Source organism: Phyllostomus hastatus, unplaced genomic scaffold (assembly GCF_019186645.2).
Source record: "Phyllostomus hastatus isolate PE091 unplaced genomic scaffold, TTU_PhHast_1.1 phas_scaffold_442, whole genome shotgun sequence".
Lineage (NCBI taxonomy): Eukaryota > Metazoa > Chordata > Mammalia > Chiroptera > Phyllostomidae > Phyllostomus > Phyllostomus hastatus.
Genome location: NW_025334030.1, coordinates 5,906,533 through 6,042,384, shown reverse-complemented (window position 1 = coordinate 6,042,384; position 135,852 = coordinate 5,906,533). Strand labels below are relative to the sequence as shown.

Sequence of the window (135,852 nt, the reverse complement as noted above, 5' to 3'; positions counted from 1 at the left end):
GTTGCCTACTTCCCCCACCTGGGAAGTTAAGGAAAAAATTAAACTATGGGCAGACCAGCTGCCAGAATGCTGAAGGAAGCTGTTGCTAGGAATGTTTCTTAGGGAGTCACCACTTGAAAGCTTAAGATTTATTAGAGCCACTACCCCTCCCATACCCTGGACAGGAGTGTAAAGAAGCAAGGAGTTCTAGTTGAAAATAATAATCTCAATATATGGAAATAAACACAAAACATGGCCCCCCCAAGATGTATAAATCAACCTAGGCAAAACATCTGTTACCTAACCAAGACAAATTTAACCTCAATGGATAATAGTTGATTTCTATATACCTACAAATCACCCCTTGCACCCTTTTAATTTAGACCAATCCCTAGAATCTTAACACCTAGTTACTAATTGGCATCTGAAGGTTTGTGCCCATATAGCTTCATTTGGCTATCTGATTAATGACCCTCTTGGTCAAAACAACTTCTGTTTAATATGGTTGATCTGTGGGACCTCCTGTACTTTCTGGTTATTTCTTTGTTTAACATGATTGATCTGTAAAACCTTCTGTGTTTGTTGAAATTATTTCTATGGCAACCATGTCTATTTTAATAATCACACTATGCATTGAATGTTGTATAACCTCCCCTATAAAAATAAAGATAGATTTTTCTCGGTGAGTCAGTCGGGCCCAAAAAGCCCGGCTGTCCTCCAGCACCCCACCGGGTGTCTCGCTTCATTCACTTTGCCTTAGCCGTGCATCCTTCAGGGACCCTGAGACCCCACGAAGGCTGGACCCTGGCATCTGACTAAAAACATCTGTGGGGGTTGCAGCAGCGGGAGAAACTCCCAGCCTCACAGGAGAGTTCATTGGAGAGACCCACAGGGTCCTAGAATGTACACAAACCCACCTACCCAGGAATCAGCACCAGAAGGGCCCAATTTGATTGTGGGTAGAGGGGGAAGTGCCTGAAAAACAGCAAAGAGTGGAGCAAGCAGCACTTTTCCCTCTCAGATCCCTCCCCCACAGATAGCATCACAAGGCAGCAATGTGAGTTGCCCCGCCCAGGTAACACCTAAGGTTCTGCCCCTTACTATGTAACAAGCATGCTGAGACAAAAAGACAAAAAAAAAGAAAGAAAAGAAAAGAAAGAAAGAAAGGAAAAAAAGACCCAAATGAAAGGACAGATCAAAGCTCCAGAAAAAATATAGCTAAGTGACTAAGAGATAGCCAATCTATCAGATACACAGTTCAAAACACTGGTAATCAGGATGCTTACAGAATTGGTTGAATATGGTCACAAATTAGAGGGAAAAATGAAGGCTATGCTAAGTGAAATAAAGGAAAATGTACAGGGAACCAACAGTGACAGGAATGAAACTGAGACTCAAAGGTGTGGACCAGACGGAAGAAAGAAACATTCAACCAGAACAGAATGAAGAAAGAATTCAAAAACATGAGGAGAGGCTTAGGAACCTCCAGGACATCTTTAGATGTTCCAACATCCGAATGATATGGGTGCCAGAAGGAAAAAAGGAAGAGCAAGAAATTGAAAACTTATTTGAAAACAAACTAAACAAACAACTAGAACAGGAACAGAATCACAGAAATAGAGATCATATGGAGGGTTATCGGTGGGGGGGGTAGGAGGGGGAGAGGGGGGCAGAAATGTACAGAGAATAAGTAGCATAAATTGTAGGTAGAGAATAGACAGGGGGTGTTAAGAATCGTATAGAAAATGTAGAAGTCGAAGAACTTATATGTGTGACCCATGGACGTGAACTAAAGGGGTGGAATGCAAGTGGGAGGGGGTGTGCAGGGCAGAGGGGAATGAAGGAGAGAAATGGGACAACTGCAATAGCATAATCAATAAAATATATTTAATTAAAAATGCCCATTTCCTCCAGACTTTTTTGTAGTTTTAAAAAGTTTATTGATTTATAGAAAGGAAAGGAAGGAGAAAGAGAAACATTAATTTGTTGTTCCACCTATTTATACATTCATTGGTTGGTTCTTGTATGTGTCCTGACCAAGGATTGATCCCACAACTTTGGCATATCAGAACGATGTTCTAACCAACCAAGCTACCTGGCCAGGGCGCCTCAAGACTTTCACATACATAACAAATTTATGTTTAGAAATGAATTTCCCACATTGCAAATATACATGTATTTTAAAAATATATAACAATGCCTGATACTGTGGCAAAAATGTCTCTTTTTTTCTATGCCCTGCACTTCATTGTCTATGAGGATGATGCTCATCACTTCGTTATTACTTCTAGAAAATATTTTTTAAGATTTTATTTATTTTTAGAGAGAGGGGAAGGGAAGAAGAAAGAGAGGGAGAGAAACATCAATATGTGGTTGCCTCCCGTGTGCCCCAAATGGGGACTTGGCCCGCAACCCAGACGTGTGCCCTGACTGGGAATCAAACTAGCAACCCTTTGGTTCACAGTCCACTGAGCTATACTGGCCATGGCTTAGAAAATACTTTTAAGAGGTACCTTGACACCTGAGGCGACTATACCATTTTGAACAACCACTACTTATATTGATTACCTATCTTACCACTCAATATTACTGCACAGTAAAAATATGAATGCTTAATTAAGAAAAGCAGAGATTTCCTCCTGCAGCATTGTGCTTTCCCCCCCTTGGGTTCAATCCCAGGTTTTGTTCTTTGTTGAGTTTATTCATACATTTAGGAGTTTGCTCAGAGAATGATAGCCTATTCATATTGTTCACATATTTGGCATATGCCAAAGGAAGCAGGAGAAAACCACACGCTGAGAAATGGACAATTAGTATTTCTCAACATAATTTCAGTACAGTCAGAGTTCTCTAATCTGAACAGCTTTACTGCACAGTTGTAAGAAAATAAATGGGGTTTAGGAGGAGCTAGCATGAATTGTAGAAACTAAAAGTCAGGCTCTTTGCTCAGCATCTCGGCTTTGCCACTAGTTAGCTGTGTCGGTCAAAGTTCTCTGAGCTTCACTTTCCCTATCTGTCAAATAAAAGGTTCAAACAGCCCCAGTAGGACAAAGATAAATATAAAAGTACAAACCCTGTGGGAAAATGCAGTAGATTTATTTGTATACACATCAGTCTCTTCTGGACTGAAACTCTGAAAAGTTGTTCTCAGAATCCTCCCACTGCTGATGTAGTGCCTGGTGTTTGCTGAGTGAATTGTTTGATGATCATAAATAATATCAGCCTCTAATATGTGGCAAAGCTGCAAAAGCAGGGGAGAGGGCATTGCAGTCATTAGGGAGCAGAGAGGCTGCTTTGCGCAGTGATGGGGAGATAAGACTTGTACTATAGCACTTATTTCTAGTTCTAGACCTTAATTTGCTGTATAATTCTTAGAAGAGTTACTCAACTTTTCTAGACCTTAAAATAACATGTAAAATGTAAATAAACATTACTGCCCCCCATTTTTATACTCATAAGGTTCATAGTACAGCCGTCCCTATGAAATGATGGTTGGGAAAATACAGAAGGCCACATTCCATTGGCAACCGTCACTAAATGGGTGGCATAATAACTGTGACTGGTATTTCTGCTTCATAGTATCTTTGCCTAGGCCAGCCATGAAAACAGGTCAAAATAGCTCTACTATTTTCCTTTTTCAACTCAATTTCCTCTAAATTGATCATATATTCGATTACACAAAAGAAGCAGACAACTGCCACAAGTTTCCAGGGAGTGTTGATTTATCCTTCCGCTTTCCTGCTCAGAGCTCAGATGGAAATAGCCACAGAGGGCCCTGCAGCCATTGTAGTGCTCTATGGGTGTCACCAAGTTCCCTACAGGAGACACCCACAGGTCATCAAGCAGGAAAACCTTTCCCTTGTGTTGGTGTTGGTTCTCTTACACTTTTCATATCACATTTTTGGGGGCAGCAGGGGGGCCTGATTGTTAAAAACAAGAGAGTCAACTACAAAGTTTCATTAGACAATTTTAAAAATATATTCTTTTTTTAACAAAAAAGATTGTATTTACTTATTTTTAGAGAGAGGGGAAGGGAGGGAGAAAGAGAGAGAGAAACATCAATGTGTGGTTGCCTCTTACACACCTCCCACTGGGGACCTGGCCCGCAACCCAGGCATGTGCCCTGACTGGGAACTGAACCAAGCGACCATTTGGTTCTCAGGCCGGTACTCAATCCACTGAGCTACACCAGCCAAGGCTAGGCAATTTTTTTCTTTTAAGACTATTGACACATTTATGAAACCCCTGATGATTCTGATGAGTCAGTAGATTAGTAAAGGGTAAAAATTATTGTTTTCATTTATTTAACATTTATACTCATCTATCTCCAAAATGGTATACAGTACTGCACTGGGTTGAATAGTGTCTCCCTCAAATTCATGTCCTCCAGAACTTCAGATGTACTCTTTTTTTGGAAATAGGGTCTTTGCAAATGTAATTAGTTAAGAGGAGGCCACACTGGATTAGGGTGAGCCCTAAATCTAATGGCTGGTATTTTTATAAGAACTGGAGAAGATGCACAGAGACATGCAGGGAGACGGCCATGTGAACATGGAGCAGAGATTAAAGTGATGTGTCTACAAGCCAAAGAATGCCGAGAATTGCTGGCAGCCACCAGAAGCTAGCAGAGAGGCATGGAAAACATTGTCCCTCGGGGCTTCTAGAATGAACCAACCCTGCCAACACTTTGCTTTCATGCTTCCAGTCTCCAAAACTGTGAGAGAGTAAATTTCTTTTTTTTTTAATCCTCACCCAAGGACAATTTTCCATTGCTTTTAGAGAGAGGGGAAGGGGTAGAGAGGTAGAGAGAGAAACCAAGATGTGAGAAGAAACATCGATTTGTTACCTTCTTGTACACGCCCTGACCAAGGATGAGCCTGAAACCCAGCTGTGTGCCCAGACCTGGAATCAAACCCACAGCCTTCCAGTATATGGGATGACCCTCCAACCAACTGAGCCACACTGGTTAGGGCAAGAGAGAATAAAATTCTGTTGTTTTAAACCACCCAGTCTGTGGTAATTTGTTACAACCATTCTAGGAAATTAATACAGGTGGTTCACAAATTAATCATAATACACAATAGAATGAATAAGAAAGCAACAAAAGAATCTGTAATCAACAATAAAAATAAATTAAGAAAGAAAGAAACAAAAGAGCCACCAAATACCAAATTGTGTGGTAGACAGCTGATCAGTGTTTCTCACAAACAGCAGAGGGAATAAGTGTGTCCAGGCAGACCAGATGAGCAGGTTGAGGTTGTGTTTCTGGCTGCAGAATCACAAAAGAAAACACACTGGATTATATAGTTTTGATTCCCCAACAAAGAGAACATACAAATTAATCTAAGGAGACAGCCCTATTTATTCTCCTGTGGGATAAAAAAAGGAATTTACTACAAAGTTCCTTGTACAGGGACATTAAGGAAAATGATAAACAACAGCTTTTAAAAAGTTTCACCAAATACTGTTAGACCTCCCCAAAATCTATTACCCATCTAGTCATGAGAAAATCTTCAGACAAATCCCAATAGAGGAGCATTCTGCAAAACGCCTGAGCAGTTCCTCCTCAAAACTGTCAAAATATCGGAAACAGCCTCAACAGCCTCACAGAGGCCCTGGCTGGGGTGGCTCAGTGGATTGAGCGCCCACTTGCAAACCGAAAGCTAACGGGTTCCTCCCTGATCAGGGGATCAGAGCACATGCCTGGGCTTCAGGCCAGGTCCCTGGTTGGCGGGTGTGGTAGACAACTGATCAAGGTTTCTAACATCGATGTTTCTCTCCACTCTCTCCCTCCCTTCCCCTCTCTCTAATAATAAATAAATAAAATCTTAAGAAAAAAAAACAGTCTGAAAGATAGGCACAGCCAAGCTGAGCCTGAGAGATGGGACAACTAAATGTTGTGGTGGATCCTGGGACAGAAAAAGGACATAAAGAAAAAGTAAGGAAATTGGAATAAACTGTGGACTTTGGTTGATAATAATGTATCAATACAGGTTTATTAATTATAACAAATATACCATCTAATGTAAGCTGTTAATAATGTGGAAACTGGGTATAGAGTGTAAGGAACTCTGAATGAGATGCTCAGTTTTTCCTTAAGCTTTAAACTGTTTTACAAAATAAAATCTATTTTTAAAAATTCTGTTAGATGGACAATTCTCACATCAACTTTCCATAAAAGACTAGCAAAGATTTCTATGCTCTGTGTTTTCTTTTCTTTGTTTTTTAGGGGAGAGCATGAACACAGCCCCCACTACCACAAATCCTTCAGTCAAGTTTCCCACACTTGGGGAAATCGCAGGGGTCAGCATGTCCGGAGTGCAGTGGATAAGCCTCGCCCTGGGAAAACTGCCTTTGTGATCAGGTATCTCCCCTGCCAGATAATATACCCTATGTTTTTACATCTAAAAATGTATTGAACATAACATAAAAAGAAGTGCTCAGATTTTAAGTGTACAACTCAATAGATTTTTCTACAAAGGGGACCATTCACGACCCACAGCAAGAAACAGAAGGTAAGCAGGAACCCAGAACTCCCCTCCCACCTCTTCCTCTCCCTACCCGCTCCCCACCAGCAACCGCCATCTGGACTTCTGAAGCCATGGATTAGTTGTGCTAAGTTTTAAACTTCATATAAATAAATCATTAACTATCCCACACTGTTTTTTAGTAGACAACACTATTCTGACCTCTAGGGCTTTTTAGCATTTCTCAGATCTTATAAATTGTCAAAGAAATATATCATTCTTTTACACTCCACCATGTCAGACATTCTAAGTTTCCAAATCCATTAACGTCATGAATTGTCTGCAATGTATTGTAACTAAGCTGACCTCCATCAGGACTAGCCTTACCAGTCTCTTCCCTCAGGAGAACTAGTCATCACTTGAAGATGAAAGACCAATCACAAATACCACCTTGTATTTGCGAATAATTATTCTTAGTCATTTTTAGTAGGCTATTGGAATATGAAGGTGTAGAAAGCATTCATTTTTATTATTAAAACATTCACTATGAATAAAATCTCATCAATATGCCTAGTGTTGTAAATTCTTTACAGAAATTTGCTCCTTTGAGAATGCTTAAAATTCAAGATCGAACTGCTTAAGTGAGGTCAGAGGCATGGAAATGCAACTAAGTAGTGAATGTCACTACTTGGTGTCACAGTCAGAGTGGAAGTCCTGAAGGAATTGTGACTACCTTCAACATGGTTTAGGATACAATGCTTAATGGGGGAAATGAGACTTTATGAGGCATTAAAATAGGTGTAACCCTAAAATAACAATGGGAGTTGTGAGAAAGACTGAGAAGTGGCATGGGGAATGGAGAAGAAATGTTTAGTCCAAAGACAGTTGTTAGAGTGGCCAGTGGCTCAAGCTGTGAAAGAATTCACAAAAAGAAAAAAAATGTAAAGAAAATTTTTATTCACTCTCCAAGAGAGGAGAGGGGCACGGTGTGGGGAGATACATCAGCACTGAGGGGAGAGGCTTTGAGCTTTTACTGGATTATAATTGGATAAAAAAGGGGGGTTGCTGTTGTGAGACCCCTGGGCTGTCAGGGTGTTGTAACTCCAGGCTGCAATTTGTTCCAAGGTTATCTTCTGCCTGTGGCTGCAGGGAGCGGCTAGTTCTGTTCTTGCTCCCAGTAACGTCCAGTCCTGGGGACAGAAGCTCAGGAGAGTGAAATGGAGTCATGTTTAACAAGGTCACAGGCCTGCTCAGCAAATGGTGCCACAACAGCAAATGGCTCTGGCTTTACCTTTTCAACAATGGAATAATTCATATTGAAAAGTGAGCTTCACCCTGACTGGTGTGGCTCAGTGAACTGAGTGAGTGTCAGCCTACAAACCAAGAGATTGCTGGTTGGATTCCCAGTTAGGGCACTGCCTGGGTTGTAGGCCACCTCCCCCTAGTAGGGGGAGTGCAAGAAGAAACCGACTGATGTATCTCTCGCATATCAATATTTCTCTCCCTCTCTCCCTCCCTTCCCATCTCTCAAAAAATAAATAAATCTTTTTTTAAAAAGTGAGCTTCAACAATAAGATGCCACTTTACACCTATAATTAAAGAGACAGACAGCCCTGGCTGCTGTGGCTCTGTGGATTGAGCATCTACCTGCCAAAAGACAGGTCGCCTGTTCATTCCTGGTCAGGGCACATGCCTGGGTTGCGGGTTCCCAGTTGGGGGCGTGCAAGAGGCAACCAGTCGATGTTTCTCTCACACACTGATGTTTCTCTCTCTCTCTTTCCCCCTCCCTTCCCTCTCTCTAAAAATAAATAAATATATAAATCTTTTTTTAAAAGACAATAACAAGTGTTGGTGGGAATTCAGGAAATCCAAACCCTCATACACTGCTGGTAGGTATGTAAAATGATGCAGCCACTATAAATAAGAGTCTGGCAGTTCCTCAAACAGTTAAATGTAGAGTTATTGTATACCCCAGTGTGTTGCAGCCTTTTGAGGCCAGGCAGGTTCACTCAAGATTCAGGCAGGCAGAGAAAATTTGTGGATCCATGGGAATACCTGACATGCCTTTATTCAAGGGTGGGGTTATCCACACACGCCACAAGCCATGTCACACCACAGGAAGTCCCAACTCCCTTATGTACTAAATGCACACAAAGCCGGCAGAGTGCCAAGATATTGTATAACATAGCATGATTCTGCACATGTGGCCCAATCTCAAGTCTATGGGAATCTGCTTATCTTAGTTGCCCAGATATCTGGGTGAGGGAGCCTGACTGATTCATTCACCGTATACCCAGCAATTCCACTCTAAGTATCTCTCCAAGAGAATTGAAATATATGTCGGGGCTTCCAGGAAAGATGGTGGCATAGACAGACATGGCTCACCTCCTCACACAACCTTATCAAAATTACAACTAAAATATAGAACAACCGTCACTCAGAACATCAGAAATTGAGTTAATGGAAGTATGACAACTACAGAATAAAGAAATCACATCCATCCAGACTGGTGGGAGGGACATAGACCCAGAACAGGTGGCTGCAAAAACCAGTGGGAATTGAGTCTGGGGGAGAAACTTCTGGAGCCTCAAGCAGTTCCTCTTAAGGAACCGACAAATGGACTCACCTGTTCAGACTTACTCTCTCTGAGCTTTAGCACCAGGGTAGCACCTTGAATGGCACCAGTGGTATACAGGGGAAAACTGAAGCATCTGGCATGAAGGCAAGCAGAGGCCATTGTCCCTTTGCTAAACCCTCCCTCCACAGAGTGGTAAGCTGGTGCCAAATCTGAGACTCTAACAACACCACTAACACTGTTTGACATTGAGCCAACTTACAGGCCAACCCAAGCTGCTTTTCCATAAGAATGGCTTTTCCATAAGCTTGGCTCCCAAATCCTGTCAAACGAGCAACAGCTGGCTTCAATGAACCCTAGTGGCAGCCAGCTTAGACTCACAGCTTGGCTTTACCTGGGAATCTCTAAGCTCAGCATGAGTAGCAGCACTCTCAGGTTGCTTTACGGCTCAGCTAAGGTGACCTGGGCAAAGCACAGGCAGGGGCTGACCTGCTCCTGCATCACCCGGGAAACCCCACGGCCAGCACACCACATGGACAGCTACAGACAACATCAAAGAACCACCACCCTGCCCCTGTACAGCTCCACCAAGGGCAGAGATTGGTGGTCAATGATCACAGCCAGTCCTTGCAGCTGACTGGCCTGGGTAAATCCCTCCCATTGACCTGCCAACAGCAATCAAGGCTCAACTACAAGAGGAGGGTGTATTCAGCCCACACAAAGGGCACACCTGGAGTACCCCGCTTGATACATCATAATTAAAATGCCAAAGTTTAAAGATAAAGAGAGAATTTTAAAAGCAGCAAGAGAAAGAAGTTAGTTACCTACAGGGAAGTTCCCATAAGACTGTCAGCTGATGTCTCAAAAGAAACTTTTCAGGCTCTAAGGGATTGGCAAGACATATTCAAAGTCATGAAAAGCAGTGACCTACAGCCAAGATTGCTCTACCCAGCAAAGCTATCATTTAGAACCAAAGGGCAGATAAAGAGCTTCCAAGACAAGAAGAATCTAAAGGAGTTCATCATCACCAAACCATTATTATATGAAATGTTAAAGGGACATACTTAAGAAAAAGAAGATCGAAATGATGAACAATAAAATGGCAATAAATACATATCTATCAATAATTGAATCTTAAAAACAACTAAGCAAATAAGAACAGAGAATCATGGACACAGAGAAGGTTTTGATGGTTGGCAGGTGGAAGGGGGTTTGAGGGAATGGGTGACTGATGAGGCGAGGGGATTATGAAGTACAAATAGTCACAGAATAGCCATGGGAATGTAAAGTACAGTATAGGAAATGGAGTAACCAAAGGACTTATGTGCATGACCCATGGGCAATGAGCAATGTGTGAGGATGGCTTTAGGAAGTGGGATGGCTGAGTGGAGGAGGACAAAGAGGAAAAAATCAGGACAACTGTAATAGCATAATCAATAAAATATAAATTTTAAAAGTGCACTATAAAAAATAGAAGTATAAATTTTGGTAATTACAAAATAGTCATAGAGATGTAAAGTGCAGCATAGGGAATATAGTCAATGATAGTGTAATAACTATGAATGGTGCCAGGTGGGTAATGGAAACATCAGAGGGAACACTGTAAGGTACATGATTGTCTAACCACTATGCTATACAGCTTAAATTAATACAAAATAACATTGAATGTAAACTATAAACAAAAAATAAATATTTTTTTAAAGAAAGCGTATGTCAAAAAAAATTAAAAATAAAAAATTTAAAAAGCCCTGGCTGGCATAGCTCAGTGGATTGAGCATGGGCTGCGAACCAAAGTGTCGCAGGTTCGATTCCCAGCCAGGCACATGCCTGGGTTGCAGGCCATGACCCCCAGCAACCGCACGTTGATGTTTCTTTCTCTCTCTCTATCTCCTTCCCCTCCCTCTTTAAAAAAATTTTTTTAAAGAAAGCATATGTCCACACAAAATGTTGTATATGAATGCTCATAATTCATAATAACAAAAAGTGGAAACAACCCAAGTGTCCGTAAACTGGTAGATGGCTATACTTAGAAATGGTATAGACCATCCATACAATGGAATGTTATTTGGCCATAAGATGGAATGAAGTACTGTGTGGCTAATGAAGTACTGTGTGGCTAGTGTGGCTCAATTGCTTGGGTGTCGTCCCACAGAGCAAAGGGTCACTGATTCAATTCCCGGTCAAGACACATGCCTTGGAGGTGGGTTCAGTCCCTGGTCAGGGCGTGTGCAAGAGGCAACCAATCAGTGTTTCTCTCCCTTTCTTTCTCCCTCCCTTCCCCTCTCTCTAAACATATATAAATAAAATCTTTATTTTAAAAAAAGGAATGAAGTACTGGCACATGTTATAGCATGGAGGAGCCTTGAGACCATTATGCTAAGTGAAAGAAGCTGGTCACAAAAGACACCTATTATACGATTGCATTTATATGAGCGGACCGGAATAGGCAAACCCAAATAGACAGAAAGTAAGTTGGTGGGTGCCTAAGTTTTCGGGGAGCGGGGCTGGGGAGTGTCTGCCTGATGGGTATAAGATTTCTTTTCAGAGTGGTGAACATGTTCTGGAACTAGATAGTGAAGATGGTTGCATAACTCTGTGAATATACTAAAAACCATTCAATTATATACTTTTTAAAAAATGCTCACCTGAGGATATGTTTATTGATTTGAGAGAGAGAGAATCATCACTGTGAGAGAGAAACATCATTAGTTGCTTCCCACAGGAGCTCTGTCTGGTGATGGAACCCACAACCTAGGTATGTGCCCTCACGGGGACCAAAGCTACAACCTTTTTTAAGGTACAGGAGGACACTCCAACCAACTGAGCAACCTGGCCAGGGCCTGCTATACACTTTGAGAGAGTGAATTGTATCTCATAAAGCTGTTATATGCGTTTTAATGAGCCTCAACTTCTTTCATTGTTCCTGTCAAAGCTGTGAGCTGCACAACTGTGAAATTCTTGACACGAAAACCCAACACTTCAAGCCTGCAGAACTTCTAGAAATTTCTAAACCATCATTAAAGTTCTGGTTTATAGAGGCAGTTGTGAAAAAAGGTGCCCATTCATAAGAGATTTTTGATGTGTTTAAGCTCAAGTTTTCCCAGCATTAATCCACCTTAACAGCACACTGCAACCAAAGGCTTCCTTTTACCACAGCTGTGATGGGGAGGCAGTGAGTCATGGCCGCACCTAAAACACAAATCTTCGTTCCACCAGTTGAGCTAAAGCAGCCAGCTTATTTTTCAAAAGATCCTCGGAATTTGCACAACTTTTTATGTTTTGCCCTAAATTAAATATTATTTTGATATTTACATCTTGATTGGTATAAGAAAAAATATTGTCTCTAACATGGCCTCAATGACTGTTTTGAAAAAAATCACCGGTGGTTTTTCTTCACATTTTCGTGTTTATGCATGTTGACATGAGCTTCGAAAGGCCACATAGTAAAATGCCAGGAGCCTGCACTTTTTTTCAGTATTCTTAAAAATTAAAAAATGGCCATATTTTATTATTTAATGAGAGCTTATGATTTCAGACAGTATTTGTATAGATTTTCCCACTCGGCTTTAGGCTACATGGCGGGAAAGCTGTTCACTCTCACCTTTGGCATTTTTTAAAATTATTTTTTATTGTTATTCTGTTACAGTTGTCCCAATTTTCTGCCCTTTGCCCTCCTTTGCTCATTCACCTTTGGCATTACAACTAAGAATAAAATAAGTCAATATAGTCATTTCTATATTATAAAAATTTTCTCCTCTTGATTAGTCACTTTATGACCCCAACATCACAGCTATTGCAAAATGTTATTGTGGCTTAGCAAATTCTCCATGTCAACTCCATACTACAAGATCTTTCATTTCTTCAATCAAACATCCTGAAGTGAATACCACCTGTGCTCTCATATTTATTATGCCAATAAAGTCCATTATAATTACAGCACACTGCTGAAAAATGGCATGCCAGCAAACTAACAGACTGTTTTGTGGTCATCATTTAACACGATACCAGCCACTGATCAAGTTGTTTTAAAGGATTTAAGCCATGGATTACTAGGAAAAAGACTTTTCATGTCCTATCTTTTCATTTATATTTTGCAAGTCTCTCAAAGAATATATATTTATTATCAGTCTCGTGTAATATTTGGGACATACTGTATTTATACTAAAATAGAGTTTTATTTTGCTAAATCTGACATTCACCCCCAAATGTGGCCTGCACACTCTCCCAGCCAACTAAGTTAGCACAGTGAACAGGGTGGAGGGGAATTTGCGATGTCTGGGGATAGTTGATTGTCAGTCACATCTGGGGCCATGGGCACTACTGGCACCTATTGGGAGAGGACAGGAATGTTTCTGAACATCCCACAGCACACAGGATGGCCCCCAGAATAAAGCATTTAATCTCATGTCAGTAGTGTTCTACACGGGGTAGAACACTATCCCGTTGTCCCAATTTTCGTGACCCCACCCACAGACTAGTGCTCCTACTCCCTGCCAGCCTCAGTGAGGAGAGGGAGGATGCTAAGAAAAGTCCTGAAAACTATTACCAGGTGGGAGGGAAGGTGGGAGATGTCAGCAGATTCTCTCCACAAAGTAGCTTAGGTCTTCAAGGCCAGCTTGGCCCAACCCTCTCAGCAACCACACTCTTAAAATGTTTACTACAAGCCCTGGCTGGCGTAGCTCAGTGGATTGAGCACAGGCTGCAAACCAAAGTATCGCAGGTTTGATTCCCAGTCAGGGCACATGCCTGGGTTGCAGGCCATGGCCCCCAGCAACCGCACATTGATGTTTCTCTCTCTCTCTCTCTTTCTCCCTCCCTTCCCTCTCTAAAAAATAAATAAATAAAATCTTTAAAAAAAATGTTTACTGCAAACTCACACTTGTTTCTCCTCAACCACTTTACATAAGGATGTGAGCAAGTCTCAAGCAGCTACAAGACTTTGCACATAGAAAATGATTTAAGGAACCTGGCAGACAATATAATTACTTTTTTCCTTTTTTAATTAATAAAGAGATTTTACTAATACCCCTGTCCAGAACATTTTACTGTGGTTAATGTTCTCCAAGATAATCAATTCAAAACTTACTGATAACACAAATTGGCAGGGGGTGGGGGGGTGGTCCCAGCAGCATCTAATAGTTTACAAAGTAATTTGTTCAAGATTAACGCTGTTTTCCTATGAGAGCTCACTGCTGGGTGCACGATCAGCAAGAATTTTATTTACTTAACTTATTTTGCCTCTTTAAAAAATCTATTATAATTCTTTAAGTAAGTTTACCAAGTAACTTAATATCACTTGGTGAGAGTAGTGGCAACAAAAGTAGGAAACTGTAAATGTATTTATTATTTTTCCTTTGTCCAATGGCTGCATTTGCTGGGAAGAGAATGTTGAGTAAGTAATAGTGACATTTAAAAACAGTAAGAACACAAGTGCTAATGCAAATAAACAGATGTTAGACATACTCGGCAGTACTTAATCTAAATTTTCACTTTGACACTTTATTACATTATTGTTAACTTCATCCACTTTCTGGTATAGGATTGGTAGGTGTGTGAATTATTGATGTGTTTGAAAGCCTTTTTAAAGAATCCAGTGCATATTTAGTAAAGAAAATTACTAATAATTTACTAACCTAGGACTTTGACAATTGAAGATCACTTTCCTCCACTTGAACCCCAATAACCTCTCAAACCAAAGTGATTTTTATTTTAAGAATTTGGCCTTGGTTTTATTTGTATAGGGGGCAAGGCAGACAGTAGAAGTCCAGCCTGTAATGGTCAGCTTGGCACGTGGTCTGGTCATTCTGGCAGAGCTGGAGGATAGGATGGCTGTGTCCTTGGGCAAGTTGCTTAACCTTTCTGTGCCTTAGTTCACACAACCATAAAAAGGAGATAAAAGTAGAGCCTTTTTCATGGAGTTCTTACCAAGAGTAAATGAGCTCATTCCTGAAAGCATGTTGCCCAGTATCCAACACAGTAGTCAGTTCTCATCATTTGTTAATGAATAATTTTATTATTCTTCAGGCCCAGGGTGTTTTCAGTCGTGCAAATTGCTGGTGAGTATGCCTACAAAAATTGTTTTTCGCTTTCAGTACAGTATTCAATAAATTACATGAGCTATTCAACACTTTATTATAAAATAGGCTTTGTGTTAGATGATTTTGCCCAACTATACACTAATGTAAGTGTTCTGTGCACATTTAAGGTAGGCTCAGCTAAATTGTGGTGTTTGGGAGGTTAAGTGCATTTTCAACTTACTGTATTTTATTGGGACATAACCCCATTGTAAGTCAAGGAGCATCTGTATTTCCAGGACCCTGTCAGGAGTGCTGCCCAAGGTCAAGGGAAAGGTCTCAGGACTCTGGCACACCTTCTTCAGTGGCCTTGCCAAGAGCTCCTACCTCTGATGGCATCCCTGCCGTGCCACACCTAGAACTCACTCGTTCCCTTTCTAGTCCCATTAAATGGTGGCCAAGCTTTATTTACGGGACCCCGGACTGTGCTGGCCACTTCTGGGACTAGGCTGTATTGCATTCTTAAAATTAAATTATGTTCTAATCACCTTTTCTTAGACATCCAGAACCTTCCTACATGAATACATTGTAAGGGAAATACCTAAATATTATTATTGGCAATCTCCTGTTTTATAAAGGTGGCATTGGCAGTTACATTCTTGGATTAAAAAAAAGCGTCATCCATCCCTAGCCAGCACTGAAATCACTACAGAACACAGAGATTCTATCTAAGACAGCCTCATTGATGGAACTATCTGTCAAAATCAGAGCTGCCTGGACAGGTTTTGAATCTGAAATTCCCAAGGGCAATCTATATGTGTACAAACTAGAGATACTTGTGTGTAACAGCATACACTTTGTATATAATTTGTATCAACTGGAGAGGTTGCAGTTCGTAAATGTGTATCCTCTCTTACAGGTCCAGGACCCTGCCCCCTTTCCAGGGATCTATAGAACAGATGTGAATAAAGATACTGGAATGAAAAGAACAAGGAGTGGTACTAATTACAAAAAAAAAAAAAGTGCCACATACACACACATCCCCACATACCCTCGAGTAACTTCCATTGTCAGAATGAATCTTTGACTTGGTTAGTAATGCCTGGGGGACAGGTACCATGGGACATTGTGATGGTCTATCCTTTAAGACTATATTTTTTCATTGGTGCTTCTATTTTGGAATCTTTTGTATGGTTTAACTTCATCATCTGCTGTGGACACTTTTTAACAATGCTGATTTTGTAGGTTTTTGTTAGAAATCCTGCTCAGTCTTACTGAATCATAAACTCAGTTTTTTGTGGCAGGTAGATGGAGCTAAATTCCTGGAGAAGAGTTCAACCCAGTTTCAAGGGCTCTTGTTCCTTGTGAAGAGTGGACCCCAGAGGGGAAAGCCACACTTCCCCTTTGGGTCCTGCACAGACACTCTGAGCTCTCCTGGCTGCAGTGGAGGGATGTGACCTGTGGAATTTCCCCCGTGTCCCTGCATTTGGTGGTGCCTGATGAAGCACCTGTATTTACTCATGGTCTTGATGCTGATGCTTTTAGAGGGGTAGGGGATAATCAAACTGGGAGTGATTATAAATAAACATTAAAATGACAGAAAATCTTCAGCTGTATTATACCATCATGCTTCAAAAACATTAGTGTCTACTCTAGATGTCAAAGTAATTCCAGTGTATCTTGGGAGCATCTGGCTGTGTCTCCTTTCGAGTCTGTGCACATAACTGTACCATTTTGAACATTAGACACTTTTATCAGATTTTAGAATAATCAACCTTCTGCTCTCTCACACACTGGGTTTCAGAGAAAGGGCACATGAAACTCAATGCACTTCATTCTATGACAGGGACACCATCCATGAGGAAAGTAACTGTGGGAGGTTTTTATTTCCCTGACTTAAAAAAAATTCTTTTGTTGGAATTCTTCCACTAGTAGGAAAACTGACACCCATGTGGACAGGTTATCTGTGCTCATTCATGAACTTATTCACGTGTCACCTGCTTGTTGAAGCCTTTCCACCGGCCAGCCAGCACTGGCCTGATGTTGAGGGACTCCTGATGGTGTGGGAGTGGAGTGCCCACCCCGCGTGGGCGGCACACTGAGCTGCACACCTTATCTCTGGCTAGGAAGCAGCGATAAAGCAAAGTGGGGCTTGCCCAGGCTCTATGCCCAATCTGCTGACATTTCTTTTTAAAAATGCCCATTAAAAAAAAGAAGAAGAAGTATCAGTCTTCCAAAATTATTCAGCATTCAAATTCCAGACTTACTCTCAGTTGAAATTAACAACAGTAAAAACATTTCTTTTCCCCAGGTATGAACAGTTGGTTCTCATTATTCTCAGATTCCATATTTGTAAATTTGCCTACTTGCTAAAATTTATTCGTAACCTTCTAAAGCAATATTCAACATTTTCACGGTCACAGACATGCACAGAACATCAGTGTATGGTTGCCTCTCATGCATCTGTGAAAAATTTGAGTCTTCCTATCCAGCTGAGGTCAAATGAGATGCCATTCTGCCTTCTTGTCTCAGCTCTTATACTATAAACAATTGTGCTTTTTGAAGTTTTTTAGTGTCACTGTTTTTCTTATTTTTGTGCTTTTTGTTGATGATGATGAATTTAGAGTTTAAAATGGCACTCCACCCTGGCTGGTGTAGCTTAGTGGATGGGTGTCGTCCCACAAACTGAAAGGTCACTGGTTCAATTCCCAGTCAGGGCATGTGCCTGAGCTGAGGGCCAGGTCCCCCATATCAATGTTTCTCTCCCCTTCTTTCTCCTTCCCTTCCTCTCTCTTTAAAACAAACAAATAAAATATTTAAAATACAATGAAATGGACTTCCAGCCAAGATGGAGGCATAGGCAGATAAACTTCACTTCCTTGCACAACCAAAAGAAGAAGGACAACAACCAAATTAAAAACAAAAAGACAGACAGAACTGCCAGAAACTTGAACTGTGTGGAAGTCTGAAAACCAAACAGTTAAAGAAGAAACATTCATCCAGCCCTGGCTGGTGTGGCTCAGTGAATTGAGGGTCAGCCTGTGAACAAGGGGGTCACAGATTCAATTCCCAGTCAGGGCACATGCCTGGGTTGTGGGCCAGGTTCCCAGTGAGTGGCACACCAGAGGCAACCACACACTGATGTTTCCATATCTTACTCCCTCCCTTCCCCTCTCTAAAAGTAAATAAATAAAATATTCTTTTTAAAAAAGAAAAGAAAAGAAACATTCATCCAGAATGGTAGGAGGGGCTGAGACAGGCAGTCAGGGCAGTGAGGATGCACAGTAAGGCAGCAGCTGGCAGACTGGAAAACTAGGCAGTCCCACATTCATGTGCAGATAAACCAGGAGGAACAACTGGAAAGCAAGACAGACCAAGCGACCCAGGGTTCCAGTGCAGGAAAGTAAAGCCTCAAAACCTCTGGCTGTAAAAATCTGTGGGGGGATGCAGCAGTGAAAGAAACTCCCAGGCTCACAGGGGAGACTGTTAGAGGGACCACAGGGTCCTAGAACATACACAAACCCACTTGCACAGGAATCAGCACCAGAAGGGCCCAATTTGCTTGCAGGTAACAAGGGAAGTAACCAAAAGCAGGGAGAGAGCCAGGCAAGCAGCATTGTTCCCTCTCAGACCCCTCCCCCACATACAGCACCACAATGCCAAGAAGTGGGTTTCGCTACCTTGGCAAATACCTAAGGCTCCACCCCTTACAATGTAACAGGTGCACCAAGACAAAGAAATATGACCTAAATGAAAGAACAGATCAAAACTCCAGGAAAAGGACCAAGTAACCAGGAAATAGCCAACCTATCAGATGCAGAGTTCAAAACATTGGTAATCAGGATGCTCACAGAAATGATTGAGTATGGATGTAAAAGGAAGAAGTGAAGGCTATGCAAAGTGAAATAAAGAAAAACATCCAGGGAACCAACAGTAAAGGAAAGGAAACCAGGACTCAAACCAACAATTTGGAACAGAAGGAAGATATAAACATTCAACTAGAACAAAATGAAGAAACAAGAATTCAAAAAAATTAGGAGAGTCTTAGGAACCTCTGGGACAACTCTAAACTTTCCAACATCCAAATCATAGGGGTGCCAGAAGGAGAAGAGGAAGAGCAAGAAATTGAACACTTATTTGAAAAAATAATGAAGGATAACTTTCCCAATCTGGTGAAGAAAATGGACATGCAAGTCCAGGAAGGTCAGAGGGTCCCAAAGAAGTTGGACCCAAAGAGGAACACAGCAAGATACATCATAATTAAATCACCCAAGATTAATGATAAGAAGAGACTCTTAAAAGCGGCAAGAGATAAGGGAACAGTCACCTACAAAGGAGTTCCCATCAGACTGTCAGTTGATTTCTCCAAAGAAACCTTACAGTCAAAAAGAGTCTGGAAAGAAGTATTCCAAGTCATGAAAGGCAAGGCCCTACATCCAAGATTGCTCCATCCAGCAAAGCTATCATTTAGAATGGAAGGGCAGATAAAGTGCTTCCCATGTAAGAAATTCATTATCACCAAGCCCTTATAATATGAAATATTAAAGGTACTTAGTTAAGAAAAAGAAGATCAAAACTATGAACAGTAAAATGACAACAATATCACAACTATCAACAACTGAACCTAAAAAACAAAAACAAGCTAAGCAAACAACTAGAACAGGAACAGAATCACAGAAATGGAGATCACATGGAGGGTTATCAGTGGGGAGGGGGCGGGGAGAGAATGAGGGGAAAGGTACAGGGAATAAGTAGCATAAATGGTAGGTAGAAGATAGACAGGGGGAGGTTAAGAATAGTATAGGAAATGGAGAAGCCAAAGAAGTATATATATGACCCATAGTCATGAACTAAGAGGGATAATGCTGGAGGGAGGGGGTGTGCAGGGCAGAGGGGAGAAAAGGGGAGAAAAAAGGGATAACTGTAATAACATAATCAATAAAATATACTTAAAAACAAATAAAATGAAATGGCACTCACAAGCAGAAGTGCTGTCCAGTGTTCCTCATGCACAGAGGCCGTGACAGGCCTCATGGAGGAAATACTGGTGTCATGTAAGCTTCACTCAGGCATGAATTTAGTGCTGCTGGCCATGAGTTCAATCGATCAACAATATATATTAAATAAGGTGTTTTCAAACAGAAGCACTCATGAAACAAGGTCATGTATTGATTGGTTGACAAAATGTTGTGACCAGAGGCTGGCAAGAATGTATCCCCATGTATTTCCAGAAGCATGGTCTGGTGTCCACTCAGTGTTTGTAGTAATTTTATAGAACATGACTACTGTAAGTGACAAAAATTGACCATCTTTAAGGTACATGGAATGGATAGTTCATCACACTTCTCATCTTGGAGGAAATGAGCACAAGAGCCAATTTGAGAGCCAAATATGGAAATAAACAATTCCGCATGATCAGTTAGGAATTGATTCTCTTTTTATACTGTTTAGTTCAGCTCCTCCAGGATCTAAACACTCCTACAACACATTATGCTGAGATACAGAGATGAATAAGGCAATGTTACTATTGGAGGGTGAAGTTGAGAAAATCCAGGGTGTCAGCCTGGTCTGCAACCCAGGCATGTGCCCTGATGAGGAATTGAACCAGAGACCTTTTGCTTTGCAAGACAACACCCAATCAACCACGACACACCAGTCAGGGAACCCTTTCTGTGCCTTCTAAAAAACTGTGACGAAAACAAGTAAGTCAGCACATGATGATTGCAGGTCCAGTCCCCTGTTGGGGATGCAAACAAGAGGCAACTGAGAGATGTTTGTCTCTCGCATCGATGTTTCTCTCCCTTTCTTTCCCTCTTCTCTTCCCCTCTCTCTAAAAATAAATAAATAAAACCTTTTTTTTTAAAGGTACAGAGTTCCAGTTAAGATGGTGGTATAGGCAGACATGGCTTGATTTTTGCACAACCACATCAAAATTACAACTAAAATATAGAACAACCATCACCAGGAACATCAGAAATCAAGCTGAATGGAAGTCTGACAACTATGGAACTAAAGAAACCACATCCATCCAGACTGGTAGGAGGAGGAGAGAGGCAGAGAGGCAAAATGGGCTGGTCCAACACCCACATGAATAAAAATTCAGGAAGGAAATTCAGGACAATTTCAGGAAGGAGTCCTGGACCCACACCAGGTCTTCCAGCCCAGAATTCTAGGGCTAGGAAGGTAAGTCCTCATAACTTGTGGCTGCAAAAACCAATGAGGATTGAGCTGGGGAAAGAAACTGCTACAGCCCCAAGCAATTCCTCTTAAAGAACCCACACATAGAATCACCTACTCAGACTCAGACTCACTCCCTCTGAGCTCCAGCACCAGGGTAGCAGTTTGAAAGGCACCAGTGGCATACAGGGAGAAACTGGGGTGTCTGGCATGAAGATGAACAGAGGCCATTGTCCCTTTTCTAAACCTTCTCCCCATGGAGCTGGTAAACACATGCCAGACTCCATCAACCTGGCTAACACTGTTTGACCCACCTTGAAGATCCCCAGAGGTCCTGCCCCATCCAATTTAAAAAGCAGGCCCACCCAGGCTGCTTTTCCATAAGAATGGCTGGTCTTGGCTCCTAAATCCTATCAAACAAACAACAGTTGGCTTCAGTGAGCCCTAGTAGCAGCCAGATTAGACTCACAGCTTGGCTTTACAAGGGAATCTCCAAGCCCAGCACAAGTAGCAGCACTCTCAGTTTGCTTTACAGCTCAGGCAAAGTACCCTGGGCAAAACACAGGTGAGAGCTGACCTTGGCCTGCACCACCTGGGAAACCCTATGGCCAGTGCACCCAGTTGACACATAGAGACCACATCAGAGAACCACCACCCTGCCCCTGCACAACTAATCCTCTACAGATGGTGGAGTTTGGTGGTCAGTGGTCACAGCCAGTTCTTACAGCTGACTGGCCTGGGTAAATCCCTCCCATTGACCTGCCAGCAGAAACCAAGGCTCAACTACAAGAGGAGGGTGTACTCAGCCCACACGAAGGGCACACCTTGAGTACCCAGCTTGGGCGATAGAGGAGGCTGTGCCACTGGACCCTGCAGGACACCTACTACATTAGGCCACACTACCAAGACACAGAGTCAAAGCAGCTCTACCTAATACATAGACACAATCACAGAGAGGCTGTCAAAATGAGGAGACAAAGAAACATGGCCCAAATGAAAGAACGGATCAAAACTTCAGAAAAAGAGCTGAAGGAAATGCAAATAAGCAAGCTGTCATATGCAGAGTTTAAAACACTGGTTATAAGGATGCTCAAGGAACTTAGTAAGGACCTCAAAAGCATAAAAAAGACCCAGTCAGAAATAAAGGATACACTAATTGAAAATAAAGAACAATTGCAGTGGATGAAGCTGAGAATCAAATCAATGATTTTGAACATAAGGAAGTAAAAACAAAAACAACAACAACAAACAAGCATGCAGAACAACAAGAAGAAAAAAAGAACCCCCCAAAATGAGGACAGTGTAGGAGTCTCGGGGACAACTTCAAGAGGTCCAACATTCATATCATAGGGGTGCCAGAAGAAGAGAAAGAGCAAGACATTGGAAATCTATCTGAAAAAAATAGTGAAAGAAAACTTTCCTAATTTGTTGAAGGAAATAGACTTACTAGTCCAGGAAACACAGAGAGTCCCAATTACGATAGAAGAAAAGAAGCCCATTCCAAGACACATCATAATTAAAAGGCCAAAGGTTAAAGATAAAGAGAGACTCTTAAAAGTAGCAAGAGAAAAATACTTACCAGATGGTTGCCAGATGAGAGAGGGGAGGGGGAAAATGGGTAAAGAGGTTAGGGGATTAAGAAACACAAATAGGCTGTGACTGGTGTGGGTCAGTGGATTGAGTGCCAGCCTGCAAACTGGAAGGTCATGGGTTCAAATCCCAGTCAGGGCACATGCCTGGGTTGTGGGCCAGGTCCCCAGTTAGGGGTGTGCCAGAGGCTACCGATCAATGTATCTCTCACATATCGATGTTTCTCTCCCTCTCTTTCTCCCTCTCTTCCCCTCTATCTAAAAATAAAAATAAATAAAATCTAAAAAAAAAAAAAGAAGTACAAGTAGGTAGTTCCAGAATAGCCATGGGGATGTAAAGTACAGCATAGGAAATGGTGCAGCCAAAGAACTTATGTGCATGGCCCATGGACATGAACAATGGTCATGAGATCGCCTGAGGGAGTGAGGAGTGCTGGGTGATGGGGAACAAAGGAGAAGAAATCAACAGCATAATCAATAAAATATAATTTTTTAAAAAGGCACAGAAAGGGCAGACAAAATTATTGTTGAATGAACCATGGTTTATCTTATAATGCAATAGGCTGAAGCTGAAAAAGGACAAAGAAGCCCTCTAGGAAGAGATATGAGTCATTTCCAAGTATATGATTAAATGATAAAAGCAAAGTACAAAAGAGTATTTAGAGTTTGCTACCATTTGCCTAAGGAAGAAGAGAGATGAAAAAGTGTGTGTGTGTGTGTGTAAGAGAACTTATCTTTAAAAACGGATAAACCAGACAATAATGAACTTGGTTACCCACAAGCAGTTGGGGGAAAAGGGGAGAAAAGGTTATGGGAAGGGGTGATACTCCTCAAAGTGTACCTTTCAAAGTGTACCAAAGTGTATGGTTTCACATTTCTGAAGCATCCTCTACATATTCAAAATAAAAGCAAATTAATGAGGATGGGAAGGTAAAACCCCTAGTACTAAAGAAAACTGAAATAAATGAACCCAACTGTAGTATAAATGGATATCATTATCCCCACTGAAGGGATGGAGGAGAAGTACCCCAAGCATTTAGAAATTCAGAGTTTCACTGTGTGCTCTCGATTTTGGCGGGGAGGAGCCGGGAGGTCTGCACAGCAGGGAAAACCGCAAACAGACCCTGACCTCTTTACTAGATTTGTTGTTTGCAGTGAAATGATTCTGAAGCTATTGTAGATCAGTTATAGAATTGAGCAAATGAGCAAAAGTGTCAGTGGTACTGGAGAAGGAAAATACAAGTATGGACTAGAGGACGGGCCGGAAGTAGAGCCGTCAGTATGGACACACGACCTCTAAAACAGGCACTTGCAGGAACATAAGCATGTGTATGTGTACATACGTATCTGAGTGGACATGGTGTGTGTATGTTTGTGTGTACAGATACATGTCTTTATTTTCTGGCTCTGTCTACTGGAAGAGCCTCAAAACAAAACACCCCAGTAAAAACGAGCACAGCCAGCACTCAGATCTTGTCCTCTAACACCATTCCTCACCAACAGGAACCAGGACTCCACGGAAAAATGGCTGATTGCAGCACTGGGACCAGAAAGACAAAGATGAGCCTGAAATTCCTTGCTACATATACAGAAAGTAAAGAAATATTTTTAAAAAATAATGGGGACATGGCTAAAGGACCCAGGAGCCAGCCTGATGGGGCTCCTGCTGATCACAACGGGGACAGTTTCAGCACCAAGATAATTAAGAAATTGTAATGAATTTGTTTTTAAAAAGCATGAGTCCATACCAAAAATAAATACATAAATAAATAAATGAGGGAGAAAGCAGAGCCCTTGCTTGCAGTAAAATGCCAACTACCAACTGGAATGTGTGGAGGGCTGCTGAACTGGAAAACTGCCCTTTTACAATCATCGTAGTAAAGATTAGTATAGGCAAGAACATTAATGATGTCAAACCTATAGGAGCAATTTCCTTGTGGAACATAATATTTGCATGGCATCTTCTCACAGGTTGCCTATGGTTGCAAGGGGAAAATAGCAACTATACAGCTTCTCTCTCAGACAACATCTTAACATGAGTGACCAAAATGCACATCCCCAGCAAGGGACAGCTAGAACTGTGGTCCAACACATGTGATCCCCTTGAAGGCCACAACATCACTTACATGGAGTTCCAGCTGTAGATTCCCTAGGAATCTAATCATGAGGGAAATATCAGAAACCTCCAAATGAAAAACATTCTATTTCTTTTCATAGGGGTGGGGTTGTAGTCTAAGAAAATGTCAATATCATTAAAAGACAAGAAAAGTAAACAAACTGTTTCAGATTAAAGGACATTAAAGATCCCTGGCTGGTGCAGCTCAGTGGATTGAGCACCCGCCTGTGAACCAAAAAATTGCCAGTTTAATTCTCAGTCAGAGCACATGCCTGATTTGCTGGCAGGGTCCCCTGTTGGGGGCGTACACGAGGCAACCTATCGAGAGGCACATTGATGTTTCTCTACTTCCTTTTCTCCCTCCCTTCCATCCTCTCTAAAAATAAATAAATAGATAAATAAAATCTTTAAAGGACATTAAAGAGACGTGACAACTAAGTGTAATGTGAGACCCTGGGTTGGAAAAAATATACTAGAAAGGACATGATTGGGTCAAAGGACATTTCTAAAATGTGCATTGCTTCATTTGAAGATAACATTGATGAATGCACATATTAACAGAAATAATGTCTCAAGTGTTATCATGAAATTTGTTTTAACCTTGGGGGCTCCCTGAAAGAGAAGTGTTGTCCTAAAATAAGAGTTGGTTTGTCCCAGCATTTGAAAGAGCAGAATAAAAGACAAAACTTGAAAAGTGAATTGTTTTTGTCTTGGTTTGCAATAGTTTGGATAGAAGTTAGAAACAATAAAATTTTAGCAAAGTCTATTCAACCCTACTGAGATTCCATCTTAGTTTACTGATTGTGTCCTCCTAAAATTTAAAGACTATTCTTTAGCTCTGCCTGTTAGCAGAGATTCTAGGTCTTGCCAGAATAAATGTCTCGCTCTGTGCCACTCTTGCTATTTATGGGAAATCCCAAACCCAAATACAAAGGTACTTTGCCTAAAAAAGAGCTAAGAGCTAAGATTTTTTATAATGACATCACACCTATGTTTACTATTAAAGTTTTTATTCCCACTTGGATTAAATAGGTAACCAAGGATTAAATTGGTAACCACTCCTGATCCCATTTTAATCAAATGTCTGAATCTCCACTGACAACTTTTTGATTTTTACTTTCCCCAAATTGACAGCCAAATGTAAACAAAACAAAGTCAAACTCTCAGAATATTTCAAAATAACTTTTTCACCTAAAACCATCTTGATGATTTCCCAGTGGGCTCCCTTTAAGGAGTCACAAAGGTTTGTTCTTTCACCTCATAAACACAGATGCTAGAAATGGTTAAGTTTGTTTCTTGTGTTGCTAGTGCAAGAGTTGCCTGGGCAGAGAACCGGCCTCACCCCACCCCCTGCTCACTCAGGTTACGTTTGCAGAGGCAAATGTTCTTAAGTATTTCAGAAATGGGGTGCTCATGAAAAGTCTCCCCTGGATCCTTGTTAATGTCTTTGCTTTCTATAACACTTGCTTCCATCAGTGAAAATACTGACCAGAACTCTTAGGAGATAAACCTGCCATGTCGCCTGTATTTATCAGTGCCCTGGGTGTACTTTGCCTATATAGGTTCAAGGGAATCACGTTATCAATCACCATTTCAGTTACTATTTAGAAGGTTTACTTGTTCTCGACCTAACTTCTTTCATTTGAATGGAGCATCTTGGAAGCCAGAGATTTCAGTGAGAGATGCACACTGAACTCCCATCAAGTCTGAGCAGAAGACAGATGTCTACTCCAGACCTACTTGATGTTGGTTAGAAATATTATGTCTCAAGATAATGATATTTTCTATATTGAGATTTTTTCCTTTCTAAAAATTACACCCATTTACTTTTATAAATCAGATCTAATATTCAGTGACTTCTTTGGAAGTAGGCTTAATCATTAGCCTTAGAGACATTTTGTCTAAATTTCTTTTGGACCGGTTTTATCATCCTGTTTTACATGCCCCAGAAACAACCAGATTTCCTCAGCAATCGCATTATTCTTATTATGAACTCTCATCAAACCTTTCAGAGTTGAAAATCATCAGTCATAAATTAACCAGAGCCATTAAGTCTCAGTGTCTACAGACAGCTTTTATTTTACTCCGATGCTTGTGTGGCTGCCTTGCTATAAGTTGCAGGCCAGAGCTTGTATCTTCAAGACTCAGACTCCTGGAAATGAACTGCAGAGATTCTTCCAAGTCATTGACATGTCACAGAATAAACTCTTGAGAACAGTCTTCTGAGTTGAGACTGCTCCAAGAGCTTTCAGACAATGATGGTAGTGGTCTGAGTTGGAATTTCCAGAACTCTCTTTCTTGAGAAACAGAAGTTTTCTTGAGACCTTCAGTTCAGCGGAATAAGAATTAATCACATAGGATGAACAGCACTTAGAGGGAAATGTTATTGTAGTTATTTGTTTGGAATATGGTGAACATATTTCTAATGTTCTATTTTCTGGATATATAAGGAAGCCCCTTTTTTTGTAAGGAATCTGTAATCCACAGAAATCTAGTAAAACTGTGTTTTGGTGAGCTCGAATAAAATATTTTTAAATGATATATAATTTTCACTGATCACCCAGAATTCAGAAACTCTTAGTTTTCTTGGCAAAATATTTAATTGCACGGATTCGATAATAGTCTGTCTGATTTTTTGCCAGAATATAATTGATACATTAACTGTGTATCCACTGCCATGCTAGAGGCTCATATTGGAGACAGTGTTTGTTTTGCTTATGAATTCATGTCCACAAAGCCCTCCCAGGAAAAGGGCCCTGGCACCAGGCCTATAGGGGCACTGAAGGGTACCAGGGAATCTTGGGAAATTTGGGGGACCTTGGGAAGAGAGGAAGTTACCCAAATTTATAAGTTCTACAGATGAAGTTAGATGGAGAGGACTTGGTTTTGCACAGCTCAGGAAATAGAAGCTTTTGAAAATCCAACCTGAGATTCCTTATGGAGGCTTTCAACCAAGCAAATGCAAGAAGTCCTATATGACGAATTAATGCTCTGGCAACTCCTGTGCAAACAGCCAGGCTAAATTCAATCAGACCACCCTCCTTTGTGATGAAGAATAACCTTTCTTTGAGATCACTGGGACCCGAAGGAAAGGGGGAGACTGAGTAAAAACAGTGAGGCTGAAATACACAAAATGGTCACTAGAAGCCCTGATGGAGGCCTCGCTGGGGTCTGTCCGCTTTTCTTTGTCTTTGAGCCACAGTACTTTAAACTCTGTAAGTTGTAGAAACTGATAAGAATACAAACTCATTATGTCTGGTGGGCAGTTGCTCACTGTCCAGCAGACAGACACACCTGCATCTATTTGTAAATCCCTCCCAACACGAGTTTGCCCAGGACTTGGCAGACGAGGGCACTTCTGCCAGGAGTTCCTCCCATTGTAGAGAGGCCGAGATGGTTGGGAGCCTGGGCGACACAGTCTCCATCGACTCCCCAGGCCCCAGAACTCTCCAGATTTTCCTGTGTTGTTCAAACACCAAGGTCTGCAGAGAAGTGCCTGCCTTGTCTTCCACGCATCACACAGCCTTACAGAACTAACCTGAAATCCAGAACAATTTCTGACCCACTTTCATCTATCTCACAGGAAACCAGAGATATGTTCGCATCATTATGCTACATTAAAATTTTATTTTCTGAAATATGTCCCTCTCAATCCTCAGTGAGCATCTAGGTTGCAGAAGGCACTGAATAAGAAAGAATTATAAAGAACGGAGACTCTCCTATCTCCCATTAACTTGAGAAAAACTAAGCAACCCTTCTAGGACTAAATCACTCTGTGTTGTAAGAATCCTTTGGACCAGCAGATAAGTACAAAAGCCCTGAAGTCCAGCATCCTTGTACCATCTGACTGGTCCAGTGTCACAATTGTCAAGGGCAGAGACATCATGGCCATGTGCCAGGATGTTCTGTTCATCCTTGCAACCTGCTGACCAACTTGGAAATTCTTTTCTCTGATCCAGTTGCTCCTGGAGAGGAGGCCAGGCCTCCTGGACACACAGGGACTCAACCACCAAGGTATTAAAGTACTTTACTGCAGTACGATGGCTGAGGAGAACCGGCGGTGCTCCAGTGCTGGGACACATGTCTGAGCAGGCATTTTGTCCTGCTTTTAGGCACAGAGTTCCAGAGAGAAGATGTTACAATGGAAGTAGCCCCCTTATTCATCTGACCTTGAATTTGGCCCACGAGCTCCAGCCAGCACTATGGTTTGGGGTGGGCCCCTGACAAAACAAACAGGATTCAGACACTGTGTAGATTCTGGCTTGGAGCCCACCGGCCACCTGTCTCCCGCTCACCAGGCTTGTCTGGATGGATCACAAAGCCCACTCTTCTTCAAGCTCTGCCAGCCCGTGGAAACAAGGGGCACAGCTGCTCCCCACCCCCACCCCAGCAAGGACAAGTAATTCAAAACACATTCCAGCCCCTCACCTGAAAACCCTCTAGAAGAGGGTTTGTAATTTTCTCTAATGACATGCAAGTGTTCTCATCCCTGAAATAACTGTAAGTCCCTCCTTTGAAGTTTGCAGGGCAGACCCACCCTGCTACCTGCAGCTTCCCTCCCCACCACTCCGGGCTTGCCTGCGGCCGCCCTGATCACTGATACATCAGCCCTCCCCTTCCCTCCCAGGGCCAGTGCTGAGCCAAAAACCTAATCAATGCAGAACACAATTAGGCAATGCTGAACCCCCGTGTGCAACAGTAGAGGCTGAGCACATGCGGTGTTCTGTTGGAGAACATTCTGGAGGTTCCAGAGGTCTATAAGGTTTTGGTGCTTGAGCCTGTTTTCTGCCAGAAACTCTCCCCGAGCCTCTCTCATGACCGAACTCCACAAGGCTTTACTGATGAGAGACTCCCGGTCAGGCCCTGCTAGGTTCTGGGGATGAAAGACGCACTATCCCTGCTCTCAGGTCATTGCTGTGGGGACTTGTTCTCTCACAAGTCAAGCGGGTGGAACCCTGGCAGCTGGGAAGGAGGAACTTCAGGAATTGGGCTCTCAGCCCAGCAGTGAGTATAATGGGCCATGTTAGAAAGCTCTGGTGTGAGGGTCCCAGCATGGAAGGTGTGCTGGCAGCTAACAGGCTTTTGCCCACCCGGCCAGGGAGGCAGCAAACACATTCCCATCAGATGACCAGCAGCTGAGACAGTGGGAGCCTGCTCTCCTGCGGGTGCAAACCAGCCTCTGCACCCAGGGGTTCCATGTCCCCAGCCCCATGGAGCACAGTCAGTTGATGAATGCCAGTACTTAGTCTCCTGGTTCTGACTTTTGGGTTTTACTTCTTTACATGCTTTTCTTTTAAGCCTTACATTACGTCTGAGAAGAGTCAGAACAAAGCAAATAGCAGCAAGAAATACCCTTGCCTTGACTGGGTTGCTCAGTTGTTTGGAGCATCATCCTGTACACCAAAAAGGCTGCAGTTTCAACCCCCTGGCCAGGCACACACCTAGGTGGCAGGTTCAACCCCCAGTCAGGGTGCATATGGGAGGCAACCAATTGATGTTCCTCTCTCTCTCTCTCCACCCCCTTCCTTTCTCTCTAAAATCAATAAACATATCCTTGGGTGAGGATTCAAAAAGAGAGAGAGAAAGAAAAAAAAAGAAATACCCTTTTAGATTTCCACATACATAACCCAGGCGTATTGCAAAACAGACACCAAAGAACATGTTCAGAAAGGCCCAAAAACTGACATTTCACAACAGTCCCTAAAGGTCTGAAAACCAGGGGCCAAGGGGCGCTGGTGCCAAGGGCGATTGGCGTCAATCAATAGGAAGCTGCTCCTGTGCTGTGCTGTTCATACCTGATGTGTTTGTTATAATTGCTTTCCCAGCTGGCTCTGTTGCCTTTATTAATTGCATGTGAGCTCTTGACAAAAGTGACACATGGTGGCAGCCATGTGGATTTGAGCTACTCCTAGAGGCCATTCCTGACCAGAACCTAAGGCAGGGGCAAAGCCCACGGGTCATTTCTCCCACAGGACTAGGGACAGTGTGACTTGAAGGAACCGCTCACAATTGTGTCACCTCATTGTGCCCAGTTAGTCACAGTTTTCCTGGGTCCACCAACCCATGATGTCCTTTATAAAGACTTTGTCTGAAGATCCTTAGCTCCTTAATTTTGATTCTGCAGAGCAGGGCAGAAGCCACTCAGAGAATTTCTGGAACTTAGACTAAATTCTCAGTGCACAAACGAACGCTGAAATCAGTGGATGGAAATGTAGGGTACAACAGAATACATGCAAAATACCGAAGCATCTCCCTCCAAATATTTATTAATAATAAAGAGAAAAATAGCCCTAGCTGGTGTGGCTCAGTCTATTGAGTGCTGGCCTCCGAACCAGGGGGTCACCAGTTGGATTTCAGATCAGGGTGTGTGCCTGGATCCCCCCACTGGGCCAGGTTCCCAGTGGGGGGTGCATGAGAGGCAAACACACATAGATGTTTCTCTCCAACATAATAAATAAATAAAATAATAATGAGAAAAATAGATTTTAGACGCTCCAGGCTGCAGAGGTCAGGCCACCAGGAGGCCGGTGTGCCGCCATAGTCTCTCCCAGTCGCAGACTTTGAACGAGAGCAGCCTGTATGAACTCCTCAGAAGAAAACACACTCTGAAGGAAATGAGCCCAGACCCTTTTATTATAAGGATGGCGTTGCCCGGCAGCCTAACCCAAGTTTCTGATACCAGAATTCTGCCTATAAATCACTCTCCAATCCTGGGGCAGAATGCGGACATGGAAATCTGCATTCCCCATGTTCAGTGGAGCCAAATGAGGATCCGGGTCTCCTCGCACCCCAACCCTCTCTGCCCACTACAACTGACTGGAGACCTAAATTTCCTGGGTGTTGTAATCCAGCACAATTCCAGGACAATGGTGACTGCAGAGGAAAAAAAAGGGACTCAAACTGAACTTCAGCAGGTGCAGCACAACGGGATTTCATAGAGTCCCTGAGGAGGTAGGGATGTACCAATAACCCTCATGAGGGGGAAGATCCCTCACTGGATAAAACCAATGAACAGGAAGTGGGACGGTGGGACAGCTATCCTCAGGGGCCTGTTCCCTCTGCTGCCTGGTCGGCCCAGTTTAATAAAGTCAAGGAAGCCATCCAGTGTGATGTGAGTTGGTGGCTGATGCAGAGCTGGAGAGGTCCCCTGAGCAAATGCCCTCGATAAACGAAGAGTCATCAGCAGACTGCACAGCAAAGGGTTCGGGGGCAAAGTCCAGGGACAGGAAATTAAAGCAGGCCGGGAGCATATTTTTAAACCCAAAGCCGAAGTATTTGAACAAAAATGCTACCTTGAACATTGCACTTCCTGATGATTCACACCACTGTGAGTTGGAAGACAAAACACGAGAGTTAGAACAACTCTTTGAAGAAATTAGTAGTCCAAGTTCTAAAGAAAGTTTTATCATGAGTCATGCAGGGCAACCAGGTTGTCAGAGAGCACTTTGAGCCCGCAAGCTGTCTGGCCCAGCGGCAGTAAGATCGACAACAACAACAGGGTGCTGGATATGAGAACACCCCTCTGACTAACATGTTGACAAGAAAGCAGGACTTTGAAATTATTGATAGCAAGCCAGTGCCAAACAGGGCACTCGGCCACCCAGGAGGGATTGGAGTCCATGGTGTCATCTCAGAAATCATTGGAACAGAATGAAACAAATTTCTGAGTTCCAGCTACAAAGAAGAGCTAAACGTTGCGTCGTCATGGTGGGCTAGAACGTGAGATGTCTTGATTTGAACTAATAAAGCTGTTATTCCAATAAACAAAAAATGACAATAAAATAAATGGAAAATAAGTAACTGTAGGTAGCAGACACCACCTTAATCAGGTGGTAAAAATTAACATGGCCAGGAACGAGACACATCCACAGCACGCACCCGTGACGTGAGACACTGAAGGACACCTCACCTCTGTGGGATTCTGCCCCAAAGTCTGTAACCTTGATCTAATCATGAAGTTGTGTGCCTGAAATCTACATACTGTCGTTAACCAATGTCAGTTGCTCTGATAAATATAAGTTGTACGAAGAATGCATCAGACAAATGCAATTTGAGGAATATTCTACAAAACCCATAAACATACTGTTCTTCAAAAGGTTCAAGGTCATAAAGGAAAAGGAGAGACTAAAAAACTGTCACAGACCGGAGACTGAGGAGACATGGTAACTAAATGGAACGTGGGGTCCTAGGACAGGAAAGGACATTAGAGGAAAGGCTAATGGCATCCAAACGACGTCCGTGGTTAGTTATTAGTACGGTGCCAGTGATGATGTGTTTGGTTTCGGCCACTGCACTGTGGCCACTAGGAGGAAAAAGCTGGGTAAAATGTTACATGAGACCTCTCTCCAAACTCTCTCCGCAAGCCCTCTGTAAGTCTACTGTTTTTCAGAATGCAAAGTTTTCCATGGAAAAGCAAACGTTGAGCTAGCTGCCCCCCTACGCTGCCACACTTCAAGGGGGCTACCTCTGGAGAAAGCAGGCTACCCCCAGCTGTCATTCTTCTTTCTGCATTTCATTCGTATAACTGTTCAATCAATAGCTACATCTTCAAAGTAAATAATTGTGTCAGTGGTATTTTAATGGCCTCCTGCATTCAGGTTGTCAGGAGAGTGTTTGTCAGCAGAACAAAATGATTGATTTTCTGCCCACCCATCCAAGGCATGAATGAATGAGCCGCCTGAGACCTAGAATGGTAGCCACAGAGACAAACCCCCGTACCCAGAACCCCCTCCCAGCGCCGGCACTTACAAGCAGTGGGCGAAATGTTTTCTCTCCACTGAATCATGCTTTACTACAGGTTAACTTCCAGGGGAGAAAAGGTTAAGCACCTTCAGTCCTAAGAGCAACCTGGGGAATCCCAGAAAGGTATGCTTTGCCATTTCTCCTGGATCTGAGCCCTGGAAGCAAGTGAGCATCATCACTCAGAGGGCACAGAGTCAGCCAGTAGGTGACGCAGTTGCTGGGCAGATGGCTCAGCCAGCACTGCGCCCTAGGCGCTGATCTGCAAACTCGGCTGGCAAACGCGAGCGTTTTCGTGACTGACTGTGAATTGTAGCTTCCAATTATGATATTGCCGTGACTGCACAATGATAGTGTTCTTAGTCACTTTTAAAGTAGGACCTGTGTGTGCATGTTGTGTAGATGAAAATAAATGGCACATGTCCCCAGGGAGAGGAAAAGGATTGAACAAGCCGTGTTTGTGAGGCAAAGACTCTCCTCCAAAATGCAGCTCGATACCAGCAGCAACCACAGGCAGTTGGGAGGGCCCAGGAAGCAGGCTGAGCTGACCACAAATATTTGCACAGTTTAGGAAAGGAAATAAATCAATTGAAGCATTTAGGGGAGAGGGAAGGAAAGAAGTGGTCCACTGAGCTCCACATCCTGGGCAGCTGAAGGGGGGCAACCGCAGCTGGTGCTTACGCATCAGCCCAGCAGTGACACCAGTCCTGCCCCCACAAACCCTCCTTATCCAGAGGCACTCAGCTCCGCCAGTCCCTCTGAGCAGCAGGCTTCAGCTGCCCGCCATCCATGGGTTATTCACACAAGCATACCACATCCCCCTGCAGAAAGCTGGGGGCACCCTGCCCTCTCATTACTGTGCCCCACAGCCCCTGCTGGTTCACTGTGTCCTAAGTATAGCCCTTCTGTGACCCTGCGTGACTGGCCAGCACCCTCCTTCTTCCTGGCTTGTGAGTGTGTGTGACTAATAAACTGCTGCTGATCTCACCTCTCCAGTGGCAGGTGTTCTGCCACCCCGCTAAGCCGGGCAGGCTTCCCTCCCTCACCAGCAGGTGGTTAAGATAGGCCTCCATGTTCCTAAATCCATCTGACTCTGCACTTCTCAATTGGAGGGATATGTACCCGCAACCTCCCGGAGGCTTTGTAACGTCTGGAGACATTTTTGGTTGTCACGATTTGGAAATGCTACTGGCCTCTAGTGAGTGGAGGCAAGGGGTGCTGCTCAACATCCTACAGTACACAGGACAACCCCCCACAACAAAGGTCCAGCCCCAAATGTCAACAGTCTGAAGCTGAGACAACCTGCCCTGACACCCTGTTGCTGGTTGATCAGCAACACTTGGGACAACTGATTACTCCTTTCTTCTCTTAGATTCCAGCACAGCATAATCCCCAGCTACTCCTGTGTCAGTAGCTGCTACTTTTTCATCCAATAGCTGGATCCCCCTTATCCCAGACTCTAATGTTGCGGGGGTGGGGGGGGACAGGGCTCAGTCCTCTTCTCTTTTCCGTCCCCTACTAACCGTTACTCCTGGGGCAGTGAAAACAGTCTCGCGGCTCACCCTACCCTCCGCACACTAGCACTCCCCAGTGAACGTCTTCAGCTGGAAGTTCAACCAGACACTTCCACTTGGATGTCTAAGTAGGATCTCAAACTTAACATACTAAAAATCTAATTGATCCCTCCCCGAGAAAGCCCCCTAATCCACTTCTTTCAGTCTCTCTACCTTAGTCAATGGCAGCCCATCCTCCCAGGCACTCAGGCCTAACCCACAGAGTGAGTCCTCCCTGACATCTCTTTTACACCCTAAAGCCAGTCCACTGACCAATCTCATATGTTCTGCCTCCCCCCACTTTCCCCCACCTCCACCACCTCCCCCTTGCCAGTCTTGCTGTGATTATTGTAGCAGCCTCCTGCCCAGTCTCCCCCTTCCACACCTGCCATCCCCAGTCTCTCCTCCACACAACAGGCAGGTGCATCAGACCCTCCAGCATCTCCTCATTGCACTGGAAGTGAAAGTCTAAGTCACACTTCCTTCTGCCCCACACAGCCTCCTCTCCCTGTCTCCATCTCGCTGACCTCACAGCATGCTCCTCCTGCCTTCGGACCTTTGCACCTGATACACTCCCTAACTGGAATGCTCTTTCCCCAGATACCAACATGGCTTGATTCCTTCAAGATTTTGTTCAATGAAACCTTCCTAAGTCACACCTTCTAAAAATGCAGCTCTTGCTCTGGCCAATGTGGCTCAGTTGGTTGGAGCATTGTCATATATACCAAAAGTTTGCAGGTTTGATTCCCAGCAGAACACATATGTAGGTTGTGCATTCAGTCCTCAGTTGGGTAGCATCTGGAAGAAAATCAATTTGTGTCATACATCATATCAATACAATAAATGACCAAAAAGCACATCATCATCTCAATAGACACAGAAAAAGTATTCAATAAAATCTAACAATCCTTCTAATAAAACACTTGCAAACAATAATGTAAACAGAGCCACTTTAAAATAAAGCTGAAGACTCCCTGGCTGTTGTGGCTCAGTTTGTTGGAGGGTCATCCCATAGATCAAAAGGTTGAGGGTTCAATTACTGGTCAGGGCACATACTCAGGTTGTAGATTTTGGTCCCCAGTCAGGGCATGTGTGAGAAGGCAACCAATCGATGTTTCTCTCTCACATTGATGTTTCTCTCTCTCTCTCCACACACACACAACTTCTTCTCTCTCAAAAAAAAAAAAGGTAATCAAAAATTGTCCTCAGGTGAGGATAAACTAAAGCTGAAGCTGTCATGCCAGAGGAACTAACTGTCTTGCAAGTCTTATACCTCAAACCTTGGAATGTTAAAAACAGGGTAAAATCACCTTTGGACTGGACATAAACAGCCTCGTTTCCCAAAAAAACTATCTATAAAGATAACAAGAAAACAATTACTATCAGTACTGGACTGATGCCTACTGGACCAAAAATTTAAAACATTATTAAAATTAACATATTTAAAATTAACATCACTATGTTATATTGTCTATAACAATGGAAATGCCTTCCTTCTCCTCATGTCATTGTTCCCCTTCCCTTTCTCATAAATACTTGGTCTCTTAATTATAGTATCATTTTGGCTTATGCCTGAATTAAGGATTGCTGATAGCCATTCTTTTTTTTTAAGATTTTTAATTTATTTTTATTGTTAGAGAGAGGGGGTGGGAAAGAGAAAGAGAGGGAAAAACATCAATGTGTGGTTGCCTCTCGTGTACCCCCTACTGGGGACCTGGTCTGCAACCCAAACATTTGCCCTGACTGGAAATCCAACCGGTGACCCTTTGGTTTGCAGTCCGGTGCTCAATCCACTGAGCCACACCAGCCAGGGCCTGAGTAGCTGTTCTAATTGCTCTCAAATAAATGCCTGTTTGCCTCTCACTTTGAAAGGTCTTTTTTACTTTTAAGTTAACACACTCAATAACCAGGAATAGAAAGGAACTTTCTCAACATAATAAAGAGCATCTATTAAAAATGAACGACAAGCATCATACTCAATGATGAAAGGAAAAGTGCTTTCCCCCTAAGATCAGGAACAACACAAAGATGTCCACTCCTGCCATTTAGCATTCTATTCAGCACTGCGTTGGAGTTTGTAAACTGTGCAAATAGGCAAAAAAAAAAAATGAAATGAAAAGTATCGAAACTGGAAATAAAGAACTAAAGCTATCTTTATTTGCAAATGACAGGATCTTGTATACAGAAAATCCTCAGGAATATACTAGAAACTATCAGAATTAATCAGTGAATTCAAAAAGGTTAAAAAATATAAGGTTAATAAATAAAAATCTATTGTATTTCTATACACTTGCAATGAACAATCCAAAAATGAAATTAAGAAAGCAATTACATTTATAAAACATGAATAAGAACAAAATACTTTTTATAAAATTTTAACACAAAAGTACAGAACTTACACTCTGAAATCTATAAAATGTTTAAAGAAATTTTTAAAATAGAAAGACATTGCATGTTCATAGATTGAGAAAGTAAATATTACTAAGATGTCAATACTCCTCAAATTAACCTGAAAATTCAGTGAAATCCCTTTCAAAATCCCATCTGGCTTCTTTGCAGAAATTGATGAACTGCTCCTAAAATTCATATGGAAATGTAAGGGACCCAGAATAGCCAAAGCGATCTTGAAAAAGAGCAAAGTAAGAGGAGTCACACTTCCTTATTTCAAAATGTTACTACAAAGCTACAGTAGTTAAAACAATGTGGTATTGGTGTAAAGATATAAATAGAGCCCTGGCTGGTGTGGCTCAGTGGATTGAGTATCAGTCTGCGAACCAAAATATCACTAGTTTGATTCCTGGTCAGGGAACACGGCTGGGTTGTGGGCCAGGTCCCCAGCTGGGGGCATGCAAGAGGCAACCACACATTGATGTTTCTCTCCCTCCCTTTCTCCCTCCTTCCCCCTCTCTAAAAATAAAGAAAATCTTTAAAAAGAAGAATTTTGGTGTAAATTTTCATGACCTTGGACTAGCCAATTTTTTTTTTTATTTTTAGATTTTATTTATTTATTTTTAGAGAGAGGTGAAGAGAGAGAGAGAAACATCAATGTGTGGTTGCTTTTCACACATCCCCCACTGGGGACCCGGCCTGCAACCGAGGCATGTACCCTAACTGGGAATTGAACCAGCAACTCTTTGGTTCACAGGCCATCAGTCAGTCCACTAAGCCACACCAGACAGGGCATCATTATTTTAGATATGACACCAAAAGCACAAGCAACCAAAGAAAAAATATAAATTAGACTATCAAAGTTAGAAAACTTTGTGCTTCAGAGGATACCATAAAAAAAGTGAGAGCCCTCTATTGCTGGAGGAGAAAAATGCTCCGGATCCTTGTAGGAATCTTGGTATTTCAGGCATGGCACAAATGGAGTGAGGGAAGGAGAAAAATTCCCCGGATCACTGCAGGATTAATTTATTTAAGAAGGAAATAATAGAAAAATACTCAACATGCAAAAGTCTTATGAAGAAAATGAAGAAAACCACAGAACAAGCCAAAGGCCAAGGAAAACCACCCTTCAGAAGAGGTACCATGGGAGGCAGAGGGAAATCCTCGACCTTCCGTAAAGGTGTAAGCCAGGAAGCAGAGGGAGAACTTAGAAACAGGCTGACTCAGCCTGTCCAGAAATTTAAAGAGGGCTCTCCCATTCGGTATTTGGATCCTGAAGAAATGCTAAGAGGAGTAGATGAGTTGGAAAGGCTTAGGGAAGAAATGAGAAGAGTAAGAAACAAGTCTGTGATCATGCATTGGAAGCAAAGGCATTCACGTGGCCATTCTCATCCTGTGTGTTTTGGGCCTTGAATTCTTGTGGGGGTTTTTTGTTTTTTGTTTCTTGTCTTTTTTTAGACCTGGTCTAATAGTAAAATCTGGCCCTTGCTTTGCTTCTGTTAGCATTTTTCTGACGTAGCTTTTACCTTTGTTTTACTTTTAATCATCTGGTGGAATTTTGTTTTAGGTGGTTTCCTTGTTACCAGCATCTTACTGGATTTTTGCATTTTGACCCCTTCTCCAGGTCTATTTTTCAATTGGGACGTTTCACACATATTCATGAAAATATGTTCATTCCATATTGTAAAGTAAAACCTAACAAGTTTCAAAGTAGTGCATTCAGTATCAGCTCACATACATAGGGTAAAAATCCCCAGCTGTGTGTGTGCGTGTGTGATACACACACGTACACTCGCACATCAAAACTTAACTGCTTTATCTGTGTGAAGTGAGTTTTCTTTTTGCTTCTAGGTATTTTTTAATGAACACATCCCATAGACAGAACTGAAATATTTTTAATAAGTAAGGGAATCAAATAATTTGCAACCAGCTTATAAAGCCAATGGGGGCACCCAAATTCTCGATGAAATAATTATTTAAATGTAAACTTCAAGTCACCTCTGGCTCTCTTAGCCAGAGGAATGAAACCGGCAATTATTGTTTTTTAAAAATGAAAAGACAATCCATGGACTGGGAGGAAGTATTTGTAAATCAGACATCTAGTAAGAGACTCATATCTAGACTTTATTTAAAAATTATTACAATTCTTTAAAAACAGAAAAACCATTTAAAAAATAAGCAAAATATCTAAATAGACATTTCTCCAAAGAAGACTTACAAATGATCAATAAGCACATGAAGAGATGGAGGAAATGCAGGTTAAACCCACAGTGAGATGCCACCTCACGCCCACTACGAGGGCTCTAATCAAAGTGCTGATATGACCCGTGTTGGTGGGAATGTGGAGAGAGTGGAACCGCTATACTCTCTGCCCGTGGGTATGTAAAATGGCACAGCCACTTCAGGAAACAGTCTGACAGCTCCTCTCATGATTTAATACTATCCCCATGTGATTCAGCAGTTCCACTCCCAGGAATATATGCAAGAAAAGTGGAAATGATTATGTACACAAACACGTGTACACAAATGTTTGGAGCAGCATGATAGCCAAAAAGTAGAAGCAATCTCAGGTCCTTCACCTGATGAATGGGTAAACACAGTGCAGCCCACCCACACAATGGGTTTTATTCAGCCATAAAAAGGAATGAAACACTGTTACATGCTATAACGTGGATACGTCATGAAAACATCACGCCAAGTGAGAGAAGTCAGACACATCCACCCAGGGGTGTGCAGGAAGGACCCCGTTGGCTGGAGTGTATATGCATGCATGAACGAGTCACCTGGACCCCAGGCACCTGTTTGGGTCCTCAATAACCCCGCAAGGGTCTGCAGCCCAGGGGGTGCTGCCTGGGAGCCAGGTCTGCACCTCTCTTCCTCTTCCCAAGCTTCCTGGCTGGGGCTTGCGTTTGAGGTCTGGCCTGCTCAAAGGATTCCCTGGAAACTACAAAAAAATACAAATTGTATAATTTCAATTGTTCTACATAGCAGTGAAATGCTCTCACATGTGTATTTGAACTGTCAACACAATATAAAGATGGATGGTAAAATTCATGCTAATGTTTTAATTTTTTCTTTCTTAGAATGACATTGAATAGCAAATAAAACCACCATAACAAATCAAGAGAAAAAAACAGAGACACAGAGAAAGAGAGATTGTGGGGGAAGGGGGAAAAAACTTTCTATTTTAGTAATTTTACCAGCAATTTTTCCTGCATTTTGAAAAAGAGGTCCTGGATTTTCACACTGGGCCCTGAAAATTTTGTAGCTGCCCTGGATTTAATCCACATAAATACAAGCTCTTTGAGGTCTTCAGGAATTCTTAAGGGTGTAAAAGGGATCCTGAGACCAAAAATTTTGAGAACTGCAGTTCTAAGAGCCCAAGAGCCATCTTAGCTCAGGACCTTTGCACATGCTTTCCCTCTGCCGGGAAAACACTGTGCCTGCCCACGTTCCTTGGCTCACGGCCCCTACTTTGCATCACTCAGATCACTGCTTCCATTCTCATAGCACCTGTGACCCTGACTGTCCTGCCTCCCTCTCATAAGGACGCTGTGATAACACTGGAACAATCCAGGATAATTTCCTCCTCTTAAGGTCTCAATCTCCCCATCCTCTTAACTGAATTCCACCTGCAAAGCCCCTTTTTACCCTGTAAAATACATATTCACAGGTTCTGGGGATTAGGACCCAGACAACCTTCAGGGTCATAATTGAGCCTGCTAGAGGCCCCCACCTGAAGTCTCCCCCCTTCCTGGCTCTTATCAAATTGTGTGTGCATGGGGTGATTATCCATTTATTGTATCCCTCCCTCTCTCCCAAAGAGATGCAATGCTCTGCCAGGCAGGGACCACTTCTATTCACGAGGCCCCTTTGAAGCCTGGCATGATGCTGGGTACCTCAGTGCATGCTGGGAGCATACCTATGGAATTATTAAGATAAAAGTTGTGAAAACAGCCAATAAACCCCCCTCAGTCCAAGAGACAGATGAAGAAGCTTGGGGGGAGGTTTCTAGGGTCACATGAACATGTCCTGTCTGATGGGCCAGTGCACCTGTCAGGGCGAGCGCCTTCCCTTTGCTTCCCAGGGCCAAAATCCCCAGTCCCCGCCCTTTGCCCTTCTTTCCTACAGATGGGATAACAAAGGGAAGCAATGTTAGCTGTGCAACCCATCTGGGAAACAAATGAATCCCACTCTCTGCTGAAACGCAGAAGGTCTTGGCCCAGTATCAGTGGGTGGGCTGGCCCTGCCCTGGTCTATTGATTGGCTTTCTCCAAGAGCTCTCTCACCAGGCAGGGTTGGAGTAGAAGCCCTGCGTCGAAGGAGAAGCCAGTGTCTAGAGTCCTTGAGAGCAAAACCACACCAGAAAGACCTCAGCATCACGTGAGGTGGGCACGACATCTCAGCACAGTTGGTGCACATTGGGGAACACAGGCCCTCAATCTCCCTGGCAACATTAGCAGCCTTGACACATAGAAAATGTGGTCAGCCTGTGCACTTTGAACTTCCTCCAGAAGGAGGTGCCCTGGAGAGAGACCCAGGGGAAGTGGAGTTGCGGAAGAGGGGCTCTGGGTTGCATTGTAAATACCCGCATCTGGTCCCTGGCAAGACTTGCTGCTTTTTATGAAATTACATCTCTCATTCTCTCTCAGAAGTAGGATGTGGCTTTGATTTTTCTTTTTCTGGTATGAGGAGAAGGGGTTCTGGAGACATTTGGGTTGCCCTGGTATCCCTTAGCTATGGCAGGGGACAGACACACAAATCATTCCACGATGTGAATGCAGGAGCGGGGAGACACAGGTGAGTTCCAGCTGAGGGCCAGCCAGCCATGTCCAGAGCCACCCCAACCCCCACCCTCACACTGGCTGGCCTCCCAGTACAAAAGAATCCTCTCTGGCGGCTGGGCACTGCCTATCTTACTTCCAAAAAGCCTAGATCCCACCTCCTCCTGAAAACCTTTGTCATCCAGACCCCTGCCTTCACCCTCTGCCTCCCTGGGCCTCACACACCCCATTAGCACCCTGACAGGGTGTGGATTTGGGCTCTGGGGCAGGCAGATGTGGGCTGACATTCTGGCTGAGGCTTTTCTCAGTGACATGACTTTATCGAGTCACTTAGCCCCTCAGAGCCTCAGTTTTCTCATCTGTAAAATGGAAATATGGTTACACCCACCTCATGAAGTCATTTAAGGCTGCAGAGACAAATCATGCACCCTGCAGGAGTGACTGGATGTGGTAAGGATTCAGTAAACCTGCATATCATGGTCACTACCATGGTGATGTTATCACACCGTAGGCCATGCCAGCTTTCTCCCCTGAGTTCAGAATGGAAGGAGGCTAACCAGCCTGGCCCTGGGGGCTGGAGTGAGGCTTTCCCTGGAGGAGAGGGTGAGCAGAACAAGCTCAGGGAAGGCATGGATGACAATAGGCCAGTTACACCAAAACAGAGAGCCAGGCTCCCAACATCCCTGTGAGGGTCTCATTTTTTTTTTGAGGGCCTACTTGAATCAGCAGCACTTGGGAGGAAGTCCAGCCCAGGGGAGCTGCTCTGAGGGTCTCTGCCCATGGAGACCACAGAGAGGAGGCTTCTTATAGTAACTGCATGGCCAACCTATAGCCATTCCCCTGGGGTCTTATTCTCCAGGTCTGGCTCCCCTGCCTACCAGCCTCTTCTTCCCTCTTTACAGGAGGGAAATGCAGTCCACAGATCCACAGGGTATCTACTGTGCCAGCATCTATGGAGCCATATCCAGGGGACAGGGCACATGTGGAGAGAATGAGATGCTGCATTTCCCTTGAGGCCTCGCCTTCCACTGGAAGCAAGACATACCATAGCACAGGGGCTGCAGGTAAGGGGCCGTGGACAAGGAGCCTGACTTGGCATTAAGGAGAAGACCAAGTTCAATTCTCTGTGCCAGCCAGGGGGCACAGGAGTGGGCGTGGTAACAGCCCCCAGCCCAGCATCAGGACCACCTAACAGCTTGCTAGGGAGAAACCCATGGCCCCGTGGACATGCTGAGTCTCAATGCCTGAAGGGGGCCTGAGATCCCAGGTGTGCGTTATGTAGCCAGGCTTGGAGAACCTGGGACCCCTGACCTGGCAGCAGCTGGGGACTGGGTCCCAAATAGAGAAAGCCTAGTAGGTGGAAACAGGGCCAGTCAAGGGTGCTGATGAGGTACTGCTTCCCCCGCACACTAGCCTGAGCCTCAGAGCCCACAAGCAAAGGCAAGTCCTGGGTCATTACTTTGGCAAAATCATGCCCCCTCACAAGGTGTCCACACCCTGGTCCCTGGAACCTGTAAATATGTACCTTATAAGGCAAAAGGGGCTCTAAATTAAGGATTTTGAGGTGGGAGATTATCGAGGATTATCCAGGTGGACCCAATGTCATCACAAGAGCCTTTACAAGTAGAGAGCTTTTCCCAGCTGCAGTCAGAAGAAATGTGACAGCATAAGAAAAGTCAGTGAGATCTGAAGTGTAAGAAGGACTCTACTCATTGTTTCTGGCTTTGATAATGGAGGAAGGGACCAGGAGCCAAGGAATGCAAGAATCCAGAAGTAATGGCCCTCAGCCAACAGCCAGCAGGAAAATGGGGATCTCAGTCCTACAACCACAAGGAACTGAATTTTGCAAACAGTCTGAGCAGGAAACAGATTTGCCCCTAGATCCTCCAGAAGGGATGCTGCCCTGCCAGCACTGTGATTTTATCCTGACGAGACCTGTGCCGCACTCTGGCTTTCAGCACTGTGAGATAACACATTTGTGGTTCTTTGAGACCTGGGTCATTACTTTGGCAAAAATTGTCACAACTAAGTTTGTGACAATTTGTTAAGGCAGCTATAGAAAATGATAATAAAGCTTCCTGCAATGCCAACAAGCTACTTCAGGTTGCCAGCTGCCCTCAGAGGGAACCCCATGCCTCTCTGCCATATTCAGGACACTCATGGTCACTGAGGCCCTGCCATGTCCCCTACACACACACACAGGCAGCCCCCACCCGGGGCTGGCCTGCTTCCAGGGGCCACATGGGGGAGGGCAAGCATCAGTTCTTTTTCTCCAACCCTGTGCTCATTTCCTGGAGTTGCTATAACAAAGAACTGCAAACAAAGAACTACACTAAAAAAAAAAGCCCTGGCTGGTGTGGCTCAGTACATTGTGTGCCAACCTGTGAACCAAGGGGTTGCTGGTTCAATTCCCAGTCAGGGCACATGACTGGGTTGCAGGCCAGGTCCCAGTAGTGGGCACACAAGAGGCAACCATGCATTGATGTTTCTCTCCTTCTCTCTAAAAATAATAAAATCTTTAAACAAAAATAAGATTTAGCCCTGACCAGTGTGGCCCAGTTGGTTAGGCATCATCCTGCAAAGTGAAAGTTCACTGCTTCAGTTCCCAGTCAGCACATGCCAGAGGTGTGGGTTTGGTTTCCAGTTGGGGCAGGTACAAGAGGCAATTGATCAATGTTTCTCTCTCACATTGATGTTTTTCTCTCTCTCTTTCTCCCTTTTTCCCCTCTCTCTCAAAATAAATTTAAAAAAATTAAACTGCACCACTGAATGTGAAAATAAAGGTGCACTGTGAAAAAAAAAAAGATTTCTTCTCTCACAGTTCTGGAGGCCAGAAGCATGAAATCAAGGAATCACAGGCTAGGCTCGCTCTGAAAATTGTAAGGTCTCTTCCTGCCTCCTCCAGCTTCCAGCGTTGCCAGCAATTCTTGGAGTCTCTTGGCCTCACTCCAGTTCCTGTCTCCATCATCACGTGGCCTCTTCTCCTTGTGTCTGTGTCCTCACTTGTTCTGAGAAGGACACCAATCATTGGGTTTAGGACCCATCGTGCACCAGGATGCTCTCATCCCAAAATCCTTAACTGATTGCATCTACAAAGACCCTATTTCCAAACAAGGTCAGTCACAGGTTCTGGGTGGACATAAATTTGGGGGGACACTACTCAACCCACCACAGACCCCTTTGGAAGGTGAGCTGCTGTGGCCTCACCACCTGTCTAGTGGGGCAGGAGCCTCCTGCAGCAGGTCCAAGGTCCAGCCTGGGTTTCCATCTCTACTCACAGACAGGGCTGTGAGGGGGTCCCCCACAGAGGGAAGGAGCTCAGTGAGTTCTGCCTCAATCAGGCCAGAACCAGAAAAATCCCCAGAAAAGTTCCTGGTGACAGCAGGTACCCTTACAGAACCCCTCCTAACTGGTGCTTGGATGAGGACACAGACCACTCCCACCATGGTTTGCCAGCTCTGACTTGGTGTTACCACAGAAAGGAACAGTGGGCACTGTCTTCAGATTTGGCATTCTCCTCCCCCACGCTGTCCTGCAGGCCGCTGGCTCTGCCATGTGGACGGTGAGCTTCTGAAGGACCACGCACATCTCCCCATGGCCCCAGGACTTGCATCTTAAAGTGTTTGTGTTTACAACAGGACAAGGACTAAACATTTGTTCCTGGCAAGAATTAATTCTGAGCTTATGATACTTAATGAGAACCAGACTGCACCCACTTGGTCTCATCCGGAGTGGCGCCAGTCTTCCCGGTACTTCTGAAGAGGCATGGTGGTGTAGGTGACCTGGGAGAGCTGCCCACCCACACGGGCCCATGGGTGGAAACCCCTGGTATAAACCAAATCACCACTTTGTAGCTTCTGGATTTTTCTTCACATCTCACCATCTACAAAGTGAAGGTAGCATGAACCTTGCCTGAGCCCTGCCCCTCACTTCCTGAAGTTCTTCCTGGCTGACCCACCCTGTGATAGTTTTCTGTTCTTCATAACAAATGGCCACCAATTTAGCAACTTCAAACAGCACCCATTTATTTCATCATAGCTTCTGTGAGTCAGGAGTTGGGCACAGCAGAGCTCAGGACCTCACAACGTCTGAGGTCCAGGGGCCCCTCCCAGGTTCACTAGTTGTTGCATTTGTAAGACTGAAGTCCCTGTTTTCTTGCTAGCTGTTGGTGGGGGCCACTTTCAGCTCTCACAGGCAGGCTCTGGTTCCGTCCCACCAGGCCACCATAGTCTCTGCCTTGTACACTCCCTGTTACAGACAGAATGTTTGTGTCCCCTACAAATCTCTGTGTTGAAATCCTCACTGCCCCCAAGTGATGGTATTAGGAAGCAGAGCGTTTGGGAGGTGACTAGGTCGTGAGCATGGAGCCTCATAAATGTGTAAGAAGGGACTGGGGAGCTTGCTCCTGTGTCTGCTGTCCAGCCACGTGAGGACTCAATGAGAAAACAGCCATCTGCAAGCCAGGAAGCAGACCCCACCGGACACCAGATGTGCCAGCACCTTGATCTTGGACTTTTAGCCTCCAGAACTATGACAAACCAATGTTTGGGTTTTTGTTTGTTTGTTTTTAGGGAGTGGGAAAAGGAGGGGAAAAAGAGAGGGAGAGAAACATCAATGTGTGGTTCCCTCGTGCGCACCCCTCACTGGGGACCAGGCCTGCAACCCAGGCATGTGCCCTGACTGGGAATGAAACTGGTGACCCTTTGGTTTGGAGTCCTGCACTCCACTGAGCCACACCAGCCAGGGCCAATGCTTGTCATTTTAAGTCACCTAGTCTCTGGTATTTGTCATAGCAGTCCATGCTAAGACACTCCCTTTGCATTTGTTTTTATTGAGGTGAAATTCACATAGCATAAAATTAACCATTTTAAAATGAACAGTTCAGTGGCATTTAATACATTCATGATGTTGTGCCACCACTCCATCTAGTTCCACAACATCTCATTGCCCCTGTACCCAGTAAACTAGACCCCCTTTGAAGAGCCCACCCGATCAGATCAGGCCCATCCAGGATGCTCTCTCTCCTTTATGACGAACTCAAAGTCAGCTGAAAAACGAGAGTGACATCCATCAAATTCACACTCCGGGAGGGGGATTTTGTAGGACATGCACACCAAGGACGAGAAATCTTGAGGGCCATCTCGGAATTCTGCCCACCACACCCATCTACCCAAGGGCCAACCCCAAGGAAACACTTCCTCCTGTTGGCCTGCGCTGGCAGCCACTCGAGCAACCTCACATTGCAGCGCAGGCGCTGAGCATCCGAGCCATGGGCAGACAAGCCTGGGTGTGCATGTCCTGCCAGCTCCTGATAACACAGGGCCCTTCTCAGCCTCGATTTACTCATCCATTGATTAGGAATAGTAACATAGCTACCTAATAAGTAAAATAACATTGACTGAGCTTTTGCCCGAAGCCAGCACTGTGCTAAGTACTCTAAATACATTCTTCTGTGCCCAGGAAATGCTAGCTGTCACTATTATAACTGGTACCTGCCTCCTTTCCTCCTTTCCCATTCTTCCTACCTCCACAAGCTCCCGGGCTCTTTCTGGGTATACCATAAAGTGGTGAACTCCCTGCACACAAAGGAATCCTGGGTTTGTTTCTTCTCGCTCTCCTGGGCCGTGCCTGCAGTTCCGCACCATCAGCAACGCTCTTCCTAGCCTGTGTGCATTTCCCCTTTTTGCACCCCAACAAGACGTGCCAGTGATGGAAGCACTAGACCCCCTGCACGACGCCTTCATGAGGAAGCTCCCCAACCAGGGTCCCGACAGTGAAACCAGGAGTCAGACAGTTTCCAGATGATTCTCCAAAAAAATTGGTGTGTTTGGCAGAGGAGTGCCCCTGCGCACAGCCCCTCGATCCTCCATCCGTTCATGTGGGAGACAGGCTTTCCCTGTGGCAGTCAAAGCGTTTGTCTCCAGCTGGCTTTCCACCAGATATCTTGTCCTCTCTGGTGGAAGAGTAAGGGAGTGATAAGATCTGACCTGTGGGCAGCTGTCAGGCCAGGCGCTCTTTCCCCAGCGCCTGTGGCCCTCGGGGAGGGCTGGGATCAGAGAGACAGGGAGAACAAGATCTCCGATTGTTCTGTAAAGCCCAGTGCAGTTCCTGTTTCCCCTTAATCAGAATCTCGTTGTATGAAATCCTCCTGGCAACAGTTTTGCATTAACTGTCTTGGTTGACTGACTTTTCATGCGGCTCTTCCAGGGAAAAAGTACATGCAATGTGGCTCAGATTAAGCAGAATGAAAGGAATTTGTTGGCTTCAAAGCCAGAGATTTGGCTCTGAGCCAAAGCAAGGTTCCTGGCCTCTTGTCTCATGTCCCCGAAGCATGGGCAGTGCCCTGCTGTGCGTCTCATTATTTCTGAAAGATGGAGCTGAATGTCCAGGGCTGCAGGGCTCAGGGACAGGGCCGTCACCTAAAGCTGCCGTGCATGCGCACCTGAAGGGACTCCTCTGCTCCCGAGGCCTGCTGTCCATCAGGTCGCTATGGTGCCTACCATAGACAGAATCTTCAGCCAACCAGGCCTTCAGGGCGTTTGCAACCAGGCGCTGCCCTCAGCCTATCTGGAGATGCAGCCCTGGTAACCTAGTCCAGAGTATGGGCCCTGCCTCTCGACCCCAACAGGATTACCAGCCTCTAGGAGCTACCCCATGGCCACCCTCCAACCCACCTGGGGTTCTGTTCCAACCTCTTCTTCCCATGACAGCTTGCCTAGCCCAGACTGCCCCCAGCTTGTCCCACAGACCCCCAGACTCACCACCCCTGCCCTGGGAGCAGATCAGAGAGTCTCCCCAAGCCTATGACCCATGGAAGGGCTACTGCACCAGCCATTGAGCCCTGTGCCGTGGACAGATGCCCAGCCCAGGGCCCCAGCAACCTGGAATCCAGAATGTCCCAGAGCACAGCTCATGTCTGAGACAAATTCCCAGGATGTAGCCTGTGGTTCACAGCTTAAGGGACCAAGGCTCCAAAGAGAACAGCTTCTGCCATGGAAGGACCTGAAGCTGGTGTTCTAACTCTTGTTTTTTAGATTCACTGCCTGTCTATTTGACATCCATTAATCACAGAGCCAGACTGTTAGCCACAGGTGTTAGCTTACATCTCCCAGAGCCCATGCTCCACACCGTGCCAGTATTTCCCTGCCAGGCACCAGACAACTGGGGACGGCTGCTGCACCCCAAGGTCACTGGGAGGATTCGAAGCAGCCAATCCTAAGCTCTCTATGCAGCCCTGCCCTGTTTTTCATTTCTTTCTCTCTGCTATGACACTCCCCACTTCAGGCCAAGAGAGAGCAACAGGGACTGGATTTACCCATTCGCCTGCAGCAAAGTGAAAAATGAGGCAAACCCTACAAAGCAAACACAGTGGTTTTCAGACACTGGACAGCAGGCAGCAGAGGACAGTGTCACTGAGACACAGGAAATAAGGAGGGGAGTCCTACAATCACCCTGACTTGCTGCCCGGGAATGGCTTCTAGGTTCAAGGAGGAGGACTCCAGGGGAGCAAGGTGTCTAGAATCTGCCCTGGACAGAGTCCTGGGGAACTGAGCCACTCATAGACTGAGCCTAAATATCTGCAGAGGGCCCCCTCGGATCTTCAGCTGAGGACTGAGTGGTGTGGGTGTGGGTGGAGACTGAGCCTGGGGCAGGATGTCTCCCCTCCTGCTGGGAAGGAGCAGAAGAACCGGCCTCTGGTGTCACCGGGGCTGGGAACAGCGCAGCTTCCAGCAGGGGAGCCAACTCCACTACAGCTTCCCTTCAGCCCTCTCATTGCTGTGCCCCCAAGCCATTCCTCCTTGTAGCCTCATCCTGTTCCACTGTGATCCACGCATTCCTTAATGAATCCTTCACACCCATGGAGAACAAATAAAGATCTCCCAGAACCTTGCCTCCCTGACCAATCCCTTTACTAAAGGCTGGCTTGATTTCCACTTGTCACTTAAGCCCCTCTGTGATATGTGGCATGGCCCCCTCCTGGAAGGGACCATCTAACTTGGAAGAGCTTCTGGATCTGGCTGGGGGGACAGGTCCCACATGGAACCACAGGGAGGATGGCCTAGCCCTGGGCAGAGGCGCCACCTCGAAGGAGGATAGGAAGCAAAGTGCACAAGACGGTAAGGAGGAGGACGTGCGAGCTGGCATTTCCTGGGTCTTCTCTAGAATGAAGACTGGTGCTAGGAAAGTACTTTGGGGCCAGTTGGGTGGGTGGGTCCAGGTCCCGATGCCTCCTCTGTCTCCAACTTGTTACAGGGGCCCTAGGGAAGGGGTCTTCTGGGGTTTCCAGGCCTGCAGGGTACACAGCCCACAGGAGAGAACACCGTGCTCACCCAGATGCACCTGCCTGTCCTGGTGGCAGGGAGGAAGAGGCCCGTGGACCCCCAGCCCATACCAACCACAGCCAAAAGGCCTGGGGTGGGGTGAGGACTCCCCAAGGTAGTGGTAGTCACCTCCCAGGCTTCTCCAAGCCCCTTCCTGGATGCCCAGGCTGTGAGGACCCCCACCCTCACCCATGCCATCCCAGTCTGACTGGAGTAGGTGGGGTGGAGTAGGGGTTCTTGGCCTTCTCCTCCACTGGGCGGAACAGGAAGAGAGTGATTGAATCAGAACTTCTCACCCCTTCTGGAACATTCCAACATGGAAAACCCACTAAGCAGCTGGGGAAGCAATTTAGGGACTTTAATTAAAGGCTGGTGGCTCTCCCACAGAGCCCCACCCCCACACACAGCTGGGAGGACACACCACATCTGCCCTCAACATGTTGTGAGGCCCAGGCTCCGGAACGGGCGGTTAGGCCCAGTTTCCACCAAGAGGGTGTGAGCAGAACAAACCAGTTTACCCTTTCTCCTCATGGCTTCCAGAGTTTGCCTTCTGAGCTCGGCCTGGACCCGAAGCCAAGCGAACTAGCGGCCCCCACAGTCCTGTACCCAAGAAGCTTCAGGAAGGGACAAGTAGGTTGTGTCAGCAGACCCAGAAAAGGGACTCGGTGTAAGGAGGAAATAAGCCCACAGTGAGAACACAGCTGCCCTGTTCTAAGGCTGCCTGCATCTCAGTGTGTACCTCCCGCAGGAAAGGCATTCCAGGCAGAGGGAACAGCATGTGCAAAGGCTATGAGGTCAGAAAGATCATAGAAGGTGGACGAGCCGACAGGAACAAAAGCTTAGGGGTGAGAAAAGCACACAGGCAGGGGTGGGAGCACACCTCAGAGAGCTGGAGAGCTGCCATCAGGAATCTGGTCTTCATTCTAGAAGCAATGGGAATGGGGGAGAAGATTAGAGTACTTTACAATCATGCTATCTGGTTTACTCTGAAGACACCCCTCTGGACTCCATGCACGCAGACTGTTCACTGCTGGAGAATAGAAGAGGTGCCAGGGCAACAGCGAGAGGCCCTAGGCCATGCAGGCATGGGCATCAGAAGTTTGGACAAGCATGTGTCCAGGGAGAAGGAACCGGTGGGGAACTAGAACAGGGCCAGAGGCTGGATCCGGTGGGGAACTAGAACAGGGCCAGAGGCTGTCCTGCCTTCCCTTCTGCCCCTGCCAACCAAGGCAGGCTGCCGTGCCATCCCTAAATGGGGCCCCAGCATGGAGAAAGGGAACAAAGCTGCCAGTGACAAATGCCTGCCACCCAGCAGGGATTCCAAAACAGAGCACCCTCGTTACTGTAAATTAAGCCAGCCCTCCCCTCCACCCACATCAGCAGTCCAAGTTTGGGAGGAGGCTATGGGTATATCCCACCCACATCTGTCCACATCTCTACCACATTTCCACCAAGGAGACTTGGGACCCACCCCCAGACCCGCCCCTGGCTTGCCCCAGATGGTGGGCCTGGAAAACAGTGCCAGCCCCTGAGGGCAGCTCCTGACTGGACTGTCCTCTGGGACCAGAACTAGAAGGTCAAGGGGCAGGTCTCCTGGCTATTAGAGACAAATGTCCCTATCTTTCTCCCCACCACCTGCTGAGCCTCTTCTCATACACTAACATCAGCTGACCCCAAGTCTACTCCATGGGTGGGTCGTATGACAAAGGCAGTGGCCTAGGTGACTGGTGGGACCACTGGCTCACAGTCAGCCAAAGAGGAGAGTGGTGACTAACAAACTGCTACTCCCCCGAAAACCCTCCCTTATTCTGACCCTGGGGCCCAGGATGGGGTGTGGCCCCACGTAGCCCAGGGTGCAAAGGCCACATCATGGTCAAGGACCCAAGGCCTGGGATGCAGAAGCCACCACCACTAGATCTTACAAGGGCCCAGAGCAGCCTGGGCATGCCAGGCCTGGACATAAGGAGCCCTGGAGGTCATTGTCAGTGCCACTGGCGGAAGATGGCACTGTGACCAGGAGCAGGTAAGAGATGGACACATACTCCAGCCTGCCCCTGTCTGGCCTCACTAGGGTAGGAGCTGGGCAGGCAGCTGGGCTGCAGAGGAGCCTTCTTTTCTACCCATCCCTAACTCTCCAGAGAGCTGGGTACACACGATAGAACTGGAACAATGAGGGCCTTGGGCGCACCCTGTGGTGCGGTGGGCAGGACCTGTGGACTAGGCCAGTGGCGGACAGTGAAGTGCTGTGTGGGGAGCTGATTGAAGACTGTTAGTGGCGCCATCCCCTGCACCGGGAGTTACTTCACTCTCACTGTGCAGCAATTCCACCAGGTTTCTGGGAGGGAGTGCCCACTGCATAGTAGGATGCCAGAGTCTTAGGTGAAGCCCAAAGACAGGGGCAGATGCAGCTATGATCCTGCCCCTCCATTCAAGTGGGTAACCTGGGACCTCAGCTACCTCATCAAGAACATGGGACAACCCAGTTTAGTGTGTCAGGGCCAGGACGAGAGCTCTAGGACGGCCTCCAGAGTCTATGTCGTGTGTTCCTGGACAGGCCCTAAACCTCTCCGAGCCTCGGTTTCTCATCTGTGACTTCCGGCCAAGCTCATTACATACCTCAAGGGGTGTATTAAGGATCAAGTTTAGACCTCTCCTGGCACTCCGACGGTGCCCATTAGAGTTAGCTGGAATGTGACTTCCATTCAAGACAGAGGCATAGGTAAGCCGGCCTCGCCTCCCCGCACAACCGTAGCAAAAAATACAGCTAGACTACAGAACAGATTTCACCCAGAGGAGTTCGAGTTATGGTATGACTATCATTTCTCTGGGCAGCGGCACCTCCAACCCCCACCCTACAACCCTCAAGGTCACGTAAAAGAACACAGATCCAAACTTTATTTCTTAAATAGTTCTCTCTACCCAGAATGTGCACACAGCCTGCTCTGACTGGCTGATAGGCTTAAATTAAGGTTACTAAACATCCCCCCGAGGGCCCTGTGCTGGCCTGGCCTCTCAGTCCCAGCCAAAGTCCTGACCGGTCATCTGGTAGAACTTTTGGTTGAAGGGCTGGTAGAAGTCCCGCAGCCGCTGGACCACTGCCTCAGGCACCCGGGGGTGTGGCCGGCCCTTGGACTTGCCCAGGCATCGGGGGCGGCTGCTCCCCTGGGCCTTCTTGAGACAGGGGAAGCCCTTGGTGGCGTTGAAGTAGAAGTGCTTGTCTGTGACGACCCTTTTCAGGCCCAGAAAGTCTTGCACGCGGCCAACTTCTCCAGCTGGGTCACTGACCAGGCGCTCACCACTGACAAACAGGAAGTGGGACAGGGGAAAGTATCGCAGCCAGTTGTCCAGGTGCTGGGCGTAGAGGCCAATGCGCACAGCACTCCAGGCTGTGTCCACGGGGCCCAGGCCGTGGCGGAAGGCCAGGGCTCGGAAGCTGGGCAGGCTCGGGGTCTTGGAGAGCATCTGGGCATAGTCAGAGATGGCCCGAGTCACAGGGTTCCGAACCACCACTATCAGCTTCATGTCCGGGGACATGCTGTGGATGCGGTGAGGGACCTCGAGAGTCACGAAGTAGCTGGGAGTCTTCTCCATGGTGATCTGCCCGTCCAGGGTGGGTGGCATCAGGCTCCTGCAGGTCATGTGGAAGGAGAGGTGGTCATGAGAGGGTGCTGGTCCCCCTCAAGCTCTCCCACTATAGACCAGTCTCAGGAACTCGAAACTTACCGCTCCTCCCTCCGGAGGAAGATCCAAACCTCCAAGATAGGTGAGCCTTCCCTCTCACCTAGACCCGCCCCCCCCGCAAACAGCCAGGGTGGGCAGCCTGGGATGTGGGCTGAGGGGACCCAGCCCCAGAACAGGCTGGCAGTGGGGGCCTGTCCTGCCAGGCTGCACACCCTAGCTAGAATGGGCCCCCACCCTGACACTGCTATGCCTCTCGCCCCAGACCAAGCACCAGGAAGGCCAGTGGCCTGGACTTGCCACCTACAGGGCTTTGCCCACCCTCCCCATGCCAAAGACCCCTACACTATAATTACCCCAGGTCACATTTTCATTAAGTGGCTGAAGGTATCCCCTAAATTAGGCCATTAATGACTCACAAGTGTCCCAACAAAGGACAGCTGCTTTTTTTCTCACTCCCTCCCCTGAATAGCCTCCCCACCCCACCCCCACCCTTTGATTACCGCTCTGCTAATTCTCACTGACCTGGGCCCAGTTCAAATGCTAAAAGCCTCCAGCACAGCCCAGCAAGGCCCAGCAAGGCCCAGCAAGGCCCAGCACACTGGAGAACTGTGAGTGAGGTGGCCTGAGGACCCACCCCAAGATCTCAGCAGCTGGGCCTCTCAGACCTGGCCCAGACCCGCAGGTGCAAGGCTGTGACTGCAACAATTCTGATGGTTCCTCTCATTCTGACCAGGGGAGGGGCACCGATCCTATACCACAGTTCTTGAAGAGTTGTCTGAGGACAGCCTCCTGACTGCCCCAAACTTGGAGATGCCCCTCCTGAACACCCCACTGGGCAGGCCAGCTACCCTGAGCAGTTTCCCAAAGTCGAGCCTCACCTGCCAGCCAGGTAGTGCAGGGAGAGGCGGGGCAGGGCGCTGCAGGGCCAGCTGAGCAAACAGCTCTGAGGGAGGGCAGGAGAGAGGGCTGGAAACTAGGTCAGTGGAGGCAGAGGCTGTGGGACCTGTGCCTTCAGAGGGGGCGGTCTCTGCCCAAGGCCGGCCCTGCCCCCAGGCCCTGCTTGGCTTGGAGGGTGCTTGGGGTATGAGTCCCAGGTGCACCAGTGGCTCCCTGGAGACCTCCCCATGGACTCAGGGGAGATGGGTGAGCCGCATGATCACCCACCTGGCTTCTGGCTCTGAGAGCTTCACCCGCCCCCTCAAACAAGGCCCTGGGCAGAGCTGATCTGCAGAAGTCACGGGGAATCGGGGGTAACAATTGTTTACCCATTACAGTGACAAAGTGAGCTGGAAATCTCCCTCCAACTCACTCACTGTCCCATTTGATAGGCAGGCACACTGAGACTAAGAGAGGGAGTGAGACGTTCATGGGTGGGGGTAGACACTGACCCACAGCACTCCCACCCCTGGGCTGCAGCTGCTGGAAGGTGGGGTGGCAGCTGGGCTTCTGCTCTCAGACCCCCCGCACCCATGCCCTGCCTTGTGACCTGGGAGCACCCAGCCCTCCTGGGACAAGTTCCGTGAGACCTCAAGTGTTAACAAGGACTGAGGCCAGGACTGCAGCCTCGGGTGGCCAGCTCAGGCAATCCCCCTTTCCACAAGAGGAAGTCAAAAGAAGGGGAGTCTCCTGCACTGGACCTCACTGCTGAGACCCCCTAAGAAAAGCCTGTGCTGGGTCCTGACTGGTGTGGTTCAGTGGCTGAGTGCCGGGCGTGCAAGAGGCAACCACACATTGATGTTTCCTTCCCTCTCTTTCTCCCTCCCTTCCCCTCTCTGAAAAATAAAATAAAGAAAATCTTAAAAAAAAAAAAAAAAAAAAAAAACCTATGTTGGGACAGACAGACTGCCAGGTAGATAGACAGCCATTGTTCCTCCCCTCATTGCCCTCCTCAGGAAAGGAACCAGCCCCAATTACTCCAGGACCCGCCCCTCCTATCTTTGACACCCCCTTCCCATCCCTTTCTTCCCCAGGCACCGAGTGACCCCAGAAGCACCCCCTCTTTCCCCTCCCAGATTGAGCACTTTGGGTTTTGAACATCCCCCCACCCAACACTCTTGGCCGAGTGGAGAGGGCTGCAAGGGAGCACACCACAGAGGAGCGAGAGCAGGCATGCGGAGGGGCTGCAGACTTTCTAGACCCGCTCTTGCTACAAACCAGCTTTGAGATCTGAGAACTTGGGGATCGATTGCTCATCCTCATCTGCCCTCAGAAACCTGTCCTGGCCAGGGCATGGAGGAGGGTAGGGGTGGGAGTTTGGGGGGTGGGAGAGACTGGGGAGGGGATGAGAGGAACAGCACTGACTCTCACACAGCAAACATCTGACAAGATGTTCCCCAGACCCTCCCTCCCTCTTCATCTGGTCTGCATTTCCCTGCAGCTTCCACCCAGCCTCAGGCCACTCTGCCTCCTAGGTCTCATCCTCCCTCATGTCCCACACCTCCTCTGGGCCTCAGCCAGCCAGCCTGGGACCCAGCAGAAACCATTTAGGGTTCCTGTGTGGGTCGATAGAAGGCTGGGAGGGGGGCATTGGTCCCCAATCACAGGAGCCTCTCCCCAGGTTAACACCAAGAGAAAAGTCCCACAGAAACCTGGGTTCCTCCCCCAACATACTCAGGCCCCCTGCTCCCTGTATTAGCACCAGGAGCCAAAGGGGTTCCCCCACCTGCACCCCTCTTGTCTCCTCTTGTTTTTCCCAAATACTAAGGTCAAAGTATAGCCCCAGGTGCCCCCAGACAGGAGAGCCCTCCTGATGCGGCCAGACAGATGCTCAGTGAGTGAATGAACAGACAAGCAAATGCTGACTGAGCTTGGGGCTACCTGGAGGTCACAGTCCCCAAGACAGAGCATCTGAGAGATAGGCTAACTGAGGCCCAGGGAGCAGGAAAGGTTTATCCAAGGCCAACCTGGGGCGCCCCCAGGACCCAACCGCCAAGGCCCATGGGAAGGGTGAGGGTCACTGCCTGGAATGAGGTCAGCTACAGCCCAGTGGGAGTGGGTGTCCCAGAAGCTCAGCTGGGGAACTGGCTGCTCCTCCTGTACTTACCGCCCTAACCTTCCACCCACATCAGGGGTCTGCACTCCTGAAGGCTCAGCCTAGCATTCTGAGAGCAAACAAGACCACCAGACCATGGCCAGGGCTGGGCACCCCCTTTGCAGCTGGCGAAGGGGTAGGCATTTTCAGAGGCTCACTGCACACTCAGAGCAGGTTGAAAGGTAAAAAGGGCCAGAGGCACAGGACAGCCGTGAGCACACAAAGTTCACAGTTGTGCCCTGGCTGATGTAGCTCAGTAGACTGAGCACGGGTCTGCGAACCAAAGGTTTGCTGGTTTGATTCCCACTCAGGGAACATGCCTGGGTTTAGGGCCAGGTCCCCAGTAGGGGGCACATAAGAGGCAACCACACATTGATGTTTACCTCTTTCTCCTTTTCTTTTTCCTTTCTCTAAAAATAAATAAATAAAATCTTTTAAAAAACAAAAACTTCCCTGGTTCTTTGAGAATCTTTTGAAGGCTAAACCCATACTAGCCTCCCCTGCAGTGCCCCCATTAGCCCAGCGCAGGGTCTCCCCTCAGTTCCTTGTAGTCAAAGTTCTTGGGACCAGTGTGGTCTCTGCAGTTCACCCTACCATTAACAGTGCGTCCTGCACCCTCACTCACCCTTCTCCCCACTCTACCCCCCACCTCCCCTTCTCTCTCCTCTCCACAGCAGTGAGGGAATAGAGACGCTCTGGGGTGCCGGTGGCACCGCGAGAGTGGGCAGCAGTCTCTCTGAGCTCTGAGGATGCAGCCAGTGGACGGAAGGATGGACTCACCTCCCTGGGATCCCCTGATAGCAGCAACCTTCAGAGCTCAGGAGCCAGAACCCCTGTTTTCACTGGGGTGAAACCCGTGAATGGTTTTAAGGAGAAAGACAAAGAAGCCAATGGGGGTGGGGTAGGGGTGGGGTGAGGAATCTGGAAACCGAAACTGGTGCCCCTGGAGGTGAAGAGTCTGGGTCCTGCCACCTCCGACCCCCACTAGCTCACCAGGCGACCTTGGTCAGGGCTCTCTCTGCCCCACAGGGGCTCGTCCCAAGCCAGTGGCTGAGGGGAGAACTTCCAGGGAGTGAAGTGACTCACTGCCCATCTGTAAGCCTCCATTTCCCCCACAAGAAGGGACGACGCAGTTGACCGGCTTGCACGCAACCGACGGAGGCAGCAGGCAGGGTCTCATACTCTGGCCTTCGGTGCCAACCTCAGCAGCGGGGAGCTGGAGTTCCCCCAGCCCCAGGACAGGCTGTTTCATATGGGGATAGGCGCTCCCTCCCCCACATTCCACACCGCGCCCCAAGGCCGTCCCAGGCAGGGGCAGGGCATCTATAGAGCCCCATGACAAGGAACTGCAGTCCCAATCCTCACCCTTAGGAGGCAGACACTTTCTAAGAGACTGCGGATCCCGGAGGCCACTTCCTAGGGAAACTGGCCAGCAGGGTGCGTGACTGAGCCTAATGAATTTCTAAAGATCCTCAAACCCCACTAGCTTGAAACTATTGTACTTCTCAGCTGGGATCGCACCCCGCCCTCCTAGTCTTGCTGAGACCCCTCAGCAGCCCCGAACCAGGGCTTTCCCTGGAGTTTTCAAAGTTTCTCGGAGCCCCGGGCCAGTGACCAAACCTCAGGCCCCCACCCACCCGGGCTGGCCTCAGCCTGCGATGCCCGACACCTCTCCCCGCCGCGTACCCACGCTGTTGCCAGGAAGGCACCGGCCAGGGAGTGCACAGAAACCTATCGGACGGAAGGGCCCGGGTCACTCACCGGTACCAGGCGAGTCCGCGCTCGTACCATCTGTCGAAGAAGTGGGGCTCGGAGCCGAGCGCGCGGACGTCGGGGTGCAGACGCAGGAACTCCAGGAGGGCGCGCGTGCCGCCCTTCTTCACACCCACGATGAGTGCCTGCGGGAATCGCTGGCGTCCGGGGCCGGTGGCCACCGGCAGAACCGGCGCCCCCGGGCTGCATGCGGCGCTGGGCGGCACCGCCGGTGCGGGGGCCGGCACCGGGACGCGGGCGGCTGGCGGGCCGCAGCCCTGGAGGGTGCAGAGGCAGTACACTCCCAGCACCAGCACGGCGAGCAGCAGAGGCGCACGGGGCGCACGCAGCGCTGCCCCGGGACCTGCCCCGGCGCCCTGGCTACACCCGGCCCCGCCGCCCAGGTCACCGCTACCTGCCATCCGGCCGCACCGCGCCCAGGCCCGGGAGCGTAGACTGCAAGAGGGTGCTCATCCCGATCCGCGATCTGTTCAGCCGGCTGAGCCGGGATTGTGCTCTACGTCCAGCTTCCCCACAGCCTGGAGCCGGCGCGGGGCGGAGCCCGGGGCGGTATGCCCCGCCCCTACTGGGTCACCTCTCTGCCAGGTCGCGCCCTCACCCACAGACGCCGCGGCGCAACTCCGAGCCTCAGAGAACACCTGGACGCGCCCCCTGGAGACCCTGGGCTCCAGACCTCTGGGCTCCGGGTCTTCATCCTTGAGCTCCGGGATGCGGCAGCGGAGAGTCAGGACGAAGGGCAGTGACAGGGCTGCGGCGCGGGACCCAGCACCAGCTCTCAGAAGGCCGATCCCGTCCCTCGCGGACCAGGTGCGCTGGCTGAGCAAGTAAACCAAGGACGCGCGTAAACCCGGGCCTTACCTAGTGCACAGAGGGGGTTCCCGGAAAACCTGCAGCAGGAATGGGGCGCGCCTCGCTGACGGTGGGCTTGTCATTCATCAAATTCGCGACGCTGGTGGTTGGAGAGGGCTAGCCAAGTACGACTACCACTACAGAGGCAGGTTCAGGGAGGACAGTCGTCTTGCCCAAGGGCCCGGTGAAATGCAGACTTCAGTTTCCTGATCCTTCTACAGTGTCACATCGTCTGTTTGTGCAGCCTAGCCCGCCTGGCATTCCCATGGCGTGTCAGTGACCCATCTCTGACGCTGAGATCTGAAAAATTCAGGAGACCTGCACTGGGGAAACTAGAAGAAGGAGCCCAGGTGCTGTCCTAGGAGCTTGCATCCTCTAAGGAGCAATGAGGTTCAGGGGTTACTCACAGTTATGGGGTATGCTGGGTGCTGGACACTCTGCAGAAGTTGTATACACCCCTAAGTTCACTGAGCCCCAGGACAGCAGAGAGAAAGAAGGCAGAGAGGAGAGATGGAGCAAACCCAGGAAGAGATGAGCTTGGACTCATGTCCTCTCTTCACCTCTGCCCCAGCCCAGCCTTCCCGGCAACATGCTCTGCCAGTCTCTCCAGCTGATACCCAGAGGCCTCTGTCCTGGGTTTTTCTCATCAATAGCACCTGAGCCTAATGGCACCTGGGCAAGCCCAGCAGCCTGCGGTGCCTCTGAGGGGCAGGGATTCTCCATGACCCACAAACATTTCCAGCACTCCCACACAGAGGCAGCCCTGTCCAGAGGGGGCTATGCAGAGCCAACGGGGTAAAGACCATTGACTGGGGCCCCAGCACAGGTTCTGGCTGCCAGGCTTGCACCTGCTTGTCAGGGCAAGACCCAGCCAGGAGCCCTGTTAGGAGGGTTGTTGGCACAGCAGTGTCTGGGATGCATGCTGGCACATGCAGGGTCAAAGGATATTCTTCTTCAAGTCTAGCTTAAAACGGGATTTGTTCTAGACAGGCTGGTTCTTCTTAGAGCTGTCCCAGTAGCATCCCATTGCACCTGCAGCACCCACCCGCAGTCCCAACAGCCACCACTGGGGGCTCTGAACTCCAGCCTTAAACCCTGGGGCCCCTTCCTTGCTCTGCCCCAACACAAACACCGTCGCTGTCGCTTTTGCCTTCCAACCCTTGCTGGTATTGTTCCCCTTGTTGAAAATGTCTTTTCCTCAGGCCCCTACACGTGCTTGAAACTGTTCCAGAAGGAATTTACCAAAAAACGGGACACCAAAAGCACTGGGGGCAAGGGAGTGACATACAGGGACAAGGAGTATTGGCTTGGACAGTTTGGCAACTAATCTCCTCCCTCCAGGTGAGGGAGAGGTATGTGCAAATATGGTGACACCCGGGAGGACAGCCTTGGGACATTTGTTCACCCGTGGTGCCCCAGCAACTGACAGAGCCTGGCACCCAATAGGCACTCTAATAATGGCCGTTGGTGGAAGGATGTGAATGGAGAGATCAAGAAAGGCCTCCTTGAGGAGGTGGTGGTCACACGGGCAGCAGGAGGACAGCATCCCAAGTGTCGTGGGAAAAGCTCAGCAGTGGGGGGAGATGGGTGGCCCTGGGGTAGAGTCAAAGGCCCATCCTGGTGCAAGAGGGAACAGCCCTCAGAGCCCAGGAGGCTGGTCCCACCCAGCCCCACCCTCACCTAGCACTTGGCCTCAGGCTCATACCACCCCGGAGCCTCCAGTTCCTTCTTTGTAAGATAGGGACGCCTCAATCCCCACTCAGAAGTAACAAGCTTCATTGAAACGTAATTCCCACACCGTGCAATTCAGCCACTTAATGAGTAGTAAGCAGAGGTTTTTAGTATACTCACAATGTTGTGCAACCATCACCACAATCTGTTTTAGAACATATTCATAACCCTAAAAAGAAATTTCAGGCTTGGCTGGTGTGGCTCAGTGGATTGAGTGACAGCCTGCGAACCAAACCATCACCGGTTCAATTCCCAGTCAGGGCACATGCCTGGGTTGCAAGCCAGGTCCCAGGTAGAGGGCACATGAGAGGCAACCGCACATTGATGTTTCTCTCTCTCTTTCCCCCTCCCTTGCCCTCTCTCTAAAAGTAAATAAATAAAATCTTTTAAAAAAAGTTTCATACCCATTAGCAGTCTCCCAACCCCCAGCAGCCACTAACCTACTTTCTGTGTCTATGGATTTGCCTGTTTTCCACATTTCACATCAGTGGAATCATTCAGCAGGAGGCCTTCTGTGTCTGGCTTCTTTCACTTAGCAGGGTATTTCTGAGGTTTATCCACACCGAGCACGTGTCAGGGCTCCGTTCCTTTTTGTGACTAACATTCCACTGTATGCATGAACCACATTCTGTTTACGTATCCATCAGCTGATATGCCATTGGGTTGTTAACACCTTTTGGTTATTGTGAATAATGCTGCTGTGAACATTCATTTACAAGTATTTGTGTGAACATATACTTCATTTTTCTTGGGTATACACCGAGGAGTGGAAATGATGGGGGACTCAAGGGTTGGAAAATTTTAGTTCAGGTAATAGCTAATAAGCTTAGCAGTCAATGCATGTAAAATGCTACTGTTTCAGGACCTGAAGGTATGAGCCACCCGGACTCCAGGAGACCATAAGCAGTTCCACCTTTGTGCCTCAGGAGGACCACAAGCAGTCAAGAAAGTATGTGAGCCATTGTGCTCCAAGGTGAGATGTCCACCACTAAGGACACAGATGAAGACCACCACCCAGGACACGGATGAAAGAATGCTGCAGATTTTTATGATTAACTTTCCCCCTGAATTCCAAACCCCTTACCTACACATTTCTTCTTCTTATAAAAAAGTTTCTGAGATCAGACAAGATTTCTTCTTTTAAAGAGGGTCAGTTTAAAATGGAATTTAAGACGGTCGGTTAGGGTACAAACCCTCCATCTTCTCAGATCGCCAGCCACCTGAATAAAGCGCCCGTAAAGATTCAATCCCTGTCTCTGTGTACTGGTTCCGGTGGCGACAGGCAGGCCAAACGGCAGCTTTTCCGGTTTCAGAATTCCTGGGTCAGATGGTAACTCTCTGGTTAGCTTTCTATGAAAAGTCTTTTTGAAGGTCACACTTGGGGATTTCGGAAACTGCCTCCCATGCTCCGCACACACAGGGTGGCCGCCTCCCCAGCCCTAGGGTGTCTGAGTGGTCCCTTCACTCTGCCTCTGCCTCTGCCCTGCCTGGCCATCAGGGTCCAGCCTTTGCTCCTCACTGGCTCCCTCCTGTGTGATCTAGAGACAGTGGATTCTCCTCTCTGAGTCACAGGATGAAAAGTGACTTTCGGGGCCCCAAAAAAAACCAGGCCATGGGGGCATCCTAAGAAAGTCACCCACATCCTGCCCTGTCCAGCCAGGGCAGGAAACGGGTCACCAAGTCCCTTCTGCCCTACTGGGTCTCCCCAGGGGCCCTCTGCTTTGAGGGTCTAGGATGGCCAGAGCTCAACCCCCCCTTCACCTTATTTGGACCCCCTGCCCACACAGGCTGGCCAGGGAGAGGTCCATCTGTCCATCCTCTTTGGGCCAGGCATCAGACAGGCAAATAGTCAGGTTTGATGTGGTGGCCTACTGGCCAGGAGGGGGGAAAATTTGGGAGGGGGATTCACTGAGTGGCTCAGGTCACGAGGCCAAGTAAACAGCATCCCTGGGGGAGAAGACAAGGAGGGCCAGAGCCAAAGGGGCAGAGTGGGCGAATCTAGGGAGGGAGTCCTGGGGAGCAAGGTCGTGGTAGGAGGACAGCCCAGCCTGGCCTCTGAGATTCATGACCCTGCTGCCCTGTCCCCCTATGTCTTCCCTTCACAGACTGTAATTATTTCTCTGTGGGCGATTTGGATCCCGTCTGTGTCCTCCATCTACCCATGAGCTCTGCAAGGGCAGGAACAGGGTCAGTCTTGGTCCCCCTCCATGCTTAACTGTGAGGAGTGCTCATTGGTGTTTGCAGAGTGACTGAGTAACTGTGTGTGTATGTGTGTGTGTGTGTGTGTGTGTGTGTGTGTGTGTATCTAAGAGAGTCTATGTGTAAGCTCCTCTCCCATGCCCCTCTCTACCTTTTTACTAGCCTGTCCCCAAGATGGCTACTCCAAGCTGGGCTGGATGTGCAAGAAGCTGCACCCCCTCTGGAAAGTAATTAATAACCCCCTCCATGGGGGACAGCTGGGGGAGATTTCACACTTGAGGGGCTTCCAGGAACTTCCTCCACTAGAACCACACCCTCACCTCCCAGACCCACTCCGGAGCATGCTGGAATTCCGAGGGGAGGGGGCTGCAGCCAAGGGCAGGCCCAGCTGTCCTTGATTTATGTGGGTTTTTTCCATGTTGGATGCCTGATTGCCTGATTTGCCCGAGCGTAGAGAGGATGTGGTTTCCTCCCAGGGAGGGGCCCCTAAGAGACGTCTGACCCACCTATCGCACCCAGCCCCAGCACCCACTGTTCCTAGTTATGTAGGAAACAAAGTAGGGGGTCAGGAGCCCATCCCTGGGGGTGGGGGCAGCAACAGAGTACAATGCTCACCGACCCAAGCAGGGGACCTTGGCAGGTATCCAGTCTCTGCCCCTCACCTTCCTACTTTATAACACAAAAGTAATATGGCCTCCACCTCTCTGGGTGCTCAGCTCCTAAGCACTTCATGAGGAAGAGGCATGGACGTGTGACAGTGACCCCAGCAAAGAAGGGGTGCCGTGAAGCTGCTCTCGCCCTGAGTGTTTCATAATTTGCCCTCCTTGGAGACGAGACTGGAAAGGAAAGACTTCTTTGGTCTCAAAGTGGCCAGCCAGCCTGGCCTGCCAGAACCCAGGTCTTACTCCTTGTGACCAGCTAGAGCTGGGGACACTGTGGCGCAGAAGGGTTCTCCATGGAAGACACTATTCCCAGTGTCAGGAGGTACACATGAGAAGTCTCCCTTGGTCAGGAGTTAGGAGAAGGGAGGCCTTCTCCAGCTCAGCAGCCACCCAGAGTGGCCACACACCTGCAGGAAGCCTGCCTGGGGCTGCAGGATTTGCAGAAAAAGCCAGACCTCAATTCTGTGTAGGGGTGGGCCCTAACCTACACCCTTACTCTTTTCCCTTGAGTCTTCCTGGAGGGATCAGCACAGACAGAGGGCCATTTGCCACTAGCCCCTGCTTCTTGCCCACCAGCCTTGCCCAGCTCAGTCTATTGCAGTGTGGAAATCCTTCTAGGCTGGCAGTCCCCACTCTGCAAGAGGGAAGGGCTAGTAAGAGCCTGTATCCTCAAGATAAGTCTAAAGAGGCAGGAGAAGAGGGTCCCACAGAAACAGGACTCTATCAAACCTCACCCCAATTCCCCTCCCCTAGCTTCACAGCCCCAAACCAGGCCTCTGAAAGTGGAAGGCCCTGAGCATCCTGGGAAAGGCTGGGTATCATCCAAGTGACCCCACATCAGGCCACTAGGGCTCTGTGACCTGGTCTGTTTGTCTGTACCCTGGTGAGGGGCCCAATGGGCTAGAAGGGGACAGTGAGCACATTCCGTCAGGAGCAAGGGACCAGATGCAGGCTCAGGAACCCCACGGTCCACAGAGGACACAGGACTGCATGTATGTTGTATGTCTGTGTGTGTACAGGCAGGAAAAGGGAGGTCCAGAGGTCTGCCACCAGGCCCCAACCACTGTCCCCACAGTGTGCAAAGCCCTAAGTTTGAATCTTCCCGTGTACCAGTGACCTACTTCCAGGAATAAATCCAGCCTGGCCAGCAGATGAGACACCTAGGGAAAACTGCACTCCACCCCCTTCTCTTCCAGGGAAGCACCCCACCCCTACAGTTAGTCAGACAGACATACAGACAAGCACAGCTCAGTGCTCTGGAAGACCTAGAACCCAGAGCTTGGAGCCCAGCATCTTGGGGCAAGTGCCTTGAACTCCTCCCCCCCTCCCCAGCTGGGCACTCCCTAAGCCGAAGCTTCCTGCTCTGACAATGGACCTTCAACATTAACCCCCATTCTCCCCTCAAAAAACAATGACCCCACCTGTGCCCCATGTACAAGTCATTGTTGTCCTCCTTCTGACTCTAGCTTCCCTGCCCTCCTCCACCATGTCCAGACACACACCAGAGGCTCTGGGCTCAGAGATGGGGGCCCAGAGGGAAAAACCACACTTGGGGACTAAGAAAGCAAAAACACACTGTAGTTACAGGTGGAATAGGAATCCCAAGGCCACGAGCAGCCTGCACTTCCGGGGAGCAGACCCCACAGGACCCCAGCTTCTCTCTGCTCTGCCTCCCTTCCCTCTGGCAATGCAGCCGCCAAGCTCTCTGAAGCCAAAAGCAGCTTGTAAACATTCTGGTTGGAGGTGAAACGTGATAAAACATGAAGCCAGGGGCTGAACCGTGAATAGTCTCTGGGGTTTTACAAGAAACAAACAAATCACTCCTGGAGGCCGGCGCTGGGGTAGGAGGTGAGGGGCTGGGGAGGAAGGAGCTTATCTGCAGGTAAGCAACTGTCTTCCCTGTGCTTCTTGCCTGCAAGCTCCATTAAGCAGAGTCCCAGTACCCAGGGCCAGGGTAGGGTGATAGGTGGTCCTAGGGTCCCTTCATGCCCCAATCCAGGGACACACTCAAGCAGATGAGATGCAGAGGGAGTGGACAAAAGGCAGTACAGTTGGATATGCCTACATTCCTCTGATGCTACTACATGCAGCCTCCCAAGGGCTCGGCAACGGGGAAAGGAAATGAGATAAATACACCCTAGTCACTGGTATTGAGGAGCTGTTGGCCTGGGCCAGGGTGGAACCTGCAAGGGGATAGCAAGAACCCAGTCTGTGCACCCGTATGGGAGGCCTCCCCAGGACCCCTACAGTGTGGGGGAAGGAGAGAGCAAATGGGGCAGAGCCACCAGGAGGGGCTTCCGGGAGGATTCTGGCACATGGGGGTAGGGGATGAGAAAGAAGAAAAACCAAATCTGAAAGGCTGGGACACAGGGGCCTGTTTCTAGGATGGAATCTGTCTTGTCCGGAAGCCCCGCTGCTGAAGGTTCGGGAAAGGGGGGTCATAAAAACCACACAGTTATGATAAATAACACTGCTGTCATTTATGGAGTGGGAAATCAAGCTGTAGAGTTGGGGTCTGTGGATCCCAGCGAGCAGAGCCTGTGGTTACCACTGAGGAAAGTTACCTGGTCTGATGACTCTTTTGCAAACACCACACTGATTGGAGGAGGCCAGCTAGGAGCTGTCACTGTTGTGGGGAAAACACATGGGGCAAAGATGCATGGGAGGTGGAAACTCAGAACCTGGTGCCCCGAAGTGGGTCAGGATGGCAGCCGGGGCAATTTGAGGGCATGGGAGGGCCACCGGGAGAGGAGGCCGGAGCATCAGTGCAGGTGAGCCCCACCCAGCTGCCCTGGAGAACGGGCTGGGGCCAGGAGCCTCCTGCCTCCACCCGTGTCCCCCCATCCCATTCCCATTCCCACAGCCTGTTCCCACCACTCACCACCCATCTCTGTCCCTCTCCAACTGACTCAGGAAGGGCCACCCTATACTTCCACACATAGCCTTGCCTGGGGTACACTGGCCAGAGTGCCCCACCTGCAGGCAGCTACTGGCTAGTAATGGTAGAACACCAGAAGCTGTCTGTCCCCAAACGCAGCCTTTGACTTGCAAGGCTGTGCCTGGTGGCCACTCTGGTAAGGAGAGTGCATTAGAGTGGAAGGGGCTGGGCTCTCAAAGAGCCTTTTGTTTCTCAAGGAGGAACGGGGGATGCAGGCCAAGGTAATGTATAGCTCACTGGAGGAGGGAGTGGGGAATAATTTATGATTCCACATGAGATATGCATCCCCCACCAGGCCCTACCCAGCCCCGAGCCTCTCCTGTCTCCAACAAGGAGGCAGGCTGGGTTCTGAAGACAGAGGAAGGTTAAGTGCCCTGCCTGAGGTTGCACAGTGAGCTGAAGCCACCGGGGCCCAGCAAGTAGGCCAGCAGCCCCTGCACAGGCCCACAACCTCACTCCAGAGCCAGGGTTCCTGGCCTGTGGTTAGGGATTGGGGGAGTGAAGAGTCCCATCAGTGAGGAATTAACCAGGCTTAAGAGGCCAGTAACACAGGGCCTCACCGTCCTCCTCCCTCCCCAGCCACTCCTACCTCGACACCTTTGCCCTCAGACCTGCGGGCCCAGCTCCTCTCTTCCCTACGTAGGGGTGCTTCCAGCTGGAGTGTGTCTATTCCAGTTATGCATTCAGAGCTGGGGAAAATCACAGGATGGATTGGGGGACCCGCTGTGAAATGGGCCTGAGCTAAAACCCCACAGGGCCTCCACAGGCCCTTACTCCGCCACAGTGAGGTTTGTGTCTCCTGGGTGGTATCAGTTCAGAGCCACTGTTCAGAAGTCCTCAGAATGTCTGATTACTTTCTCTGTCCCACACAGGCACTCTGGGAAAAGGCTGTAGGTCCCTTTAAGAAAGGCTGGAAGACTAATGGTATATATTTTGGCAGCATAGCAGCGTTCTTCCTTAAGGGGTCCTGGCCTCCCCTTTATTCAAGGAGTTCTGGGTCCATAAACTGGCTCAAGTCTGGGAACTGGTTGAGGGGTCATGACTCTGCTTTATGACTCAAATTAGACTTCTGTTCACTTGACCTAGAATGCTTCTGCTTAGACAGATCAAGTGAAAATTCAGTAGGCTTCCCATCTATTTCACTTCTAGGGACATCATGACCAACCAGCCAGGGCCATTGCTGCTTTGACTGTGGTCTATTAGGGCAACCACACCCACCCTGTCTCTGGCCATTAGGCGCACCTCCACTTGGACCCTGACACCTCAGGACCCGTTGACCCCACTGTTTAGGTTTCCCAGTTCCACGGCAGCAGCTCTCATGTCAGTCCTGGCCTGCACTGAGGAGGGGTCACAGAGCTCTTCCGGGATGCTGGGGCTCCCCGCACAGCGGCGGTGAAATCTGTGTCTCCCGGACACTCCCAGGGTGGGTCCTAAACGACAAATCCGCAGTCTCCCTAAGCCTTTGGACACCTTTCTGTAGAGTAGGCTAAGATGAATCTGGCATTTCAACCCCATTTAGTGTGGGCCACCTCGGGCCAAGTCCCAGACAACTAAACAAACCGTTAGAATGCTTGCTAACCTCAACATTAAATCCAGAGTCTCTGCTCAGGGAGCCCCTATCAATAAATTCCGCCTGATCCAACTTCATGTTCTATCCACCATGATCCCAACCCTTACTACTTATTCCCACACACGTCCCCCAGGTTTGTCAGTACAAACTGTAAAAACCATGTAATGCTTTTGGAGTACAGCACACCTCCTCATAGGTCACATTTTGTACCACCCCCTAGGGGGCCTGGGGCATGCCAAGCTGGCCTTGGCGTGTGCTGCACCTCTGCCTGCAAGCTCTTCTCCTTGCTTCTCTCACCTGTCACCACTGAGTTGTGATGACCCCTCCTCAGCAGTACCACCCACCGCCACTACCAGAGGCAAAGCTCTAATCCTCCCCTCCTCAAATCTGCACACCATTACCCGGCTATAGTCGCTCACAGCCCTTCTCATCACCTGATGTGAATTTACTCTCTCAGGTACACCCTCAGACCTTGACGGCCCCATCTGGCTTGCACATGGCTGCATCCCCCACACTGAGGCTAGAACCTGGCATGAAGCAGATGCTCAATAAATATCTGTGAAACAAATTAAACTGTGCAGAGCCTGACCCTCATATCGTGGCATCTCTGATGTTGTTAATAAGCAGAACAGGACTGTGTTTCATTGGTTTATTTGTCTCCTAATTACTCCAGAGAGGATTCAAGATGGGAAGGAGGGCTTCAGCATCACCCACCCTCCCAGACTGCAAGAGCTTCAGCACGGGTGCAAGAAAGTGTGGTCACTGTGCCCTGGGACAGTGTGGGCTGTGGGCTGTGGGCTGTGAGCTCCACAGCCCCCCAACCTTGTACAGTCAAGGTTATGAAGCAATAGATGCTTTCCTAAACCTGCATGAGGCAAGCAGCAGCCACACAGATTGTGAAACAGAGTTCAGGGTTTCTCTTCTCGTAACTAAGAGACCAGAGGTCTGTCCTCCTCAGCCCACTCCCGCCACAGGTCACAGGTCATCAACACTCTGACTGCCTAGAAGGGTTTAACCAGAATGAATCATGCAGTGGCTGAGGCTGGAGCAGCTGGCTGGGGGCTCCTCCATTTGCATTCTGTCTCCTAGCACAGCTGGAGGGAAATGGGCACCAGCTTTAGTGGGGGCTGGAGATTGTCTTAAAATTGGGCCCCACAGGGGTTAGTCCTAACAGTCAAGAAGGGGGCACTGGACTAAGGAGAGTAAAGGTGGGTGCACCATCACTCACAGATGAGCCAGGCTTAGAGCCCACCTCTCTGAAGCCAAGATAAGCTAACAGCTGGGCCCTGCAGGCCCATCCCGGCAGCAGGAGATGGGCCACGAGTGGCCCGCTCGTACTTTTCCCAAGGAGAACCAGTGCAGAGCCAAGGCCTTGGGAGCTTTCCTGATGTTTCAGCTGGCCCCTCCTCCCTGTCTGAATGTCTGGGGTTCCAATTCCAAGTTAGGGTGGTCAGAGTGTGGCCATCATGCAGGACCCTTCTGGGGTGGCTGAAGGCTTCCCACCTACTTCCCCTGGGGGGCAGAAGTTTCTTTACCTGAAAGAAAAAGAGGGGAGAGAAAAATCAATCCTTGCTCAATTGTGTTGCAGACACCATTCCCTGAGCTCACCCCCTCCACTGCAGCCTGTAAGCCAGGGAACTAGGAGGACCCAGACACCCAGCTCAGGGCCGCCTGTGTGCCCGTCACAACCCACAGCCTCTTCTTCCTGCACAGGACAGAGGAATGCATAACCACCACAGCACAAAAGCACCATCGCACCTTATCATGCATGAGCCCCCACGGACACCCTGGTTTAACCCCCAGCAACGGCAACAAGCAGGTGCTCTCAGCAGCCCCATTTAATGGAGGATGGAACAAACTAGGGACTGGCCAGTTTTGCAGGTGGCAAGTGAGGTGCTGGGATTTGAGCTACAAAGATCTGGGAGGAGCCCTGAGGGTGGCTGGGCTTGCAAACAGACGTGCAGTGATTTTTGACCATTTGTGTGCGCAGGAGAACAAAGGCCAGAGAGGAGGCTGAGCTCAGATAAAATGCAGGAAAATTAAATATAGCTCCCCAAACAAGCTATGAATAACAGTACTGCCAACAGGAGTGCATATTTGAGCTATTACTATGTGCCAGGCCGCAGATGCGCACAGCCCTGGCTGTCAGCCTCCACCCAGCCCAGCATCCCACTCCAGTCAGGGGAAGAGCCAGGCTTCTGGAGAAAATCCTTTGCCACATCCACTGTCAGATGTCCCTCTTGGGGACATATGTAATCAACCAGGCACAGGAGGCCAGATGTCTGCTCTGCCCTCCCTGTCCTGCAGCTGTCTTTTGGGGGGTTCTGGGCAGTCCTGGGCAGCATGCTTTGGTGCCTCCATGCTTTGTCACTGTAAATGGATGAAAAGAGCGTGCCCCCTTCCCAGGACCTCTAAAATGTGTAACAGACCTGTATCCAGCTGCCTGATGGCGAACTTACCTTTAGGGACAAACTTCAGCGAGCTGCTGAATATTCAGAAACGTGACTGCCCCTGCTTGGGGCCATCATTCAGGAACTCATGGCCCAATCCATTGCCACACCTGCCACAGGAGACCTTGGAAGAGCACAAGACAGCCACATGAGCTTCTAGCCAAAAAAAAAATAGCCACAGCAATGTCCCCTCTTGACACCCCAAGCCCATTTCCCGAGGTAACTGCTAACAGGAGAGGCTGACCTCCCCTCCTGGAGCCTGTATAGGAAAGTCGTCCTATTTCCCTGTTCCCACCAGGACCCCAAGCTCTCCCAACCATTTTTGGAGGCAGCTTCCCTGGCTGAGGCCAGATGCCTGGGATAGACAGACTCTAAACCCCTAGAGCTGTGGGGGGAGCAGAGGAAGGAAGGGGCAGCCAACATCCCTTCCCACCCCCTGCTGGTACCACCCACCTTTAAGGCTTCAGGCAGATTGTGCTCTGGACGCTTGGCCACACTATCAGGATGGATAGTCTCGGTGAAGGCTGGCCATGGGGACGAGTGAGCATACTTTGCACGGCTAGAGAAAAGCTCATAGCCACACTTAGCGCACACGTAGACACCTGGAGGCCGAACAAGAGGCAGAAGCAGAGACATGAATCCTTGGATCCAGTATAACACAGCTCTCACAGAATGGACTGCACACCCTCCCACACCCCCAACTGGGTATTGGCTTTGTAGAGGAGACACACCACTGAGCTCACATTTGGGAGTTCTTGGTGTGTGCCAGAGACCAGGAGAGTCACTTTTCACAATTATTTCATTGACTCTTCTCCACAACCTGTGATGCAGACCTACCCATTCAACAGATGAGGAAGTTGAAGCTCTGTGATACAAACCACTCAGCTAGGAGGTATGCAACCGGAAAGGAACCCAGGGAGGCTGATGAGGACACAGTACTCCCACCCCTCACAGGCCCCACACAGAGGGGGCTCTGACATGGCCAGCACCACCACCTAGCTCCCCTTCCTTCCAAAGTGGCTGTCCTGCTGCCTGGCGAAGCCCTGAGCTAGATTCCCATCTACTGGCCTGCTCTCCCTGCCTGAAGAGAATGGTTTCAGGGAAAAGGCCTCCAGGACAGACAGGGGGCACAGAAAGGCAGAGGACCAGGGAGAACAGGTTTTAACCCGTCCTGAAAATATCACTTTGAGAGCTGAAAAAAAAAGGTTGTGCAGAACTGGATACAGGTACCTCCTACCCACCGCCTGGCCTGGGGAGAGCCTCCCGTGGGGTTTGTGAACTACTCAGCCTTTACCAGTAACTGGAGGAGGAAGCAAAGAGGAACCAGGAGCTGCTGTGGAAGTGGAGTTACCACTCCCATATTGGCAGAGCAGCCTTAATTCCCACAGCCAGAGGGTCTCAGGGGCTTTGCCTAGAGTGTCCTATGTCACAGCTGATAGCCATAGATGCTCAGTGTCAGAGCCTCGCCCCCTAGAAAGCTTGTACCCAACAGATGCCATCCTAAGTAAGTCACTGCCCTAGACTCGTCTGTGCATGTTTTTACCAAATTGGTCCACTGCTGGGCAGCACGGACCAGAAGGAGACTCATCAGGACTTCTTAAAGCCTAGGGCCAAGACTGAGGGCTGCCAAGCCACAAACCACCCCCAACCCTACTCCTCCCACATTGCCCAGGCTGTCGGGTCAAACTTCACTACACAGGCCACTGCTGGCCTAGCGGCACTCCTGTTTCCCAACCCCAGGGCTCTGGGCAGGGTGGGAAAATCACCTAGTCTAACTCGAACAGGACGTTCACTGCTTGCCCGCTTACTCCGGGGGGGCGGGGGGGGGGGCAGAAAGAGGGGAGGGAAAAGGGCAGGGATCACACCAGAGAGAGGGAGCAGTCACGAGAAGGGGCAGCCCTGTCACAGGAGTTGCCCCTGGACAAGAAAACCTTCCACTGCGTCCCTCTGAAGTCCAAACCCTGATCCGGGTCTCCCACCACCCCCATGTACTCTGACCCCACAGATTCCTCCCGCAAACGGCCATGATCACACTCAAAGTCTCTTCTTGAGGAGAGTCAACTCCTCTCTCTCTACGTCCTCCTCTCCTCGGGTACTCCTACTCTCCGAGCCCCCCAGACTCCTCCCTCCTCCTGATCCCCTTTATATGCGCTCCTCCCCACGCGGTTACACTTGCTCCCGCTACTCCCGGGTCTCCGGGGCCCCAAGGGTAGTGACGCCCCGTCTAATGTGCGCACCCTCCCCGCTGCTCTCCCGGGAGGTCACCGGTTGTACCCGGATCAAAGTGGTTCTGGAAAACTTCGCCCCCGAAGAAGCTGCAGAACGACATGGCGCCAACGAGACCGCTGCACTATCGTAGTTTCTTCAGACAGATCTGGAGCCACCGACCCGCGACCTCCAGGTTTGCGAGGGACTCCCCACGCCCCCAAGGCACCGCCTCCTCCAGGGGACCAATCACGTCTAGAAACGCCGGGACCCCCCCCCAACACACACACACGGGGCCCGCCTCCAGAGGGCCCGCCCCTTCCCGCGTACCAATCAGGACGAGGGTTCGGGTTTCCTCTGCCGGAGGCCCTGCACCCTCCCAGAGGAACTGCCAGTTCACTTCCCATAGACCCTGCCCACCAGCAACGCCAGTCCTGCGCTACGTCCCCGAGGCCCAGCACCAGGGGGCGCCGCTGAGCTGTGCTGGGTTTTAGGGTGACGGTCTGCGTGTGTTCTCCCTGCCCTGGCCTGCCACCGGCCTTTCCATGCTCTCAACTCAGACACCACGGAAAGAGTTGCCTCCAGCCTTTATTAGACAAAGGGGACAGGCAGGGGTCGCACGCGCTTCTTTTAGGTTCCTTCCATCCCAAACCGCCTACAAGTCTCCCGAGGTCTCCGGCTTTTCTTTCTCAAGGTGCTTTTTCTGGGGACCCTGTGGTGGGGGGAGCAAGAGGAGCGTTAGTCACAGGGGTCTGGCTCAGAATACTGTCTCTGGAGTCACCCAGAGCCGGCCCTGCCGCCCCTCTCCCGCGATCGTCCCTCCCCTACTTTCTTTTCCAGCAAGAATCAGTGCTCAGGGCTGGACTCCTAAAAGCCCCCTCCTATGGATGAAGATAGAGGCAACCCGCCACCCCAATTTGAGCTTCCCTGCTCTAGAGCAGGTGGGATGTGAGGTCTGAGCTCCAGAGAAGAGGGGGGGACTCACCATGAAGGCCCTCTTCTCTTGGGCTGTCTGGAAGCGGCCATGTCCAAACTTGGAGGTGGTGTCGATGAACTTGAGTTCAATGTTCTCCAGGTCCCGGCGGCTGTGGTGCACCAGGAGGGACTGGGGATCCATAGAAGAGGAGAGCCTCAAGATGGAAGTCCCCACCCCCTCCAGTAACCCCCAGTTCACCTATTTGTCTTCTGCCAGAACCCCTCCATTTTTGCTTTCCCCATTCCCAATACTCTTCAGAACAGGCTGAAGGACAAGGCAGGACAGCTACCCACTCCTCCCAAAGCCTCCTGCTCCCCAGCTCCCCAACCCACTGCCTGCCCTGACCTTCCTCAGTGTGATGACCCGCTTCTTGGTTCCCGCGATGCAACCCTTCAGCATGACAAAGTCGTTGTTGACTTCTCCATAGTGAGGGAAGCCACCCTGTGGGGAGGTGGGTCAGGGTCCAGACTGAGTTAGAGGGCAGCGGGGAGCCCCGAGAGAACCCCCATACTGGGCTGTGACTGGCAGGAGCCAGTGCTGGCTCCTGGCCATGGGGTGACACCCTCTATCACTGATCAAAGCAGCATCTGAGCCCCCCAGAGACTTCATCTGCAGTATCTCATTTAACAATCTGAGTTTTACACAGGGGAAACTGAGGCTCAGGGGGGTGGAGTCTCCTGCTCCAGCACATACTGCAGTTGCAGTTGAAACCCAGGTAGCCTGCCTCCAAGGCCACAGTCAGAGAAGCTGCATTCTGTACATCATGACAGCCACTGGAGTGTAAGCTGTCTGCAGAGGAGGCTCAGAGTACAGGAAGAAAGCGGTTTGCTCCACCAGGTGGCTGCTTGGTGGGGCCTGCGCTCTTGCGGCATTGCAGCACCCCACGCACCTGTCTCACACCTGCTCATCAGGCCCCTTCAGCCAAACTGGCTGCCCCCCGCCCCTTACCAGCGGTGTGATGGTCTTGTCAGTCATGTCGTAGCTGGTGGACGCGTTATTCTTAACCAGCTTCCCATCCTCCATGTGCAGACCCCGGCCAATGCGGTAGATCTGCCAGGAGATCAGGGCATGTTGAGGGCAGCAGGTGGCCTCGGGGGCCAGCAGTATGTCCACACCCATCAGCTGTGGGCTTAGACCCAGGAACCAGTGGGTGCACTTCAGAGCCTTTGCGGGGCCAGGCAGTGTCTGTGTCATTTACTCCACCGACTGGGGCCTAGTCACAGCAGCACCCCCCACCAGGCCTTTGGACGCACCTTCTTATTGAGCTCCGTGCGGTGGTGGTAGCCTTTCTGCCCGGCCCGGGCAATGGAGCAGCCCACTCGTGCAGGGTGCCAGGCGCCAATGCAGGCCACCTTTCGAAGCCCCTTGTGGGTCTTCCGAGGCAGCTTCTTGGTGTGCCAGCGGCTCGTGACCCCTGCAGGTGGGAGGGACTGGTGGCTGAGAGGGCAGTCTGGCTTCCATCCCCTCCGGGCAGCCTTCCAGGAGCTGCCATCTCCACCTGGTCCTACCTTTGATGCCACGGCCCTTGGTGACAGCAATGACATCAATGACCTCACTCTGACTGAACACGCTGTGCACCGGCACCTGCTTCTCCAGCCGTGCCTGGGCCCAGGCCACCTTCTCAGCCACTGTGCCACCGTTCAGCTGGATCTCCATGATGTGGGCCTTCTTCTGCCGGAAGGGCAGCAACTTCATCTGCAGGACATAGCATGTCCAGTCAATTCCCAGAGGGTCAAACCCTCATCTGAAGACATGGCACAGCCAGCTAGTGACCCTTAGCAGGCTTGCATGTCTGCATTCATTCGGTAGGCGCTTCTGTGCCTGGTCTGGCTGTGTGCCATGTCCTGTGTTAGGCGCTGGGGTGCAGCACGGAATGAGGCAGACAGGGTCTCAGTCCTTACAGAGCCACCATCTAGTTGGGGGGACAGAATCCAAGCAAACATTTGGAGAAGGCTAAGTGTTCTGATGGAATACTGTGGGTGGAGGGGACAATAATTGCACATAGGGTGGTCAGGGACGGCCTCTCTGAAGAGTGACATCGGTAACAAAAAGGAGCCACTAGGGTAAGGTCTGAGAGCTTTGGGGGCAGAGGAAACATGTGCAGTGGCCCCAAGACAGGGAAGATCCTGGGGATCTGGGGAGACAGGAAGAAGACCAGTGTGCATAGACCATGGGGAGCAGGGAGGAGTGGGTGCAGGATGGGGTCAGACCTGAGCAGCGGCCTGGCCAGGCAGCCTTGCAGATAGAGACTCAGGTTTTATTCCGAATGTGGGTCTAATGTGATCTGATTCATATTTTTAAACGTCTCTATCTGCTGCTCTGTGAGGCACTGGATGGAAGCAAGTGGGGACGCACAAGTAGAAGCAGGAATGCCTCTCTGTCACAGCATAGTGCTCAACAATGAGCACTTATGGAGCACCTACTGCATACAAGGCTCTCGGTGGGTTCTAGGGACACAGCACTGGTCATGCAGCCATGGCCCCTGCCTCAATGGAGCTCAAGGGAGATGAACATTAATCAATAACACAGGCGACCAGGAACTGCCCATGTGAGAATAACTGGGCAGCGGGTGGGCAGCGGAGGGTGTGTCCCTGCTCAGGGCCTATGAAAGCCTTCCCTAAGGACTAGAAGCCAAGGAATGTTCCAGAATAAGCCAGAGGGTAACCTGTCAGCCCACATCAAACCAGATCCTATGTACAAATGTGGATTCACACACACACTTGTACCAGAACCCACAGGGAGGCAGCAGGCTGGCCTTCCACACTGGACATTTGGTAGGAAAGCCAAGCCCTTTCGGGCATTTCAGGGCCTTGGTTGACCATGGGGTGTAGCTGATGCCCTACAGCCCTCAGAGTGCACTGACCCCCATCCCATCCCTGGATCTGCAGGCAGCCAACCCTCTGGTGCTGTGCCCAGGTCTCTCGGTATTTTTAGGCTGACATTTGCCAGGGCTCCTGGAAGCTGAGGTGAAGAAGGGTGAGCCTGGCAGTGAACCAGCTGACTGTGTGCGAACTGGGGTGAGGGGGCTGACCTGGGTGTGGACGATGACCCGAATGACCTTGCAGTACTTCTTCATGGCGGCAAAGTCTTTCTGAAGCTGCTTTTTGCCATCGGCATCGCGCCACCTCTTACAGGCCTTGGTAAAGGCTTTCTTCTTGCTCTTGTGCCTGAGCCACACACAGAGAGTGTTCAGAGAGGCCAGCTGAGGTGGTTCCCCAGGGCCCTGCCCGCCTGCCACCCACCACCAAGCACGGATCTTAGAACAGTAAATGTCCTTTTCCTTCCTCCTTTCCTTCCCCCTTTCCTTCCCACAGGGAGGCCACTGCCAGGCCTTCCCTAGAGTCCCTGGACTGACTGCAGTCACCCCCTTTAAGCCCAGACTGTCCCTCTCTCTTTGTGCCTCAGTTTCTTGCTCTGTAAACTGGGCCTTCTCCTGCCACCTGGGGCCTGAGAGGAGTGGCAGACGTGCAGGAGCTCGGGGAAGGGGTACGTTGGCCACCTGCCCACACCGATATGCCTGCTGACCTCACTTCTGAAGCAAACAGCCAGTACTGTGCATTGTTCCTGACACTCACTGGGACTCTGGGTGGTGGGCAATACTATCCACATTCTACAGCTTGAGAAGCCAAGGTTCACAAAGGTCAAAGTCCCTGGATGTGGGGCACGTTGGTAACAATAAAAATAGAGAAAGCAAGGTCGGCTGGCCTTTGCTGAGCACTTCCTCTGTGCTAAGCCCTGGATCCACTTTGCTCGCCTAACCCTCACAGCAGCCCCGAGACACAGGGGCCACCCCCGTCTCCATTTGATGGAGTGTCCGTGGCATGCCTAAAGGTGACAGGTGACACAAGGTTGTAAGAGGTCAGCCAGCTTACCTGCGGTCACACAGCCTGCTCTGACTCCAGGGCCCATGGGGGGCCAGGGCTGAGCTGTGCCTCTGCCTACATAAGGAGGGGTGTGTCTGTGAGGTACTCAGGTGGGGCAGGAGGGGTGCCTTCCCTTTCAGGACTTGAGGCAGGGAAGATTTGAGGCCCGAGACCCGAGAATGCCTTTCTTTCTGATGAGACCTTCAGTTGGCTGTTTCTCTTTTCACCCTGAATGCTAGGAAGCTCGGATCCTACTGACATTTTCATCGTACTAGTTCCTTAATGAACCCTGAGGGTTAAAATACCTGCTTACTCTTTTTCTTCTATCCCAATTTCCTCTTCAACCTGCTAATATTCATCTTTTACTGTATAGAAGGCATCTCTTCACACATGCTCACACACACTTTCCTGCCTTCCACACACTCTTGACGCTTCTCTCCCTACCCACCCCCCTCAGCCCAGCACAGGGGTGGGGAGCGAAGGGCCCGCCCATCCCCCCATGGTTCCACCAGGCCACACCGGGCCCACCACAGGGTCCTCACCAGTCCTTGTAGAAGCGCCGGCGGCACTCATCGCTGAGGTGCTCTGCAAAGATGGTCTTGAAGCTCCGAAGGCCTCGAGGGGTGGCCACGTAGCCAACGACACCCACCACCACCAGAGGTGGTGTCTCCACAATCGTCACGGCCTCCACCTCCTCCCGCTTGGAAATTTCTGGATGAGACCCAGAGACAGGCATGGAGGAGAGCCTCCAGGGCCCAAGGGTAAGGAGGACAGAGTGGGAGAGCCACCTGTAGCCCCCGAACCTGAAGGAGGATGATGCACCACAGCCCAGGGCTGCTGGGGACAGAGGGCCTCCCAGCCAGAGCCCTCGCCATCCTCCAGCTGTCAGACTGCCTGCTCCCTGCTCCTTCTCTCCTCGCTCGAGGCAGGAGCAGCTGCTGGTCAGAGCCCCACGGGTGGTCCCTGCTAGCTCTGACACTGAGATCTCAGGTGAGGCCTGACCTTCCCCTGCCTCTGTTTCCCCACCAGACCATCCGGGAATGGGCTAGGAGAGCAACCACCAGGGCAGCATTCCCCAAACCCTGGGGTTGGGCTTCCTTTAGTCAGACACAAATGATCACTTTTTAATTTTAATACTTAAAAATGTACGTTGATGAGGTCTAGGAAAAAACTTGTAATTTGTCCAAAACACACAATTTTACAGTTCTTATTACAGAGGCTGATACAAAGTGAAAGAAGTATATGCTTAAAAAATATATTAGGAGAAATAAAAACAAGTGAGTGGTTGCCAAAAGGTTGGGGGCTGGGTGACTGTGGCTGTAAAAGGGCACTGGGGAGTTCGTAGGGGTGGAACGGTCCACGGCGGTGGTGCGCACGTGTCCACACGGCAGAGCTGCATACAGCTAGATACGCCTGTGCGCACACAAACACAACTGGGGAAACTCAGGCCAAGCAACAGGTTTCCATCAGGGGAAACTGGGTAAGGGGTACACGGAATCTCTCTGCTCTTTCTTACAACCACGTGTGAATTACAATGATCTCAAAACGAGAGCACAATTAGATGCCTGCCTTTGACTCCTGGCTCCTCCACTTACTAACTAGGCCACAGGCAAGTTTTATAACTGCTCCATTTCTTCATCTGGAAACTAGGGACAATGACAGACCCCCACCTCAGGAGCGGCCGGGAGCCAGCAGTCGGATGGTCATCATTCTGACTGCTGTTCCCACAGGCAGGACCTCGCCATTTCTGGGGCCGTTTCCCCCCTTGAAGTCCAATTCTGATTCCTAGCACTTGAAAGTTCCTCTAAATCTTCTCCCAGTGAGGGGAGCTCTGTCCGAATTTCCTCTGCCCGCCCCCCCTGCCAAATGTGCCCTGTGGCCACTCACTGAGCCCTGGCCGGTGCACCTCTCGCAGAGTGTGTGTCATGCCGGCCTTGTAACCCAGGAAAGCTGTGAGGTGCACAGGCCGGCTGGGGTCATCCCGAGGCCATGTCTTCACCTTGCCCCGGTGCCGGTGGCTCCTCTTGTGGGGCAGGAAACCCAGATGTCCATGCCGAGGGGCAGAGAACTTTCGGTGGGACTGGGGACAGGAGAAGATGGAGGTCAGAGCTGGGGTGGCCCTGGTGAAAATAACTGAATGGTCCCAAGGCCTGAACTGGAGAAAATAGCTAGAGACCCCAGACTGAGGCTCTATGGTCTTCAGTGCCTCCGTTTGTCTGCAGGAAAGGCAGTTTGCCCAGGGGCAGTATCTTATGAATGGAGCCAGCACCAAGCCCTCCTGACCCACAGGCTTCCTGCCTCAGTGGGCTCAGCCTGGTGGGACCCAGAGGAGGTAGGCCCACACTGTGGCTAGGGCTACGGAGACAGGGGGCTGCTGCCATCTGTCCATCTCCTTGCCTGTCCTAGGCCTGGCAGGCCGAGCTCTGGCCCCTGTGGTCCCCTCCATTCCCCTACTCCTTCACAGGCCCAAGGACTATCCCTGCTGGGTGAGATTCCAGGAGCCCACCTGCCCCTCCCCAGGAAGCTGGCTTGCTCCACCTCCAGCCCCCCAGCCCACTGACCATGGCGGCCGGTCCCTGCTGGTCAGGAAAGAAAGGGGCCTTCCTGCCAGGTGCTGGAGGTCGAGTGGCAGGGCCAGCACGCACACAACAGCCAGATCCCAGATTTAGCCCCTGGCAGGGAAGTTTGGTCATCTCCCCTGGCAGGCATGGGCTCTGGTGCCAGGAGAAGGCTTGGCCTGGGCGGGGCCATGGGGGGACATCAAATGAACAGCCTGGGGTGGGGACACTTGGAGTCAGGGCTGGCGCTCCTCTCCTCAAGGGTCCTGGGAACGGGTCACACCCACTCTGTTTTCTTTCTTGTGAAACCCACCCCCAGGACAGGAACAACCTGGCCTAGTGGGAGGCAAGGAACCCCAGCTGGCGGGCTTCTTCCATGCAGCCGCCCAAGATGAGGGTTTGAGTCCAGTCCGCTGGCACCAAGGCAGAGGGAATTCCTGTCCTGTCTTGTCCTGAGTGCTGTGAGCCTGGTCTGGGGGGGTTGGCTCTGTGCCCAGAGGGTCACCAGGGCCCTGGCTCAATATCAGGGTTCTTTGACAGTAACAGCTGTGATCCAAGAACATTCATATACTGTCATGAACTGAAGTTTTGAATGAAAAGGGGATTGAAATCTCTTATTTTTTTGATTCACAAATTCTATAGTTATAATGGTCTGTAGCCATAGAAACAGAGTTTTATAGGCCTAAGATGTCTTTGAGGGTCTCTGGATTTTGCGTGACTCAGTGCTATATGATCCTGTTCTATTAAAATGCCATGATTCTTTCTTTTTGTTGTTTTTGAATCACAAAGCTACTTTTAATACTTGGGGGTAATCTCTTCCACCACAGGAGTGGAGAAGCTCACCCCAGGGAGAAAAGCTACCTGAGGGAAGGATGCACAGAAGAGACCAATGTAGATTCAGGGTAGAGAGAATGCCACTGGTGCTAGAGTGCTGTGGGACCCTGGGGCGTGGTGGGACGGGGTCCAGACACTCAGGCCAAGGGCAAGGAGGCTTGGACACAAAGCCACAGAACCACTGGGGTTCTTCCTTCTCATTTGCCTTTTCTGCTTCTGCTGCATGATCTTTGAGTCCCTCCACTCCCAGGCAGCAGCTCAGCCCTGCCTCCATGGGGTCCCCTCTTTCAGTCCCATGTTGCAGGCCAATCTGAGGATTCTTCAGGTTGGACGTGTGTGCTTCTAGGAGTTCATGATTTAAAGAGTTCATATTTCTGTGTGTCCAAAGAGTTGATGGCTGTGTGTCCAGAGTTGATGGCTGTATCTTTGATCCCAGCCTTTGAGCAGGAAGTAACCGGCACTTTCCCTGGTGCCAGGGGTTATGCCAGGTGTGGAGATCACAGAGGGCAGCCAGCAGGGCTCTGGGCAGTGGAGGTGCCTCAAGGGCACAACATTGCTCAGGACCGGGATGAAACCATCAGAACCGGACCAGAGCACCCTGCGCCCAGGATAGAAGCCACTTCTCCCTATAAGTGGAGGCTCCAAGGGGCAAGCTCTGCCTTCTGCTCCGCTCCAGGCAGGCCCCCCAACCCCCCTGGCAGGTACAGTGGAGTCCAGAGAGGGGTTGTAGGGAATGAGCAATCCAAGAAGATATCCTGGAAGAGTAGTTGGTGTTATTTTTTTGCTCTACCATCCTGAGTTCTCCAGAAGAGCACAGCTTTGTTCATCTTGTTCCTTGCTGCACTTGGCAAGGGCCTACACGCCGTCGGAACTTAATACTTACACCTCCGTCAGTCTCCTTTTGAACGTAAGCAAGGACGCTCCAGAGACCGAAGCGGTATTTGCAATGGCGCTTCAGTCCCACGAGGGGGCGCCCAAACTGTGAGACGTTGCAAGAGGCCACACAGGGGCGTGTCGAGAGAACAAGTCCCGTGGTGCCTCGCGGGCGCCTACATCCCTGCGCAGGCGCAGCTGCCCTAGGGCGTCCTCTGCTGAGGGCGAGCTAGGCCACGGACAGAGGCAGAGGCTGGAATTAGGCGTCCGAGAGGGATCCCTCTGTGAGCCGCACCATGCCAGATAGCTGGGACAAGGACGTATATCCCGAGCCCCCGCGCCGCACGCCGGCGCCCTCCCCACAGACCTCGCTGCCAAACCCCATCACCTACTTGACGAAGGCCTTCGACCTCCTCGTGGACCGGCCTGTGACCCTCGTGAGAGGTACGGGCTCCACCGGGTCCTCGCCGCTGCCCGGTACCCCGGACCCCGTGACCCAGCCTGGACACCCCGCCGCACCCCGGGCTTCGCCCTCATGACTGTCCCTGGCCGGAACCCGGAGCTCCCCCTCGGAGATCTGCGGGCGTTGTCGCGTACTTAGACCCCCAACTGCACCCCAGGCCTTCCCTCCGGGACGCACCCGGACCCCTCACCGGCTACCACTGCTTGGGGACACTCCACGCACTTGTGGTCTCCATCCTTGCCCAAGAATTAGGAGTTATTAGCCGATCATAATTGTATGTGTCCTGGAGCTTGTTAGACCCCAATCTCCCAGCACGCTTTGCATCCTGCTTTAGTGCCCAGTAGGCGTCAGAAAATGGGTGTTGAAATGAAGGGGTCCTCCACTAACCTACTACATGCCTGCAATATGACCGGGGTGGTCAGGTGTTGGCTGAGGTCCCCCCTCAACCCAGAAGTGCAGTGACTTGACCTTCATATGTGCCCAGATTCCCCCTCTCTGGTTCGAACCAGATGAATTGATCTTTGTTGCTCAGTTTGTGGTTCAGGCAGCCCTATGGGACAGCAGCAAGAGTATGCTCTGCTTTTAGTTACTAGTGTGCCGCGCCACCCATCCATGTGTTTAACTTCATTCATTCAACAAAACCTTTGGGGTGCATAGTGTGCTCTGTTGGCTCTTTTGATAGGGAGGATAAAGCCAGCAAACCAGACTCCCAAGATCTGGAAAAGGCACCGCAAAGGGCCCACTCCCTTTTTTGTTCAATTTCTGAGAATTTCACACGTCTGGGTTTCACTAGGTTCAAGTTAGTTTTCCTATGGGAAAGTTTAGGCCAGGTCAGTGGCAGCAGAATTGGGACTAGAATCCCAGCTGGTGGCCTCTGCCTACACAGTGGGTCTCTGTGATGGTAGTTGGCTGACAGGGTGTAGCAGCCTGGGCTTGCAGAGCCTAGGTTCAGAATCCTGCCTTCCCTCTGCACCTCTGTAAATAAGGACCTGCCCCATAGGGTTCTCATGGGGACACAGTAAACCTAGACATTGCCATTTGTAGCCTAGTCTTTCCCAGGACTGTATGCACCAGTCTACCCATGAGAGTCCACTTGCCCATCTTTATACAAATTTAGAACATATGGGAAATCTGCCCCGCCCATGGCTTATGAAAAAAGCTAAGAGCTCATCTGAACTGTGGCCTATCCAAACCAATGGGGCCTTTGTCTGGGGTTTTCTCTCTGCAGAGTTTATAGAGCAGCAGCATGCGAAGAACAGGTATTACTACTACCACCGGGAGTTCCGCCGGGTGCCGGACATCACCGAGTGCAAGGAAAAGGATATCCTGTGCATGTTTGAGGCAGAAATGCAATGGAGAAGAGACTAGTATGTTCTGCCCTGGACTGGGGAATACTGAGCCCTGCACAGTGACCATTATCATGCTGTAGAATGGTACAGATCTTGGCCAAGATCTTGGGAGTGGAGGGGCCAGACTACAGAGCTCCAACTCCTGCTTTCCTTCTACCCTCCCTGGGTACAAGGAAAGGATTCTTTGTAGACCCTTTTTTGTTCCTTTTTTTTTTTCAGCAAAGTCGACCAAGAAATCGTCAACATTATCCAGGAAAGGCTGAAGGCCTGTCAGCAGAGGGAAGGTGAGAGCTACAGGCAGAACTGTGCCAAGGAAATGGAGCAGTTCACCCAAGTGGCCAAGGCTTATCAGGACCGTTGTAAGTGAGCCTCACCCCAGCTAGACCCCTCCTTGCTTTCTTGCCAGCCAAATCCCCAACCCTCTCTATACTCCATTCTCCACAGCTGTGGGATGAAAGTTGCTAAGACAGTCGTCTTCAAATCTATGTACTTGTAATGGTTCCTACAAATATCCCCCAAAGCTTTAATTAGGTCAGCCTTGTAGGATGTAATGGAATTATCACTATGCTGTTCTGTTCAATACCTATCTTGGCTGCTTGAGTGTCCTCGCTGTATTGAAGACCCCTTTTCCCATCATGGGAGAAGTGGCCCATGACTCCACTCCATCTCTTTTCCCAGATCACGACTTAGGGGCCCACTATTCTGCCAGGAAGTGCCTGGCGAAACAGAAGCAAAGGATGCTTGCAGAGAGAAAAGCTGCTAAAGAGGCTGCTGCTGCTGCTCCCTGAGCCCCTCTCACGTGACTGTCACTACTGTTAAATAAAGAGTACCAAAACGTGTTTCTGGTGTCACCTTCAACACTTAGCCTTGACACATTGACACACCAACAGAAGACAACTATTATTAACAGACTTAATTCACTTTATTTTCCTTGTACAAAAATTATGTGGTGGCCACAGCTGGAGCTTGGGTCCTCTGCACAGAAACTCTGGTGTGGGTCTTCACCAGATGGTCGGTGAATTCCTGGAAAAACAGACGAAGCTTTAGCTGTAGTCAGATACACACCGCACTTGCACAGGTTAACATGGTGGCAGGCAGGCCATACCTGGTAGGGAGACTTGGTGAACACAGTCTCTTTCCAGAGGTCAGGGGTGAGATAGCTGTAGGTCTTAGAGATGGCATCAAAGGTGGCCTTGGCTAGAAAAGAAAAGAGGGATTCACCCAAAGTAAGACCCCACGTGTAGACAAAATCTGCCCAATTCCTAGGAAAAGACCACTTTGCCCTGGTCTCCTGGGCATTTAGGACTTTCCTGACAACATACCACCACCCACCCAGAATGATCAGGTGGTGCTGAGAGGCCACAGCCATGTGTAGGCCACTTACCAAAGTTGCCCAGAGTAGCAGTGCAGCCCCTGGCTGAGGTGTAGCAGTCATCAATACCAGCCATCATCAGCAGCTTTTTGGGCACAGGGGCAGAGACAATGCCAGTGCCCCTGGGTGCAGGGATTAGGCGCACCAGCACAGAGCCGCAGCGCCCGGTCACCTGGAAGAGTTGAGGAGTCAAGACTGAGGCGGGAAGAAGTCTACCATTGAAGGACCCATCAGTTTCTACCAACCAGCTTACCTTACAAGGGACAGTGTGGGGTTTGCCGATCTTGTTCCCCCAGTAGCCTCGCCGCACAGGGACAATGGAGAGCTTGGCCAGGATGATGGCCCCACGGATGGCAGTGGCTACTTCCTTTGAGCACTTAACACCCAGACCAACGTGTCCATTGTAGTCTCCAATGGCGACAAATGCCTATGGAGAGACTGATGTGGCTGGTGGTCCACTGCACTGCACAGCATCATTAACCACCACTTAGGGTCTGTTGCGCCCCTCCAGGAAAGAATGGCCACTGAGAGGCCAATCTGAGGTCCTGAGGAGATCCTTTCTCTCTCTCCCCATTACGAAAGTCACACATGTGCAAAAACGTGTAACTATGCAGAGCTGAGAGAGTTTCACAAAGCCCCTTAGCAGACACAGTTCAGGAAGACATGCATACCTTGAATCGGGTCCTCTGGCCTGCACGTGTCTGCTTTTGCACGGGCATAATCTTCAAAACTTCATCCTTGAGGGATGCTCCCAAGAAAAAATCAATGATCTCAGATTCCTACAAGAAATGAGATTTGTGACAAATACGTTTAAAAGTGTGAACATTCGTCATCAGGAGACTTCACCCAGCTTCCTAGCAGAAGCGCTATTGTGGTTGTTCAGACCTCTCTCCAGATTGATAATCTACATAACTCAACCTCTCAAAAAAGCGCGGAGTTCCTCAATAGAGCTCATTCCTCCACCCCAACCCAAATGGGACTCCCCAAGGCTGCACCTGCCCAGCGCCCCAACGAGGGAAAAGTGAACCCAACGCGTTACCTTGATAGGCAGAGAAAAAAGATAAATCTCCTCCAAGGACTTGATTTTCATGTCCTTGACCAAGCGGCCCAACTTGGTGACGGGGATCCACTGGAGGAGGAAAAAGCGCCGATGACGAAGGGAGACTGACCTGTGGCATCCATGGGTCCATCTCGCACGTATGCCCCAGACCTACCTCCTTATCCTCGGCCTTGCCTCCACGAGCTCCACGGCCTCGACCTCGACCCCGACCCCGGCCGCGACCTCGGCCCCGGATGCCGCTACCAAATCCTCCTCGGAAGCCGCCGCGGCCTCCCATTCCAGGGCCCCCGGGGCCTCCCGGCCCTCCCGCAGCACCGGCGTCATCCGCCATTTGCTGGAAAGAATTAACAACAAAGAACGCCACTCAGTGAGTCCCAGGCATTCCCGCCCACCTGGACTAGGGCTCCCGCCCGCTTCTAAGATCACACCAGCCCGATGTCCGCGGATTCCCGCCCCTAAGGCCCTCAGGCCACACAAGAACCCACAAGCACTCACGTGTTTCTTGGGGAAAAAAAGAGCAAATATCGCCGCAGAGGGACTTTTTATATGGCTCCAAGTGCCGCGAGAACTAGAGTGCACCGCCCTGATCGCGTGTGGTCCAAGGGCCTATAAGACAGCTTGTGATTGGCCACGTGGGGCCCCGCCCCTGTCGAGTGCTGCGGGCGCCTGCGCGTCTGCGGGTCCGCGGCCCCGGAATCTGTGTGACCACGGCGGAGTCTTATAAAAGCTGGCGCCGTTACTACCATGTTTTCTGGTACTGCAGGTAGGTCCGCTCATCTATCCTTTACTGTATAGTTGGTGGGTGGTGTTCGGGAGATCGGCGTTGGTTGAAAATCACCTGCGGCTCTGTCTGTGACCGTGGGTGAGATTCGGCGCCCAGAGCCACCGGGGGCCTCAGCTCACCGCCCACTTGGTGTGGGAGGGTGAAACCCAGGCCCCGACACGCGTCGCGGCTCCGGGTCGCGGTGCTGCCGCTCTCGTGCTCTGGTGTCAGATTTCTGACCCCGTTTTCTCTCCGTAGGACGCCCGGATGCCCCAAACTGAGGCTGACGCCGCCAGGACCGTGGGGGTGGGGGGCTCAGCTGTCATCATTTTTCAATAAAGCTGTTGGTCTTAACCTGTGCGTGTGGGAGTTTTTGGTCCCCTGCCCGTCAGCTGGGAAAAAAACATCTGTTGACTCGGGGATCGATGTGTGCTGTGAAGGGGACACCAGTGTGGGACACCTTTTTCTCCAGGGCAGCCCTATTTTGCTGTGAATGCCACACAGGGCGTCTCCAAGGTTGACACCCTGTACCTTCGTCATCAGCATATAAGATAACGAGCTTAATGGGAATCAGGTTGGGTCTCCTTACCACTGGCAAGGTAGGAATGTAGGATTTACAGTTCAAACAGTGGCTCCCTGTTGCACTCAGGACGGGTTAGGGTCTTTAAAATTTGAAGGGCTAACCATTCAGTGGTGTGGAAATGCACTTCTCTGTGCCTTACATGTGGGGACTTACTGGTTTCTCAGGTTAGAATTTATTTCCCGATTCCCTTGTTATAGGTCTGCCCAGATGGTTGCAGTCTACCTATTCTGGTAAGCTTTCCCACAGGCTAGCTCTACCTATTATAATATTGCAGGTTGCATGGGCATATGGTCTCATTTCCCTGGTCTGTACCCTGGAGCATCAAGGATCTTAGATCCTAAATCCCCTAAGCTCTTAGAGATATAGCCACCTGGGCAGCACTATTTGAGAAGTGAAAGGGGAACAATCCTGCGTTCTTACTTAAGCCTCAGTCTTAGGGAAACTGACCCCAGAAGCTTGATTCCAGGCCCAGTGCTGCTTGGGGATCAGCTGTCAGCCACCTCAAGGCAGGGGCCCCAGGGATCTGTCCCAGGCTTCGGCTATCCCCTATCCCTCATCTGTGCACCTTTAGAGAAGGGAGCAACAGCCAGTTGGTGTAGGGTCACAGTGGGCCCTTGACCAGTTTGTGATTGGCCTGAGTTGGACAATGCCACTGTGATGTCAGCCCACACCCCCTATCAAATAGAGGCTCCTTGGGCCCAAGGGTCAGGAGCTGCCGTCCAGACACAGATCATGGTAAGCCCCAAATCCTCTTGCCTCTGGCCCTTGGATTGGTACCTGACTCCAGAGTCTTGCACAGAGCTGGACCCCAATTCCCACACTAAGGGTGGCCAGCGAATCACAAGCTCCCGAATAGGACAATGAAGCCTTTCAGAGGATTCTGAACAAAAGTAACTCCAGAACAAGGCCAGCTTCTCCAGCTGGGAATTAATATTCAAGGGTCTTGACACTCAACAGCTGCCCCCTCAAAACGGGTGCTGACCCAATCCCTCCACTTGGGGCTTTCATGTGGCCCACCTCCCCAAATCTTGCCAGGGTCTCCTAGGTGTGTGGAGTGGGCGGGTGACCAGATTCTGGTCGCAGCCAAGCCCTGACACTGGCTTGGCCTTTGCAGAGCGGCGGGTATGATCTCAACCTCTTCACTAGCCCTCCCGACAGCAACTTCCTGTGTTCTGTCTGCCACGGGGTTCTCAAGAGGCCAGTGAGGTTGCCATGCAGCCACGTCTTTTGCAAGAAGTGCATCCTCCGGTGGCTAGCCAGGTGCTCTTAGGTTCCCAAGATGCTGGGAAGGGGGTGGGAATGAGGGCCATTTCTGTAACCCAGGAAAAAGAGGAAGGTTTGCAAAGCACTAAGTCATATGGCCATAAGATTCAGGTGCTAAATTTTGTGGGACACTGAAATATGCGGGTCCCCCAACCCTGTGGTATATGCAGCCCCTGGCCCCAGACCTCAGAGCTGAGAGCTCCCTATAAAGTCCTCTCGTGCTTCTTCCAACTAAAGAGAAGGGACAAACATGTTGCCACCACTACCTCCCTTCCCAATCCTAACACCCCCACTCATGCCTCCTAGAGAAAAGACCTGTCCGTGCTGCAGAAAAGAGGTGAAACGTAAAAAGATGGTCCATATGAATAAACTCCGAAAGACCATTGGTCGCCTGGAAGTTAAGGTAGCTCAAAGTACCACTGCCACTAAACTCCTTGCCCCCCTTGGAGGGGTGGGGGCAGAGCCAGGAGAGGGGGCAAGGAGAATCCCATTCCCAGAGAGAAGTGAACATTTCTGAAGCAACACAGACTGCTGACTTGGGGTCATTACACCTAGCTGAGTTGTCTCATCTCTACCATATATTTGTGGTGTGATTTTGGGCAAGTTACATAACCTCTCTGACCCCCCGGGACCTCAAATGTAAAATGGGATTTGTAGAATAGAAAACTTGTAGAGGATGATGTCTGCTGTGCCAGCCATTAATTATCCTGCCCCCTAATTTTATAGACAGAGGTTTAAAAAAAAAGTCCTGGCATACATACAATCCACTAGACCAACCCAGCCATGCACCTCCCTGTTTTCCAAACCTCAGGCCCTGACCCCTAGACTTCCCATCTCCAAGCATTTGTCCAACTCTTCCCCTCTCTCCACGTCATTGGTGCCAGTGGAATGCTATGGATGGGGGATTTGCAGGGAGTGGGCCAATACCCAAGCTGATTTGGACTCACATGATGTTCTCCCCCACCCCCAGTGCAAGAACGCCGAAGCTGGCTGCTTGGTGACATGCCCCCTGGCACATCGCAAGGGACACCAGAACTCATGCCCTTTCGAGCTAATGGCTTGCCCCAACGAGGGCTGCATGGCACAGATGCCGCATGAGGCCTTGGCCGAGCACCGGCAGCACTGCCAGCATAGTACCCAACAGCGTTGCCCCCTAGGCTGCGGCGCCACCCTGGACCCAGCAGAGCGTGTACGCCACAACTGCCACCAGGAGCTGCGTGAGGCCTGGGACCAACACCAGGAGCGCAGCCGTAACCTGGTGCTGTGCCTGCTACGGCGCGTGCGCAAGGTGCACCGCACCACCAACCTCCTCCGCCGTGGGTTGGCCCAGCTAGGAGACTTCCTGGAGGACGACTCGCTGGTTTTCCGTGCCCAGCAGGAGAATGCGGAGGCAACCCCAGAAGGCAGCATTGGTGCTGAGGTTTGGGAAGTCCAGGGCCAAAGTGCCTTGTAAATTGAGAGGTGAATAAATGCGAGCCCTGATCTGGCACTCGCTCTGCTCCGCAATCTCTGTACTTGCCGCCCCGCTCCTCTTCAGTCACTACTCCCGTCTCCCCGCAGGGACACTTTGGCTTCTCTCTCGAGTTCGACACTGGCTATTCTCCCTACCCAAAGGCTCCTTCCCTCGCTCTCATTTGTCTGGCTTCCTTCCACTCAAATGAATGTCTCCTAGCAAAGGTCTCCTTGCAAAGTTTCCCCGCCCCAGGCTTCTTCTTAATTACTTTCTACCAATCTGTTTACTAGCTTCATAGCCAGTAGCACAAATGGTTCAAAATCCAGAACTCAAGAGTAAAAGCCAACTCAACACACGACTCACAAGGAACTCCATTACCTCTGACCTCCTCCCCTTACATTCTCCTTACTCCCTCCCTGAAGCTACAGGGGCTTCTGTTGCTGCTCCTAGCTCCAGGTGTGCCTATCGTGAAGCACTGTTCCCCTAGATAACCACAGGGCTCCCTACTTCACCTACTTCAGGTTTTTGCTCGTGTCACCTCCATGAAGCATTCTCCACCACCTCATTTATAATCGCAGCCCCTAAACTCCACTCCCAACCCTGGCCAATCCTTTCCCCAAAACTAATCATTTAAAATGTCACTATTATTCCTTGCCCTGCCACTCAGTGCCCACCCCACTAGCACGTGAACTACCTGAAAGCAGGGTTTTTCGTTTTCTTCTCTAGTGTTTTCTACGTGCCTAGAACAGTACTTTGCACACAAATGTCCTCAAATACTTAAACGACTCTGAAATCACCCGATTTATTCATTTACCTGTGTTCTCATACCAGGCCATGAGCCTTTTTCAAGACTCTATATACTCTCGGATGCTCTCACCCCAAATCCCAAAATGACGAGAGGACAGGATCATTAGGGTTACTTTAGTAAACATTTCCTACGAATGCCTTTCTAAATTTCCCTTAAAAAGCCAGATATACAGATGAGGTATTCTAGAATGGTACACTTGAAAACTACATAATTTTATTAACCAATGCCGCTCCAATAAATTCAATAACAACGTAAAAAATTAAAAGGCCAAGTCCTGGCTGGTATAGCTTAGGGTCGCAGGTTTGATTCCCAGTCCTGACTAAGTGGCGGGCCAGGTCCCGTAGGGGGTGTGCAAGAGGCAACCACACATTGATGTTTCTCGCCCTCTCTTTCTCCTTTCCTTCCCCTCTCTCTAAAAATAAATAAAAATGCCAGATAGCTGAGAACCCAGTCCCCCGGAAGTCTAAAGCATCCGTCAAAGCTATGGTATATCCCAAACTTCAGGTCGGAAATGCCTCCGCAAATTTCACTTCCTGACACAAGTTACCATTGCCCACAGCAACGATGGCGCCGGTGGCACGGTATTAATGACGTCACAGCAGAAACGCCATCAGAGCGCGCCGGCAGCGCAGAGTAGAGCATAAGTCTCCCTCACGCGGCGGCGGCGACAGCAACATGGAGGAGGCAGTGGCTGGAGTAAGCCGCTTCAAGGCCAAGTGAGCCCGGGTGCTGGGGCTGTGAGCGGGAATCGGGTTCGCAGCCGGAGTAGCTAAGGCGCCCGCCGTGGACCGGGTGTCCATTCGGGTTTGGGGAGGCGGTAGGGATTGTGTACGGACTGGTCTGCGGGGTCGTGGTGGCTACAGTATTATAAGGTGGGAGAGGCGGCAATGACTGCTCTCGGGGAGGGGTTCACTGGAGCCCGGTTGGGCGTAGCCAGCGCAAGTTACTTAAACTAGCACCCGGTTTGGGAGTGGTGACGAGAAATCCCAGAGAAGGAAGAAGGGACGGATTGAGTACAAGTCGAGTCTGGTCCTGGATGGAGCGGGAGGTGGCGGAAAAGAATTGATCTCGGGCAGGTGGCGGGGGGTTTTCACCTGCTGTCCCTCTTCTCCAGGGAGCGGGAAGAGAGGTCAGGAGATAGGCCTGGAAGCCCTGAATCCTGTGCCTCTGCTGAACATCTAAGTGCTTAGTGTCTCTAGAGGAACAGACTCAGCACAGCTGTGTGGAGTACAGTCTGATGGGATAGTTGTAGTAAGCAAATCCTTTCCATCAGTGGCTGTGACAAGCACTAGCAAAAGAAGCCCCGGTGGGTAGTCAACTGGGTTCGGGAGTTGGAGGCTTTGTTTCATCTTGGCAGTACCTCAGTGGCATTAGTCAGGTGCCACTGATAACTGGAAAGAGAGATCCAGGCTACTTATAGGGAACAGCCTCTTCAAAACAGGGGAGGTCAGCAGTGGCCCTTTCTGGCAGTGTCTTGGAAACATAAAGAGAGGAGAGGGTTTTAAGGCAGGGTGATGACATAAAAAATAGAGTTATGTTCTAGCAGGCCTTTTTGCATCAGGGGTCGAGAGAGTGGGTAGGGACCTGGTGAAGAGGCTTGAACAGCTCTCCAGAAGGGACGGTGCAATAACCTGAACCAGTGTGAATAGAGCGGAGAAGAAGAGAATAGGGTTGCTTGGGGACTGAGATGCAGGCCAGGCTGGGAATGGAGGAAGGATTAAGGGTTGGGAAAGGGTTGGGAAAGGGTTCAAGCGGGACCTCAGGAATGAAGATGCTGAGCATATTTCTGTGGGCTGGTACCCAGACCTGACCTCCTGTGGCCAGCAGGGGGCCCCCAAGGCCTGGCCTGATCTGCACTGGGGAATCTCTGGAAAGACTGGACTGTTGGACTGCATGTGCTGTTGTGGTTTCCTCTGTGGATCACTGACCGGCTCTGGGTCTCAAGTATTCTGTAACAAGGAGACACCAACACCCACCTCACAACTGTGAGAAAAACTCATAATGAGCACCATCCCATCCCTACTACTGTCCAGGGACTCAAAAGCACCCGGCACAGGGCTTGGCACTAGGAACCAAGGGGCGGTTGATTCACTCTCTCCCTCTTCCTACCTCTAGCTATGCTGTGGAGCGCAAGATCGAGCCTTTCTACAAGGGCGGGAAAGTGCAGGTACCAGCCCAGGGAGGGGCAGAGTGGTGGGGCAGGCAGGGACTGCAGCGTGTTACCTTGGCTGAGACCCCCCTGTCACCAGCTGGACCAGACTGGGCAGCACCTCTTCTGTGTCTGTGGAACCAAAGTCAACATCCTGAATGTGGCCTCAGGGGCTGTTCTGCAGAGCCTGGAGCAGGTGAGGGCAGGGAGAGCCAGGGTTCGGGACTAGTGTGGAAAGGCAGCCTCTTCTCATGGTACTCTGTGTGCCCACTCTCACGCATAGGAGGACCACGAGGACATTACTGCCTTTGATCTCAGCCCTGATGATGAGGTATGTGGGGTAGGGGCAGGGGGTAGGCTCCAGTACTTCCCAGTCAAACTTTGAGTCTATAAGGATGGGTGGCCATGTCTCTACCTGCCCCCCCACCCCCCAAACTGCATTTCCCCCCAGGTGCTAGTAACAGCCAGCCGGGCACTACTGCTGGCTCACTGGGCCTGGAGAGAAGGCAATATCATCCGCCTGTGGAAAGCGATACACACAGCCCCTGTGGCCACCATGGCCTTTGACCCCACCTCCACACTACTAGCCACAGGTAGGGCCCCAGCTGGGTGGGTGGGCACATGAGTATGGAGCTTTGGGCACACCAGCCCTTCATCTCTAACATATTTCCGCAGGCGGCTGTGATGGGGCTGTGCGTATTTGGGACATCGTGCAGCACTACGGGACGCACCACTTTCGGGGTTCACCGGGTGTCGTGCAGTGAGTAGGGGCAGCAGAGACAGCGTGAGTGGGCCATCACACTGAGGTGGCACAGCTCACCTGCCCCGCCTACTCGCTTGCAGCTTGGTGGCCTTCCACCCGGACCCGGCACGCCTGCTGCTCTTCTCCTCGGCCACAGATGCTGCCATCCGAATATGGTCGCTGCAGGGTCAGTCGTGTCTGGCTGTACTGACTTCCCACTACAGTGCTGTCACCTCGCTGACCTTTAGTGCCGATGGCCACACCATGCTCAGGTCAGTGGCCTGCTACGCAGGCCTTAGCAGGCAGGGGAGGGCCATGGCTGAGACTTGGGAACTGAGGTGGCTCTTTCCCCCAGCTCTGGCCGGGACAAAATCTGCATTGTCTGGGACCTGCAGAGCCACCAGGCCCTGAGGACTGTCCCAGTGTTTGAGGTAGGAGCACCAGGGTGATCGAGGCCAGTGAGTGGGGCAGGGTTGGGGGGTGGGGCTGCCACCTCTGACCTGTTCCTCCTCAGAGTGTGGAGGCTGCAGTACTGTTGCCAGAGGAGCTGGCACCTGAGTTGGGTGTGAAGTCCACGGGCTTATGCTTCCTGACCGCTGGCAACCAAGGTGTGTGAAGCTGGGGCAGGCAGCAGGGACTGGGGGCCCACGGACCTGTGAGTCCCAGCCGCTTCTGTCCCCGCACAGGCATTCTGCGTGTGTGGGAGGCAGCCTCTGGGCAGTGTGTACACGCACAGCAGCAGCTGCCGGGCCCTGGGCGGGAGCTGACCTATTGCACGTTGGTACGATCTGCTGGTCTGCTTCTCAGTGTCACTGCTGACCACAACCTTCTGCTCTACGAAGCACACTCCCTGCAGCTGAAGAAACAGGTGAGTACAGTCCCTAGTCAACCCACCGCCTGGGAACACTGGCCCTCTTCACACAGGCCCTGGCTTGTGTCTCTCTACCCTACAGTTTGCCGGCTACAGCGAGGAAGTGTTGGATGTCCGGTTCCTGGGGCCCAAGGACTCCCACATCGTCGTGGCCTCCAACAGCCCCTGCCTAAAAGTGTTTGAGCTGCAGACATCAGCCTGCCAGATTCTCCATGGCCACACAGGTGAGGGTGCCCGGCCAACGCCCCCAGGACCCCTTCCCTTAATTGATCTCTGACCACATTCCCTCCCCTTTCTCCCAGACATTGTCCTGGCCTTGGATGTGTTTCGGAAGGGGTGGCTCTTTGCCAGCTGTGCCAAGGTGAGGTACCCCAAGAAGTGTGGAGGTATGGGTCCCCGGTGGGAAAGCCGGGCCCAGCCTCTCTCTTCACACCTCTTGTCCCCAGGACCAGAGCATTCGTGTTTGGAGGATGAACAAGGCTGGCGAGGTGACCTGTGTGGCTCAGGGCTCCGGGCACACACACAGCGTGGGCACCATCTGCTGCTCTAGGTACGGGCCACGGCTGAGGTCTGGGGTGTCATGGACATGGAGGAGTTCCAGCTCAGGAGGACGGGGAGGAGAAGATAGTGGCTTTGGCTTTGCTCTTTGAAGCTTCAGTGTAGGGATCTGGAATAAGGAACGGGCCAGGGGCATCCCAGGTACCAGTGTTGGAGGAGTGTTCCTCAGCAGTGGCCGTGGGGTAGGACAGATCAAAGGAGCAGGGTGTTGAGGCAGAGAGAACGACCCTGAACAAGGTCCAGGTGGAGAAGTTACTCTTTGCATTTAGGGCTAGGAGTCCCATTATTGGGACAGAGTCGCCTGTTGTGGTACTAAGGGTGGGCAGTGTGGCCTTAAGTGTAGGCATGTGGTGCCAGAGGTGTGTTTGGGGGACTTGACGCCATTTCCCTTCTGGGACAGCCCCTCTGGTCTAGACTGTGGTCCTGCAGGCCTGAGCTGTGGTGCATTGGCAGACTAGGCTGGTCAGGGCTCGACAGGTGTCTCTCCCCTCACCCCCAATCGGGCCTCAGGCTGAAGGAGACCTTCCTGGTGACGGGTAGTCAGGACTGCACTGTGAAGCTGTGGCCCCTCTCCAAATCCCTGCTGACCAAGAGCACTGCTCCAGAGAGTGGCCCTGTCGTCCTACAGGCCCAGACCACACAGCGCTGCCACGACAAGGTGACCACACACACAGTACATGGGGGGTTAGTGCCTACTGGGGTAGGGGTTGCTGAGCTGCCTCCTGTTCCCACCACCAGGACATCAATAGTGTGGCTGTTGCCCCCAATGACAAGCTGCTGGCCACTGGCTCCCAGGACCGCACAGCCAAGCTCTGGGCTCTGCCACAGTGCCAACTGCTGGGTGTCTTCTCAGGCCACCGGCGTGGCCTCTGGTGTGTCCAGTTCTCACCCATGGACCAGGTGCTGGCCACTGCCTCAGCCGATGGCACCATCAAGCTCTGGGCACTGCAGGACTTCAGCTGCCTTAAGGTAAGCTGCCCCCACCCTAGGCGTGACCCACACCTGATGCCATCTCACACCTTCCCTGTCCCAACCCTGCAGACATTCGAGGGGCACGATGCTTCTGTGTTGAAGGTGGCCTTTGTGAGCCGTGGTACACAGCTGCTGTCCAGGTGAGTGAGCTGGGGACAGGGCAGTGGTTGGGGTGAGTTGGGGGACAGGCCCAAGTGCTGAGCCCTGCCCCCAATCCCAAATCCAGTGGCTCTGATGGGCTCGTGAAGCTCTGGACCATCAAGAACAATGAGTGTGTGAGGACGCTGGATGCCCACCAGGACAAGGTCTGGGGGCTGCACTGCAGCCAACTGGATGACCGTGCTCTTACTGGCGCCAGTGACTCCTGTGTCATCCTCTGGAAGGTGTGTGGGTTTGGGTGGGGTGGGCATGGGACGGAGTGGGCAGGGCAGCATGAGATTCTGTTCTGACCCTAGTCTGACCCCAGGATGTTACCGAGGAGGAGCAGGCAGAGGAGCAGGCCAAGCAGGAGGAACAGATGATTAAGTAAGTCTGGAGGGTCCCCACCCAGCTTCTTTGTGGGTACCACCAATGTGTCTGGCACTTCCCATGCATCAGCATCCCCTCCCCGCCGGGTAGGGTATGTTAGCATCACCCCTGCTGTATGGAATGGGGTGTCTGAGGCTTGGATCACAGCTCTCCCCGTCAGTGAGTGCTCATGTCTGGTTTGCCGACTCTTGAGCCAGCCCCCTGATGGCTTTGCCTTCAGACCTGGCCCTGTGGCCCTGTCCTCCTCCCTTTTTCCCCCACCAGGCAGCAAGAACTGGACAACTTGCTCCAGGAGAAGCGGTACCTTCGGGCGCTAGGCTTGGCCATCTCCCTAGACCGGCCCCACACTGTACTGAGTGTTATCCAGGGTCAGTGCGGCGGACCTGATAGGTGGCAGTGGTAGGTGGGGGGTCCTCTCGGGTCTGACCTGACCCTTTTCTGGGTCTTATCTTCCTCCTGCAGCCATCCGGAGGGACCCAAAGGCCAATGAAAAGCTGGAAGCCACAGTGCTCCGGCTACGGCGAGACCAGAAAGGTTCGGGTGGGTGGGTGGAGGCTGACATGGGTGGCGTGGCCAATGGGCAGATCTGACTATCCCTGTCACTTGTAGAGGCCTTGCTGCGCTTCTGTGTCACATGGAACACCAACTCACGGCATTGCCACGAAGCCCAGGCCGTGTTGGGTGTGCTCCTGAGACACGAAGCCCCAGAAGAGCTGCTGGCCTACGAGGGTGTGCAAGCCTCACTTGAGGCACTGCTGCCCTACACTGGTACATGGACATGGCCTGGGTGGGGGAGGGAGGGAGTAGCCCAACCAGACTTCACAGACCCCTGACAACCTCTGTCCTCCATCCCCAGAGCGGCACTTTCAGCGACTCAGCCGGACCCTGCAGGCAGCCACCTTTCTCGACTTCCTGTGGCACAACATGAAGCTGCCCACCCTCCCTGCGGCCTCCTCTGCCCTCTGAAACATACTTTTCTATCCCAGGCTCCTGTGTCTGTTTGGGCTTTGTCTCACCCCAAGTCCCAGGCCATAACCTCGGCTAAGCACCATCTCTGTGCCTTGGTCCGGCTGCAGTCCAGCAGGCCCGCCCCTCCACATGCACACTGGGTGTGGGTTCATCAGAAGAACTTTACTCAAAGGAAATGTGAGAGTATAGCTCCCTGGCCCTGCCAGCCAGGGATTCCCAACCTCAAATGCACCTCCCCTACCCTGAGGGTGGGGTGGCTGCCGTCAGTTACTCTGGGGAATCCAGGAGTTCCATGGAGGTCTGGAACCTCCATGTAGTTCCACACACCCTCAAGGAGGTCCCTGACCCCGTGGGTCCCACCCCAGTGCATTATAGGTAATGGTGCAGCAGCACCTCTGAATGGCACTCTGCAGGGGGCGGGTGGGCACAGCAGGGGGAAGGGTCACAGCCTGGGGATACTGAGGGGAGCATTGGGCCTCCCCTACCCTGTCTTCCCTACCCTCTGCCCCGGAGTGGAGTCCTGGTCTGCTCAGGAGCACGCCTAGCCCATCTGGCTGCAATAGCACAGAGGGGAGAAGACCTGTGCATCCACTGAACCTGCAAGGAGAGCAGGGTTTGGTCAGCACTTGGCCCTGCCCATCCCCCAAGATTCCCCCCTTCCCCCACTAAAGCCCCACACCTGCACAGCCACCAGCCTCGGTCTGACATTTCCAGCACTTGCACTCTTGCCCCCGCAGGCACTGACAGCTCGTCGATTTGGCTGCCGTCATAGGCTCGGGAAACAAAGAACTGGGACCCTGGGAGTGGGCACTTGGGGGTTAACCACGGGGGCTCCCATCTTGGTCCCTTCATCGCGCTCTCACTGAATCCCCACCTCTGGGCTGTCACGCTGGATCTCTGCTGATACCAGGGACCACTAAAACCCACTAGGGCTCCCACCTGCTATGGGCACCAGGCACGCCAAGAACCACCCACTACCTAGTATGTCCACGGCATTCCTCCCCTGGGTCAGGTTCTTCCTGTATCCCAGCCACGCACTACTCAGTGGTCATGGGTGCAGGGAGGACGGTTAGTCTCATACCACTACCCTGTAGGGGCTGTCCCCCATCTTGTCTCTGGTCCAGGGCCGCCACCTCCAAGTAGGGAGCAGGAAACCATGCTATCTGCTGGTCTTCGTTAGCTACCAGCCACCAGCCTGTGTACAAGAGGTGTGCAGGGGTTCAGATCCCCAGGCATGCTGGGATCCTGGGGACAGCAGATCATTAGTCCCCAGACATCTGCCCAGCTCCACCTGAGGGGTGTTGCAACAGCACTTCTAGTGCCTCCTGGGCTCGAACAAGAAAGGGTTGGCCCCTTGCGTCATGGGTGCTAAAGGGCTTCAGGGAGTGCAGTCTCAAAGTCACCATGCTGCCAATGGCAAGGCTTCCCACAGGGCAGGGGAGGGGCTCTTCCCAGACAGTCAAGATCACCAGGCTGGAAGGGCAGTGATAGAAGAGAGGTGTGTGAGGGTGAGCTGCCACCCCTCACAAGTTCACGCAGCCGTGTACCTCCTAGCCCCTTTCTCCAGCATGCCGTCCCCATCCTCCAAATGCTTCCTGCAGGGAATTAGGAATTGAGCAGGCACCTGCCAGGTGGCAGTGAAGGCTCCAGGTCCTGAGGCTGCGGCTCTAAAAAGCTGATGAGTGCCGGTCCCCTAGACACACGCTCTACCATCAGCAGCATCTGCAAATAGGTCTCCAGCAACCGCAGGTGTGCCAGGCTGCGGCCTGTGCGACCCCCACGTGCCAACAGCAATGCAGATACATCTGTGGGCACCACACAGGCAGATTGTAGGACCCCGCCTCAAGGTTCCCACCACCAGGCTACTGCTGCCACCCCTGCCCCTCCCAGGATCCCTGTGGCCTGACCCGGAAGCTTGGGGAGAACTCTGTCAGATCTCCGCAGTAGGCCTGCCTCCACCCGGAAGGTCTTGAGGGTCTTCTATGGACAAGAACCAGCACATGGGTCTTTGAGAGCCCACTGAGTTACCTTGGGAGGGCAGGAGTCTTAGGGGCTAGAAGCCAGCATGGGCATTGGGGCAGGGAGTCATTCAGTTGTAGGACGTCAGGGTCACCCCAGGTTCACTCACGTGGAGCCTCCTGAACTCGTCACAGCTCCTTTGCACGATGGTGTTGCTGTTGTCTGACCAGCGCACAGAGAAGGCAAATGTCTGCTGGAGGAAAGGGTGCAGGCACCTGGGAAGGACTGGCCCATGCACTCCCTCCCTCTCCGCCCCACCTCCCTATTTCCTTCTGAGGTTGGCAGTGACCAGATCGTACTTGGAGCCTCTCTGTCTGCACCAGCGCTGTTGCATGTACTGACACCGGGTGCCGAGGGCCTGCCATAGCCATGGCCTGATGATAGTGAAGCTCCCTCCCAGAAGACTGGTTGGAGTTCCCGTCAGCCTTTGAGAGGCCAGATCCTTGCAGCACTGCCTTACCCCTGTGTCTTTCTCAGTTTTCTCACTGGGCCCCAAACTGAAGATCTAGGTGGAGAAACAGGCTTGGAGGGTAGGAGGGAGAACACAGGCAGTGGTGGGAAGGGGGGCGGGGCTGAGACTGCTGCCTGAGGCCCTCTGCCCCTTTCCAGTGCAGTGCAGGGAGGAGAAGGAAGAGCCATCAAAGTGCCTCGCCAGGCCTGGCCCACCCTCCAGGGTGCCCCACAGTGCTGTGTAATGCTGGGATTGGTGAGAGCCTCAGGAATTTGCCTGGAGCGCTGACACCACTTGTCATCAGTATTGGCTTCATCCTTACAGTGGAGAAAAGATCTCTCAATGTCCCCAAGGAGGAAATTTGTGTTAAGTGAATAATGCCAGCTTTCCTCTATGTGTTTGGGAGAGCTGGACCTCAGGCACACCCCGGAGGTTCCCCTCTCTGTGGTCACCAGCACTTGGTGGTGGGGGTGACTAGGACTGTTTTGAGAGCTGCCTCTGAATTTACAATTAAAAGTTACCGCAAACACAGCCTCTGAGATCAGGAATAACCATTCCCCCATTGGGGTAGTGAGAAGACCCTGGAATCTCCAGAGGGTGTAGCCTGGTGCCCCACAATTCTGGGCTGCTTCCTTACAGGGGAGATTTCTGGGGCCCCATCTAACCTTGGCCCAAAGTAGTTCTTCCTGCTGATAGGGATACCAGCTCTGTGTGAGGATCCCCACCCCACCCCAAGCCCTTCAGGGAGGGGTCAGCCTCCAGAGCATTCCTCCAGGGAACCACCCTGGTGCCTGGACAAAGGGCTTTTGTGTGTCCCTCCAGCAGCTCTCTCTGAAGCTTTCAAGCCTTTCCCAGTTTTGGCCTAGACAGTGAACACTGCTGGCATAGGCCCGACATGCAGAGTGCCGTTAAGTCAACCTCAGTGGGGGCTATGCTGAGGGTGCTTGGCCTGGCAAGGTCCAGGTTGGAACTGGCAAGACAAAGTACAGAAGCTAGGGAAGGGCCAATTTACAAACACCTGAGACCCTCTCAACTTCCCAAATTGACCTCACCCCACATTCCCTGCAATCTGGACCCTTCCCACTCTCTCCTTCTCTATAGCCCCTACCCTCATCTCTTATTTGGATAACTACCCAATGCCCATGCTCTTCATTTGCTCCCATGAAGTTCACTTTTTTAAAATTTATTTTTTCAGATTTTATTTATTTTTAGAGAGGGGAAGGGAAGAAGAGAGGAAGAGAAACATGAATATGTGGTTGTCTCTCACACATGACCCCTACTGGGCACCTGGCCTGCAACCCAGACATATGCCCTGACTGGGAATCAAACCAATAACCTTTTGGTTCACAGGCCCACGCTCAATCCACTGAGTTACACCAGCTAGGGCCTTGAAGTTCACTTTCTAGAGGAATCTTTGCAAAACAGAAATGGGATCAGATAGAAGTAGCCCTACCCAAAACTGTTTAGTAACTTCTGAAGGCTCTTGGAATAAATTCCCAGTCACGGCAGCTAAGGTCCTTGATGGGCCCTTGCCCACCCCAGGTCCTGCCTCACTGTCTTTCTGCCCATGCAAGAGGCCAAGACCCTCCCACGCCCAGCCTTGTCCTTGACTGTCCTCAGCTGATTCCTCATCCTTCAGGTCTCTGCCTAAGGGTCACTTTCTCAAAGAGGCCACCTGAATTCTGAATTTACCACATCGTTATGGTTATGACCCCCGCCATAGTTTGAAAGTGAACATTTATTAGTGTAACTCCTTTTTTTGTTCCGTCTTGACCACTGGATTATGAGCGGAGGAGGTCCAGTTGTATCTTGTTCCCCACCTTGCCTAGAATAATGCTTGGATCACATTAGGCGCTACACAAATATTTGCGGATTGAATGAATGTACGTATGGAAACAGAGGTATCCCTGAGGCCACTTGTGACGTGAGTTTAACTCCTTCATGCAAGCTAGAGGATACGGAGCCCTTCGGTTCACACAGACGCCCACACACCACCTCCCTTGTCCCACCCCATTTTCCCTTACGCTCGTTGCCATGGCGCCGGCCATGATGGGGGGGGTGCGGATCCCCCCAGATTCGAGCCCTAGAGCTCACCACCCTCTGTGCGCTCAGTGCCCTGCCCTACGTTGCCATAGCGCTGCGCAGCCGGCTGGGGGGCGTGCCCCAGGCTGAAGGCACAGAGTCGGGCCACTGGCACACAGAACGGTCAGAGCGGAGGGATGGGGGCGTCGAGGGCCGCAACACGGAGTTCTCCTCGGCCGCAGCCCGAGTCCACGGCGCGGCCGCGGCGCACCTTCCACAACACTCTGCTCTTCTACTGGAGGAAGCGGGAGCCTCGCCATGAAGGACAAAAGCCGCGCTCCGGCAGCAGAACTAGGCCCAGGGGCGTGGCCAGGACCCGGGCTCCCCGCGCGTCCACGGCCAGAACCCGTACTTCGGGCTCTGCCTCCTCCCGGGCGCGTACCCCAGCTCCCAGTTCGGTCTCCACGCCGGACCCTGCCTCCACGCGGGACTCCGACCCCAGTCCTGACCCCAGCCCGGCCTCCACCCCCGAGTCTGCAGCGTGCACACCGGGCTCCTGTGGCCGAGTTCTGGCAGCCGCGCGCGCACTGTCCTGGAGGTCGACTTGGAGGCCCTTCTGGAGACCGAGCTGGCCCATCAGGCACTGCGCGGGCAACATGGCTGCACCCAGCGAACGGTGGCGCTTCGGCGGCGGGAGCCTCTTCTCGTTTCTGCCCGGCGGCGCTCGCTCCGAAGCAATGGAGGACCTGGTGACAGACGCGCGTGGCCGCGGCGCAGGACGAAAAGATGCCGCTGCCGCCTCGGCCCCGACTCCAACCCTGGTGCCGACCCCCGACTCTCAGGTCTCCGAGGACACCACTCGGAGACGGCCCTGCCGTGCCTGCGTGGACTTCAAGTCGTGGATGCGGACTCAGCAGAAGGTGCAAATTCCCGGGAATGCCACCTCTTCGCGGAAGCTAGCGAGCCCTGCCCACCTCAGCCCCGGCCCGCACACGACTTCCCTCCCGGTCCCGGGCCTTTGGCCCCCACATTTTGTTCTCAGGCACCTCGGGCAATCCCCGCAGCGCAAGCCCAGGGATCCGCCCTGGCCCTGGCGGAGCGGTCCCACAGGTCCTCTGCAAGAGAGACATGCCCCGTAGAGTTGACTATTCCTGAACCTTATTCCTAAGGTAGCTCTGGCCTTTCGGCTTTCATACTTACGTGGGCTGAATCTGCTGCAGGACTAATGTCGAGTCAGTGGGCCTCCCGCTAGGGAGGGAAAAGGGGGAGCTTTGTAGGTTTCTGGTCGGGGGAGACTGAACTAACCCTTGGTTGGCCTCCTTCCGCAGCGGGACAGCAAGTTTAGGGAAGATTGTCCTCAGGATCGTGAGGAACTGGGCCGACAGAGCTGGTCTGTTCTCCATACCCTGGCTGCCTACTACCCCGACCTGCCCACCCCAGAACAGCAGCAAGATATGACCCAGTTCATACATTTATTTTCCAAGTTTTACCCCTGTGAGGAGTGTGCAGAAGACATAAGGAAGAGGTAAGTTATTCTGTACCGTCTGCAAGCAACAGAGCATCTTACCTGGAGCCTGGACCTGGGGCCCCTGACTGATATCATAAAGGAGATCCTAGAGAAATAGGTGCAGAGATGGCAGAGACTGGCAGAGGGTTGCCAAGAGCAGGGACCATGCCCAGAGTTGGGATTGGATCATCTGAGCAATCAAAGGCCAAACAGCCTGGGGCTGCTCCTGGGCACCACTGCTTTCTGCAGCCACGGTCCTGGAGGGAGGGCTTTCCTCTAGAGGTCTTTTGCTTAGTACTAACGGAGGATTCAGCAATTTAAGGAGGATTCCATTTTGACTTCTGGAGCAGGACTGTGGTTTCAAGACCTTGAAAAATCACTGCTTTTGTTTACAAGGGCCCATGGTTGATTAGATTGCCCAAGAGCCATTGTTTGGCACCCATAGGTGTTTCTGGGTTAGATATGGGGAGGGGTTAGGGCAGCCCTTGCTGTTTTAGGCCTGGGCAGTTAGAACGAGAGCTCTTGCTGAGCTGAGTCTCCAGGGCCCCATGTGCTAAGAAACCAGTCTGGTTTTAGTTATGCTTTTGTGCAGGCTCCACCCTTTCCACACACTGCCTGGGGCCAGGCAAGCTGAGGTGAAGCTTCCTGATTGTTGTGAGGTTGTAAAGTTACCTGGTCTATGTTAATGTCTTACCCTGGGTTCTTGTCAGTGTCAACCATGCTCCCCAGTGGGAAATGGGTACAGAGATGGCAGAAATAGGTGCAATCGTGCCCAGGAAGCCACCACTCCTGGACACTGCAGGGCCAGTCTCTTTTGGGAATTACTCTCTCTCAGAACATGAGGGTACACCTGGAGTAGCTCACAGCCACATCCCATCTCTTCCCTGGATTGAGCAGGCAAAGAACTAGCTGGCGGGGCAGGGGCAGTGGGATCACTGCCTGCCCTCATTCCATATGTGCTTCTGACCCTGCAGGATACAGAGGAACCAGCCAGACACGCGCACACGGGCATGTTTAACCCAGTGGCTGTGCCGCCTGCACAACGAGGTGAACCACAAGCTAGGCAAGCCAGACTTCGACTGTTCTAAAGTGGATGAGCGCTGGCGTGACGGCTGGAAGGACGGCTCCTGCGACTAGAGGGCGGCCAGCCAGAGCCCATGGGGCTACCTGGCTAGAGAGGGGCAGGGCACTTATTAAAGTGCAGCAGAGCCAGAAGCTGTTGTGTTTTTGTTGGTTGGTCCCCAGACACTGCCTGTGGGGACACTTTCCTTCTTAGGTTTCAAAGGTACCTTCTGCAGGCACCCCTATGGCTTCCTCAGCTGAGGCCCTGTGAGGGCCACAGGTCAAGGAGTAGGAACAGCCTAGGCTGTCCCTTTTGTCCTGGATGTAGCCTCTTGCCTACCTCACACCCTGGTGCCCACTTCCCCACACAGGAAGGAGATAGGGTTTGCTGGGCTCCCCTGTCCCATAAAACACTCAAGACCAGGTCATTGTCTCCCCAGTGAGTAGCTAGGGACAACCACAGTGACTGTAGCCCCAGAAGCTGTGTGCACTTCAGGAAAGAGGCCTGGGGTCTAAGCTTTCTACCTTGCTTGGTCTTTACAGGCAAGGAAAGTGCAGGCAGGGTTCTTTTCTGAGGGTCCACTGACCCTGCAGCCCATTTTCTGTCCAGTACATGGCCCTCCAGTCTTGTCAGAGGCATCCTAGGGCCAGCTTCCTTGGAGCGTGAGACCAAAATAAAATGCTGAAGAAGTGACTAAGAACTTGGCTTCATTGTGTTTTGTGCTGGGGCTTGTGGTGGTGGACAGGGCCGCCTTCACCCTGCTGTGGTCAGCTCCTTCCTGTCCAGGTTCTGGCTCCTAAGGACGAAGGAGACATTTCAAGGAAAGAATGGGCCAAGGTATTCCAGGAACAGTAAGGAGGCTGAGTTCCTGTAGCTGAGGGAGGGTTGTCAGAGAGATGAGGGGGAGTCAGGTAGCATGAAGTTATCAAGGCCTCAGCATGGATGTGGGGGTTTTTATTTTTACTTTTTTTTTTTTTACAGAAAGGAAATGAGGGAAAAAAACATCGATATCTTTCACTTATTTACAATATGTTGTTTCACTTACTTATGCAATCATTGGTTGATTCTTATGTGTGCCCTGAACAGGGATCAAACCTGCAACCTTGGCATATCAGGATGATGCTCTAACCAACCGAGTTACCTGGCCAGGGCCAAAGACAATATTTTATTTATTTTTAGAGACGGAGAAGGGAGAGAAACATTGATTGGTTGCCTCTTGTACACCCCCAACTGGGGTCCTGGCCTGCAACCCAGGCATGTGCCCTGACTGGGAATGGAACCAGCAACCTCTCATCCTGCAGGCCAGTGCTCAAACCATTGAGCCATACCAGCCAGGGCATAACACTCAGATTTTGTGACAGGAAGATCTCGGACGAATTGGTGCCAGGGAATGGCAAGATGTGACTTTCTTTTTTTTTTTTTTGAGAGAAACATTGATTTGTTATTCCAGTATTTATACATTCATTGGTTGATTCTTGTGTGTGCCCTGACGGGATCAGACCCATCTTGGTGTATTGGGACGGTGCTCTAACTGAGCTACCTGGCCAGAGCTTTTTTTTTTTTAATAACTAGGAACTTCACTGTGTTCTTTTTTCCTTTTTCTTTTCTTTTCTTTCTTTTCTTTTTTTTTTTTTTTTTAGAGAGAGAAACATTGATGTGTTGTTCCATTTATTTATACATTTATTGCTTACTTCTTGTGTGTGCCTTGACTGGGGATTGAACCCGCAACTTTGACATATCAGACTTACTGAGCTGACCCAGCCAGGGCTGACCTGTGACTTTTGAAAGGTTTTTCTGAGCTAGGATGAGGCAGGCATGGGTGGAAGCAGGGAGGGCAGGCACCCATGTGGCCGCTGAGGGGGAAGCTGGCCCCAGGGTGGATGGGAGAGGATGCTGATGGATTCTTGAAGGTAACAGCCAAGAGAGAGAGCCAAAGGTGACTGCAGTTCTGTCCCAAGAAGCTGTAAGGATGGAGCTGTTGTGTGTATCAGTGAGCTGGAGATGGCTGTGAGTGGAGGAGGTTTGGAAGTGACCTGCACCCAGCTTTTAAGCCTTTCTGATCTGCTCAGCCACACCTGCTCCAAGGCATTGGCTCCCAGATGGAATGGCTCAGCAACAGTGTGTCCCACCTCTGTAGTCAAAGCTCCATCACCCCATCCCCACAGTGTTTCAGCCTCTCCCTAGGCAAAGGGCAGGCTTTTGCCACAGCATCCTCAGCACCTTCCTCTGTTCTCACGGTAGTGCTGGCTTCCACAAGGCAGTACTCGGAGGGGCCAGGTGACACAAAGAAATAGGCAGGGAACTTCCAAGTTCCCTGGCCACGATGGAGGCATAGGTAGACACACAGCCTCCTCACACAGCCACAAGAAGGACAACAGTTTAAAAACAAAAAAACAGAACTGACAAAATCAAACTGTATGAAGGTCCAACAACCAAGGAGTTGAAGAAGACACATTCATCCAGACTGGTAGGAGGGGCGGAGTCGGGCGGCTAGTCAGTACTCCTGGCAAGGCCACGGCTGGCAGAACGGGTGGTTCCACATTCCAGTGCAGGTAAACCCGGAGGAACAACTGGGGAGTGAGACAGACCGCATAACTCAAGGGTTCCAGCCTGGGGAAATGAAGCCTCAAAGCCTCTGACTGAAAACACCTGTGAGGGTTGAGGTGGCAGTGGGAGAAACTCCCAGCCTCACAGGAAAGTTCGTTGGAGAGACCCACACACTGGGACTCAGCACCAGAAGGGCCCAATTTGATTGTGGGTAGTGGGGGAAGTGACTGAAATCCAGCAGAGAGTGGAGCAAGCAGCACTGTTCCCTCTTGGACCCCTGCCCCACATACAGTGTCAGCGCAGCAACCTGGGTTGCACCGCCCCTCACTACGTAATAGGCGTGGAGACAAAAAAAAATTGCTCAAATGAAAGAACAGATCAGGCCCTGGCTGGTATAGCTCAGTGGATTGAGCATGGGCTGTGAACCAAAGTGTCGCAGGTTCGATTCCCAGTCAGGGTACATGCCTGGGTTGCAGGCCATGACCCCCAGCAACTGCACATTGATGTTTCTCTCTCTCTCTATCTCTCTCCCTTCCCTCTCTAAAAATAAATAAATAAAATCTTTAAAAAAAATGGTCAATCTCATGATGAATAATAAAATGCTAATGCATTTAAAAAAAAAAAAACAAAACAGATCAAAGCTCCAGCCAACCTATCAGATACACAGTTCAAAACACTGGTTATCAGGATGCTCACAGAACTGGTTGAATCTGCTTGCAAATTAGAGGGAAAAATGCAGGCTCTGCTAAGCGAAATAAAGTAAAATGTACAGGGAGCCAACAGTGATGGGAAGGAAACCTAGACTCAAATCAACAGTGTTGACCAGAAAGAAGAAACATTCAAACAGAACAGAATGAAGAAACAAGAATTCAAAAACATAAGGAGAGGCTTGGGAATCTCCAGGACATCTTTAAACATTCCAACATCCAAATCATAGGGGTGCCAGAAAAAGAGGAGGAGCAAGAAATTGAAAACTTAACAAATAATGAAGGAGAACGTCCTTAATCTGGCAAAGGAAATAGACTTCCAGGAAGTCCAGGAAGCTCACAGAGTCCCTAAGAAGTTGAACCCAAGGAGGAACACACCAAGGTACATCATAATTACTTTACCCAAGATTAAAGAGATGGAGAGAATCTTAAAAGCAGCAAGAGAAAAGGAGACAGTTATCTACAAAAGAGGTCCCATCAGACTGTCAGCTGATTTCTCAAAAGAGACCTTACAGGCAAGAAGGGGCTGGAAAGAAGTATTCCAAGTCATGAAAGGCAAGGACCTACATCCAAGATTGCTCTACCCAGCAAAGCTTTCATTGAGAATGGAAGGGCAGATAAAGTGCTTTCCAGATAAGGTCAAGTTACAGGAGTTCATTAGCACCAAGCTCTTATTATATGAAATGTTAAAGGAACTTATGGAAAGAAAAGAATATAAAAAATACGAACAATAAAATGACAACAAACACAGTTATTAACAACTGAACCTAAAACAAAAACAAACTAGGCAAACAACTAGAACAGGAACAGAGTCACAGAAATGCAGATCACATGGAGAGTTATCAGCGTGGAGAGTAGGATAGGGAGAGAGAGGGAAAAGGTACAGAGAATAAGTAGCATAGATGGTAGGTAGAAAATAGACAGGGGAGGTTAAGAATAGTATGGGAAATGTAGAAGCCAAAGAACTTATATGTATGACCCATGGACATGAACTAAAGGGGGGCGGGGAATGTGGGTGGGAGGGGGTGTGCAGGGAAGAGGGGAATGAAGGGGGGAAAATGGATCAACTGTAATAGCATAATCAGTAAAATATGTTTAATAAAAAAATAGGCAGGGGGTAGCCAGCAGGTAAGTTGCTTTTCCTTCCCCAGCACCATTCTCTCTGGCCTTTCCCGAGAGCCTGTGAGTCAGTGTGGTCAGGTCAGGAACAGACCACTTGTATTTCTCCTCTTCTCTGCTTCGCTTCCCTATTCCCTAACTCTAGCTTTCCCCAGTTTCCAGCCCCTGTCCCTGCTAATAAAACTCTTAAACTTTGCTGTAGGCAGTTTTTCAGGGCAACCAGACTAAGATAAGTGGGCCTCTAGTTTGAGAGAGGGTGTGGCTGGAGCTGTCGGCACTTAGTCCAATAGAGTGAGCATAGAAAGGGAAGAGCTATGATTGTGTCCTGGGGTCCCTAAAGCTTGATGGTCACAGGTGGGACAAGAGGAGGGAACCTGAAAGGGGTAACAAGAAAGGGCATATGAAGTAAGAGAAACGTGAGGAGAGGATGACATCTAAGAAGCCTTTCCAGGAGGGTGGGAAACCTCAGCATCTGAATTGGCCCTAGGACTAAAGGGAGCGGTGGCATGGGACAGCTGGGGGGGAACTGGAGTCAAGAGTGGATGTTCGTTAACATAGAAGTGCACCGTGTTTGGGTGCTGATGCAAATGACCTAGTAAAGGGGCAAGTGGTGGTGCCACAGATCAAGACACAACAGTTGCTGACAGGGAGATGTGATTGGACTGGATGCACAGTGTCAGGCATCGACTGGTGGGCAGTCCCTCTGGCCACACCTGCCCTGGGATGGGTTCCCCAGGGGGCTGCGCCAGGCACCACCCTCTGTTCACAGAGGCCATGACAGGAACCTGGACCTGAGTCCCAGCTCGTCAGTTTCTATGGTCCAGGAACTCAACCGGCCTATTTACCACCTGAGAAATGGGAGTGGTAATAGTTCCTACCCTCACAGGTAAATGTGAAGTACTTGGCACTGTAAATGCTCAACAAATGTGACTTGTCTTATCAATGACCTAGATAGAAACGTAAGAGTCATTCGGGCTCCTGTTAGGCTGGGCTGGAAGGACCCTGAAGAAAGGATTACTGTCTAACTGGGGGTCCAGGGATCTGTGGAAAAGACCCAGCAGTAGCACTGGGCTGGTAAGTCCCATATCAGCCGAACTATCTCTGTGCTTCTTTGCACTCCTTGGTCTCAAACTAACTACATCAGCCATAAAAGTCAGTCCAGGAAACCCAGAGGTGTTGAAGACTCAGAGCATCTTTGAAATGACATCTGGCCACAGATGGCCACAGGAGAGAAGCAGACACGCCCCAACTTCCACCCGTACTGGCCTGTGGGCTCTACCCACCTGCACTAGTGCCCCTGGGGGCAGAGGCCATTCTCCCTCCCTGTCAGGAAGCCTAGAACCCTTTGAAGAAGCTAGGGCGCAGTGGGGGGTCTTGGGGGAAAAGGCCTAGAGTCTGCAGAAGACCAGGGCCAGGGATCTGTGTTTCCCTTTCTTGAGGTCTTGCGGGAAGATACTGGAGCCCTTGGGCCTCAGTTACACATTCATGAAAGGGCCCTGCTCAGAGGAGCGAGGTCAGGTGCCCTCTGTCCATCCCCCGGGCTACCGCAAAGGCGGAACCCAGTGTTGCCCTATACTGCTTGACTTCTCCTTGTGAGGGGCAGTGGGGGCCCCAGCCCCTTGCCCCTGCCCCCATGATTGTGATGGGCGAGTCAGGCTGCTGTTGTGGGGTGGAAGGAGGGCGGGGCTGAGGGGCGCAGGGCTCTAGCCCCGCGTGGACCAGTTGGGGGGGGGGTGCGGGCTCGGCCCCGCCCTGCGCGCCCCCGCTGCAGCCAGCGCGCGCTCCCAGGAGGCGTTAGAGGTAGAAGCAGCACCAGCACCTTCTGCAGCAGCAGCAGCCACGGGCGGTCTCGGGCAGGGTCGGCCTGACTGACCCAGAAACTGAAGACACCAGGGGCACGCCGCCCGCTGGGGCCGGCCATGGAAGGAGGTTCCTTCGGAGCAGGCCGTGCGGGGTCTGCCCTGGACCCCGTGAGCTTCGCGAAGCGGCCCCAGACTGTGCTGCGGGTCGTGTCCTGGGTGAGTGGAACCTGCCCCGGTACCCGATCCCGCCTCGCCTTGCATTCCTTTTCCCTAACCCCTTACCCCTCACCCCCATCCTTTTCCTTGCCGGCCCCCTCCCCCTCCGGCCGCAGGTTGGGGTGACGTCACCGGGAGGGCGCGCCCACCCGCGGGCGGGGGAGGGGTCGGCGACGACAACCTGGGACCTTAGAAGATCACCTCGCCGACCCTACCCCCAATTCCTCCTTAGGTCTTATTGTCCCCCTTTTCAGCCTTCACTCCGTTTTTCCCATTCCTGTGACCTGGAAGCAGGCACAGGGGTGGGGACCGGATTCGGCCAGCATTCTCAGCCCCAGGAGGGGGCTACGGGAGCCGAGAGGATCAGGCAGAGCCTCTCCCCTGCTTCTCCTGCACACATACCCTCCAGGCTCCTTCGAAGGGAGCTATCTCTTCCCAGGCCCCCCAGTTTCATCTGTGAGTTGGGGGGTGCTCGGGTATCCTGGGTGGGGCAGCCAGATGGGGCTCTGCTTTGGGAGAGCTGACTGGAGGTGGTGTGGAAGGGGCAGATTCTGGGGGCAGCCTAGTTACTGAGGCATCATCCCTAGACCAGGTGACCTGCTCCTCCTTCCCACTTCTCCAAGTAGGAGAGATGGGAGGTAGGGTGCTGAGTTCTGGAGGTAGCAGCTGGTGGTAGCTGCACCTACTGGCTGGTTTTAGAGTAGGGCGGTGCCCAGGGTGTTGCAGGGGGACTCTGCCTTTTCAGGGGGTAGTTGCTCTGGCCTGACCAGGATGCAGGAACCCTACCTTCCGGTCCCAGCTCTGTTTCAACTTGTGGAGCACTCCTGGGGTACTAGTCCACATCCTGGTCCCCTCTTGACTAAGTCTCTAGGCGCTGGGGTGGGGAAGGAGAGAAATGAAATTAAACTGGAGATCTTTTTTCTTTTTTTTTTTTTGGAAACATAGGCCTGCTCAAAGCTAAAAGGGCAGCGTCTGGTTTAAAATGACCATGGTCCACCTCTTACCTGCCTCCCAGCCCTTGTGGCGGCAAGGAGATGTTTGACTGAAATGCAGAGGTCAATCCTGTTGCCTTTTAAGCCCAAACACTGACGTATGGCATTAATAATTAATCATAGTAATGCGGGGTCATCACCCCTTGAGTGCCACAAGTATAGGACGCTGGTTGGGCATTCTCTCTCTCCCCAACATCCCATGAACTGAACTTGTCACTACATATGGCACGATAGGAAGCAGGGCTGCACAGCTCCTGCATGCTGTGGGCGGGTCCCACACAGGGCCTGGCCCACAGCCGTGTGCGGCTGCCCCTCTGTTGCACCCCCTACACTCTGACCTCTCTCTCCCGGCTCCATACCTACCTCCCCCAGCACCACCGGCTCAAGCCTGGAATCACCGGTCCAGGTGAAGGCTTCTGTTCCCACACTCATGAGTGGGCCGTGAAGAGACACTACCAGCCCCATGCAATTCGGAAGACCCAGCTCGAATGTCGGCCCTGGCTCTTATCAGCAATGGGACCTCAGACAAATCACTTCACCTGTTGGAGCCCTAATTTCCTCACCTGTAAAGGGAATAAGAACAATGAATGGCACCTTCGTGATTTTCTGGGAGCATTCTATGAGTGAACACATGTAAAGTAGCAGTTTTAAGCACGGTGCCTGGACATAGGAGTTGCTCACCAAATGGCACATGTTGTCCATAATTACTAAATAACTGAGGGAGGTATTAAGGGAAGGGCACCCGAAGACCCCCACCCAGAGACAGGGGCCCTGTGCCGCAAGGGAACGCAGGGACAGTCCCGAAGGCGTGGCCGCACGCAGTGGGCCACACCTCAGTCCTCGGCAGGGAGGGGCGTCACCGCCAGGGCTTGAGCACCACTCGCCGCCCGCAGGTGTTCTCCATCGCTGTCTTCGGGCCCATTGTCAATGAGGGTTACGTGAACTCCGAAAGCGGTCCGGAGCTGCGCTGCGTCTTTAACGGGAACGCAGGTGCCTGTCGCTTCGGGGTCACGCTCGGCCTCGGCGCCTTCCTCGCCTGCGCCGCCTTCCTGTTCCTAGACTTGCGCTTCCAGCAGATCAGCAGCGTCCGCGACCGCCGTCGCGCGGTGCTGCTGGACCTGGGCTTCTCAGGTGGGTGTGGCCGGGCGAGGAGAGGCAATCCGGGGACAGAGCGCCTGGGGCTTCCAGGGGGCGGGGGGGAGGTTGGCTTCTGATTTTCAGGTGGGTGGGATAGAAACTGGTCTGGGCCGGGCCTCCAGGGGTTCGGAAACCTGTTCCCAGCGTGGTTAAGGGGAGTGTTCCAGCGGAGCGCGCCTAACCCATGCCCTTGCTCGCAGGGCTCTGGTCCTTCTTGTGGTTCGTGGGCTTCTGCTTCCTCACCAACCAGTGGCAGCGCACGGCGCCCGGTCCAGGCACCACGCAGGCTGGAGACGCAGCACGGGCCGCCATCGCTTTCAGCTTCTTCTCCATCCTCAGTTGGGTGAGTGTGGCCTGCGGGCGTTGAGGGCCGGGCCAGGCTGGGTCCGCTCTGGCTGACCCCGGGCTCCTCTTCAGGTGGCGCTCACCGTGAAGGCCCTGCAGCGGTTCCGCCTAGGCACCGACATGTCGCTCTTTGCCACCGAACAGCTGGGCACCGGGGCGGGGCAGGCCTACCCCGGCTACCCAGTAGGCAGCGGTGTGGAGGATACGGAGACCTACCAGAGCCCGCCCTTCACCGAGACCCTGGATACCAGCACCAAAGGGTACCAGGTGCCCGCCTACTAGTGGCTGGTGGGCTCAGACTAGGGCCGGAAGGCTGCCCTACCAATGCAGGGCCCACGGCCTCCTGCGACCTCCCTCAGGTCCCGGTCCAGCTTTAGGAATGGAGGAGTGGCCACTGTGGGCTGTCTGGGACCAAGAGAGGATAGCCTCCAGGGTGCCAGGGCTGTACCCACAAGTTTCCCCAGTAAGTACCTTTACTCTCCAGCCCCATGCCTGAAGTCTTGAGGAAGGGACAGCACAGCCCTGGACATGTGTGCTCCAGCCTTCAGTGGATCAGCCTGTAGGGGGCCATTCCCCTCATGAGGCAGCCAGCCCAGGGTTTACCTGTCCACTCTGGAGTGAGGGATCCAGCTGCCCTCCATAGCCAGGTGCAGGGCCTGCCCCAGACTGGGGGCAGCACTGCCTCCACCCCCATGCCATGACCCAGGGAGCATGGCTGATGGCCACTGTTCCCCGTCTCATGTCACCGTGGGTAGTGGCAGTCCTTGCTCCTGTTGTGGTGGTTCGCCCCATGGGGCCATGTGCTCTCTGGAGCCTCCCTCCCTTTCCTCTCACCTGCTCACTAGAGTAGCCTGGCCTTGTTGATGTTGTGATTGTGGTCTTCAAGTTTCACCTGGTAGTTTCCATGCCCTGCCCCAGGCCTCTGCCTGAGTGGGCAGTTCTGGCCGGGAAGGCACAGCATGGCTGTAGGCCTGGGCACCAACCAGCCTTCTCTCAGCCCTTCAGTAAGACTTACCCAAGGGAGGCTTGGGACACCTGTGTACCTGGCAAGACAAGCCCTGGAAAGGAGAGAGGCTGCATTTGCCCATGGTGCCCTGGAGACACCATTCTGTGCAAACCCCTTTACCTTGGTTTCCTAGACCAGTCCTTCAACTCCCCACCCTGCACCCCATTTTAAGGCCCAGTCCAAGGTTGGGGTCCCTCTGTATAGCTGACTACTCATGCATTGCTCAAAGCTGGCTTTTCACATTATACCAGATGCGGTTGCCACATTCAATTCTTAAAAACAGACACCTCCCTCTGGAGTTGCAATTGAGTGACAACCCTGTACATTGTAGCATAGATCAATTATGTGTGGATATTTAAGTGAACATGTTTACAATTTTTGTATATATGGATTTTTCCTGTCCTCTGAAAGAACAATCCGTGATTGTGTATTTTCAGTGTCCCATGTTCCAGCTGCAAGTTCTTTACAATAAAGACTGGAGCCCTGGCTGGTGTGGCTCAGTGGATTGAGTGCCAGCCTGTGAACCAAAGGGTTACCGGTTCGATTCCCAGTCAGGGCACATACCTGGGTTGTGGGCCAGGTCCCCAGTAGGGGGTGTGTGAGAGGCACCACACATTGATTGTTTCTCTTCCTTTCTCTCTCCCTTCCCCTCTCTCTAAAAATGAATAAAACTTTAAAATTAAAAATAAAGACTGTAAATGAGTTTACTGTGGCTCAGATGCTCTTGGACTCATTTCTACCCCTACCCCTTTAAGTGGCAGATGCTGAGATCTGAAGGGCACCAGGCCCCAGAATCGAGGGACAGGGAGGTGGAGGCCAGGCTGACCTCCATGTTCTGGGGGTTCCAGGTCCACCAGCCCCTCACCACACATCACACTGGGTTGGAACTGGAATGGCCCAGAGCTAGCTCTCTGAAATGCTGGGGAGATGCCCATCTCTTTTATCCCTCTTATAATAGCAGGATAACTAAATATTTCTTGGGGGAGTATATCTGTAGAAGTTCCTCAGGCAGTGGATGTAAGCTGAGTCTACGTGATTTCCATTTTCTTGAAGGATAGTTTTATTAGTTATACAAATGTCATTTTCTTTAGAACTTTTGGATCTTACACTGCTAACGAGAACAATGGTAACAGTGCAATTTGCATTCCTTTGCAGGTTGTATGTCATTTTGGTGCTAATTTTTTTCTAAGTTGTGTGTCTAGATGTGGCTTAAAAAATTATCCTTAGTGTCTGTCTTTTTAAAACCATTCTTCAGTGCTTGGCAAGGGCACTCATGATTTCTCCAGATGCCCCCTACTCACCACCTTCTGCTCCTGGGACCACCGTCAGGTGTGCCGTGCAGCTTCCAGAGCCACGTTCTAGGACCAGCTGCCCTCTGGAGTTTCCCCAGCTTGGTCTTCTTTGAACCCAACTATTTTTATGTCAGTTTTTTATTTCTAAGGTTTCTAGTTGGTCAATGTCCTCCTGGTTAAGTGAAGCAGTTAAGGACCGTCTCTGCAGCGGGAATGCTGGCTTTGCCACATCACAGCTTGGTCATCTTGGGCGAGCCCTCTTGTCTGTGCCTCAGGTTCCTTTTTTTTTAAAGTTAGATTATCTTGTTGTTGTTCAATTACAGTTGTATTTTCTCCCCACCCCTCCCCTTACCCCCAGGTTCCTCTTCTGTAGAAGGATAATAGTTCCTAGCACGTAGGGTGGGACGATAACGTGTAAACCACGTTAACACATGTGAAGAGCTCAAGCAGTGCTCGTCACACAGCCAGAAGTAAAGTGTCACCTAGTTTTATTGGTTTTGATTAAGAATAGTATTTTCAGTATCACGAATGCAATATCCCAGTTTCCAGATTACTCTTCTGTGGGGTTGGCTGTGCTCAGGTCTGCAGAGGGTATCACAGTAAGGTGCTTCCAGTGTGTGGTGGGAAATGCAGGTGGCTTCCCTGTGACATCTGATGCACTGCCTGCCCCACGGAGGGTGAAGGGGTGGAGGCTCTCCTCTCCTAGGGAGCAGAGTACGGGACCCGTACCCAAGGACGCTGCTCTGGTCCCAGCACAGGCAGGCAGTGATAATGCAGCCATATGGCTCTGACCTGGCTCCTCTTCAGGCCACCAACATAGACCTTCATCAACATGGGTGTCCCCTTCTGCTTTTAGAATGACACATCTCCATTTTTCCTCATCTAAGGCTGTTTCCTCTGCCTTACATGAATGTAGTGAGGATTTTTTCCTATTTATGTTTGGGGCAGAAAGGGGAGATTTCAGTGTCTGGGCCCTTCCCAAATACTAGATCACAAATTTTCTTACAGATATTCAGATGTGCTCCCCCATCCCCCTGCTTCTAACTTGTTCTTGATGAAGTTCGTCTTTAGTAGCTCGTCCACCCATCTGTGGATGTAAACCTTGTGTCTATATACCTGTCATGTTCTGGAAGCATAGTTTTACCAGGTGCAAAGTGCCGGTCAAGTATGGCTGTCTGTTCCCCGCAGTGCCAGACCTCCAGGACTGGGACCCTAGTTTGGCTTCGGCTCACTGTGAGCAGAGTCCAGCCCTCCCCATAGGCCTTCTACTAGCTGACCACCTGAGTTGTAATGTGTAAAGACTCAAGTTTCCCTTGTTACTGGGTGACCTCAGAAGGCAGAGCTCAGAATGCCAGCCTTGTGCATTATTGCAAAATAAATTTATTTGGAAGATAAACTTTTATAAAAGGTTAGAGGCAATTTGAGATCCCAGATGCAGCTTGTCTCTTAGAAAGGTTTAACTTCAAGTAGAACAATTTTGTGTTTGTTTTTAATCCTGAACATTCTTGAATCATGAAACAGCCGACTGTTTACACAACACACTCAACATCTTACTCCAGCAAGTGGACCCACAGCTTCAGGCTTAGGGGCCAGGGTGCTGCAGGTCTCCAGCTCAGGATGTCCCAGATTGGGCTGCTGTGGCCACTGGCTCTGACAGCATGGACAAGTCCTGGCATCCCAGCCCTTCCCTCTCCTGGCACTTGCCAAAATCATGAGAGCAGCCACCAAGCCTGGCCCGCCACCGAGGCAGGGGTATTTGCCCAGATCCCGAAGGAAACCAGATGGACTCCGCCTGACAGTGTGCTGATACGGTAGGGTAGGCAGTTCCTGGTGGGCTGGCCAACCAAGGAGCCCGAACAGGTGGCCTCACCAGAGCCTTACCTGGCTGCCTGGCAGCCCAAGAGGAGGAGAGGCAAAGGAGGCTCATGGGTGTGGCTGCTATTGCCCATAAAACAGCAGCTATGTGAGGGTCCTGGCAACAGCTTGCAGGGAGGGGAAGTCGTCATCCCGGGCAGTGTGCAGAGCCTGGTGGCTGCTGACATCACCATTTGCAAGCACCTGCTGGCAGGTGGGGCACACACAGCAGTCCAGGCCAACCTGCTGGGTGCTGGCCTGCCACGCGCTCTTCTTGTTCTTCTTGGCCTTGGTGCTGGGCAGCCTCTCTTGGCCTCGGAAGTCTGTGTGTGCTAACAGCAGCTCCTGCTGCTTGGCTGTGTCAGGCAGGAGCACCAGCAGCTCATTGAAGATCTTATGGAAGTTCTCCCCAAGCAGGTCCCGGCAGCTCTTGTAATACTGGGCTGCAGAGATCACACCCTACCACCCAGAGGCAGAACCAGTCACCCCCGGCCCAGGCCTGGGCCCCAGGTGGCAGGCTGCCCCCCACCCCCCACCGCTGCCTCTTCCTGCTGGTCTGACCTGTCGAAACTCCCCCGAGTGACTCTTGAACTCGCTGAAGCGGGCTTCATCACTCTGCAGGAAGTCCTTGATGGACTGGATGAGCTGCAGGTTCCTCTCCCTGAAGTTCTCAGGAATGAGGTAGGCCCGAGATGCTGGTGTCATCCTGGGTCTGGGGGTCAGTAGATGGGACGTGTCAGTCTTTGGGGTGGCCCACAGTGAGGGAATTCTCCCCTGGCCCCCAGGAACACAAGGCTGGACAGCCCACCACACTTACGCTTTTATGGTGGTGGTCGTGCTAGGGACACAGGCTGGGTGGGAGCTGGGCAGGCTGGAGAAGCCAGGGGGTGGTTTGCTGACTGGGGGCACCAGACCTGGCGGAGGTGGGAGTGGAGTGGAGAGCACCACAGTGCTGAAGCCTGTGGAGGTGGCACACCAAGACCCAGATAATAACCCTCACTGGCTGGGGACAGCCAGGCCTCATCCCTCACTTCCCACAGGCTGCCCAGCCCACCCACGTCAGGCTTCCATCCAGACCATGACTCCCCTGAAGAACAGGCCAAGAGCCTGATGACGCCCAAAGCCAGCACGCATGCTATGCTCCCCCGTGGCGAATCCTGGCCTAAGTTTTGAGGGCAAAGGACTGCCCAGTTTTACATGGAGCAAAGGGACACAGAGGTTATGTGGTGGACCAAGGTCACACTGTCTACAGATGGTGGCCTCCGCATCCAGACTTCCACTGTGCTCCCAAGGCAGCTGGAAACCGCTGCACTAGCTCACCTCTCCCCACCACAGTCCTGCGTCTGCCGGTACATAACCTTGGGCCTGGGGCAGCTCCAGCCTGACTCTACTACCCTGGCCCCTTCCCAGATGTTCAGAAGCAGACCTGAGCCAGGTGCACCTACCTGGGGGAGGGGGCATCCTGGGTGGGCAGGGGCCACCGCCAAGCGCTGGGAAGTCTTCCTGAGGTGTGGGGCAGGGGAGGGGCCCCAGGGGCCTTGAGAGCCCAGGGGGTTCCTTGGGGACACTCCGAGTGGGGCCTGGCCCCTCTGTGTGTCCATTGACGATGACAGCGACTGGCCCCTCGGCTCTGCCCATGGGGGCCTGCTCAGCCCCAGGGGGCCCAACATTTTCAGGTAGGGGTGATGCAGCACCCAGCTTCTCAGAGCCCACCTTCTTCTTCTTGCCGACTTTGGTGAAGGTCTGGGTAGAGGCCAGTGCCAGCAGGGAGGAGACAGGGACTGCAGTGGGCACACTCCGCAGTTCCTGGGCGGTGAGGCCAGCACGACTATCCTCCTCCTCCTCGTCCTCCATGGGGGGTGGCCCACCCTTCTTGCTGCCTTTAACCCCCTTCCCAGCCTTCCTGGGGGGATGACTGCCCCCACTGGCAGCCTGAATCCCTGGGGTGGGCTGTACCACCTTCTTGCTGCTGGTGCTATTCCAAGCAGAGATGAGGCTGGTGGGGGCTGTGCTGGGCTTGGAGGTGGAGGACACCAGAGCAGGGAAGTCATCCTCCTGGAAGGTGTTCCTGCCCCTGGCAGGAACAGGGTACACCAGTGCCAGCCCCACAGGGCCCGAGGCTGCTGCTGTGGAGCAGGAGGAAGTGGAGGTGCAGAGACTGGGGAAATCTTCATCCTTGAGCTTCGAAGTGGGGGGCAAGAGGGTGCTGAGCCCAGGGAGGGGAGAGGGGTCAGCGGTCTGCCAGGCCCTGGACTGCCCCGCACCCACCCTCCAGAGGAGCTCCATGCTTTCACCCCAGTTCATGTACATGTGTACCTCAGAAGTGTGGCCCCTGCAGCTGGGTTGCTTGCTGGGAAGGCCTCTTGGCTTATAGGACCATCTGCAGAGGCTTCCTTGGGGCCTACAAGACACAGTAGGACCCATGTCAGGGCTGACCAATGTTGAAGGAGCAGAAGCAGGCCCTCTGGGGTGACCAAGGAGCTTCCCAGGAGGCTCCTAGGCCCAGACAGAGCTGTCTGCAGGCAGGGCTGGCTCACCTGGGCCTTCACCTTGAGCCCGGAGCAGGCGCCGGGGCCCCCGGGGCTCCTCGGGTCCCCACACCCCTGCCTCCTCCTTCTTGAGCCTGCTGCCTTCCTCCCGGTCCTTGCTCCTGTGTGTCTCCTGCTTTTGTTGCATGGCCACCGAGGCCCGGATGGCAGCTGCCACTTCTCGGTCCTCTTCTTCCCTGAAACGGGGAGGCCTTCAGATTGGACAAGGCCCTGGACTACAGCAGTGTGCTGGGAGGAGCTTCGTCCCTAGGAAGCCTGGATACCAGGAGGCTGCCAGAAGCTAGGTCTAGTCCATCCTTGCTGGTCACAAGGGGGAGCTGTAGAGCAGCAGGAGTCCTCCCTCCAGCCTTAGGCTGTGGCTACAGGCAGCACAACACCTATGCTTAGTGCTCTGGGGTAGCTAGTGTCAGGGGTCTGTAGATGCCTGGATCCTGCTTGGCACTGGAGACGGCCTCCGGCCGGAGTACATGCTTGCAGCACTGGTGTTCCATGGCACAGCTGCACCAACCTCAAGTGACTCTAGCCCTTCTCACCCACCCCTACCTGCAGGTCTTGGTGTGTCTGGCTGAAACTAGAGGGAAGAGGAGGAAACGTCTGCTCGTTGAGGACACTAGGCAGACCTTATTGCCATGCCCAGGACACCGGATGCCAGAAGTCCAGAGTCCCTTGATCCCCTGTGCCTGTTCCTAGCCCAGCTGTGGGCTGCCGCCACCGTAGCAGTGGTGTCAGGAGAATGTCAGCAGCATGCAAATCTTCCCACCTCTTATACCTCCAGCTTCCTCGGCGGCTCTGCTGGGATCCACGGCTACTGGTCCGGCCCGCTCGGCCCTGGCGGTTATACCTGTCCACCTCCTCATAGTCCTCGCCACTGACGATCCCTGTGGCCAGCACACAGCCTGTCATGAGCCCAGGCTAGACTAACACTTGTAGAGCAGAGGCTTCCCTGCCCCACAGCACGTGAGCCCAAGGGACAGGCTCAGATGTCTTGAGGGGTCCACATTAGCCCCTGGCTTCTACAGCCTAAGCACCAGGTCAGAGCAAAAAGTGGGCTCAGAGAGGGGTCTGGCCCTGGTAGCCTGCACAGCCCCAGGACAGGACCCACACACAGCAGGTGCTTAACAACCCTCTGACCTGGAGAGAGCCCCAACACCCCAGAATAGCAGACCTGAGATGCTGTGGAAACTGGCGAGGAAAAAGAGCTCCTGCCATCACAGTGTGCTCAGAGGAAAAGCAGGCTTAACAGGTGTCCCTTGTCAGGACCTGAGTCTGAGGCCTCCAGAGCAGGAAAACATGAACCCTGTCTCAGGAGCACCAGGATGGAGCCCTTGGGGGCCCTGCTCACCTTCATTCCGACGCGAGTGCCGTGGTGTGTAGCTGAACTGCAGGTCAATCTGGCGGTTCTGGCGGGCCTCAGCACGGCTGCGGCTGTGGCAGGCTGTCTTGTGGGCCTTGAGATCGATCTCGGTGCGGAAGGCATGGGTGAACTGCTCAGTACTGCAGCGGCCCTCCTCACACAGGAAGTGCTTCTCCCGGAAGTGCTCACGCAGATAAGCATAGTCGCTGACAGGGTGTCAACGGGAGTCCTGTCAGTCCCACCACCCTAGCCAGTGGCCTCTGCCCAGCCTGCTCCTGGTGTCCAGCATAGGTACCACCCCATGCTGCCCTGCACCCACCTGTAGTAGTCCTGGGCCCCGTCCGAGTCACAGAAGTGGCAGAAGTAGTGATCTCGACGCAGGTGCTTTAGCAACTCATCATTGTCCAGGTAGCGCTCATCACAAAATTTGCAGAGTGGGTGCCCGCGATGTGACGTGTCATCAGGGTCTCCCTGCATACGGTGCCGCGCCAGGTCCTTGCGTGAGTACCACTTGCGCTCGTGTGTGAAGATCTGAAAGGAACAGGACTCTGGGCAGGGGGTGCAGGCTCCCAGGCCTCCCACCCTTTCCCACAGCCCGACTGTGAGGAGGGACCCTGATGGTGGCAGTCTGCTTCAGGGCTGGCAGACACCAGGAGCCTACCTTGTCAATGGGAGCCGCGCCCTGCCTGGGCTGTGTGCAGCCTGAATGCCCCCCATTCTGCCCAGGGTTCTATGAGGGGAGGATGCTGGGGGCCCTCTAGGGGTCTGGCCTGTCCAGAGTCTGAGGCAGCAACCAGCCTCTCAAAGCTATTTGGCTAAGCCCCGCCACATCACTCCTCTGTAGGACCTGGCCACCATCTATCTCTGCCTGGGGTTCCCCCTGGATCCCTGAGAGCCCCACGTGGGTGCTGTGCAGGTGGGAGCGTACCTTGAGGTATTTGAGACACAGCTTGCAGCAGAAGAGCTCATGCTGCTTCCTCATGTGGTGCTCCAGGTCCCCAAAGAGGCTGAAAGGTGGCAGCTCTGGACACTTTGGGCACTCATGCTGCAGCAGCTGCCTGGGAGACACCGAGAGCCACCCGCCCCCGCAGACACTCAGTGTCACCATCTGGAGCAAGCACTGGCACCTCCTCATGGCCCCGCACTCCAAGCCCCTGTAGCTGCCCTGGGAGCAGAAGCCAGGACAGGTACTCTCACCTGTGCCCTCCATGGCACTGACTTTTGAGTCAGATGGTGCTGGGCCGGGGGTCAGGAGCTGCTCCCTGCCAGGGCCCAAGTCAAGCAAGGCCACAAGATGGGACTGGGCCTATGATCCACAGCACTAACCCCTGCTTCAGGTGAACATGATAAGCCCACACAGGGGGGCTGCAGTCAAAAGCCCAGGTTCCAGCCAAGCCAAGGGTCACCCCTCCCCTGAAAGACTAGGACCACCCCATGACAACTGTGCCCCTTCATGAGATTTTTCCGCCATGGGTCAAAAGAGCCTGATTTGCAGGAGCTCTTGTGCACCTCGAAAGACTCCAGAAAGCAGGCACTAGGTGCTATGCCGGGAGTGCTTTCCATGAATTCACCCCCTGCCCCCATCTGTATCAACTTCAGGAGGGGTGCTGTTAAGCATCCCCAGTTACAGGACAGGAAACAGAAGACAGGAACCCAGCCACCTGGCCCTGATGTCCATGCTGCACCAACCGCCCCTACCCTCCTGGGGTTTTTGAGGAGCACAGGAGGTGATGGGGATACACTCACCCCTTCCACAAAGTGCCCCACAGATGCAGGCTGGGTAAAGACCCTAGGAGCCCAAACAGATACTTCCTTCCTCACCTGTACAAGGCAAACACTTTCCCATCGGCAAAGTAGATATCATACTTCTTCTCATGCTGCAGCTGGTGGATGGCAATTGTGGCAAAGGCCGGAAGTTTCTTCCCGAAGACCACCTGGAACCGAAAGTACAAAGGCCTGGTGAGCAAGGCAGAGGACAGCCACTGGCAGTCATACTCAGGAGAAGAAAGGGCACTCAGGGCTCCTCCTGGGAGGTCAGTGGCAGGCCCCCACAGACAGCACCCTCTTCTCTGGGCCACTGGAGGCCCCTCTCCATGAACTTGAGGTTGCTGGGACAGAGATGCAACGCCTAGCCTCGCCACCAGAGGGTGGCCGGCTGACCACTCATTCACAACCAAGCACACACCTGGACAAAGGCTGCTCCAAGGACAGTGATCCCCAGGCGCCCTGACAGGGAGATGGAAGGTCTAGGCAAAACAGGGTTTAATCACGTGGAGGTTGAGTACAAGACAGTTTTCACGGGGAGAGACAGAGTCCAAGAGCAGCTAAGGAAACAACAAATAATGCCAGGCCAGGATGCAGAAGGATACCGCGTCAGGGCCTGGCTATCCTGCGTCTATCCATGATGTTTCTATGATGCCACAGGAGAAGGGCTCCTCCATAGAACTCAGCCATGTTCCCGGTGGTTCTCTGCCAGCTTCCTCCCTGTTAATTGGGCTGTCAGTAGGTGCCAAAGGGACAAGTTGGTGTGCATGTGACAGGGCTGGATGCAGGAACCTCCAGAGCTCAGCAGCTTCTCAGGGATCTCCAGCACTCCTGGGTAAAGCCTGCTGGGCCTGCCTGCCCTTCCACAGACCCCTACAATGGACAATAACCAGGCCCCCGTCTAAGTGCCCAGGCCTTTCCTCAGAGCCCACAGGGGCACTGTTCTCTCCAGGACTCCCTCATCCTGGAGCCCTGCTCACTCCTCTCCCCTTGGATCAAGACACCAGCCTGTCTTCTCTCCACACCCCTTCCTGCTCCCACCACTGTCGCCTGAGCCTGGAGCTGGTTGCTTGTCTCAGCTCAGAGCCCTCACCAACGCATGGGGGGTGGAGGGATTTTCACATTGCGAGAGGTTATGATGAAGTCATCCCTCTATGGTTAGGCTCAGCCAAGGAGGATGTCTGGAACCAGAATGGCCATGAACCTGGGAAAGCACAGGACTGGCTGGGTGAGCAGGTGGTCACACTGCCCCCCAGCAGCAGGGTAGTTAAAACTGGTTCCTTGGGTAAGGAGCCAGGGAGCTCAGCCTCCTCTTCCTAGCACCTGCTGAGAGAGACAGGGAGGCTGACACTCAAGCCTGCCCCCTACTCTGCCCCCACAGGAGCCCAAGAGAGGCGCCATGGTCTGACCACACCCATTCTGGGGAGGCGGGGGTTGAGCAGGGCCCAAACAGGCCTTTCTTCTCCTGGTCCTCATGTGTGGCAAGGCCAGGCACTGCCCTCTACCACACACCAAACTTGAGTGGGAGCCTCATTCCCAGCTGAGCTCCCATGTCCTCAGAGGGCAGTTTCAGCTCCGCCACCAAAGGGTTACCCTCCCCACACCTCCCCAGCATACCCTCAGGCCTAAGCCTCAAGATGGCCTCTTCTCATAAGACCTGCCCAAGCCCAGCCCTGCCTTCTGACTCTAACCCAAAGCCCAGTTCCTCCTGCATCCCACCCAGGGAAGGGAACCTGCAGTCCCAGTGCCACAAGGCTGGGAGCTACCAGCTCGAAGAGGCACCTTAGCTAGGGTAAGGCAACACAGGCTGCAGATTTAGGAGTTTCGGCACCTGCCTGCAAGGTGGCCACGCAAGCAGCCCACAAAAGAATCGTTAAGGCTGCCAAAAAGCAGAGGAACGACGGACTTGCATCCCAGAGAAAGCCTGTGCCGGGGCGTCCTGTCACATTGCCTCCTGCTGCAGTGCCCTCTCAGCTTACTCAGAGGTAAGCTCCCATCTACTGTGGGTGGTATCTCCTTGGGCTGTAGGTACCCTGACGGGTGGGGTGCAGGTCTCCAGACCAATCACCAGGCAGCTTGGTGGGCACTTGTCCCTCCAGAGAGGTCTGGTGGGGCAGCCCAGGCTGGGCACACCTGAGCCAGGCCAGGACAAGGGGGACATTAGGTTGGCTCAGGGAGGGACTGGAACCACAGGAAAAGGCTTGGGAGAGGAAGGAGACCATGCAGGCGCATGGCTGGGGTTTTCTGAGAATGAGGGTGAGAAGTTTGGAGCCAGGGATGTGGAGTGGGGATATGCTAACTTCCCCTCTCAGACAGGACTGGGCCTCCCCCAGGCCTGCACCAGAGGCCAAGCCCAGCAATGAGCAAACAGGGGGATAGCAGGGCAGCCTAGTATGGTTAAGTGTCCTTGTCCCCAACAGAGGGTGAGGGGAGTGGTGAAACTGAGTGGCTGGAAAAGGACAAGGGCATGGTAGCCTGGCCACAGATGGGTAGGAACATACCAGAGACCCAACCAGACACACCCATCCTGGTGATCAACTGATGGAAGAGGGTCATGTGTCCAGGCACAGAGGTGAAGTTAGGCCTAGCTACTCGAGGATGGGCCATCTTGGGCAGCCCCTAAGTAAACCAGGCAATAAACAACCAAGGGGGAACACACACCCCTGGGTACGCCCAGGATGGTCCGGATAGTCCTTGAGGAGAGAAAGGTGAAAATGGGAGTGAGAGAGCTCCCCTCAGGGCACTCCACGGGAAGGAGTCTGTGGCCTTACCGCTCTCCACTCCCCGTATGTAGTGGGCGGTCATTAAGGCTGAGTGCCTAAGAGGACGGTGGTGCCAGGAGTGACCACTGGCAAGAGTGACCAGATGGTGAGGGATGGGCAGTGAGGATGGCACCAGGGCAGGGGAGGGAATGTAGTATGGGCCCCTGGGAATCGTCCCACCTATAGCACAGGCACCAGAACAGTCCAGATGATAATCTTACAGGAGGAGGTCCAGGACCAAGGTGGTAAGGAGGAGGCAGCAACAACAGAAAAGCATGACCTGAGTCGCCTGTGAAATGCGGGTTGGGACTGTATTAGGTGGTCTGCAGAGCCCCTCCTAGCTCAGACACATCACACTTTGTACAACAGCCCCATGAAGCCTCGTGGATGTCACTGAGGATCAGAGCAAGGTCGAGAACAAGATGAGAATCATATTTCAGAAGAAGTTGCCTGTGGGAAAGATGGGACAGGGAAGAAAAAAAAAAATAGGAACTGGGGGATCTGACATCAGTCTCAACCTTCCAGCACTCAGCTGGGACTCAGCTTCCACCCTGAGCACCTGCCAGCAATCTAGATTGGTCTGGCTTCTCGCCTGACCAGCAGCTGCAGAGCTGTGCTGCATCTGCTCTGCCCAATGCCTGCCTGCCCCCATAGGCTGGTACAGGGGAGCACTTGGTCAAGGTACAGGGATTCACCAGCAAATACAGCTGGCCTGTTCCACACAGCATCTTGGCACACTTTCCTCCCTGTTTTTTCCAAGGACTTAGCTCCATAAGGGAGGGCAGAGCAGAGGCAGGCTCCGGGGCTGGGGTCACTGTGGGATTCCCAAGTGGGGATGGGACACAGGAATTCAGAGAACAGTATGGAACTCAACAAAAGAACAGGAAGGGTAGGGTGGAGCTGCAAGTTCAAGAGTGGGAGTGGAGCAGGAATAATGGAGAGGAACATCAACTCCCCAAACTTCCCAGACACCCTCCTGCTGCCTAGCAATTTGGAGCGGGCCAGAGAAGACAAGGGTCAGCCAGCATCACCTGATGCCACACCATACCCCAGCTGAACCCTGCTGACAGCTCGTGTCAACATCCTCTTGTCATAAAAGCACTTGAAGGGTATGGGACCCACAAGGAGTGAGAGAGACCAGATGCTGGCTACAATAGGCATACATAGGCATTGGCACACTTCTGAGTGAAACCAACAGTGCCCAGGACAAGGGCCTCCTTGCACCTTCTTTCCTGGATGGAAGCTACAGGTATGCTGGGAAACCTGGCCATCCAAGAGTTACATCATGCTATGCAAGACTGGCTGGAGAGGAGGCAGGCTCTGGCAAAACTGGGAGGTGCCCTCTGAGTAAGCCCAAGGTTTCCCCAACTGTGCCCACACCCCACATCTCTCCCAGGGCCACATCCATCTCTGTCCACCCCATTACAGACTGACAAGCACCCCAAGTATCTTTTTCTGACGGGGCACAAGTAGGTGCCCACAGAGTGCTCATGGGTTACAGAATCCACTTGGCTCCTTTCACATACACGCCTACTTTAAAAAAGAAAAAGGAAGAAACCTATTCCTCAACAACGTCTTCTAGGAAGAGAAAAGTCAGATTCCCTGGCAGATGTCACCAGCCTGAGCTTTCCATGAACAAACCAGGGGAATTTCACAACGCTGGGAGCAAACAGATCTCAAAGTGCAGCAAAGCAAGGGAGCCCCCAGCGAGGTGCTCCCAGCCAGCAGCTGGCATTGCAGGGAGGGAGGCGGCAAAGCTCACTGGTGCCCTCTGACCCCTCCAGGGCTTCCAAGTCTGTACAGAGTCAGAATCTCCCCCTTCCCTAGGGAGCCGAGTGAGCCCCCAGCTGGAACGGGCAAGGATGGCCCTTTTATCCCCACCCTACCAAGCACCCAGAGGAGACCTCAATGGTTCTGCCTTCCTCTCGGGTGGGCAATCTGAGTGCTATTTCCACTTGACAGATGAAAAATGACAGTCTCAGTAATGAGAGGTGAGGGGTGGGATGGGGCAGGGCAGGAACACAGCTGGGCTGGCAATGCCCAGTTTGACCCTGTGCTCCCAAAACAGATTGCCCTCGAGGTACCCACTTGCACTGTCTCCTCCACCAGAATGGAGACTCCTGAGGGATAAACACCAAAAGAGAAGCAGGTCGAGGAGTTCTTGCTTTGATCATACTCATTTCTATGGCCTGACAGGAATTCCCGGGGCGCAGAGGTAAAGTCCCCGCAGTCCCACAGGAACCACTCCCTCTTCGGTCCATCTCGTTCACCTCCTGCCTACCGGTCCCAGACGCTCCACAGTAGGCCTCATGATCAGGACACTGCCCCGGATGGCCCGCCAGGCCTCTTTACTGGAAGCCGGCGCCATTAGGTCTGCGGGCGGACGTCAGGAAGGCAAAGTCCCCTTCCGGTGCCGGGTGCCCGCCGCCCAGGGCCGCACCGCCCGACCGCGCCCCCGTGACCACCCCGAAAGCGCGGCCTGGCCGCCGGGACGCACCTGGCGCAGCTCCTCGCGGCACACGGCGCAATATCGCTGTTCGCACAGCACCCGCATCTTGGTGGAGCAGCGGTAGCACACCGGATGGTCGCAGCGGCCCAGCGCCGTGGTCTCCAGGTCTCCGCAGCACAACACGCAGCTCCCGCCGCCCCTCTCGGGCGCCGCAGTCGCCGCCTCCAGGGCCGCGCGCCGACTATCGGCGTCTGCTGCCGCCGCCATGGTAAGGGTTCCAGCCCCCTCCAGGCCGGCCTGGCGTGGCCAGTCTCCTGGCGGGCCCGCCCCTTCCGGGCTTACGTCACCGCCCCGCCCAGCAACGGCCCCGCCCGACGGAAGTGCACGCGAGATTTTCGCCCCAGCGGGGCGCTGGTTAGAGCAGCGCTTCTGGCCTCGGGCACTCTAGCCTTAGCGAATATTGCAGAAGTCTCCGGCTGATCTCTCCAGCGACCCTGTTCTTGGGATGCCCTCATTTCCTGCGGCTCCATCCAGGAGTACCATTCAACAGGGTTGCCTGTGTCAAAGTTTGTGAGACCTCAACCTAAATAGGGCATTGAGAGGGCCTGTATGAGGCACTCTCACATCCTAAGTCAGGAAAGTCCTACAGGAAGAGCTCTAGGGTAACAACAGAGCTCTATGGTCGGGTCAGCCCTGCTCTTAACTTCCTGTGTCCCTTTATAAAGTACTTTGTCTTTTTTAACTGACGGATCGTACTGTGGCTCATAGAATCTTTGGGTTCTGAATTGCAATCCTTTCTTTTTCCTGAATAAATCCTTTTTGGTAATAAGTACGTAGTCGACTTTTTTACCCACGAATTTTGGGGTCTCGCTCGGAATCCAGAAGAGAAACCCGACAGCTCCGGACTGGGGGGCAAACTGGTGATGGCGCCCGCAGAGTAGTCTTAGGCTCACTGTCTCCTCTCCAACTCAGGAGCTGGAAAGGGTGTCTTCTCTTGGAACTGAGCCTCCGCTTCTGGTTCTGAAGTTCTCCAAGATTCACTCGGGAACCGTTTTGAATTTTTTGTTTTGTGAAAGGGCCTTGTTTGTGAGGCAGTTAGGCAGTTTGGCATTCTTTTTTTTTTTTATATATTTTATTTATTGTTTAGAGAGGGAAGGGAGGGAGAGAGAGAGAGAGAGAGAGCGCGCGAGAGAGAGAAAGAAAGAGAAACATCAATGTGCCATTGCTGGGGGCTATGGCCTGCAACCCAGGAATGTACCCTGGCTGGGAATTGAACCTGGGACACTTTGGTTCCCAGCCCGCGCTCAATCCACTGAGCTACGCCAGCCAGGGCACAGTTTGGCATTCTTGTCAGACTCTCTAGGGGGATCAGGCTGCTTATAGTGGCTGCACTGTTACTCAGCCCGTCGCTTGTCTCTTCCTAGAGCAGGCTGTCTCCACTGAAGAACTGGCTTTTAGTCTTTGTGAAAACACCGTGATCAAGCTGTTGTGAAGTGATAATGGCTGGTATTTAGCCTGCAAGTTGCTTGAGCTGTTGACTGTTTGGAGCCCTTGCTCTAGAGAAAAAGCTCCGAAAATGGGATCTTAGTTTAGATCTAAATATTTCCAGGACATCCCTCCTAAACGCACTTGGCCTAAAATTACGTTTAAAAGCCGCGGTCAGTCTTTATGTGCATTTTTTAAAAACGATTTTATTTGTTTTTTAGAGAGGGGAAAGCAGAGAAAGAGGGAGAAAAACATCAATGTGTGGTTGCCCCTGGAGTGCACTCCCTACTGGGGACCTGGCCTGCAACCCAGGCATGTGCCCTGACTGTATCCAACCGGTGACCCTTTGGTTCACAGTCTGGCCACTGAGCCACACCAGCCGGGGCTTTATATGCATATTTAACTAAATGGACTTATCTGACCAAAAGTCATTTAGAGTATCAATGGCCATTGTGGGGAACCTTTGAGATTCCCAAATTTAAAAACGAATTGGACAATTCTAGCGCTAAAATTGGCAAAGATAAATGCAGTGCCTATTTTGAGCAGTATCTTGCGACTTCAAATGTTATGAGAATCTGAAGTTGCCTCACTGCACAAAAACATTTTAGAACGGGTATCCAACCTACAGACCATGGGCCACATGCGGCCTAGGATGGCTATGAAGGTGGCCCAACACAAAATTGTAAATTTACTTAAAACGTTAAGAGATTTTTTTTTGTGATTACGTGTCACATGTCATGTAAAATAAACACATACGCTCCTGCTATTTGTACACATGCATTCAGTTTTATGGCAGTGTGCAGCTTGCGGTGTTATCTTTTTTTAAAGATTTTATTTATTTATTGTTTGGGGAGGGAAGGGAGGGAGAAAGAGAGAGAAACATCAATGTGCGGTTGCTGGGGACTGTGGCCTGCAACCCAGGCATGTGCCCTGACTGGGAATCGAACCTGCGATGCTTTGGTTCGCAGCCCGAGCTCAATCCACTGAGCTACGCCAGTCAGGGCTTGCAGTGTGTTATCTTACAAGCTCAGACAGAATTGACGCCATCAGACATTACATGTGCTCGTGACTTAGCGGGGCAGCGATTATCAGTAATATCTCAACCTGCCATTGCAATGTTAGGTGTTTAATGTAATTTAGAAGTCAGGTAAGCATTCTTATTTGATTATTAAAGGTACTCTCACACCTTGGTGGTGCCTCACACATCACCTGCAACACTTTACAATTGGCCCTGTTCTTCACCCTGCATTGGAAGCCGAGAGGGCTGTGGAATGGACCAAACCTTGCTTTTTATTTTCCTGTCAATTTTCCTAATAAAAATAAATAAAGTCCTTTATCTATTATTATTTTTTTAATCCCAGGAGGCTTCTAGAACATCCCAAAACAAAAAAAAAAGAACCCCAAAATGAAAAAATCACAGATGAAGGAAGATTGTTCAATGAAAATCAGACAGATGACTACATTTTGTTGAGGTAAATAGTAAGACATCTGCTTTATTTGTCGGGAATTTGTGCAAGTTTTCGAAGACTATAATTTGGAAAGGTATTATATGCAAAAACATGCTGCCAAATTCAATGTGTAGGAAGGATTGTGTCATAAGGACAAAATAGTAGAACTAAAATAAGTCTTCTCAACAAAAATTTTTTCAAAAACTTACAACTTGGGCAGATTTCACTATAAAAGCTAGTTATGTGGTAACATTTATTTTTTTACTTTTTAAAAAGATTTGATTTATTTATTTTTAGAGAGAAGGGAAGAGAGGGAGCAAGAGAGGGAGAGAAACATTGATGTCTGAGAAATACATCAACCAGTTGCCTCTTGCACGCCATGCACTGGGGACCTGGCTCGCAACTCAGGCATGTACCCTGACTGGGAATTGAACCAGCGACCATTTGGTTCTCAGGCCAGCACTCAATCCACTGAGCCACACTAGTCAGGGCAGCACACAGATTCCATAAAGCTACTCTTCTCATGGACATAAATGTTTCAGTCATGACCTGTATGTTTTCTCACTAAACTGAAGCTTTCCCTTCTAGACAAGCTACTGCCTCTTCTGTGGCTAACTTTCTGGTGGAGGGAACTTCCAGAGGCAATCTATTTTGGAAGTATTGGGTCAAACTGGGCATGGCCAGCCCAGCTGTGTTCCTGCCCTGCCCCATCCCACCCCTCACCTCTCATTACTGAGACTGTCATTTTTCATCTGTCAAGTGGAAATAGCACTCAGATTGCCCACCGGAGAGGAAGGCAGAACCATTGAGGTCTCCTCTGGGTGCTTGGTGGGTGGGGATAAAAGGGCCATCCTTGCCCGTTCCAGCTGGGGGCTCACTCGGCTCCCTAGGGAAGGGGGAGATTCTGACTCTGTACAGACTTGGAAGCCCTGGAGGGGTCAGAGGGCACCAGTGAGCTTTGCCGCCTCCCTCCCTGCAATGCCAGCTGCTGGCTGGGAGCACCTCGCTGGGGCTCCCTTGCTTTGCTGCACTTTGAGATCTGTTTGCTCCCAGCGTTGTGAAATTCCCCTGGTTTGTTCATGGAAAGCTCAGGCTGGTGACATCTGCCAGGGAATCTGACTTTTCTCTTCCTAGAAGACGTTGTTGAGGAATAGGTTTCTTCCTTTTTCTTTTTTAAAGTAGGCGTGTATGTGAAAGGAGCCAAGTGGATTCTGTAACCCATGAGCACTCTGTGGGCACCTACTTGTGCCCCTGTCAGAAAAAGATACTTGGGGTGCTTGTCAGTCTGTAATGGGGTGGACAGAGATGGATGTGGCCCTGGGAGAGATGTGGGGTGTGGGCACAGTTGGGGAAACCTTGGGCTTACTCAGAGGGCACCTCCCAGTTTTGCCAGAGCCTGCCTCCTCTCCAGCCAGTCTTGCATAGCATGATGTAACTCTTGGATGGCCAGGTTTCCCAGCATACCTGTAGCTTCCATCCAGGAAAGAAGGCACCACAGAGCCTGGAAGGCTTAGAAGATTGTACAAGCAACCTCCTCAGGGAGAGTAGTTAGGACAATTAGTCAACTTAAAGATTGATAACCCTGGCTGGTTGGCTCAGTGTTGGCTGGTTGAACACCCTCCTGCAAATGGAAAGTTCTCCAGTTTGATCCCCAGTCAGGGCACATGCCTGGGTTGAGGGGACAAGTCCCCAGTGGGGGCCTGCGAGAAGCAACCAATCAGTGTACCTCTTGTACACTGATGTTTCTTTCTTTCTCTTTCTCCCTCCTTCTCTCTATAAAAGAAATAAAATGTTTAAAAAATATGTTAGGAACATGGATCCAGTCCCTTGGCTCAACCCCTCTCTTGGGACTCAACCTTTTGCACAAAAGTGGGTAAGATGGGCGCTGGCCCTGCCACGGTGGAGCCTCGGGTGCTGGAACTGTGGCGACCAGGACCACCACCACCACTGAGAGTGATCAGCCCTGCAGTGCGTGTTGGACTTAATGAGGCACCTGCCTCCCCAGCAAATAGAGAAAACCTCAGCGGCCTGATGGACCTGGTCCCCGGGCAATGTGAAGATCTGTCTTCTGTAGACCAGCCATTGAAAATTGCCAAAGACAAGGTGGTGGGAAAGCATTACCTTTTGTGTAACTACAAATAGACGGGGACTCCTACAGGTTACCATGGAGGAAGAAGCATGACCCTCCCGTGGAAGATGGGGTCATGCCTTCTGTTCAGCTGAGAAAACTGGAGGTGGAAGCCAACCATGCCTTTGACCAAGATCCAGACCTGTATTTTGAGGGCGGTGTCTCATCATCTACCTCTGGGACCTGCATCACGGCTCTGTTGGAGTGATCTTTGTAAAGAAGGCTGGAGACGGATAAGAGAAGGTCAAAGGCTGTTGGGACTGCGTCCATCCATGTGGTGGGAGTGCAGCAGCAATCCCACACAGCGTTCGTTATAAGCTGACCTCCACAGTGATGCTGTGGCTTCAAACCAACAGATCCAGCTCTGGTACCCTGAACCTCAGAGGCAGCCTAACCAAACATATGGAGAGAGTGAAGCTGAGGAACTGCTCCCCACACACAGCCAATATTTGCACTCACCTGGTTGAAGGCATGGAAAACAAAATCAGAGGTATGCCGCATGCCATCTGCTTTGGAAAAACAAAGGGCATCGTCAGTGGGCTGAGGTCTGTGCAGACTCTTGCAGACAAACCAGAACAAGAAGCTCTTAAGGACGACCTGGTAGAGGCATTACAAAGTAAGCAACAAGGTTAAACCTCGTCTTCTCACTAACTGGACATGCCATGCACTTGTTAGATTCCCTCTTTAGAAAACTCATTTTCTGCCCGCTTTCCTTGTTCCCTTCCTTCCCCGACAGGTCACACAACAACTTGTATCCCCGACCTGCACAGTGCAGTCACACCCGGTGAGCAACACTGCTAAACACCCATCTGCATCTCCAAGGATTGCTTTCCGACACATTTTGCTGTCAGACTTGATGTTTCCACAGAGACCAAGTGTGTGTGTTGTTTGCCCCAGCCCCCTACCCCCGCCCCACCATGCATTTGTCGGCATAAAATATACTGTCTACTTCTTCATTCCCACCTTCTTGTTACAGGGTGGAAGAAAAACTGGAAATCTGATTCCACATGTTTGGGAGTTGCTTAGGGATGAAGGA

The 135,852-nt window shown here is 51.2% G+C and overlaps 11 protein-coding genes, 1 long non-coding RNA gene, 3 other non-coding genes and 2 pseudogenes across 24 annotated transcripts; 9 read left to right on the top strand and 8 right to left on the bottom strand.

Annotated features, from left to right (window-relative positions):
- Positions 1-6,205: 6,205 nt before the first annotated feature.
- On the bottom strand, positions 6,206-6,366 carry LOC123807274. Its single transcript, XR_006783615.1, has one exon. It is a non-coding gene; the product is annotated as a U1 spliceosomal RNA (small nuclear RNA).
- Positions 6,367-38,658: 32,292 nt separating this feature from the next.
- On the top strand, positions 38,659-39,010 carry LOC123807248 (annotated as a pseudogene).
- A 14,564-nt stretch (positions 39,011-53,574) lies between these two features.
- On the bottom strand, positions 53,575-59,726 carry HS3ST6 (heparan sulfate-glucosamine 3-sulfotransferase 6). Its single transcript, XM_045820862.1, has 2 exons — positions 59,176-59,726; positions 53,575-54,330 (listed from the first exon to the last, which is right to left on the bottom strand). Exons 1-2 carry the CDS (start codon positions 59,586-59,588, stop codon positions 53,715-53,717), a joined length of 1,029 nt encoding a protein of 342 aa, XP_045676818.1. The 5' UTR covers positions 59,589-59,726; the 3' UTR covers positions 53,575-53,714.
- A 10,045-nt stretch (positions 59,727-69,771) lies between these two features.
- On the bottom strand, positions 69,772-74,021 carry MSRB1 (methionine sulfoxide reductase B1). Of its 2 annotated transcripts, XM_045820769.1 has the most exons (4): positions 73,861-74,019; positions 72,040-72,188; positions 71,596-71,710; positions 70,504-70,671 (listed from the first exon to the last, which is right to left on the bottom strand). In XM_045820769.1, the coding sequence occupies exons 1-4, from the start codon at positions 73,913-73,915 to the stop codon at positions 70,640-70,642; spliced, it is 351 nt and encodes a 116-aa protein (XP_045676725.1). In that variant the 5' UTR covers positions 73,916-74,019; the 3' UTR covers positions 70,504-70,639. The 2 variants fall into 2 exon arrangements, with proteins under 2 accessions (XP_045676726.1, XP_045676725.1); XM_045820770.1 differs by lacking the exon at positions 71,596-71,710 and having other exon boundaries at positions 69,772-70,671; positions 73,861-74,021.
- Positions 74,022-74,361: 340 nt separating this feature from the next.
- Positions 74,362-81,313, bottom strand: RPL3L (ribosomal protein L3 like). 2 transcript variants are annotated; one of them, XM_045820792.1, is made up of 11 exons: positions 81,192-81,313; positions 80,518-80,710; positions 79,173-79,341; positions 78,640-78,705; positions 77,799-77,934; positions 76,276-76,462; positions 76,021-76,181; positions 75,716-75,817; positions 75,113-75,208; positions 74,777-74,896; positions 74,362-74,503 (listed from the first exon to the last, which is right to left on the bottom strand). In XM_045820792.1, exons 1-11 carry the CDS (start codon positions 81,192-81,194, stop codon positions 74,447-74,449), a joined length of 1,290 nt encoding a protein of 429 aa, XP_045676748.1. In that variant the 5' UTR covers positions 81,195-81,313; the 3' UTR covers positions 74,362-74,446. The 2 variants fall into 2 exon arrangements, with proteins under 2 accessions (XP_045676748.1, XP_045676749.1); XM_045820793.1 differs by lacking the exon at positions 78,640-78,705.
- A 1,765-nt stretch (positions 81,314-83,078) lies between these two features.
- Positions 83,079-85,546, top strand: NDUFB10 (NADH:ubiquinone oxidoreductase subunit B10). The gene is made up of 4 exons (XM_045820928.1): positions 83,079-83,339; positions 84,587-84,725; positions 84,927-85,066; positions 85,386-85,546. The coding sequence occupies exons 1-4, from the start codon at positions 83,192-83,194 to the stop codon at positions 85,493-85,495; spliced, it is 537 nt and encodes a 178-aa protein (XP_045676884.1). The 5' UTR covers positions 83,079-83,191; the 3' UTR covers positions 85,496-85,546.
- Positions 85,547-85,610: 64 nt separating this feature from the next.
- RPS2 (ribosomal protein S2) lies at positions 85,611-87,706 on the bottom strand. Its single transcript, XM_045820927.1, has 8 exons — positions 87,635-87,706; positions 87,294-87,473; positions 87,119-87,208; positions 86,751-86,858; positions 86,333-86,506; positions 86,092-86,251; positions 85,813-85,904; positions 85,611-85,730 (listed from the first exon to the last, which is right to left on the bottom strand). Exons 2-8 carry the CDS (start codon positions 87,468-87,470, stop codon positions 85,650-85,652), a joined length of 882 nt encoding a protein of 293 aa, XP_045676883.1. The 5' UTR covers positions 87,471-87,473; positions 87,635-87,706; the 3' UTR covers positions 85,611-85,649.
- Positions 86,572-86,705, bottom strand: LOC123807270. Its single transcript, XR_006783612.1, has one exon. It is a non-coding gene; the product is annotated as a small nucleolar RNA SNORA64/SNORA10 family (small nucleolar RNA).
- A 71-nt stretch (positions 87,707-87,777) lies between the features above and the next one.
- On the top strand, positions 87,778-88,256 carry LOC123807234. The gene is made up of 2 exons (XR_006783604.1): positions 87,778-87,902; positions 88,161-88,256. It is a non-coding gene; the product is annotated as an uncharacterized LOC123807234 (long non-coding RNA).
- LOC123807272 lies at positions 87,962-88,085 on the top strand. Its single transcript, XR_006783614.1, has one exon. It is a non-coding gene; the product is annotated as a small nucleolar RNA ACA64 (small nucleolar RNA).
- An 886-nt stretch (positions 88,257-89,142) lies between the features above and the next one.
- RNF151 (ring finger protein 151) lies at positions 89,143-91,217 on the top strand. The gene is given in 5 exon segments (XM_045820676.1): positions 89,143-89,220; positions 89,600-89,745; positions 90,055-90,151; positions 90,719-91,170; positions 91,172-91,217. Coding segments are annotated over 5 exon segments (819 nt in total).
- Positions 91,218-92,568: 1,351 nt separating this feature from the next.
- TBL3 (transducin beta like 3) lies at positions 92,569-98,816 on the top strand. Of its 2 annotated transcripts, XM_045820753.1 has the most exons (22): positions 92,575-92,725; positions 94,125-94,176; positions 94,259-94,354; positions 94,442-94,489; positions 94,610-94,751; positions 94,834-94,918; positions 95,002-95,172; positions 95,256-95,331; positions 95,415-95,508; positions 95,587-95,768; positions 95,854-95,995; positions 96,074-96,132; positions 96,218-96,321; positions 96,840-96,987; positions 97,068-97,298; positions 97,371-97,441; positions 97,528-97,684; positions 97,768-97,826; positions 98,094-98,197; positions 98,292-98,363; positions 98,439-98,597; positions 98,686-98,816. In XM_045820753.1, the coding sequence occupies exons 1-22, from the start codon at positions 92,685-92,687 to the stop codon at positions 98,793-98,795; spliced, it is 2,403 nt and encodes an 800-aa protein (XP_045676709.1). In that variant the 5' UTR covers positions 92,575-92,684; the 3' UTR covers positions 98,796-98,816. The 2 variants fall into 2 exon arrangements, with proteins under 2 accessions (XP_045676710.1, XP_045676709.1); XM_045820754.1 differs by lacking the exons at positions 98,292-98,363; positions 98,686-98,816 and having other exon boundaries at positions 92,569-92,725; positions 98,094-98,228; positions 98,439-98,580.
- Positions 98,817-99,127: 311 nt separating this feature from the next.
- NOXO1 (NADPH oxidase organizer 1) lies at positions 99,128-101,182 on the bottom strand. The gene is made up of 8 exons (XM_045820675.1): positions 101,117-101,182; positions 100,927-101,007; positions 100,706-100,778; positions 100,423-100,603; positions 100,090-100,271; positions 99,880-99,993; positions 99,478-99,595; positions 99,128-99,395 (listed from the first exon to the last, which is right to left on the bottom strand). The coding sequence occupies exons 1-8, from the start codon at positions 101,180-101,182 to the stop codon at positions 99,128-99,130; spliced, it is 1,083 nt and encodes a 360-aa protein (XP_045676631.1).
- A 2,225-nt stretch (positions 101,183-103,407) lies between these two features.
- Positions 103,408-106,560, top strand: GFER (growth factor, augmenter of liver regeneration). Its single transcript, XM_045820782.1, has 3 exons — positions 103,408-104,210; positions 104,619-104,815; positions 105,772-106,560. Exons 1-3 carry the CDS (start codon positions 103,488-103,490, stop codon positions 105,932-105,934), a joined length of 1,083 nt encoding a protein of 360 aa, XP_045676738.1. The 5' UTR covers positions 103,408-103,487; the 3' UTR covers positions 105,935-106,560.
- Positions 106,561-112,028: 5,468 nt separating this feature from the next.
- SYNGR3 (synaptogyrin 3) lies at positions 112,029-116,329 on the top strand. Of its 2 annotated transcripts, XR_006783595.1 has the most exons (5): positions 112,029-112,251; positions 114,137-114,374; positions 114,581-114,723; positions 114,798-115,188; positions 116,169-116,329. XR_006783595.1 is itself a non-coding variant. In XM_045820789.1 (4 exons), the coding sequence occupies exons 1-4, from the start codon at positions 112,153-112,155 to the stop codon at positions 115,005-115,007; spliced, it is 690 nt and encodes a 229-aa protein (XP_045676745.1). In that variant the 5' UTR covers positions 112,029-112,152; the 3' UTR covers positions 115,008-116,329. The 2 variants fall into 2 exon arrangements, 1 of the variants encoding a protein (XP_045676745.1); XM_045820789.1 differs by having other exon boundaries at positions 114,798-116,329.
- Positions 116,330-118,383: 2,054 nt separating this feature from the next.
- Positions 118,384-130,090, bottom strand: ZNF598 (zinc finger protein 598, E3 ubiquitin ligase). Of its 6 annotated transcripts, none has more exons than XM_045820872.1 (12): positions 129,804-130,090; positions 124,602-124,714; positions 123,709-123,838; positions 123,100-123,311; positions 122,769-122,986; positions 122,196-122,304; positions 121,415-121,602; positions 121,194-121,278; positions 120,323-121,083; positions 119,695-119,836; positions 119,439-119,589; positions 118,384-119,336 (listed from the first exon to the last, which is right to left on the bottom strand). In XM_045820872.1, exons 1-12 carry the CDS (start codon positions 130,020-130,022, stop codon positions 118,983-118,985), a joined length of 2,682 nt encoding a protein of 893 aa, XP_045676828.1. In that variant the 5' UTR covers positions 130,023-130,090; the 3' UTR covers positions 118,384-118,982. The 6 variants fall into 6 exon arrangements, with proteins under 6 accessions (XP_045676828.1, XP_045676827.1, XP_045676829.1 ...); XM_045820871.1 differs by having other exon boundaries at positions 122,187-122,304; positions 129,804-130,089; XM_045820873.1 differs by having other exon boundaries at positions 119,695-119,791; positions 122,187-122,304; positions 129,804-130,089.
- Positions 130,091-134,669: 4,579 nt separating this feature from the next.
- On the top strand, positions 134,670-135,449 carry LOC123807129 (annotated as a pseudogene).
- Positions 135,450-135,852: the final 403 nt, after the last annotated feature.

Excerpts from the sequence above, each read along its gene's own strand:
- NDUFB10 (XM_045820928.1), top strand. The coding sequence starts at position 83,192 with ATGCCAGATAGCTGGGACAAGGACGTATATCCCGAGCCCCCGCGCCGC. Across the intron at positions 84,726-84,926 it reads ATGCAATGGAGAAGAGACTA|CAAAGTCGACCAAGAAATCG; the intron begins GTATGTTCTGCC and ends TTTTTTTTTCAG. Across the intron at positions 85,067-85,385 it reads CAAGGCTTATCAGGACCGTT|ATCACGACTTAGGGGCCCAC; the intron begins GTAAGTGAGCCT and ends CTCTTTTCCCAG.
- HS3ST6 (XM_045820862.1), bottom strand. The coding sequence starts at position 59,588 with ATGGCAGGTAGCGGTGACCTGGGCGGCGGGGCCGGGTGTAGCCAGGGC. Across the intron at positions 54,331-59,175 it reads CGCGGACTCGCCTGGTACCG|GAGCCTGATGCCACCCACCC; the intron begins GTGAGTGACCCG and ends CATGACCTGCAG.
- MSRB1 (XM_045820770.1), bottom strand. The coding sequence starts at position 73,915 with ATGTCGTTCTGCAGCTTCTTCGGGGGCGAAGTTTTCCAGAACCACTTT. Across the intron at positions 72,189-73,860 it reads CCAGAACCACTTTGATCCGG|GTGTCTACGTGTGCGCTAAG; the intron begins GTACAACCGGTG and ends TTCGGCCTCCAG. Across the intron at positions 70,672-72,039 it reads ATCTGCCTGAAGCCTTAAAG|GTAAAGAAACTTCTGCCCCC; the intron begins GTGGGTGGTACC and ends TTTTTCTTTCAG.
- GFER (XM_045820782.1), top strand. The coding sequence starts at position 103,488 with ATGGGGGCGTCGAGGGCCGCAACACGGAGTTCTCCTCGGCCGCAGCCC. Across the intron at positions 104,211-104,618 it reads GGATGCGGACTCAGCAGAAG|CGGGACAGCAAGTTTAGGGA; the intron begins GTGCAAATTCCC and ends CTCCTTCCGCAG. Across the intron at positions 104,816-105,771 it reads GCAGAAGACATAAGGAAGAG|GATACAGAGGAACCAGCCAG; the intron begins GTAAGTTATTCT and ends CTGACCCTGCAG.
- RPS2 (XM_045820927.1), bottom strand. The coding sequence starts at position 87,470 with ATGGCGGATGACGCCGGTGCTGCGGGAGGGCCGGGAGGCCCCGGGGGC. Across the intron at positions 85,905-86,091 it reads TGCTACTCTGGGCAACTTTG|CCAAGGCCACCTTTGATGCC; the intron begins GTAAGTGGCCTA and ends TTTCTTTTCTAG. Across the intron at positions 85,731-85,812 it reads TCACCAAGTCTCCCTACCAG|GAATTCACCGACCATCTGGT; the intron begins GTATGGCCTGCC and ends CTGTTTTTCCAG.
- TBL3 (XM_045820753.1), top strand. The coding sequence starts at position 92,685 with ATGGAGGAGGCAGTGGCTGGAGTAAGCCGCTTCAAGGCCAA. Across the intron at positions 95,173-95,255 it reads GATGGCCACACCATGCTCAG|CTCTGGCCGGGACAAAATCT; the intron begins GTCAGTGGCCTG and ends TCTTTCCCCCAG. Across the intron at positions 96,322-96,839 it reads GGCACCATCTGCTGCTCTAG|GCTGAAGGAGACCTTCCTGG; the intron begins GTACGGGCCACG and ends ATCGGGCCTCAG.
- NOXO1 (XM_045820675.1), bottom strand. The coding sequence starts at position 101,182 with ATGGCAGGCCCTCGGCACCCGGTGTCAGTACATGCAACAGCGCTGGTG. Across the intron at positions 100,272-100,422 it reads CCTTCACTGCCACCTGGCAG|CCTGGTGATCTTGACTGTCT; the intron begins GTGCCTGCTCAA and ends CTGCCCTTCCAG. Across the intron at positions 99,596-99,879 it reads ACAGCCCCTACAGGGTAGTG|GGTCCCAGTTCTTTGTTTCC; the intron begins GTATGAGACTAA and ends GCCCACTCCCAG.
- SYNGR3 (XM_045820789.1), top strand. The coding sequence starts at position 112,153 with ATGGAAGGAGGTTCCTTCGGAGCAGGCCGTGCGGGGTCTGCCCTGGAC. Across the intron at positions 114,375-114,580 it reads GCTGGACCTGGGCTTCTCAG|GGCTCTGGTCCTTCTTGTGG; the intron begins GTGGGTGTGGCC and ends CCTTGCTCGCAG. Across the intron at positions 114,724-114,797 it reads TCTTCTCCATCCTCAGTTGG|GTGGCGCTCACCGTGAAGGC; the intron begins GTGAGTGTGGCC and ends GCTCCTCTTCAG.
- ZNF598 (XM_045820871.1), bottom strand. The coding sequence starts at position 130,022 with ATGGCGGCGGCAGCAGACGCCGATAGTCGGCGCGCGGCCCTGGAGGCG. Across the intron at positions 121,603-122,186 it reads GGAAGCTGGAGGTATAAGAG|GGAAGAAGAGGACCGAGAAG; the intron begins GTGGGAAGATTT and ends TCCCCGTTTCAG. Across the intron at positions 119,590-119,694 it reads ACGACCACCACCATAAAAGC|ACCCAGGATGACACCAGCAT; the intron begins GTAAGTGTGGTG and ends ACTGACCCCCAG.
- RPL3L (XM_045820792.1), bottom strand. Across the intron at positions 79,342-80,517 it reads GGTGCACCGGCCAGGGCTCA|AAATTTCCAAGCGGGAGGAG; the intron begins GTGAGTGGCCAC and ends GGTCTCATCCAG. Across the intron at positions 75,818-76,020 it reads GCACGGAGCTCAATAAGAAG|ATCTACCGCATTGGCCGGGG; the intron begins GTGCGTCCAAAG and ends ATCTCCTGGCAG.